The sequence below is a fragment of the Pistacia vera genome, unplaced genomic scaffold, assembly GCF_008641045.1.
Source record: "Pistacia vera cultivar Batoury unplaced genomic scaffold, PisVer_v2 Contig785, whole genome shotgun sequence".
In the NCBI taxonomy this organism is placed as follows: Eukaryota; Viridiplantae; Streptophyta; class Magnoliopsida; order Sapindales; family Anacardiaceae; genus Pistacia; species Pistacia vera.
Window position 1 is genome coordinate 1 of NW_022196651.1, and position 144179 is coordinate 144179.

The following is a 144179-nucleotide window of genomic DNA, read 5'->3' on the forward strand; positions in this document are numbered from 1 at the left end:
AAAAAAAACTATTTATTTATCAACCTTTATTTGATAAATAATATGTATACGTGTTTATGGTTCAATAACAAAATTAGACTCATAACAATATACCAAGTGTTCATTTTTATTCCTTACAGCAAAAGAAAAAAAATTTAGAATACTTCACGCACCCCAACGCGCCGGCAGGAGCTTCCACGCGCCGCCCAGAAGCGGCCACGTGCCCTCACGCACCGGTAGGAGTTTCCACACGCTCCCACGCATCGGCAAGAGCTTCCACGCGCCTCCACGTGCTTCATGCGCTCACACAATTCGGGTCAGGTTGACCCGTCCCACACTAAACCAGGTCAATCCTGACCCGAGTTTGACCCGTTGACCTTGTTGACTTACGGGTTGGGTGTTGATCGGGTTTGACTGACCCGTTTGGCCTTATGGGTCGGGTTTGACTAACCCGTTTGTTCATTTGGGTCGGGTCCACGGGTCAACTTGACCCATTTTTATTTTGGTTATGGGTTGGGCCGAATAGGACTATATTGGGCTTGTGAATACAATTAACACAAAAGCAAAATTAGCCCAGTGGTAAGGGAATTGGGCTTCAACCATGGAGACTTGGGTTCAATTCTCACCACCCACGCCTATTTGAATTTTTTTCCAAAAAGAAGTCAAACAGAAGAAACGACATGTCATTCATCAGTTTGGATCAAAAACGACATGTCGGTTCTTGTCGTCTTCAACCTCTGTCCGGGTCTGCAACTAGGCACCCGACCTGGAAATCAACCCATACGAAACCCGAAACTTCAAAGAGGCATATCTAAGTCATTTTAACTCCATTTTTTATGATTCAAAGACCATTTTCTTCATAATTTCATAAGGAATTTAATGGTCTAATTATCATCACCAAAAAGACAACTTTTTATGTACAAAATTTGAAAAATTCAGAACTGCATTTGTCAAACCAATAACATGCTTTAACATTAACAGTATGAATTTAAAACAATATGAAGCACAGCTTTGATACCAATGTTGGAAATAAAATAGAATAACATATATCCTAACATAATCCCAAGATCATAGTCACCATTGCAATCACATTTGTATATAAATGAACTACAATGAATTAACACAACATAAATACCTCCTTTCCTTATCTCTGAAGCAACAAAGGTAATCTGGAAGAAAAACCACGAAGTGAAATTCTCTTTTCCAAATTCTAGAGAGAGAGAGCGTATTTTCTTTTTCGTTTTTTGAGAGTGACAGTGAGTAACCTCTTCTAAAAAGAAAACCTTTCTTTTTATATGGGGCGGTTCGAGAGAAACTGCATTTGGCAGTTTCATTTCACACACGTCGGTTGGGGTAACCTATCATGGGTGTACCCTTATCCAATAGTAATAAAAGAAAAGAGTTTAAAGAATGACAGATGTTTGTAGAAAGATCCTGTTGATGTAGAGAAAAACTAAAATGATAAAGAGTAAGTATTGTAGTAAAGCATAAGATGAGGCATAACTCAAAGCAAAAACTAAACAACTATTGAATTAGCTAGTTCAAACATACCTCTTCTGTGGGCAAGGTGCTAGTGCCCGTAATGGTGATGTCTTGCTTCTTGCCTGAGCCCTTATCAATGGTAGAGACAGAGAAAATACCATTGGTATCAATGTCAAACTTAACCTCAATGTGGGGTACCCCATATGGTGTCGGTAGGATACCATCTAGACGAAATCTACCAAGAGTTCCGTTGTCCTTAACAAACTCTCTTTCACCTTGAAGGACATTAATTTCAACACTGGTTTGTCTATCTGCAGCTGTTGAGAAAATCTTCGATTCGAAGGTGGGTAGACTGGTATTTCTTGGGATTACTTTGGTCATAACACCACCCAAAGTTTCCAGACCAATAGGAGTTACATTGATAGACCTCCCATTAAAAATGTCTATCAATACAAAGGGCATAAGGGACATTTGGGTCAGTAAGTGCAAGGAGTGTGAGGTGCCTGGTTGTTGGGGAAATTGGTTACTATTGTCACGTGTTGGTGGGGAATCAAAGTTGTTAGTAGAGAGAATATGTTAGTTAAGGAGATAGTATAAATAAAGGGGGTCAGTTTTGGGGTAGCATACGAATATTATTCTAGTGTCATTATGGGAGCTCCCCAACTTCTCGAATTGCTGGGATCTATCTGTTTTGGTTTCCAATTGTGTAGTTGTTTCTTTTTTCCATTCTTTAGAACTATATTTAGGTTGAGTCTTGATTGAGTGAACTCTTTTATCTGTTATTCTGGATTGTTTGTGTTGTTTTCTGGTCATTGTTGCAGGGAGTCTTAACAAATTGGTATTAGAGCTTCGTTTGGGTAATGGTTAAATCGAAGATGGAGAACAGAGTTGAAGGATTGGAAAAGGAAATGGGGAACGTAGAAAAATAAATGGGGACTGTAAGGGAAGAGCTAGGGAGCATTAAGGGCTACTTACTAGAGCTTCGTGAGTGGATGAGGCTAAGGGAAGAAAGGGATGCAAATCTGAGCCATGATAAGGGGAAAGCATCCCACTCTGAGCCTTCCAACAGTAGTGACGATATGGGAGTCGATAGGAACAAGGAGGCAGAGAACTCGAAGGATGAGAAGAAGGGAAAGAAGTTGGAACTACCCATATTGAACGGGGAAGATCCTTATGGTTGGACATTCAGAGCTGACCGATATTTTTCGGTGAACCAATATGAGGAGAGAGATAAGGTGGCAGCCGCTGCCGTGTGTATGGAGGGTCGTGCCCTGAACTGGCATCAGTGGGTGGAGTCCAGAGTGTTAGTGAACGACCCACTTACACAGCGGAAAACAAAAACATAAATGACATGGATCGTTCCTTATAACCAAGATCCGGGTATAATATCACAGTTTATACAATATATAAATTAAATCTACAGAAAATTAGATTCAAGGTTTAATAATCTTACGCATGTTTGGAGGCTCCACTAACTTTGTCCTTGAACGTTTTTGCTACCGACCCAAGTGTAGGATCGAACCGACATAGTCCACACGAAGACAATCGCAAGGAACTAAGGAGGGATTTGCTAGATCCTCCTTAGCCTTAAGAAATAAGAAGAAAAATCAAAGAAGAACTTTGATTCTTTGCAAAACAAAAGTGGCGTGAGAGTGAGAGTGTTTTGGGGCTGTGTCTTTTCCTTATCAATGAAAGAATGAATGAAAAACTTCTCACATTTTTCAATTAACACTTTTCTTTTATAGTGTTATTTTACTTGCCCTATTCCCATATGGAATGGGCTTGGGGCTCCAACCCAAACACCCCATGTTTCCAAACACCCCCTAATTAGATATTTATTTTAATTCATCATTATCTTCAATTAAAATCAATTAATATATATTTAATATATATATATATATTAACATTTAACAATAATGATAATTTATTTAAATATATGTAAACACATATTTAAACGTAATTTCACTTATCTAATTTTTCTAATAAATTAAACAAAGGCTATGACCTTAGCAAATTTAATTACACTGTGAAATTACCAAAATACCCTTTCGCCCAAAAAGACGAAAACGCCATTCTTTCTTCCTGGCTCTTAAATTATCTTCTATGTGTGTGACCCATAGGCTCCTCATCATACTAGCAGTGTATAGTATCGCGATTAACACCAATTAATCGTCTCACTAATGCACAAACCAAGATTGGCCCCTAGCAAGGCATCATGGCCACCCGGTAGATTCGGATTCAGTAAAGTAGCTACTTGTCAACGATATGGTTACCGTACAATTCGATCCTTTCAGCATACGTTATCTCGACGAGACGAAGGCATAGAAATAGTGTCAACCTCCAGTTACTCTTGATATTATGTATTCAGTTTCTGGACCAATGACTTGTATTATAAACCAGATAGAGCAACAACTCAATCCCACTATGGCCACAGTTTTAGTGTCATTGCCATATACTGAATTGCACCGCGAGATAACTTCTCCTGTACCCAGGAGTGATGAATCCTCTATCAATCCACTATAGTCTTGATACACTCCTTGATGCAGCCAATCACCACCGTATTGACAGCTCTGAATAGAACTGCGTTAGGCTAGTGTCAAACTGTACCAATCGGTGCACAAGGCGCTCCAGTGATCTCAAGTCTAAGGATCACATGTACCACCATTCGTTAGAGGATTTATTCCATAGACACTAGGGTTACCATCCATATGAAATCCTCTGGTGGGTCAGTCTAGTGAACTTGCTGCGGTGTATTCACCTACAGCAAACACCCATGTGTTGCACCAGGTTGTCACCAAACAGCCTTGACAAGTGAGATCAGTCACTACCTTTCTACAGGATCGTTCAACACTATGATAGCCTTACCATATTATCTATGCCCTTACTTCAGAATAATACTAGGGCTACGAACGTTTCTAGAATGGCCACCATATGTGCTCATAGGGTTCTCACTATCAAGATTTGAAACACTTGATACCCTCGTCATGGTTCTACCATTCTAAAGACATATATCAATACATATTGCAATAATAATGATTCACGTGATATAGAATAAAATGCTTTTTATTGATTAATGAACATTATTACAAAGAGTCAATTCTATAATAATTGATTGGCTCTAGGGCATCTACTCTAACACAGAGCACCAATTGGTTCTTGGACAGGCTTTAAGACTACAATGGTTGAGAGATTCAAACCATCATTTAAAGGATTAGCTTATGAGACTCTAGTAGCACTGAAGCAGACTGGTACAGTGACAGAGTACAGGGAAAATTTTGAAGCTCACGCAACTCCCTTCTATGAGGTAAGAGAAGATATATTGATAGGGTTGTTTACAAATGGGCTAAAGAAGGAAGTCAGAGCTGAAATTCGTCTGACTTAGCCCACTTCCCTTTTTGCGTTGATGGACCAAGCCCATCGCATGGAGGAAAGAAAATGGGTCTTGGAAAAGAACATGCCCAGGTTTGCTAAAGCCCAAGGAAATAGGCTGGACTCCTATACTTGGGTCACCCCAAGCCCAGAACCCGGTCACCCAAACTCTTGGGTCAATCCATCGCTAAACCCAGAGTTAGGTCACAGTTTTTTCCTAAATCGATTTGGTGAAACCAAGACGCTGAACTTTCGCGGGGACACTTTCCGGTGAATGTCCAACACCAAATTGCAGCAAAAGCGTGAAAAAGGTCTTTGTTTTCGTTGTGATGAGAAATTCGGGCCAAACCACAGATGTAGGAGCAAGTCGATCCAGATTCTATTAATGACCAACAACGATGAGACGGAAAATGACGAAGTCACTCCTGAACCCATCTCAGAAGTTCCCGACGAAGGTAACCCATTGGCTTTATCTATGCATTCAATTGTAGGGGTAACCACAGATAAAACCCTAAAACTAAAAGGGATGATTGGAGGGGTAGAGGTGATTGTGTTGGTTAACAGTATGGCTTCCCACAATTTTATTTCGCATGATTTGGTACGAAAATTAGGACTGGCAGTGGAGAGAGGGAAATCATTTGGGGTTATGGTAGGGAATGGCTTTTCAATGCAAAGGGAGGGTATTTGTAGATGGGTGCAATTAAGGATACAAGGGATTGAATTGTGCCAGGATTTTTTTCATTTGAGTTAGGAGGGCAGATGTAGTGTTGGGAATTTCTTGGCTCAGTACACTGGGCGATGTTTGTGCTAATTGGAGAAATCTGAGAATGGCATTTATCAGTGAAGGGAAGAGGGTGGTTTTACGAGGGGATCTGTTGTTAGTCAAGACAGTTGTGTCACTTAAGGCAATGCTAAAATCTTTGCAGAGGGAGGATGCGGGTTATGTGATTGAGTTTTGCTCCATTGGTGTCAAGGGAGAGGAAACAGAGGAACCCATTGATCCGACAGCTGTTGCAGTTGTAGATGGATTTAGCTACCTGTTTGAACAGCCTACTAAGCTCCCACCTAAGAGACCCACTGACCACGCCATAGTCCTAGAAGCTAATGCCAAACCTCCTAACATTCGCCCATACAAAGACTCATATTCCCAAAAAAAAGAAATCACAAAGTTGGTGGGTGAGATGCTAGTGGCAGGAATTATACAACCCAATACTAGTCATTTTGCTAGTCCTGTGTTGTTGGTTAAGAAGAAAGATGGTAGTTGGTGTTTTTGTGTAGATTACAGGGCACTAAATAACATCACTATCCCCGACAAGTTCCCTATTCCCTCAATTGATGAACTGCTGGATGAACTATCAGGGGCAGCCATTTTTACGAAATTGGATCTAAAATCAAGTTACCACTAGATTAGGATTAAAGAATAGGATGTTCCCAAAACAACCTTTAGGACTCACGAAGGGCATTATGAATTCCTGGTCATGTCCTTTGGATTAACCAATGCCCCTTCCACCTTTCACGCTTTAATGAATACCAACTTTAAATCGGTCTTGAGGAAGTTCATACTTATGTTTTTTGACGATATCCTTATTTATAGCCCTGACTTGAAGACTCATATGCTCCACATGAGACAAACCTTTCAAATCCTCACCAAGCATATAATAGTAATAAATTACAAGAAGTATCTGTTTGCCCGTAAGAGATTGGAGTATTTGGGTCACTTAATTTCATCAAAGGGGGTAGAGGCTGACCCACAGAAGATTGATTCAATGCTGACTTGGCCCGTTCCACGCACAATCAAAGGATTACGGGGATTTTTGGGGTTAACTGGTTACTATCGCCGCTTTGTATAGAATTATGGTTTAATCGCACAGCCTTTAACACAGTTGCTGTGAAAGGACTCTTTTGCATGGAATGACCAAGCACACCGAGCTTTTTAAAGCAGCAATAACTTCAGTTCTTGTTCTGGTAGTTCCTGATTTTACCCTTCCATTTGAAGTTTATATGGACGCTTCGGGACAAGGTATAGGAGTTGTCCTGGTCTAGAATCAGTGCCCCATTGCATTCCTTAGCCAAGCTTTCTCTAACCAGTGCTGACAAAAGTTAGCGTACGAAAAGGAGCTGATGGCAATTGTGTTTGTTGTCCAAAAATGGAGCCACTACCTTAGTGGGAGAAAATTTGTTATTAAATCTGACTAACGCAGCCTGCAGTTTTTGACAGATCAACGAGTTAAGACACCCGAGCAACAAAAGTGGATTTCTAAGCTCCTAGGATTCTCTTTCGAAATCTATTACCAACCTAGAAGCTCCAACCAAGTGGTCCAATTTTCAGAATTTGATGAGTTAGTAGCTGAAGCACAACAAGACCCCAAGCTCCAAGCAATTATCCAAGAACTACTTTTTGACCCTTCCAATTGTCCCCATTATGGCTCTCGCCGTGGCTGCCTCATCTATAAAAACATGTTGGTCTTACCCAAAAATTCGAAGTTTATCCCTAAACTATTAGAAGAATTTCACTGTAGCCTAGGAGGGGGCCATTCAGGTTTTTTTAGAACTTATAAAAAATTGACGAATATAGTGTTTTGGGACGGTATTAAGAAGGATGTGTAGGAGTATGTCTAGCAGTGTTCCATTTGTTAATTAAATAAATATTCTGCTCTCAAACTAGCAAGTCTCTTGCAGCCCTTACTCATTCCGTCCCAGGTTTTTGAAGATATTAGCATGGACTTCATTGGAGGGTTACCAAAAGCAAAAGGGCAGGATACTATAATGGTTGTGGTGGATAGGCTCACTAAATACGACCATTTTATTTCCCTGTGCCATCCCTATAGCACTAAGGATGTCGTTGCTATTTTTATCTCCGATATTGTGAAGCTCCATGGATTTCCAAAGTCCATTGCTTTGAACCGCGATAGGATCTTTATCAGTCAATTTTGGCAGGAATTGTTCAAGGTTGCTGGCAACTTATTGAAGTTCAGTTCTGCATACCACCCTCAAACCGATGGCCAGACGGAGGTTTTCAATCACTGTTTGGAAACTGACTTGCGATGTTTCTGTAGTTCGCAACCAAAACAATGGCATAGGTGGCTGTCTTAGGCAGAATATTGGTACAATACCACACATCACAGCTCCATTAAAATGACTCCCTTCAAAGCTCTATATGGAAGGGATCCGCCCACTCTCCTCAAATTTACAGATTACCCTTCCTTAGTGGAAGAAGTCAACTAGCAAATGGCTGCATGAAATTCCATATTAGATGAGTTGAAGCATAACTTGTCTATTGCTCAAGAGCAGATGAAGGAAATAGTTGACCTACGTCGTCGAGATATTAGTTTTCAACCGGAAGACCAGGTGTATTTGAGGCTCCAACCATATCGTTTCAAGTCCTTGGCCAAAAAACTGAATGAAAAGCTGAGCCATAGGTTTTATGGTCCTTTTCCCATACTAGAGAAGATTAGGTAGGTTGCTTACAGGTTGGAGCTACCTTTTACGGAAAAAATTCATCCAGTCTTTCACATCTCTCAGTTTAAACGAAGTCTGCACACCTCACACCTCTGTACCTATCCAGCCCATGCCATCTTTCCTTACCGAGAATATGGAACTTCTTGTTCAACCAAAATCGGTGTTGGCAATCTGCACTTTATTAGATGGCTCTCGGGAAGTCCTTATAAAATGGAAGGACTTGGCTTCCTTTGAAGCATCTTGGGAGGCTTCCGATGTTATAAAGCTGCAATTTCCTCATTTCCACCTTGAGGACAAGGTGGCTCTTCATGTAGGGGGGTGGTGGTAAGGGGTATTGATAGACCTCCCATTAAAAAATGTCTATCAATACAAAGGGCATAAGGGACATTTGGGTCAGTAAGTCTACGGAATGTGAGGTGCCTAGTTGTTGGAGAAATTGGTTACTACTGTCACATGTTGGTGGGGAATCAAAGTTGTTAGTAGAGAGAATATGTTAGTTAAGGAGATAGTGTCAGTTTTGGGGTAGCATATGAATATTATTCTAGTGTCATTGTGGGAGGTCCCCAGCTCCTCGAATTGCTAGGATCTATCTGTTTTGGTTTCCAATTGTGTAGTTGTTTCTTTTTTCCATTCTCTAGAAATATATTATGGTTGAGTCTTGATTGAGTGAACTCTTTTATCTGTTATTCTGGATTGTTTGTGTTGTTTTCTGGTCATTGTTGCAAGGAGTCTTAACATACATCCAAGAGTAAATGTCACTAACATTTCCAACGAGAACACCCCCTAGAATCACAAAATAAAGCATGTAAGAATTAGATTCGGATCTTAATGGACCACACCAAAAAAAAAAAAAAAAAAAATTAAAAAATTAAATTAAATCCTTAAGTTTATCAACAATTTGCTATCATCTAAAATCTGCATAAAAGCTATAATTGCCAATCCCTAATATAAGTCAAACCACCTCCAAAAATGACAAAGCTAGTTAAATATTTCAGTAGTGTCAAAGCTACCTTAACTGCAGCCCCAAGAGCAACTACTTCATCAGGATTGACGTAACATAGGCTTCCTTTCCAGTCTCTCTTCAAGCAGCCTGAATAGCAGGAATAGTGTTGATCCACCAACAAGGATCATCTCATCCAGATCTTTGAAGGAAAGTTTTGCATCCCTCAAGCGTTTTCAATTGGTTTCTTGAGCCTGTAAAAGGATAAATTGCAGAGATAGTCTAAAAAAGTATTCACCAGAAGCCATGAGTAGTACAGAAGCCCAAGTAAAATGCAAAAACAATAAAGGTTGACTCACTGTACGTACCTGTCAAGAAGATCTGAAACAATTCCTCAAACTTGGCCCTAGTATTGTGGTCTTTATATGTTTAGACCATCTGCAGTAGCAGTGATGAAAGGCAAATTAGCAAAAAAGAACAAGATTCAGTATGACATGCGTATATCAGGGAGGGGCGGTCCATGTGCCCACATAGAGAGTCATCTAACTACAAGCAACATAGCTTATGTTTGTCTGTAAAAGATGACAACTCCATTTTGGTTTTCTCAGCTGTCTCAGTTAGCCGTTGAATAGCTTGTTTGTCCTTCAAAAGGTCCATGCCTTTGTCTCTCTTGAAGTTTGCAGCAAGCCAATCAACAATCCTTTGCATCATTGTGTGAGTAAGTCCATTCAGCACCCAAACAGACTACAGGTGAGGAAAAGACCATATACAGGCATAGAGCATATGAGGAAAAGATTCCAACTTTATCAAAGTCATCCCCCCCCAATGTGTATCTTCTCCATCACAACCTCAAGCACGAAGATTCAAAAAAAAAAAAAAAAAAAATGACTGACTCAAAGGGACAAAAGTTACAGAATTTTGACTCGACATAGACTACATTCTCAGCATAGAATGAATTATGTATTGACATCTATTACCTAGCCAAATATAGTACATAACAGAGAATTGTAACACGTTACCTGAAACATCAAAAGTGCCAACCACCAATCAAACACTGATAATCTCATGTTTTTCTTTTCAAATCCATATGCTAACAGCAGCAGTTGGCTTATTGATGATACGAAGAACTTCTAAGCCAGAAATACGACCAGCATCTTGTGCTCTCCTCTATAGTTATTGAGTAAGCAGGGACTGTAACCACAGTTTTAGTCACTTTACATTTAGAAACTTCAATGCATCATCCAAAAGCTTCCTCAAAACCTAAATCATAAAAATATATAAATTATTATCACAAAAAAATATGATAAACAAAAAATATGAAAGAAAGCAAAACAACGACCATTGATCCCACTCAACCAATTAAGTTAGCTCCTTTTGTCCATAACCACTATGACAAAACTAAACATCTATCGTTTAGCCTTAGAAAGTATCACATTATTCACACAATCCATAACCTTTTAATAACCAAATCCACATAAAACATGAGCTTAAAACCTTAAATTCCAATAATTGAACAAACCCAATTACAAAATTTCCTATAGTAGCCTTAAAATTAGAGAAAAAGAAAAATATATAAAAACCCACCCCAAACCTAACCGAAATCCACATTAAAAGGTCAACTTCAACCTTCGAAAACCCACATAACCAAAACACACACCCCCCCCCCCCCCCCTTCCCCCCCCCCCCCCAAAAAAAAAATGAAGAAAAAAATTGTAGTAAAAAAATCCAATTCAACCTTAAAATCGAAAATCTACACAAGCCCACCTCCACAACCTCCGCACAACAAGGAAAAACCCTAATTTCACACACTTGAGCTGAAATCTTCTCCACGGCAAACTGCTTCCCACAGTAGAAGACTCCACTTCACATTCCCATTCTCATCTCTCACAACTTTATAACTCACCTGCTTCGAATCCTCATCACCTCAGTCATCTTCCTCCATAAACCTTTTCACCGAAAAAGAAGTATTTTCCGTTTCACAACGACCTGCCATTTTGCAATTTGACCCACCATATATCCCTATTCTTGTAGACGCCACCACAGAAGGCGTCGTTCTTTGACCCCTTCGCATTCGTCACTATCGTCGGCTTCCTTTCTTCCATTGTCGCCACAGCCGAGTGTAACGCCCCACTTGAGGTACGTAGTTAAGATTTGCTGTATTGTTTAAATGTTCATTGATTCAGCTTTAATTGAGTTTGTATGTTGAGTGGTTGCCTTAAATTGGTTAAACTTGAGGAATTTTGGAATGCAATCTTCGCTGCGGCGACATTGGCTTTGTGTATGGCGGTGTCGACTTTGTATTTTTCACCAGGGCGAGGAAGTTTCTTCGCCGGCGACGAGTCGACTAAAATGTGTATTGAGGTTTCTATATATTTCTCCTGGGGTAAAATGACCATTCTACCCTAATCAGCAGAAAGTGGGGAGTGAAATGTAAGGAAATTTCATGGAGAATACTGTGTGTGTGGGGTGTGATGTATGAATTAAAGGATATATAGAATTTCCAAGGAAGAGCAAGGGCAAATGGGAAAGGATGTATAATATGAGCTAAAAGGGTTAAGTGAAATAAACCCTTCATTTCATCCATTTTCCACCGCCATTCTCATCTCTACTTCCTTTCAATTTTCCCAAGATTTCAAGGAGTTTAAGAGAGCTTTTGGGTAATTTAGTAGAGATTCATCTAAAGCACCTGGTGAGAATTCTTGCTTTAGATGTGAGTTTGCTTTTGGTTGTATTGAAGTCTTATATTGTTGTTATTGTTCTGTTGTTATTTTAAGTTGTATAGGAAGACAAGACAACAAGGGGAAGGAAAGTGCTAGAGAAGTCACTTTTCACAAGGTAAGTAAATCCAACCAAGTTGAGTTTGAATAACTTTTGAGTAGAGATTTAGAGATTGAGTAGAGATATTGCATGTATAATATGTATTATGCTTGTTAAGGAATTGAGTTGAGATGGTAGCTATTTGGTGGTTGCTGGATACACTCCATGTGAGAAGTGTTTTAATGTGTATTGAGAAATGGAAATGAGATGAAGTTTGAGAGATGTTGTGTAACTGTAACACCTACTGAAAACTGTACAATGCATGCATATAACAATAGAAAATTGGGCCCAAGTTTTCTTTTCATTACAACTCATGTGTCTTTTATACATAAAGAGTACTGTTTCACAAAATGTATTTTAAAAGACAAAACAGGGAAAACATGTAGCATTTCCTCATTGCTGCCGACGCCCCTCCGACCGCAACATCACCTAGAACCTGCATCCACAAAGGAAAAAACGGGGTGAGCACAAAATATGCTCAGTAGTAAAACTCTCTATCTGTCTGTCCCGTATGAATAACTCTTAATTCTCCTTACGCTATCTCTGATTCTATTTCTGTTTCTAATAACATCATGGCCTCATCTTACCGGAGGTACGGCCGGATGCGTTCCCACAGCACCATCTCACTCTCTTAGGCTATCGGTGGAATTCACACAGTACCAACCCATTCTTAGGACTACCGAGTGAGGATCACAAAGCACCACTCGGTTCTTTCAACTATCGGGTGGAGATCACCTAGCGTCTACCCGTTCCTCATGATTTTTGGGTAACGATCACTAACATTTACCCGTCTCTAGTCACTATCGGGTGATGGTCACAAAGCATCAACCCGTTCTACTAAATGTCGGATGATGATCACAAAGCATCAACCTACTTATCTATCACTGACCGGGTAGCGGTCACAAAGCATCTACCATTTCTACTACTCATCGGGTGACGATCACAAAGCATCGACCCATCACTCTAGGCTATCTATGATGATCACCAAGCATCAATCCATTCCCATAACGGTCGGGTGATGATCACAAAGCATCATCCCACCTATACTACTCTTCTACCTTCTAATTCATTCTATTGTAGCATTTTTTCAATGCTCTCTACTCTTAGAGTAATTTTACCCACTAAGCTCTCTACTCATAGAGTATTTTACCCACAAGCTCTCTACTCTAGGGTAATGCAACCCATTTCCTTACCCTTTCTTAGGTCACTTTTCCATGTAAACACTAGTGCCTATGGATGGTTCATCTCACCAATGCACTTATGAGATGCCAACATGCAATGTTGCAGAATAAGGTTCATTTCCCACACTCAAACCTCTATTACATTTCATCAAACAACTCATGTGCACTACAAAACTCTATCAAGCCTGATTCTAAAACTTTCTTACCATCCAAATGGGGAAAAACCCCTTCACAAGTCACAAAACCTGCCATAGAACATTCCAAAAGGAATACAAATACCCCTTAAATTCCATCTCAACTACCTTGCCAAACCAACAACCCATTTCTCAAATTTGCAAGGTATAAACAATCACAAAGCATAGAAATCTCTATTAATCCTTCATACATGCTATGTTACATGCACATCACATACTCATCATTTCTATCAAAACCCTAATCAAGAAAATTCATAATCTCAACTTGGGTTGGGTTTTACTTACTTGTTAAGGGAGACTTCACAAACTCTTCCTTTCACTTGATTCTTGACTTCTCCTCAAATCTTAGCCAAAAGAATGAAAACCCTCACACACTAAAATGGACTAAAACTCACAAATATCACACTTAAGGAGAAATCCTTACCTTAGGAAGCCTTAGGTTGCTTTTCTACCCAACAATCCTTCAAAAATCCCTTGGAAATCCTGATCAAAAGAAAGAGAAGTTGAGAGGAGAAGAATGGAGAGTCACGTTGAGAAGAAGAAATGAGGGGTTTCTTTGATTCTAATCCTTTTAATGAAATATTAACACACTCATTCCCATTTTGCCCTTGTTCTACTTTGGGAATCCATCCATATCCTTTGATTCATTACAAACTCACCCCCATCTCACCTATTCTCCATGAAAAATCCTTACAATTAACTCCCCACTTTTCCTGCTAATTAGGTTAGAAGGTCAAATTGTCCTTAAGGAAGAAATATCTAAAACTCAATCAACCTTTAATTCGGCCCGTCGCCGCGGCGAACTGTCCAAGGAGTTCCCCTTGTTTCAACACCTCTTCGCCGCGGCGAAGCTTCTTCTTCGCCCCGCGAAGAACGGCAGACTGAACTTCTTCTGTTTTCAACCAATTTTCAGGGCAAACACTCAACACAACACTCAATCAAACAATTAATACAAAACCAACTCGATTAAGGGCAAAAGAGGAAACAATACAAACGTACCTCAAGCGGGGCGTTACAATTCTCCCCCCCTTAAAAGAATTCGTCCCCAAATTCATGCAAATAACTCTGGAAACGATTCTGCATGTCTCGTTCTACTCCCAATGGGCCTCTTCCTTTGTGATTCCTCCAAAGGACCTCACTAGCGGAACACTCTTGTTCCGAAGTTCTTTAACCCTTCGATCTAAAATCTGAACTGGACGTTCTTCATATACTAGATTCTCTGTTACTTCAACGTCTTCTACGCTCGACGTGGAGGGGATCACTTACATATTTCCGTAGCATCGAGACATGGAAGACATCATGCACCCTGTCCATACTAGGTGGTAGTGCCAATCTGTAAGCCACCTTTCCTACTCTTGTAAGATCTCAAAAGGACCTATATACCTCGGTGCTAACTTCCCTTTGCTTCCGAAGCGCATTACTCGCTTGTAGGGGGAAACTTTCAGAACACTTTGTCGCCCACTTGGAATTCTACCTCTTTCCTCTTCAAGTCGGCATAACTCTTCTGTCATCTTGGGCTTGCTTCATTCTATTTCTGATTAACTTCACATCTTCTACGTTTCTGAGTCATCTCTGGCCCAAGAGCAGTACTCAACTCATCTCTTCGCCTACTCATCCCAATGAAGCGGAACCTACACCGTCTACCATACAACCTCGTAAGGCGCCATTCTAATTGTAGACTGATAACTGTTGTTGTAGGCAAATTCCACTAAGGGTAACATCTCATGCCAGGATACTCTATAATCGGGCAACAGTCTCAACATATCCTCAAGCACCTGATTCGTTCTCTCAGTTTGGCCATCTGTCGAGGATGATAGGCAGTACTGAATGCTAACGGGTACCCAAACTCTTCTGTAAACTTGTCCAGAAGGCTGAAAAACAATCTGGAATCTCTATCTGCCACTATAATCTTGGGCACACCATGCAATCTGACTATCTCCTTGAGGTAATCTGAGCCAATTGATCTGTAGTGGTACTTCCTTTACTGGGAGAAAATGGCTGACTTGGTTAATCTATCCACAATCACCCATATTGCATTACACCCTTTCTGCACTCTGGGAAGACCTGTGTAAATCCATTGAAATGCTCTCCCATTTCCACTCCGGAATACTCAATGGTTGAAGCAACCCTGAGCCGTTGTGTTCTGCTTTCACCTGCTGGCAGTTAGACATTTAGCCACAAACTCTGCAATGTCTTTCTTCATACCCGCCCACCAATAGCCTTTCTTAATATCCTGATACATCTTGGTTGCTCCCGGATGAGCGGTGTACGGTGTGTCATGAGCCTCCATAAGAATTTCCTGTTTTAACTCCTCAATTGGAGGTATACACAACCGATTTCTACATAGAGGACACCATCTCTCACAAAGAACTCTGATGTCTTGCCCTCAAGAACTTGCTGAACTATTTTCTGACACCACTCATCAGCCATTTGCTTTTCTCTATTTCCTCTAGTAAGAGGATTGTACCACAAGCTGGCAATTCTTCTCCGGAACCACCTCTATCTGTTCCTTAGACAATTCTTCTATTAACTCTTTCTGTTTGGTAAGCCGAAAACATGGGCTTTTCTACTCAAGGCATCGGCTACCACATTGGCTTTCCCTGGTTGATATTTGATCTCACAATCATAATCCTTGACCAGCTCTAACCACCTTCTCTGCCTCATATTCACTCATCCTTTTGGGTGAAGAATTACTTTAGACTCTTATGACGGTGTAGATATTACCTTCACACCATAAGGTAATGCCTCCAATCTTTAAGGCGAAGACCACGGCTGCCAATTCTAAGTCATGCGTAGGGTATCTGGTCTCGTACTCTTTCAATTGACGAGAACATAAGCTATAACCCTACCCAACTGCATTAACACAGCACCAAGTCCATGCAAAGAGGCGTCTGTATAAACGTCATAATCTACACCCTCCTGTGGTCCACTAGTACAGGAGCTGATGTTAACCCTTCTTCAACTCTTGAAAGCTTTCTTCACAAGCTGCTGACCAGATAAAAGGAGTCTTCTGTTTGGTAAGAGCTGTCAACGGTTTAGCCACTGGGCGAATCCCGCTACAAATCGCCGTTAGAGCCTGCTAAGCCTAGGAAACTCCTGATTTCCTTCACTGTTCTCGGCTTCTGCCTTCTAGGTTGCCTCACTTTACTCGATCTACCGAAATCCCTTCCTTTGATACGTATGACCCAGGAATATCACTTGGTTCAGCCAAAACTCACCCTGGAAAATTTAGCACAACTTCTTTTCTCTCGACGTTGCAATACTAATCTCAAGTGTTTCTCATGTTCTTCTCTTGACTTTGAGTAATCAGAATGTCGTCGATGAAGACAACAATGAACTGATCTAAATACTCATGAAATACCCTGTTCATCAGGTCCATAAAAACTGCTGGGCATTAGTCAAACCAAAGGCATCCACTACAAATTCATAATGCCCAATCTTGTACGAAAGGCAGTCTAGCCACATCTTGCTCAACCACTCGTACCTGATGATACCCACCTCAAATCATTTTGGAGAACACTGCCGCTCCTTTCAACTGATCAAAAAGGTCATCTATCCGGGGTAGCGGGTACTTATTCTTCACTGTAACTCTATTCCTCCCATAATCAATCACACTCCTAGTGATCCATCCTTCTTTTTCACAAACGGATTGGAGCTCCCAAGAGAATGACTCGGTCGGATAAAGCCTTTATCTAAAAGCTCTTGGGTTGCTTCTTTAGTTCTTGGAGCTCAGCTGGCCATTCGATAAGGGGCTTTAGATATTGGTGCTGTCCCGGTGCAGTTCGATACTAATTCTACCTCCCTCTCTTGAGGCAAACCGTAACTCGTCGGAAACACATCTAGAAAGTCTCGAACTACTGGCACCCTCTGAATCTCTAACTGTGGACATCACCACTCTGCACTACATGGGCAATATACCCCGAACACCCCTTTCTCACATCTTCCTGGCTTTCAACTACTAATCAGCATGCTTAACTGTTGGCCTTTCTAAAACTAAACTTATCTCCACATCGAGGTTAAACCTCGCCTTCTTTTTCCGACAGTCAATCTCTACTCCATACTTCCTAGGAAGTCCATACCCAGAATTACATCAAAATCGGGCATATCGAAAACTATTAAGTCAACATTAACTCTCTACCCTGGATCACTAAGGACTCCTAAACAAATCTCTTGAGTCACAACACTAACCCCATCGGGTAATTCTATCTTAATGGTTTGTCGTTCTAGTAGGTTTCAAACCTAATCTCTCAAGCATCCCTAAGATATAAACGAATGGGTAGCACCTGAATCAATTAAAGCATATAAAGGGACTGCAGAAATAATAACTGACCAGTACGGCGGATGGACTGGCCTCTGCTTCACCCTGTGCCACATAACACTCTGGCATTCGCAGTACCTCCTGAACCCTGGGTGGTTGGTGGAAGAGGAGCTTACAATCTCTCATCATGTGCCCTGGCTGTCGGCACCTATAGCACACTCTCTGATCCCTCAGACACTCTCCTGGGTGATTCTTCCCACATTTAGGGCAAGGAGGAAACCCCTCTGTCCGAGGTCGTTTATTCTTCCCTCTTTTCTATTCTGTTTATCTGAAACTTCTTCTTCTGATTCTTCATTTCTGCCCTTACACCCTCTGCTTCTCTCTGGGAGTAGAGGGTAGCTCCTTTGGTCCTCCTGTCGAGGATCCTACGGGAAGATTTTATTCTCAAAATCTCCGCCTTCATTGCCCCCTCAAGGCCTCACTGTAATTCCGAGGAGGGTTGATTTGTCATAATATCCCGCTATCTCCGGCTTCAATCCATGCACAAACTTATCCCTTCTCAAGGCCGGAGTACTAACATTCCGTGCAAACCTTGCAAGCTTTGAACTTTACTGAGTACTCTTTCACAGCGCTTGACCCTTGCTGTAGACTGATATTCTTGGACCTTCTCATGAACTTGTCCTCTGTTCTATACTCAGCCTCAAACTCTTGCCTAAACTCTCCCCACGCATCACTGTCGTGTCATGAGTTTCTTCCATTAATTCCCACCAAATTCGGCATCACCCCAAGAACAAGAAACTCGCATACCGATCTTCTCCCGGTCTGACATGGGAAATAAACCTTGGCTCGCTCTACTACCCAAGCCACTCTTCTGCTATCACTGGATCTGTAGTACCCTTAAACTCTGAGGGTTGATGCTGACTAGAAAGACCGTAGATCGGTTCACTCGTGTTCGGTACTGGGGGAGGTACCGTTTGCCCTCTTTCGACAGGCGTAACTGGCGGTGTCTGTACGGGGGGTACAACTCTCCCCTGAGTTTCAGCCATAACTTGCTGTATAATTCCCCGGATTCTAGCTTCACCAAGGGAGGGACGTAGACTCTGGTGGGTTAGAAGGTTCCCTTCATTCACCACACTCTTACCGCGATTTCGATAACTCCGCCTCATCTACAAAATGATCACACTAATGAACTCAAGAGACAATTACTATAGAGAATTACTCACACGTTCGGTTATAGGACGTCGTGGCAATGAGAATAGTACACTGTTCAATCCCAAAATCTTTGCTCTGATCAAAAATGTAACACTACTGAAAACTGTACAATGCATGCATAATAACAATAGAAAAGTTGGGCCCAAAGTTTTCTTTTCATTACAACTCATGTGTCTTTTATACATAAAGATACTGTTTACAAAATTATTTTAAAAGACAAAACAGGGAAACAGTGTAGCTATTCCTCATTGCTTGCGACGCCCCTCCGACCGCAACATCACCTAGAACCTGCATCCACAAAGGAAAAATAACGGGGTGAGCACAAAATATGCTCAGTAAGTAAAACTCTCTATCTGTCTGTCCCCGTATAATAACTCTTAATTCTTTCCTTACGCTATCTCTGATTCTATTTCTGTTTCTAATAACATCATGGCCTCATCTTACCGGAGGTACGGCCGGATGGCGTTCACACAGCACCATCTCACTCTCTATGCTATCGGTGGAATTCACACGTACCAACCCATTCTTAGTGCAACCGAGTAGGATCACAAAGCACCACTCGGTTCTTTCTAACTATCGGTGAGATCACCTAGCGTCTACCCGTTCCTCATGAATTTTGGGTAACGATACATAAGCATTTACCCGTCTCTAGTCACTATCGGGTGATGGTCACAAAGCATCAACCCGTTTCTACTAAATGTCGGATGTGATCACAAAGCATCAACCTACTTATCTATCACTACCGGGTAGCGGTCACAAAGCATCTACCCTTTCTACTACTCATCGGGTGACGATCACAAAGCATCGACCCTCACTCTAAGGCTCTCGGATGATGATCACCAAGCATCAATCCGATTCCCATAACGTCGTGGATGATCACAAGCATCATCCCAACTATACTACTCTTCTACTCTTCTAATTCATTCTATTGTAGCATTTTTTCAATGTCTCTACTCTTAGAGTAATTTTACCCACTAAGCTCTCTCATAGAGTAATTTTACCCACTAAGCTCTCTACTCATAGGGTAATTGCATAACCCATTTCCTTACACTTTCTTAGGTCACTTTTCCATGTACAACTAGTGCCTATGGTGGTTCATCTTCACCAATGCACTTAGAGATGCCAACATGCAATGTTGCAAGAATTAAGGTTCTTTCTCACACTCAAACCTCTATTGGCATTTCATCAAACAACTCATGTGCACTACAAAACTCTATCATAGCCATGATTCTAAACTTTTCTTAACCATCCAAAATGGGGAAAAACCCCTTCACAAAGTCACAAAACCTGCCATAGAAAACACTTCCAAAAAGGGAATACATAATACCCCTTAAATTCCATCTCAACTCCTTGCCAAACCAACAACCCATTTCCAATTTGCAAGGTATAACAATCACAAAGCATAGAAATCTCTATTTATCCTTCATACATGCTATGTTACATGCAACTCACAACATGCATCATTTCTATCAAAACCCTTCAAGAAATATCATAAATCTCAACTTGGGTTGGGTTTTACTTACTTTTTAAGGAGAGACTTCACAAACTCTTCCTTTCACTTGATTAGCTGACTTCTCCTCAAATCTTAGCCAAAAGAATGAAACCCTCACACACTAAAATAGACTAAACTCACAAATATCACAACTTAAGGAGAAATCCTTACCTTGGAAGCCTTAGGTTGCTTTTCTCCCCAAAATCCTTCAAAAATCCCTTGGAAATCCTTGATCAAAGAAAGAGAAGTTGAGAGGAAAGAATGGAGAGTCACGTTGAGAAGAAGAAATGAGGGGTTTCTTTGATTCTAATTCCTTTTAATGAAATATTAACACACTCATTCCCATTTTGCCCTTGTTCTACTTGGGAATTCCATCCATATCCTTTGATTCATTACAAACTCACCCCCATCTCAACCTATTCTCCATGAAAAATCCTTACAATTAACTCCCCACTTTTCCTGCTAATTAGGGTAGAAAGGTCAAATTGTCTTAAGGAAGAAAATATCTAAAACTCAATCAAACTTTAATTCAGCCCGTCGCCGCGGCGAAGAAACCTCTGTCGCCGCAGCGAAACTGTCCAGGGAGTTCCCCTTGTTTCAACAACATCTTCGCCGCGGCGAAGCTTCTTCTTCGCCCCGGCGAAGAACGGCAGACTGAACTTCTTCTGTTTTCAACCAATTTTCAGGGCAAACATCAACACAACACTCAATCAAACAATTAATAACAAAACCAACTCGATTAAGGGCAAAAGAGGAAACAATAACAACGTACCTCAAGCGGGGCGTTACATAAACCTATTTGGAAGTGCTTTTCTTGACAGGGATTATGGTTATATGAGGGAGTTTTCTCCCAATTTGGATGGCTAGAGGATGAAGTAGAGTAGTAATTATAATAGAGTTTTTGTATGCATATTAATTGTTTGATGAAATGCCTAAGAGAAGTATGAGTATGATTAGTAAACCTTAATTCTTGCAACATTGCATATTGGCATTTCCTAAGTGCATTAATGAGCATAAACCACGCATATGCATTAATTGAGCATTGAGTAATAGCTTGAGAGAGAGTAGAGAATTTTGTGTATAAGCTATACTATGAGTAGTAGTTTGAGAAAGAGTAGAGAATGTTGAGAATAAGCTACTCTAATAGTAAATAGAAAGAGAGATTGAGCACTAGAGAACAAAGAGACAGTAGAGAACAAAGAGAAAGTAGTGCTAAACAAAAGAATAGAGTAGGTTGTGCGATGGGGAACCCGTGAGTAATGGGTAGAGTATTTCTGCATGTACGCCGCATTGAGAGAGCGGCATGAGTATGAGAGAGAGAAATGGTGTAGCCCGTGAGAGTGCATGCAGATGAGGGCTATACCCGAGAGTACCTGAGAGTTAGATTATATACTCACATGGCTAAGGGTTCCGAATCCATGCATAACCGAGTTCGATCGGCTAGAATGAGTAGAAGTCACGAAGAGCGGGAGCGAGTCCCGGCCGTGCCTCCGGTAAGATGAGGTCGTGACTTACAAAAAAGAGTTAGTAGAAAGAGTTAAGAGAAAGAGAAAATAGAGAGAAGTATAAAAGAGAGAATGAATGAGAATTATAAGGAAAGAATTAGAGAGAGAGTTACGGGGATAGATGAGTAGAGGATTTACTTACTGAGCATTAGCTGTGCTCACCTCGTTGTTTCCTATGTTTTTGTAGGATCTAGGTGAGGACACAGTCGGATGGGCGTCGGCAAGCGAAGGGAAATGGCTACACTGTCCACCTTGTTTTGATACTTTTGTACATGATACAACTTTTTGTATAAAGAATGTATATGTTTAATAAAAGAAAAATTTGGGCCCAACTTTTTATGTTATACTACTTGTATTTCACTGTGCATATTTTAAAAGAATATGAGTAAAATGGAGTTGTTACACTGAGTTCGTCGTCCCAAATCGATCCCCACCACCTTCTCATTCACGACTTTCACGGGCCTCATGTTTTGCTTCCGTCTCGCATGATTGTTCAACTTAAAAAACGTTGCGTTTGGTAGGCCACAAGCTGCCTGCTGTTGTTTGATTGCAGCCTGCGGTTGTTTGGTTTGCAAGTAATAAAATATTACGGGTATCTTTTTATTGCAAATAATGTTTATTGTAGATAATGTAAGGGGTAATCCAATACCCTCCCTTTGAGCTATTATTAAAAGATTACCAGGTAATCTTTTAATAACAGCTCTTATTTTTATGCCTACTTTGCCCTTAATTAAATGTCATTTTGAACACAATTGCCCTCAAATGTCTACCGAATAACTATACCCACCCCCCCTACATTTGAAAATTTAGCTAAAACACCATAGCTTCAAAAATAATAATTAAAAGTTAATAAAATACCCCCAACCACCCAATATTACCGTAGGCTGCCTGCCACCACTATCGGTTGTCGGTGCCAGTCATGGTAATGGTGCACGACCAATGGGATCTAGCCAGTCGTGCATTGGTAAGATTGTTTCCGGCCAGATCTGGCTGTTTCACGGGCATGGATTTGTGATCCATGGCCGAAAATGGCTTTCCTAGTGCACGACTAGCCATATATAGCCAGTCGTGTGCCATTCCGTCGACTGTCAGCGATGGCTGATGGCTGGTGGTGGTGGCTAGCTACCGGCAGTGGCTTGGGGAGGATGGGGGTGATTTTGCTACAAATTAAAGTTTTATATGGCTGGGGTATTTTAGAAAAATTTCAAATGCAGGGGGTTAAAAGAAATTATTCAAAAAATAATATTATATTAATATTTAAAAAAGAGGGCAAATTTAGTAATCTATATAGTATACGCACCCATTTATCCTCCCAACCAAATATATAAATATAACATATCCACCAACCAACCAAACACATTTCTCTAAAGATTCCTAGTAATTTCAAGGTGATCTATCTTTCCATTAATGTAACATTCTCATATATTAAAACATTGTATGATCCAAATGTTAGAGTAGGTGCCCTAAAGCCAATCAATTATTGTAGAATTGACTTTTTTAATAATGTTCATTGATCAATAAAGGCATTTTATTCTATATCATGTAATCATATTGTATGTATTGATATATGTCCTTAGGATGGTAGAACCGTGACAAGGGTATCAAGTGTTTCAAATCTTGATAGTGAGAATCCTGTGATCACATATGATGGCCATTCTAAAAATGACCAAGGGCACAGATAATATGGTAAGGCTATCATAGTGTTGAACAACCCTGTTGAAAGACAGTGACTGATCTCACTTGTCAAGGTTGTTTGTTGATAACCCGGTGTAACACATGGGTGCTTACTGTAGGCAAGTTCGCTTGACTAACCCACTAGAGGAGTCCATGTAGATGGTAACCCCAGTGTCTATGGAATAAATCCTCTAACGAATGGTGGTGCATGTGATCCTTAGACTTGAGATCAACGGAGTGCCTTATGCACCGATTGATGTAGTTTGACACTAGCCTAACGTAATTCTATTTAGAGCTATCAATACGGTAGCGATTGGCTGCATCGAGGAGTGTATCAAGACTATGAATAAAGAGCTAAAATTTGATCAAGTTCAAGATTTGTGCCGCTTAGCCTTGCGGATGAAGTCTTGGATAAGGTTATAGCATACTTCGATGTGAAATTTGACAAGTTCAGTAGTGTCATCATATATCAATATCAACTTTGGAGCAACCAAATATATGAAGTTGCAAAAGATCTCCAGAGCCTTCATGCCTTGCTATCCCAATCTCTTCAACCCATACATACTCCTCCACCATCATCACCTCAAAACCAATAGCCTCATCGTTTTTGTTTTTACTTTCAATTTTTTTTTCTTTTTGTGTCATTTTTTTTTCTTTTGAGTCAGTTTTTGCAGTTATTTTGCATATGGGAAACATATGTGTCCTTGTGACACTTTGATGCATGTTTACTACAATATGCAATATGTAGCAAGTATACTAATCACACAAGTAATAGAGTGATGAGTGAGTATCATTCCCACGAGGATTGGTTGCTAAGCACTAAGTTTTTCTACTGTTTTCAAGTTGGAGCAATCGAATTGTTTGGATTTATGGGAGAATTTTAAACTAAACTAAATCAAAATTTCTAAATATTCAAAACTAAATTATGAAAGCAAGAGTTAAAACACGGATAAAATCAATTCAAACAAACTGGTAGGGTTTTGACTTCATTTGGACTCTCTGGGTTAAACCTAAGGAAAAGACAAAACAGGGAAACAGTGTAGCTATTCCCATTGCTTGCCGACGCCCCTCCGACCGCATCACCTAGAACCGCATCGCACAACAAAAAGGAATAACGGGGTGAGCACAAAATAATGCTCAGTAAGTAAAACTCTCTATCTGTCTGTCCCCGTAGAATAACTCTTAATTCTTTCCTTACGCTATCTCTGATTCTATTTCTGTTTCTAATAACATCATGGCCTCATCTTACGGAGGTACGGCCGATGGCGTTCACACAGCACCATCTCACTCTCTATGGCTATCGGGTGGAATTCACACAGTACCAACCCATTCTTAGTGACTACAGTGAGGATCACAAAGCACACTGGTTCTTCTAACTATCGGGTGGAGACACTAGCGTCACCACACGTTCTCATGAATTTTGGGTAACGATCACTAAGCATTTACCCGTCTCTAGTCACTATCGGGTGATGGTCACAAAGCATCAACCCGTTTCTACTAAATGTCGGATGATGATCACAAAGCATCAACCTACTTATCTATCACTGACGGGTAGCGGTCACAAAGCATCTACCATTTCTACTACTCATCGGGTGACGATCACAAAGCATCGACCCATCACTCTAAGGGCTACTCGGATGATGATCACCAAGCATCAATCCGATTCCCAACGGTCGGTGATGATCACAAAGCATCATCCCAACTAACTACTCTTCTACTCTTCTAATTCATTCTATTGTAGCATTTTTTCAATGCTCTCTACTCTTAGAGTAATTTTACCCACTAAGCTCTCTATCTAGAGTAATTTTACCCACTAAGCTCTCTACTCATAGGGTAATTGCATAACCCATTTCCTACACTTTCTTAGGTCACTTTTCCATGTACAACTAGTGCCTATGATGGTTCATCTTCACCAATGCACTTATGAGATGCCAACATGCAATGTTGCAAGAATTAAGGTTCATTTCTCACACTCAAACCTCTATAGGCATTTCATCAACAACTCATGTGCACTACAAAACTCTATCTAGCCATGATTCTAAAACTTTTCTTAACCATCCAAAATGGAAAAACCCCTTCACAAAGTCACAAAACCTGCCATAAAAAACACTTCCAAAAAGGGAATACATAATACCCCTTAAATTCCATCTCAACTACCTTGCCAAACCAACAACCCTTTCTCAAATTTGCAAGGTATAAACAATCACAAAGCATAGAAATCTCTATTTAATCCTCATACATGCTATGTTACATGCACATCACATACATGCATCATTTCTATCAAAACCCTAATCAAGAAAATTCATAATCTCAACTTGGGTTGGGTTTACTTACTTGTTAAGGAGAGACTTCACAAACTCTTCCTTTCACTTGATTAGCTTGACTTCTCCTCAAATCTTAGCCAAAAGAATGAAAACCCTCACACACTAAATGGACTAAAACTCACAAATATCACAACTTAAGGAGAAATCCTTACCTTAGGAAGCCTTAGGTTGCTTTTCTACCCCAAAATCCTTCAAAAACCCTTGGAAATCCTTGATCAAAAGAAAAGAGAAGTTGAGAGGAGAAGAATGGAGAGTCACGTTGAGAAGAAGAAAATGAGGGGTTTCTTTGATTCTAATTCCTTTAATGAAATATTAACACACTCATTCCCATTTTGCCTTGTTCTACTTTGGGAATTCCATCCATATCCTTTGATTCATTACAAACTCACCCCCATCTCAACCTATTCTCCATGAAAAATCCTTACAATTAACTCCCCACTTTTCCTGCTAATTAGGGGTAGAAAGGTCAAATTGTCCTTAAGGAAGAAAATATCTAAAACTCAATCAACCTTTAATTCGGCCCGTCGCCGCGGCGAAACTGTCCAAGGAGTTCCCCTTGGTTTCAACACATCTTCGCCGCGGCGAAGCTCTTCTTCGCCCCGGCAAGAACGGCAGACTGAACTTCTTCTGTTTTCAACCAATTTTCAGGGCAAACATCAACACAACACTCAATCAAACAATTAATAACAAAACCACTCGATTAAGGGCAAAAGAGGAAACAATAACAACGTACCTCAAGCGGGGCGTTACAATTCTCCCCCCTTAAAAGAATTTCGTCCCCGAAATTCATGCAAATAACTCTGGGAAACGATTCTGCATTCTCGTTCTACTTCCAAGTGGCCTCTTCCACTTTGTGATTCCTCCAAGGACCTTCACTAGCGGAACACTCTTGTTCCGAAGTTCTTTAACCCTTCGATCTAAAATCTGAACTGGACGTTCTTCATATACTAGATTCTCTGTTACTTCAACGTCTTCTACGCTCAGGACGTGGAGGGGATCACTTACATATTTCCGTAGCATCGAGACATGGAAGACATCATGCACCTGTCCATACTAGGTGGTAGTGCCAATCTGTAAGCCACCTTTCCTACTCGTTGTAAGATCTCAAAAGGACCTATATACCTCGGTGCTAACTTCCCTTTGCTTCCGAAGCGCATTACTCGCTTGTAGGGGAAACTTTCAGAAACCTTGTCGCCCACTTGGAATTCTACCTCTTTCCTCTTCAAGTCGGCATAACTCTTCTGTCGATCTTGGGCTTGCTTCATTCTATTTCTGATTAACTTCACATCTTCTACTAGTTTCTGAGTCATCTCGGCCAAGAGCAGTACTCAACTCATCTCTTTCGCCTACTTCATCCCAATGAAGCGGAGACTACACCGTCTACCAACAGCTCGTAAGGCGCCATTCTAATTGTAGACTGATAACTGTTGTTGTAGGCAATTCCACTAAGGTAAATCTCATGCCAGGATACTCTATAATCGATGCAACAGGCTCTCAACATATCCTCAAGCACCTGATTCGTTCTCTCAGTTTGGCCATCTGTCTGAGGATGATAGGCAGTACTGAATGCTAAACGGGTACCCAAACTCTTCTGTAAACTTGTCCAGAAGGCTGAAACAATCTGGAATCTCTATCTGACACTATATCTTGGGCACACCATGCAATCTGACTATCTCCTTGAGGTAAATCTGAGCCAATTGATCTGTAGTGGTACTTTCCTTTACTGGAAAATGGGCTGACTTGGTAATCTATCCACAATCACCCATTGCATTACACCCTTTCTGCACTCTGGGAAGACCTGTGATAAAATCCATTGAAATGCTCTCCCATTTCCACTCCAATACTCAATGGTTGAAGCAACCCTGACGGCCGTTGGTGTTCTGCTTTCACCTGCTGGCAAGTTAGACATTTAGCCCACAAACTCTGCAATGTCTTTCTTCATACCCGACCACCAATAGCCTTTCTTAATATCCTGATACATCTTGGTTGCTCCCGATGAGCGGTGTACGGTGTGTCATGAGCCTCCATAAATTTTCTGTTTTAACTCCTCAATTGGAGGTATACACAACCGATTTCTACAATAGAGGACACCATCTCTCACAAAGAACTCTGATGTCTTGCCCTCAAGAACTTGCAACTATTTTCTGACACCACTCATCAGCCATTTGCTTTTCTCTAATTTCCTCAGTAAAGAGGATTGTACCACAAGGCTGGCAATTCTTCCGAACCACCTCTATCTGTTCCTTAGACAATTCTTCTATTAACTCTTTCTGTTTGGTAAGCCGAAAACATGGGCTTTTCTACTCAAGGCATCGGCTACCACATTGGCTTTCCCTGGTTGATATTTGATCTCACAATCATAATCCTTGACCAGCTCTAACCACCTTCTCTGCCTCATATTCAACTCCTTTTGGGTGAAGAAGTACTTTAGACTCTTATGATCGGTGTAGATATTACTCTTCACACCATAAAGGTAATGCCTCCAAATCTTTAAGGCGAAGACCACGGCTGCCAATTCTAAGTCATGCGTAGGGTATCTGGTCTCGTACTCTTTCAATTGACGAGAAGCATAAGCTATAACCCTACCCAACTGCATTAACACACACCAAGTCCATGCAAAGAGGCGTCTGTATAAACTCATAATCTACACCCTCCTGTGGTAACACTAGTACAGGAGCTGATGTTAACCTCTTCTTCAACTCTTGAAAGCTTTCTTCACAAGCTGCTGACCAGATAAAAGGAGTTCTTCTGTTTGGTAAGAGCTGTCAACGGTTTAGCCAACTGGGCGAATCCCTACAAATCGCCGGTAGTAGCCTGCTAAGCCTAGGAAACTCCTGATTTCCTTCACTGTTCTCGGCTTCTGCCATTCTAGGATTGCCTGCACTTTACTCGGATCTACCGAAATCCCTTCCTTTGATACGGTATGACCCAGGAATATCACTTGTTCAGCCAAACTCACACCTGGAAAATTTAGCACACAACTTCTTTTCCTCAGCCGTTGCAATACTAATCTCAAGTGTTTCTCATGTTCTTCTCTTGACTTTGAGTAAATCAGAATGTCGTCGATGAAGACAACAATGAACTGATCTAAATACTCATGAAATACCCTGTTCATCAGGTCCATAAAAACTGCTGGGGCATTAGTCAACCAAAAGGCATCACTACAAATTCATAATGCCCATATCTTGTACGAAAGGCAGTCTTAGCCACATCTTGCTCAACCACTCGTACCTGATGATACCCGGACCTCAAATCATTTTGGAGAACACTGCCGCTCCTTTCAACTGATCAAAAAGTCATCTATCCGGGTAGCGGGTACTATTCTTCACTGTAACTCTATTCAGCTCCCTATAATCAATACACATCCTTAGTGATCCATCCTTCTTTTTCCAAACAGGATTGGAGCTCCCCAAGGAGAATGACTCGGTCGGATAAAGCCTTATCTAAAAGCTCTTGGAGTTGCTTCTTTAGTTCTTGGAGCTCAGCTGGGGCCATTCGATAAGGGGCTTTAGATATTGGTGCTGTCCCGGTGCTAGTTCGATACTAAATTCTACTCCCCTCTCTTGAGGCAAACCCGGTAACTCGCCGGAAACACATCTAGAAAGTCTCGAACTACTGGCACCCTCTGAATCTCTAACTGTGGAACATCACCACTCTGCACTACATGGGCAATATACCCCGAACACCCCTTTCTCAACATCTTCCTGGCTTTCACACTACTAATCAGCATGCTTAACTGTTGGCCTTCTCTAAAACTAAACTTATCTCCACAATCGAGGTTAACCTCGCCTTCTTTTTCCGACAGTCAATCTCTACTCCATATCTTCCTAGGAAGTCCATACCCAGAATTACATCAAAATCGGGCATATCGAAAACTATTAAGTCAACGATAACTCTCTACCCTGGATCACTAAGGACTCTCTTAACAAAATCTCTTGAGTCACAACACTAACCCAATCGGGTAATTCTATCTTAATGGTTGTGTCGTTCTAGTAGGTTTCAAACCTAATCTCAAGCATCCCATAAGATATAAACGAATGGGTAGCACCTGAATCAATTAAAGCTATAAAGGGACTGCATGAAATAATAACTGACCAGTAACGGCTGATGGACTGGCCTCGCTTCACCCGTGCCACAGTAAACCTCTGGCATTCGCAGTACCCTCGAACCCTGGTGGTTGGTGGAAGAGGAGCTTACAATCTCTCATATGTGCCTGGCTGTCGGCACCTATAGCACACTCTCTGATCCCTCAGACACTCTCCTGGGTGATTCTTCCCACATTTAGGGCAAGGAGGAAACCCCTCTGTCCGAGGTCGTTTATCTTCCACTCTTTTCTATTCTGTTTATACTGAAACTTCTTCTTCTGATTCTTCATTCTTTGCCTCTTACACCCTCTGCTCTCTCTCTGGGAGTAGAGGGTAGCTCCTTTTCCTCCTGTCGAGGATCCTACGGGGAAGATTTTATCTCAAAAATCTCCGCCTTCATTGCCCGCCTCAAGGCCTCACTGTAATTCGAGGAGGGTTGGAGCTTGTCATAATATCCCGGGCTATCTCCGGCTTCAATCCATCACAAACTTATCCCTTCTCAAGGCCGGAGTACTAACTATTCCCGGTGCAAACCTTGCAAGAGCGTTGAACTTTACTGAGTACTCTTTCACAGCGCTTGACCCTTGCTGTAGACTGATAAATTCTTGGACCTTCTCATGAACTTGGTCCTCTGTTCTATACTCAGCCTCAAACTCTTGCCTAAACTCTCCCCACGTCATCACTGTCGTGTCATGAGTTTCTTCCATTAATTCCCACCAAATTCGGGCATCACCCCGAAACAAGAAACTCGCATACCGGATCTTCTCCCGGTCTGACATGGGAAATAAACCTGTGGCTCGCTCTACTGACCCAAGCCACTCTTCTGCTATCACTGATCTGTAGTACCCTTAAACTCTGAGGGTTGATGCTGACTAGAAAGACCGTAGATCGGTTCCACTCTGTTCGGTACTGGGGGAGGTACCGTTTGCCCTCTTTCGACAGGCGTAACTCGGTGTCTGTACGGGGGTACAACTCTCCCCTGAGTTCAGCCATAACTTGCTGTATAATTCCCCGGATTCTAGCTTCATCCAAGGGAGGGAGCGTAGACTCTGGTGGTTAGAAGGTCTCCTTCATTCACCACACTCTTACCGCGATTTCGATAACTACGCCTCATCTACAAAATGATCACACTAATGAACTCAAGAGACAATTCTATAAGAAAGAATTACTCACACGGTCGGTTATAGGACGTCGTGGCAATGAGAATAGTACACTGTTCAATCCCAAAATCTTTGCTCTGATACCAAAAATGTAACACCTACTGAAAACTGTACAATGCATGCATAATAACAATAGAAAAGTTGGGCCCAAAGTTTCTTTTCATTACAACTCATGTGTCTTTTATACATAAAGAGTACTGTTTACAAAAATGTATTTTAAAAGACAAAACAGGGGAAACAGTGTAGCTATTCCTCATTGCTTGCCGACGCCCCTCCGACCGCAACATCACCTAGAACCTGCATCCACAAAGGAAAATAACGGGGTGAGCACAAAATAGCTCAGTAAGTAAAACTCCTATCTGTCTGTCCCGTATGAATAACTCTTAATTCTTTCCTTACGCTATCTCTGATTCTATTTCTGTTCTAATAACATCATGGCCTCATCTTACCGAGGTACCCGGATGGGTTCACACAGCACCATCTCACTCTCTATGCTATCGGGTGGAATTCACACAGTACCAACCCATTCTTAGTGACTACCGAGTGAGGATCACAAAGCACCACTCGGTTCTTTCTAACTATCGGGTGGAGATCACCTAGCGTCTACCCGTTCCTCATGAATTTTTGGGTAACGATCACTAAGCATTTACCGTCTCAGTCACTATCGGGTGATGGTCACAAAGCATCAACCCTTTTCTACTAAATGTCGATGATGATCACAAAGCATCAACCTACTTATCTATCACTACGGGTAGCGGTCACAAAGCATCTACCCATTTCTACTACTCATCGGTGACGATCACAAAGCACGACCCATCACTCTAAGGGCTACTCGGATATATCACCAAGCATCAATCCGATTCCCATAACGGTCGGGTGATGATCACAAAGCATCATCCCAACTATACTACTCTTCTACTCTTCTAATTCATTCTATTGTAGCATTTTTTCAATCTCTCTACTCTTAGAGTAATTTTACCACTAAGTCTCTACTCATAGAGTAATTTTACCCACTAAGCTCTCTACTCATAGGGTAATTGCATAACCCATTTCCTTACACTTTCTTAGGTCACTTTTCCATGTACAACTAGTGCCTATGGATGGTTCATCTTCACCAATGCACTTATGAGATGCCAACTGCAATGTTGCAAGAATTAAGGTTCATTTCTCACACTCAAACTCTATTAGGCATTTCATCAAACAACTCATTGCACTACAAAACTCTATCATAGCCATGATTCTAAAACTTTTCTTAACCATCCAAAATGGGGAAAAACCCCTTCACAAAGTCACAAAACCTGCCATAGAAAACACTTCCAAAAAGGGAATACAATACCCCTTAAATTCATCTCAACTACCTTGCCAAACCAACAACCCATTTCTCAAATTTGCAAGGTATAAACAATCACAAAGCATAGAAATCTCTATTTAATCCTTCATACATGCTATGTTACATGCACATCACATACATGCATCATTCTATCAAAACCCTAATCAAGAAATTCATAATCTCAACTTGGGTTGGGTTTTACTTACTTGTTAAGGAGAGACTCACAAACTCTTCCTTTCACTTGATTAGCTTGACTTCTCCTCAAATCTTGCCAAAAGAATGAAAACCCTCACACACAAAATGACAAAAAACTCACAAATATCACAACTTAAGGAGAATCCTTACCTTAGAAGCCTTAGGTTGCTTTTCTACCCCAAAACCTTCAAAAATCCCTTGGAAATCCTTGATCAAAAGAAAAGAGAAGTTGAGAGGAGAAGAATGGAGAGTCACGTTGAGAAGAAGAAATGAGGGGTTTCTTTGATTCTAATTCCTTTTAATGAAATATTAACACACTCATTCCCATTTTGCCCTTGTTCTACTTTGGAATTCCATCCATATCCTTTGATTCATTACAACTCACCCCCATCTCAACCTATTCTCCATGAAAAATCCTTACAATTAACTCCCCACTTTTCCTGCTAATTAGGGGTAGAAAGGTCAAATTGTCCTTAAGGAAGAAAATATCTAAAACTCAATCAACTTAATTCAGCCGTCGCCGCGGCGAAGAAACCTCTGTCGCCGCAGCGAAACTGTCCAGGGAGTTCCCCTGGTTTCAACACATCTTCGCCGCGCGAAGCTTCTTCTTCGCCCGGCGAAGAACGGCAGACTGAACTTCTTCTGTTTTCAACCAATTTTCAGGGCAAACATCAACACAACACTCAATCAAACAATTATAACAAACCAACTCGATTAAGGGCAAAAAGGAAACAATAACAACGTACCTCAAGCGGGGCGTTACATAAACCTATTGGAGTGCTTTTCTTGACAGGGATTATGGTTATATGAGGGAGTTTTCTCCAATTTGGATGGCTAGAGGATGAAGTAGAGTAGTAATTATAATAGAGTTTTTGTATGCATATTAATTGTTTGATGAAATGCCTAAGAGAAGTATGAGTATGATTAGTAAACCTTAATTCTTGCAACATTGCATATTGGCATTTCCAAGTGCATTAATGAGCATAAACCACGCATATGCATTAATTGAGCATTGAGTAATAGCTTGAGAGAGAGTAGAATTTTGTGTATAGCTATACTATGAGTAGTAGTTTGAGAAGAGTAGAGAATGTTGAGAATAAGCTACTCTAATAGTAAATAGAAAGAGAGATTGAGCACTAGAGAACAAAGAGACAGTAGAGAACAAAGAGAAAGTAGTGCTAACAAAAGAATAGAGTAGGTTGTGCGATGGGGAACCCTGAGTAATGGGTAGAGTATTCTGCATGTACGCCGCATTGGAGAGCGGCATGAGTATGAGAGAGAGAAATGGTGTAGCCCGTGAGAGTGCATGCAGATGAGGGCTATACCCAGAGTACCTGAGAGTTAGATTATATACTCACATGGCTAAGGGTTCCGAATCCATCATACCGAGTTCGATCGGCTAGAATGAGTAGAAGTCACGAAGAGCGGGAGCGAGTCCCGGCCGTGCCTCCGGTAAGATGAGGTCGTGACTTACAAAAAAGAGTTAGTAGAAAGAGTTAAGAGAAAGAGAAATAGAGAGAAGTATAAAAGAGAGAATGAATGAGAATTATAAGGAAAGAATTAGAGAGAGTTACGGGGATAGATGAGTAAGATTTACTTACTGACATTAGCTGTGCTCACCTCGTTGTTTCCTATGTTTTTGTAGGGATCCACAACAATGGAAAAACCCTAATTTCACACACTTGAGCTGAAATCTTCTCCACGGCAAACTGCTTCCCAACAGTAGAAGACTCCAACTTCACATTCCCATTCTCATCTCTCACAACTTTATAACTCACCTGCTTCGAATCCTCATTCACCTCAGTCATCTTCCTCCCATAAACCTTTTCACCGAAAAGAAAGTATTTTCCGTTTCACAACGACCTGCCATTTTGCAATTTGACCCACCAATATATCCCTATTCTTTGTAGACGCCACCACAGAAGGCGTCGTTCTTTGACCCTTCGCATTCGTCACTATCGTCGGCTTCCTTTCTTCCATTGTCGCCACAGCCGAGTGTAACGCCCCACTTGAGGTACGTAGTTAAGATTTGCTGTATTGTTTAAATGTTCATTGATTCAGCTTTAATTGAGTTTGTATGTTGAGTGGTTGCCTTGAAATTGGTTAAAACTTGAGGAATTTTGGAATGGCAATCTTCGCTGCGGCGACATTGGCTTTGTGTATGGCGGTGTCGACTTTGTAATTTTTCACCAGGGCGATGGAAGTTTCTTCGCCGCGGCGACGAGTCGACTAAAATGTGTATTGAGGTTTCTATATATTTCTCCATAGGGGTAAAATGACCATTCTACCCCTAATCAGCAGGAAAAGTGGGGAGTGAAATGTAAGGAAATTTCATGGAGAATACGTGTGTGTGGGGGTGTGAGTGTAATGAATTAAAGGATATAGATAGAATTTCCAAGGAAGAGCAAGGGCAAATTGGGAAAGGATGATTATAATATGAGCTAAAAAGGGTTAAGTGAAATAAACCCTTCATTTCATCCATTTTCCACCGCCATTCTCATTCTCTACTTCCTTTCAATTTTCCCAAGATTTCTAAGGAGTTTAAGAGAGCTTTTGGGTAATTTTAGTAGAGATTTCATCTAAAGCATCCTAAGGTGAGAATTCTTGCTTTAGATGTGAGTTTGCTTTTGGTTGTATTGAAGTCTTATATTGTTGTTATTGTTCTTGTTGTTATTTTAAGTTGTATAGAGAAGACAAGACAACAAGGGGAAGGAAAAGTGCTAGAGAAGTCACTTTTTCACAAGGTAAGTAAATCCAACCAAGTTGAGTTTTGAATAAGCTTTTGAGTAGAGATTTAGAGATTGAGTAGAGATATATGCATGTATAAATATGTATTATGCTTGTTAAGGAATTGAGTTGAGATGAGTAGCTATTTGGTGGTTGCTGGATACACTTCATGTATGAGAAGTGTTTTAATGTGTATTGAGAAATGGAAATTGAGATGAAGTTTGAGAGATGTTGTGTAAACTGTAACACCTACTGAAAACTGTACAATGCATGCATAATAACAATAGAAAAGTTGGGCCCAAAGTTTTCTTTTCATTACAACTCATGTGTCTTTTATACATAAAGAGTACTGTTTACAAAAATGGCTCCAATCACTTTTCTTCTTTTGTTTTGATGTGGCTTATGTGGCTGCCCCACAGCGCGAGAGACCAGCTGCACCCTTGCCGTATGTGATCTGCAGGGGTGGACTTTGAGCGTATGTGCGCCTCTGCCTCTGCCTTGTATGTTGTCGTGTGCTCCTGCTGGTTTCAGCACGTGCCCGCGGCACCCTTCTTTTTGGAGTCTACTATGCCAGTTCTTCCCCACCGCTTTTGTCCGCTGCCTTCGGGAAAGCGGAGCGCACGCCCTCTCCTTCTCAGATTATTTTGGTTCCACACATTGTTCTTATGCTTTATATGTTGCCAGACCCTCCTTTTGTTCGACACTTGTTGATCACCTCTATCTCCACTTAAGGGTGTGATGCACTGTCACGCCCTCCCTCAGTTTGCTCGCCAACCTCCCCACCCAACGCTTGCTTCGTGATGTGTTCTTCCTCTGTTCAGATGGTCGCTCAGTCCTTCTGTCCTCTTATCTAGAGACCCCTTGGCACTCCCACTGGTGATTCATGGTGTCGATTTCCGCCCACTTTTGCTTAGCCACACGGCCCCCCCCGTGTCGGCGCCTCACCGGTTTTCCCCCCCTGCTGTTCCTGCTGGCCCTAGGTTGCCTCATTTCCCCCGCTCTGCGCCCCACTCCAGCTTGGTACACACTTTGCCCCATCTCAATGTGGCTCTTTTTTTTTTCTGTTCCGCTCCCACCCTTTTTCGCTCTTTTCCATGACTGGGCCACCGCACGATTGTGCCTGCCCGAACAAACAAAAGTCACGACATTCCAATCCGCCTCCTTTGTGCTCTTGATTCACCTTCTAGTTTATCGCGCACACACCGGCCCCACTTCGCAAGTTCCTTCTGGCTCACCCGCCCCCCCCCACTTCCGTGTGGCCCCCATGCCGTGTATCTGACGAGTTTTGCACGGAATCATTCCCGAATTTTGTTTTCGTGTGTGGAGACCGCCGCACAGCTTTGTCGATTTTTGGTAGGTTGTGGGTTTGATTTTAGTGGTGCCCCTGGTTGTTGTCGCGTCCCTTGGCCCAGTCCCCGCCCGATGGCATGACTATTCAAGTTAACCTAGATGTGCATGACCCTGATTCTTTTTTTTGTCGTCCACAGTGTCAAATACCGACATTCGATCTTTGCGTGTTCCTCTGCGTACACTGCCACCCCGTTGTCTTCTGTGTCTTTGTAACAGCTTTTTTAGACTCTTTGTTTACCTATCGACACCCAGCCCAACCGACTCCTTTTTTGGGTTATACCGTAGGACACTCCTGGTGACAATCGAGATGAAACCAACCAAGGGAACCCCTATAAGATAATCTTAAGCAAAAGAGCCCCAAATCAACCCCTCTTCGTTTACTTGTGTTTGTAAACTTTTGCGAGTGTTTTGGTATATTTGTATTGTGTTGTACCAGCCTACTTTGAGAGACTATTTATCACTTCCCCCACTTTTAATCTCTCACACGTTTGTGGCGGTCATCGTACAACAGCTGCTCATGTCGTGTAAATCTCGTGTGTGCGGCCCCCCGCACATCATCCCTTATAAAAAAACCTATTATTGCGGATTTTAACTTTCAAATGTCTGTGGACACTTCACGCGGCAGCACTTGAAGAAGTTGACCCACAACACGCCTTCCACATTATTGGTTGCACCCTCTTCAATTTGCATGCATGTTATCTCTCTACTTCACACTCTCTCCTCTCCTCTTGAACAATCCTGTTTATCATTATTGCACCCTTTTGTGATTCTTTCATTTCCATACTGTGTGTTCTTGCACATACACTCGGTTTCGAGGTTATTTTACTACACAACATTTATTGTTTTTGTTATTGCCCTTTTTAAAAAGTTATTTTTCTTTATAGTTAGTTATGAAATACAGTGTGTTGTTGCAATTTCTTGGTATGTGTTGCCCCTTGACTGTCACCTGACGCCAGCATTTTTACGCTCCCTACTTCATGTGTCTGTGGTGTGTTTTTATGCCCTTACAGTCAGGGCGATATAGCACCCGAGTTAGTGATAACTCGCAAATTAAATACAGAGAGAGAGAGAAAGTCTGCTCTTCGGAAGATTAAACAATGATTTTTCCATCTTTTTTTTTTGCCGCCCCCGATACCATAAATGCGCCGCGGGCCTTTTGAGTGCACATTCAGCCCCCCGGTGTGTGTGTAAGTTAATATGTTCTCTTTACGTACTCTTCCGTCTCTCTTTATCCTAGCCAGACAGGAGGTGTGGTACATTCCTAACCTGATCCCATTGTGATGCACAGGAGCTTTTCACACCTACATCCATACGAGCGTGCAGGTAGACAATTCTAGACATTCCAAGCAAAGCTTCACCTGCCACCCTGCCACCTGGAAACACTTACCTTCCACTGCGCGACTCAACCACCCACACCCACCACCAACCCCCGCCTTTCTGCTGGTAGTGTGTTTGGTTTTTACCTGACAACACCGCCCTCCTCTGCCCTCTATCCTAAAACACACGTGGCCCTGTTGGCGTGACGCTCTACAGAGAAACATGGAGTTTGAAAGACGGACCATCTAGAAGCCCCCATTGTTTATTTTAGGTTTAAGGATTGAACCTTGAGAAATTTATGATTATGCCGCAACCTGACTTACTCTGAGTGATGCCTGATCGAGCATATGAGACAAGCAGTTAAGATAATGTGAAACTAGTGGTTTACCCCACCAACGAACTGTAAGAAGGTCGCAACATAGGTCTCAAGAATAGCAACAAGCGACCTGAGGGGGCCTCCTCCACAGGTTCAACAACCGGGTCGGACCCTGCTTAGTGTTATACCAACATGCTTTAAACTTCATCCATCGATCGCGACCTGAAAAACTTAGCACATTTCTTTCAAAACAAGGGATCACGTCATCCGAAATTGATACATGGAGAAGAGTGTTTTACTCGAACGACCTTTTCAGATTATCCGTTGTGCTTGACAGCTAGTGGTCATAAAATAAACTTTATTCTGACAGACTGTCTCTTGCCCAATAAGTTCTAGCCAGCGCATTAATGTAAGCCATATGAAACAAACATTCCCTTCAAAGCATAAATGCAATGAGGGGGCATTATGTAAGGAGGTAACTACGCCGATGCTTAGTTCTCCATGGAGGGAACGCGATTGGCATCCTGAAGCGTGAATGTTACTGATGAGAATGCAAAATGCCATATTTATCCCCTTAATGTCTAGTATTTTTACTTATTTGTTGCCTAAATGTACTCTATTATTCTATTTTGATTTAGGATGCAAATGGAGGCGTTAAATGCAAAACGGAAATAATTAGGTGAATTCGGATAGTTTTCACATTGCTCCGTAATCTGGGCATAACTTCTCATCCAAGCTCAGATTGAGATGATTAAAAATGTTGTGGAACCCTAAGAAATATATCTACAAATTTCATGTTTTTAGTTTGGAGAGATACCGCTGCCTCAAGGTTATATCGGGCTTGAAGTTGACGCACCTGGACTGCCGACGTTTTGGAACATTTGCCCTATCGTGCAAGTTAAAGAGGCAGTTATTATTGGAAGATTTGAAGACCTGTTGCACGCAAGTTACAGTAGCAACCACTTTCCTATTTTATTTTATTTTCAATTAATTAGAATCAGATTAGGATAAATGTTTTTAGGATATTAGAATATTTTGAGGAGATTTAGTAGAATTCAAATACTCAATTTGAATGGGATATGTTTAAAAGGGAGAGAGATCAGATTGACAGAGACACACATGCCTCTCCCTCTGATCTTCTTGAACTTTTCCTTTGAATTTTCGTGATGGCCATGAGTGGCTAATTTTTATAACTTGCGAAGGAAACAAGATGTCGGAATCAATAAACTGTGAGATCTATCTGTTTTTAGTGTTCAATTGTTTTGAGTATTGGATGTTCTTCTATGCATATTGTCATGATGTTGCATTTAATTACTAGGAGGCCTACTAGTTTATTATTTGTTGCAATTACTGCTAAGTTAGATATCAAATCCGCAATTGTTGATCCCTTTAACTTGTGAAGCAATTAAGGTTTAAGAATTTGCGTCGTCAGGAATGTTAAGTTAAGAAGAACATTTGACTGAATTAAATAAAATGCTGTGTTTGTGTTGTTTAGCTTCATCGATCTCTCTAGGTCTTAAGGCTGCCACTGATTAAATCTTTAGGCTTGTCTAGGGTTGTTAGTAGTAAGATTAATTAGATCGCTTGTTTCCTAATAATTACAACTAAGGAGAGATAGGAAAATAGTTCCAACGGTGAATACTTAAAGTAAGAATTGATTTATTTTTGCATCAATGACCAGTTTAAGATTCCGTGGTGGATGTTGACTTAAACCAAGTTCATTATTTGATTGATTTCAGTATTTAGGTTGTATATCTTTTCCTGAAATTGTTTCTGTTTTTACTCAAATCCCCTCATACTGGTTCACGTAACATAAAACTTGGGAGACACTCTCCGTGGGAACGATCCCTACTACAATACTAGTGTATTTTTTAGGGTTTTAATGCTGGGTGCCTATGACAGCACACCATTACGTTCAAGTGGATTAATGACATGTGGTCATAATCAATGGCGGAGAAACATATCACATAAGCGTCACTTGCTAGGGAACCAATTGTCATCTTTCCCCCTATAAACCCAGGTTTGCCTCAAGTTTATCACAGAACTAACATTTCAGAAGAGAAAAACAAAACTTGCACTCGCAAAGTCGGTCCGTTCTTTTTCCAGTTGATGCGCACTCTTCGTACGACAGAGAGTTCATCCCCAACAGTTAAGAGGTAAGGAGGACTTCTCCTTCATTTTCCTCTTTATTTCTATTGAAAGCTTGACTTTCGGTAATGATGGGTATGAACTGTCTAGTTAGCTTACACGATGCATGTTCTAGTTAGTGGTAAAAAAAGAAATTTTTTCTTTATAAAAAGTGAGAACCTGGGGCATAGATATTCTTGGGAATTCGTTCTTAAGGTTTTAAGGTTTTTCTAGGGGTTAAGGAAGGTAAATTAGGGTTATTTTTCTCTTCCACATCTCGTACGGACACTGTACGAAGACTGAGTCATCTCTACAGTCGCTCCTTTTTTTAGACTTTAGGAGAAATGGACACTTCAGCGACAGAACAGTCGAGGGGACGAGCTAGCAAGCGCGGGCACCTCAGTAGCTCCGTGCAAGAGACCTTATCCATGGCCACCCAGGACGAGATACAGAAAGCAGTGGACCGTTCACACTTAGGGGAGATGTTACCAGCATAGGACGTACACAGCTCGTAATCCCAAGAGGGAATGGCTGCGATCTCTGAGGCAATCTTTAAGTGTGGGGCGTTGATACTTTTCACCCTTTATCAAATGAATCCTTAACCACTTTGAGGTGCCATTACAATGGACACCTAATGCGTATATGATAGCAGTTGCTATGTATGTTGCATGTGGCGAAAATGGACTTGGCGAGCTGACAGCGTTGGAGCTCGCATGCACTTACTGTTTGAATAAGATCAAAGACAAAGTCTCTTATTACCTCTCGAAGTGTCTTCAATGAGAGAGGAATATTTGGCTACCCCAGTAATGTCGGGGCTTATGAGACCAAATTTTCTTTTTCGCATATGATGGTGTTTGTCAATTTAGGGAGCAGAGTAGGTTTTCCTTCCTTGATTTGCGATTGTACTTTTCTCAGCTCCTCTTCTATAGGTGAAATTAATGAACTTTTTGTCTTTTGTAGAAAATAAGACGACTAGGTTGATGGCTCTGATAGACTTTACAACAAATTGTGACGTTCGATCTTCTACCTAGTAGAGTCGCGACGCAAGACACTCATGACTACTGCCAACTTACGAAGTATGGTTTTTTCAATTCGGAAGCATCTTTGGAACCTAACCGTAAGTAACTTCACACTAGGATAACTCTTTTTTTTTTTTTTTTTTTTTTTTTTTTTTCAGAGGTGACCTTTTGCTAACATGCTTCTATGGTGCACAACGACCATGCCACCTAGGGTTCCAAAGCCATCGACGAGGAATAGGGGGTTCATATTTCCTCGGGTCGATCCGACCGAGCAACGAGGTGACCCTCAACGATATCCCCGTAAGAGGGATACAAATGGTGCCGAAGGTGAACATCCACAGAGCGATGTGGAGAAGCTTCTCGGCCGTGGCTACTCGAGTGCAAAGCTAAAAACCATGGGCCAGAAGACCAAGAAGAGGAGTAGCTTGCTGGAATGCCAACTGGCTACGGCCTTCAAGGAGTTTGTGGCTTCCAACCTGCGGACCTGGTGGCTACCGCACTTAGTTGCAAAGCCGGGTAAAACAGTTTTGTTCTGTCGGGGACTTTTTAGTATCAGTTGATTTTTTAACTTTATGATTTTCGGGAAAAATGAGGCAAACTCTTGTTTTTTTCTCATATAGTCCCTGCTCGCCTACACATGGCCAATAAAAGATTAATATAGACTATGTTGGAGGATTCCACGAGTGAGGGAAGAGAATACCAAGCTGAAATAGGACTTTGTGGCTTGGACACAAAGACGAAAGCGATCCATATTCAGGAGAATCAGTACTTGGTAGAGAGAAATTCTGCCCTTCGCATAGTGGACTTCTAGAAGGCAAAGCTTGAGAAGAGAGGCGAGGAGATAAGGAGCTCAAAGGACACTGACCGACTTACCAAAGAGTGTGGCGAGAAAGAGAAAGAGCTAAAGGCGAACTCTGAGTGTGCCAGGAAGGTGGAGGAGGACAGAGCTCAACTGGGGAAAACTTTGAGAAGCAGAAGAAGGCTTTGGAGGTGGATCTCAAGCTGCTCTAAGGGCGAGTCACTTCATTAACTGAACCGATGAAGCGACAAAACCTGAACTCGAGAGAAGAGCTGCTAATTGGGCAATACAAGCCATTACAGCTTGCAACCGAGGAATCCAGGGATGGACCTCCCCGACCTCCGAATGAATACTAGGACATCCTTGCCCTCATGGCCCAAGCTGATGATGCTGAGGAGGAAGAGGGACAAGAGCCTCTCCGAAGGATGACTAGCTAGAGGCATACGTCCTTAAGGACCAAGCAGCTGATTGGGCTTGTCGACGACCAACTAGCGGTATAGAGGTCGCACCCAGAGAGCTTGGAGGGGGGACCAGTGATCGCCTCTTCTATTTTTCACAGCTTCCTTTTGACTCTTCCTATTTTTTTTTTTTTTTTTATCTTTCTGCTGCCCTTGGATTATTTTAACATATATATAAAGAAATGTTTCGGCACTTGTGATAGTACTTTTATATTCAAGCACTTCACAAGACTAATATTATACATCTGATCAGAGAACTTGTAAAAATATTACAACGAACAAGATCATTCAAAGAGCATGACACAAATTTTCCTTCAAGAGAAAGCAGAACGATCTTATTCATAAAGATTACAAGCAAAAGAAATGAACAAAAGTAAGAGCGGGTTCGGAATTACTGGTAATAGAGGCGAAGATGTATCATTCCAAGCGCGGTACTTTTGAATTGTTAAGCCTCTTGAGGTGATAAATTCCAAGTCGTATTAACTTAGCGATGCAATATGGGCCGTTCCTAGTTAGGTCCCAATACCCTACACTTGTTTCCCTTGTATCGAGAATGACTTCTTTCAAAACCAGGTTGCCGACCCAAAAGTCTCTTCTCCTGACCTAGAGTCGAAGAACCTTTTCTCCCGCTGTGGTGGATGCTACCTTAACTGAACCTTGTGCAGCGTTCTTCAACTAGGTCCAGACTTGCACGTAAAAGTGCTTCATTGTCTATCTCATTGAATAGGTCTTCTAGAGTGAACCAGTTCCTACTCCACTGGAATCATAGTCTCGCAGCCATATACTAGCGAGAGGGCGTTTCCAAAGTAAGGTTCTCGGAGTATTCTGTAATACTTTCTTCTAGCTAGTATACTTGTAAAATAATCAGTAAAACTCATTAAATATATATATAAGAAAATACACATAAACGAGTAATAAAGTATGGGCCCCTATTTAATTTTTCTTTATATACAAATATTTACAAAATAACTCAAAATAGAACTTAACAGTGTAGCCCAACCCTTCCATTGCGTGACGTTCTGAGCAAAGCAACTAACTTATTACCTGTAAAAACATTGAAAACAATGGAGTGAGCACTAATGCTCAGAGAAGTAAACCCGCTAGCTACCTTCTCTCTCCGCTGTAAGTTCAAATTTCTTTCCTTACATCACATTTCCGATTATTCTCTATTTTTTCATTCTTTCTATATTTTGCTCTCTGTTTTTCTCTCAATTTCTAAATTTCATTACTCATGATAATGAGCAGGGTCTTATGCATATTCATGCATAGATTATGCATTTCCTTTTCTATTTTTATTCTTATCTGTTACTTTTTCTATATTTCTTCTTTCTTTCTAGTCTTTCTTTCATCTTCTTTCTTTTAGTCTTTCCTTTCTATTCTTTCTTCTTTTCTAGTCTTTCTTTCTATTCTTTCTTTTTTTCTTTTATTCTTTCTTTCTTTCTTTTCTTGCCGACGGACTCGGTTGAGGCATGGATTTGGAACCCTGGTCGTGTGAGTGAATTCTCTAATTATGGGTACAATCCTTCATACACACAATTCAACAGACTGTATAATTTTCTTTGCATTCTGAGGCCCCTCACTAAAGGCGGTGTGCATGTGGGACTATGTCACTCACGGGCTCCCGATCGCAACAACCTTCCTTCTTTTTATCTTTTTACACTTCTTTAAATAAAAATTCAGATTTAATTTCTTTAATACTCTTATTCTTTCTATGTTCTCTTTAACATATTTAGTGCTTTTTCTGCTTTATGAATAGTATGCTTGTAGATGGTTTCATGCTTATAATTGTTTCTAAATTCACATGTTTAAATGCAATTATGCATTATGGAATGCAAACATGTCATCTCTACCATCTACAAACTCATCCCAAGTATCACATAATCATATCATACATGCACTTTTCTTGACATTCATCAAAAATTCATGTGCACAAATCAACATTAATTTGGCTACACTTCTATCTCATGCTAGGCCACCAAAAATTTGGAATAACATCCTCCATATAACGCTAAATCTGCCAAAAATACACGCTCCAAAATTTCCACTTCAATTCTTCCAAATTTCATCAAAACTTATCAAGTATCAAATATACAACCCAATTCATGTATAAGTTCTAATATACTTCAACACCAAATCCATCAACAATTCTACACATCAACACATATATACATAAGAATTCTCTATACAACATAACTTAAATCATACTTAGGGTAGGATTTACTACTTTGATATAAGCACTGAAAGGGGGAGCTCTTCTCAAATTTTGGTTTAAATTACATGTTATTATGCTTAATTGAACTCAATTTTTGCTTAGTTTTGTCATCAATCAAAAAAAGGGAGATTGTTGCCCTCTCATATGTTTTGATCTGCCAAAACTAACCAAAAAGTTGATTGATTACTAATTATAACATGTTAAGGTATGACCTAAGTCATAACCAATCCAAAACAGGCACAACAGGTGATTTAATAGTGCACAAGCAAAATTCTGCTTAGACACGATGGTGTGTGATAAAGGAACGACCGTTCCATGGTGGAAAATAGTCGTGCATCATTGCACAATCTCGTTCCACTAGTTGGTAACAATTCTGCCATCCCAAGTGGCACTCGTACAATCAAACACTTTTCGCATGACCAGACAGCACGATTGTGCATGCTAGAACAAAAAAGTCAAGAAATTCAAATCCAGAATCCTTTGCGCTCTTGATTCATTCTCAAAGGTCAAAGGCAAAACTCTAAGTTCAATTATGGAATGACCATTCCGTGTGTTGGAATGACCGTTCGTATCTGAAGAAGTTTTGCACGACATCGTTTCAAGAAGTTTTTAAGCTTCTCGAAGAATTAGAAGATCATCTGGACATGCTTGTTCCAAGTGGTGGAATGGTCATGCATGTCCTTGGACAACCGTACGACATGATGGAATGATTGTTCTAGTTAACCTAGATTTAGAAAATATGATCGTTGCATAAAAAACGACCGTTCGCGATTGTGGAACAACCATTTCTCTGTGTTTTGCAGACTTTTTAGAATCGCCTTTAATGCAGCAACTTCTAATTCTTTTTGGTTTATAAAAGATCAACACTCCTAGGTTAAATCAGAGATGAAACAACAAGAAAACATTCTAAGATAATCCCTAGAGCAAAAGATCCAAATCAATCACTCTCTCTTTTACTCATTTGTAGACCTTTGAGAGTTTATTTGTTCATATTGTGTATACCACCCTACTTTGAAGAGATAATCATTCATAAACCTTTTTAATTCCTTTGTTAGTGGCGAAATCCTGTAAAACTAGGTGCAATCCTATAAATCTACGTGTGTGAGGCAAAATCCTTATTAAAAACTATTGTATTGGCGAAATTCAATTCCAGTGGAACTTCAAGGAGGTTGCCTTGAAGAGGTGGATATAAGAGGCTTGTGGATATAGCTTCGAAATTCGAACCACTATAAATTCCTGAGCATTTATCTCTCTCTCTCTCTCTCTCCCCCCCCCCCCCCCCCTCTCTCCACTCTTTATCATTTATTGTTTATCTTTTGATGATTCTCATTTACATAGCTTGTTCATGAATTTATTGTTCTTATTTATTGCTTACATACCATTTATTACTCTTTATTGAACTTTTTCAAAGTTTATCTATTCTTTATCATATAGTTATTAAACTTGTTTGTTGAATATTCATTAATTACATAGGTTTATCTCACACTCTTTCAATGCACGGAAGAGATCAAATGGTCAAGTCATGACTAGAGATTTGTTGTTAATGGAAGCAACAAAAGAAGGATTAAAGGTGAATTCTGTAGCCTTGTTGGTGAGAAAAATTGAAGACAATCAAAAGGAATTGAGAGAAATTTATTTGTGCATGGTTATTAAGTATTTATGCAATCGCATGAATCTCCCAATAACAAAAGATGATTCAGACCAAATGATAGCCTTCAATGACTCTAACATATTCTCTTAAAATTCACTTCAAAGAATGGGGTTGATTAAGATAAGACCTAATGGATCAACTTTCTTAATCCCGACTGAAAAAGGAGGAAGAGATGAAGTTGCTACAGATCCTTCGAGTGGAGATGAGGTACAGACTCGAAAAAGGACAAGAACTGAAATTGGATCAAGTTCAAGATCTGTGCCTCGCAGCCTTTCGGATGAAGTCTTGGATAAGGTTATAGCATACTTCGATGTGAAATTCGACAAGTTCAATAGTGTCATACATATCAATATCAACTTTTGAGCAACCAAATAAATGAAGTTGCAAACAACCTCCAGAGCCTTCAAGCCTTCCTATCCCAACCTCCTCAACCCACACATACTCCTCATCTACCATCACCTCAAAACCAACAACCTTATCATATTTGCTTTTACTTTTACTTTCAGTTTCTTATTTTATTTTTATTTTTTGTGTGTGTGTTTTTGTGTCATTTTTTTTCTTTTCAGTCAGTTTTTGTAGTTTATTTTGCATATGGGAAACATATGTGTCCTTGTGACACTTAATTGTTTGTTCTTATAAGTTTTACCTTTAATACAATTGCATTGCTTGTATCTCAATTACTTTTCATCTTTGTATGTTTGCCTTATTTGATGGATGACAAAAAGAGAGAGAGAAAAGATGAAAAATTGAAGTTATGCTGAATGAAGATTTGAGAAGTATTGTGAGCATATGCATATGAAGTGTAGTTGTGCTCGTGTGCATATGATGTGTTTTGCGGTTGATGGATATATTTTTGTGAGTATATATGCAAGTTCTTTCTATGTTTTACATATGCATAGTGAAAGGGGGAGCTCTTCTCAAATTTTGGTTTAAATTACATGTTATTATGCTTAATTGAACTCAATTTTTGCTTAGTTTTGTCATCAATCAAAAAAGGGGAGATTGTTGACCTCTCATATGTTTTGATCTGCCAAAACTAACCAAAAAGTTGATTGATTACTAACTATAACATGTTAAGGTATGACCTAAGTCATAACCAATCCAAAATAGGCACAACAGGTGATTCAATAGTGCATAAGCAAAATTTTGCTTAGACACGACGATGTGTGATAAAGGAATGATCGTTCCATGATGGAAAATAGCCGTGCATCATTTCACGATCTCGTTCCACTAGTTGGTAACAATTCTGCCATCCCAAGTGGCACTCATACGATAAACACTTTTCGCATGACCAGACAGCACGATTGTGCATGCCAGAACAAAAAAGTCAAGAAATTCAAATCCAGAATCCTTTGTGCTCTTGATTCATTCTCAAAGGTCAAAGGCAAAACTCGAAGTTCAATTATGGAATGACCATTCCATGTGTTGGAATGACCGTTCGTATCTGAAGATGTTTTGCACGACATCATTTCAAGAAGTTTTTAAGTTGTTGGAAGATTTGGAAGATCATATGGACATGCTTGTTCCAAGTGGTGGAATGGTTGTGTAGCGTCCTTGGACAACCGTACGACATGATGGAATGACTATTCCAGTTAACCTAGATTTGAAAAATATGACCATTGCGTCAAAAACGACCGTTCGCTATTGTGGAACGACCGTTTCTCTGTGTTTTACAGACTTTTTAGAACTACCTTTAATGCAGCAAAGACTAATTCTTTTTGGGTTATAAAAGATAGACACTCCTAGGTTAAATCAGAGATGAAACAACAAGAAAACATTATAAGATAATCCTTAAAGCAAAAGATCCAAATCAAACACTCTCTCTTTTACTCATTTGTAAACCTTTGAGAGTTTATTTGTTCATATTGTGTGTACCAGCCTACTTTGAAGAGATAATCACTCACAAACCTTTTTTAATCCTCTGTTAGTGGCGGAATCCTGTAAAACGAGGTGTAATCTTGTAAATCTACGTGTGTGAGGCGAAATCCTTATAAAAAAAACTATTGTATTGGCGAAATTCAATTCTAGTGGAACTTCAAAGAGGTTGCCTTGAAGAAGTGAATATAGCTTCAAAGTTTGAACCACTATAAATTACTGAGCATTTATCTCTCTCTCTCTCTCTCTCTCTCTTTGAACTCTTTATCATTTATTGCTTACTTCTTGTGATTATTCTCATTTAAATAACTTGTTCATGCATTTATTGTTCTTATGTATTACTTACATAACATTTTTTGCTCTTTATTGAACTTTTTCAAAGTTCATTTATTCTTTATCATTTAGTTATTAAACTTGTTTGTTGAATATTCATTAATTGCTTATTTGCTCAAAAGTGAATCTTACGTCCACTATAGTTGTATTAATGGATGATTACAGTCAGGTCGCATATAGCAAGCCGAGTTATAATCTAGAGAAAATTTAAATACAGAGAGAGAGAGAAAGTCTGCTCTTGGAAGATTAAAAAATGAGCGGATCCCATAAATGAGAGAGGAGCCTTTTATTTATATTCGAGGGATTCAAGGTAATAATCATGATTCTATAGTTAGGTAGGTGTGGTACAATTCCTAACCTGCTTCCCATTGGTTGACTGCACAGGAGATATCCTTAAATCACATACGGCTTGGGCAGGTAGACAATTCCTAGCCACTCACAAGCCAAGCCTTCACCTGCCACACTGATGACAACCTTACCTCTTCCATCTTGCGCGATGTGGTAGTGTCTGGATGACACAAAGCCTTCCTGAACTCTAATTGGCCCTTGTTGGTGTGAGCTTATGTCAACCTTGGTTTTTAGGGCATAATAGAAGCCCCCCAGTTTTTAAGGTTTAAGGATTGAACCTTGAGAACTTTATGATTATGCCGCAACCTGACTTACTCTGAGTGATGCCTGATCGAGCTATATGAGACAAGCAGTTAAGATAATGTGAAACTAGTGGTTTAACCCCACCAACGAACTGTAAGAAGGTCGCAACATAGGTCTCTAAGAATAGCACAAGCGACCTGAGGCGGCCTCCTCCCACAGGTTCAACAACCTGGGTCGGACCCTGCTTAGTGTTATACCAACATGCTTTAAACTTCATCCATCGATCGCGACCTGAAAATACTTAGCACATTTTCTTTCCAAAAACAAGGGATCACGTCATCTCGAAATTGATACATGGAGAAGAGTGTTTTACTCGAACGACCTTTTCAGATGTTATCCGTTGTGCTTGACAGCTAGTCTGGTCAATAAAATAAACTTTATTCTGACAGACTTGTCTCTTGCCCAATAAGTTCTAGCCATGCGCATTAAATGTAAGCCATATTGAAACAACATTCCCTTTCAAAGCATTAAATGCAAATGAGGGTGCATTTAATGTAAAGGAGGTAACTACGCCGATGCTTAGTTACTCCAATGGAGGGAAACGTCGATTGGCATCCATGAAGCGTGAATGTTACTTGATGAGAATGCAAAATGCCATATTTATCCCCCTTAATGTCTAGTATTTTATACTTATTTGTTGCCTAAATGTACTCATTATTATTCTATTTTGATTTAGGATGCAAATGGAGGCGTTAAATGCAAAACGGAACTAATTAGGTGAATTCGGATAGTTTTCACATTGCTCCGTAATCTGGGCATAACTCTCTCATCCAAGCTCAGATTGAGATGATTAAAAATGTTGTGGAACCCTAAGAAATATATCTACAACTTTCATGTTTTTAGTTTGGAGAGATACTCGCTGCATCAAGGTTATAATCGGGCTTGAAGTTGACGCACCTGGACTGCCGACGTTTTGGAACATTCTGCCCTATCGTGCAAGTTAAAGAGGCAGTTTATTATTGGAAGATTTGAAGACCTGTTGCACGCAAGTTACAGTAGACACACCACTTTCCTATTTTATTTTATTTTCAATTAATTAGAATCAGATTAGGATAAATGTTATTTTAGGATATTAGAATATTTTGAGGAGATTTAGTAGAATTCAAATACTTCAATTTGAATGGGATATGTTTAAAAAGGGAGAGAGATCAGATTGACAGAGACACACATGCCTCTCCCTCTGATCTTCTTGAACTTTTCCTTTGAATTTTCGTGATGGCCATGAGTGGCTAATTTTTATAACTTGGTCGAAGGAAACAAGATGTCGGAATCAATAAACTGTGAGATCTATCTGTTTTTAGTGTTCAATTTATGTTTTGAGTATTGGATGTTCTTCTATGCATATTGTCATGATTGTTGCATTTAATTACTAGGAGGCCTACTAGTTTATTATTTGTTGCAATCTACTGCTAAGTTAGATATCAAATCCGCAATTGTTTGATCCCTTTAACTTGTGAAGCAATTAAGGTTTAAGAATTTGCTGCGTCAGGAATTGTTAAGTCTTAAGAAGAACATTTGACTGAATTAAATAAAATTGCTTGTGTTTGTGTTGTTTAGCTTCATCGATCTCTCTAGGTCTTAAGGCTGCCACTAGATTAAATCTTTAGCGCTTGTCTAGGGTTGTTTAGTAGTAAGATTAATTAGATCGCTTGTTTCCTAATTAATTACAACTAAGGAGAGATAGGAAAATAGTTCCAACGGTGAATACTTAAAGTAAGAATTGATTTATTTTTGCATCAATGACCAGTTATAAGATTCCGATGGTGGATGTTGACTTAAACCAAGTTTCATTATTTTGATTGATTTCAGTAATTTAGGTTGTATATCTTTTCCTGAAATTGTTTCTGTTTTTACTCAAATCCCCTCATACTGGTTCACGTAACATAAAACTTGGCTAGACACTCTCCGTGGGAACGATCCCTACTCACACTACTACGTGTATTTTTTAGGGTTTTAATGCTGGGTGCCTATGACAGCACACCATTACTGTTCACGTGGATTAATGACATGTGGTCATAATCAATGGCGAGAAACATATCCCACATAAGCGTCACTTGCTAGGGAAACCAATTGTCATCTTTCCCCCTATAAAACCCCAGGTTTGCCTCAAGTTTTATCACAGAACTAACATTTTCAGAGAGAAAAACAAAACTCTTGCACTCGCAAAGTCGGTCCGTTCTTTTTCCAGTTGATGCGCACTCTTCGTTACGACAGAGAGTTCATCCCCAACAGTTAAGAGGTAAGGAGGACTTCTCCTTCATTTTCCTCTTTTATTTCTATTGAAAGCTTGACTTTACGGTAATGATGGGTATGAACTGTCTAGTTAGCTTACACGATGCATGTTTCTAGTTAGTGGTAAAAAAAGAACTTTTTTCTTTATAAAAAGTGAGAACCTGGGGCATAGATTCTTGGGAATTCGTTCTTAAGTGTTTTTAAGGTTTTTCTAGGGGTTAAGGAAGGTAAATTAGGGTTTATTTTTCTCTTCCACATCATCGTACGGACACTGTACGAAGACTGAGTCATCTCTACATGTCGCTCCTTTTTTAGACTTTAGGAGAAATGGACACTTCAGCGACAGAACAGTCGAGGGGACGAGCTAGCAAGCGCCGGGCACCTCAGTAGCTCCCGTGCAAGAGACATTATCAATGGCCACCCAGGACGAGATACAGAAAGCAGTGGACCAGTTCACACTTAGGGTAGATGTCTACCAGCATAGGACGTACACAGCTCGTAATCCCCAAGAGGGAATGGCTGCGATCTCTGAGGCAATCTTTAAGTGTGGGGCGTTGATACCTTTTCACCCCTTTATCAAATGAATCCTTAACCACTTTGAGGTCCCGCCATTACAATGGACACCTAATGCGTATATGATAGCAGTTGCTATGTATGTTGCATGTGGCGAAAATGGACTTGGCGAGCTGACAGCGTTGGAGCTCGCATGCACTTACTGTTTGAATAAGATCAAAGACAAAGTCTCTTATTACCTCTCGAAGTGATCTTCAATCGAGAGAGGAATATTTGGCTACCCCAGTAATGTCGGGGCTTATGAGACCAAATTTTTCTTTTTCGCATATGATGGTGTTTGTCAATTTAGGGAGCAGAGTAGGTTTTCCTTTCCTTTGATTTGCGAATTGTACCTTTTTCTTCAGCTCCTCTTCTATAGGTGAAATTAATGAACTTTTTGTCTCTTTGTAGAAAATAAGACGACTAGGTTGATGGCTCTGATAGACTTTAACCAAATTGTGACGTTCGATCTTCTACCCTAGTAGAGTCGCGACGCAAGACTACTCATGACTACTGCCAACTTACGAAAGTATGGTTTTTTCAATTCGGAAGCATCTTTGGAACCCCTAACCCGTAAGTATCTTCACACTTAGGATACATCTTTTTTTTTTTTTTTTTTTTTTTTTTTTTTCAGAGGTGACCTTTTTGCTAACATGCTTCTATGGTGCACAACGACCATGCCACCTAGGGTTCCAAAGCCATCGACGAGGACTAGGGGGTTCATATTTCCTCGGGTCGATCCGACCGAGCCAATCGAGGTGACCCTCAACGATATCCCCGTAAGAGGGATACAAATTGGTGCCGAAAGGTGAACATCCACAGAGCGATGTGGAGAAGCTTCTCGGCCCGTGGCTACTCGAGTCGCAAAGCTAAAAACCATGGGCCAGAAGACCAAGAAGAGGAGTAGCTTGCTGGAATGCCAACTGGCTACGGCCTTCAAGGAGTTTGTGGCTTCTCAACCTGCGGACCTGGTGGCTACCGCACTTTAGTTGCAAAGCCGGGTAAAACAGTTTGTTCTTGTCGGGGACTTTTTAGTATCAGTTGATTTTTTAACTTTTATGATTTTCGGGAAAAATGAGGCAAACTCTTGTTTCTTTTCTCATATAGTCCCTGCTCGCCTTACACATGGCCCAATAAAAGATTAATATAGACTATGTTGGAGGATTCCACGAGCTGAGGGAAGAGAATACCAAGCTGAAATAGGACTTTGTGGCTTTGGACACAAAGACGAAAGCGATCCATATTCAGGAGAATCAGTACTTGGTAGAGAGAAATTCTGCCCTTCGCATAGTGGACTTCTAGAAGGCAAAGCTTGAGAAGAGAGGCGAGGAGAATAAGGAGCTCCAAAGGACACTGACCAGACTTACCAAAGAGTGTGGCGAGAAAGAGAAAGAGCTAAAGGCGAACTCTGAGTGTGCCAGGAAGGTGGAGGAGGACAGAGCTCAACTGTGGGAAAACTTTGAGAAGCAGAAGAAGGCTTTGGAGGTGGATCTCAAGCTGCTCTAAGGGCGAGTCACTTCATTAACTGAACAGATGAAGCGACAAAACCCTGAACTCGAGAGAAGAGCTGCTAATTGGGCAATACAAGCCATCTACAGCTTGCAACCGAGGAATCCAGGGATGGACCTCCCCGACCTCCCGAATGAATACTAGGACATCCTTGCCTCCATGGCCCAAGCTGATGATGCTGAGGAGGAAGAGGGACAAGAGCCTCCTCCGAAGGATGACTAGCTAGAGGCATACGTCCTTAAGGACCAAGCAGCTGATTGGGCTGTCGACGACCAACTAGCGGATATAGAGGTCGCACCCAGAGAGCTTGGAGGCGGGGACCAGTGATCGCCTCTTCTATTTTTCACAGCTTTCCTTTTGACTCTTCCTATTTTTTTTTTTTTTTTTATCTTTCTGCTGCCCATTGTATTTATTTTAACATATATATAAAAGAAATGTTTTCGGCCACTTGTGATAGTACTTTTATAATTCAAGCACTTCACAAGACTAATATTATACATCTGATCAGAGAACTTGTAAAAATATTACAACGAACAAGATCATTCAAAAGAGCATGACACAAATTTTCCTTCAAGAGAAAGCAGAACGATCTTATTCATAAAGATTACAAGCAAAAGAAATGAACAAAAGTAAGAGCGGGTTCGGAATTACTGGTAATAGAGGCGAAGATGTTCATCATTCCAAGCTTGCGGTACTTTGGAATTGTTAAGCCTCTTGAGGTGATACATTCCAAGTCGTATTAACTTAGCGATGCAATATGGGCCGTCCTAGTTAGGTCCCAATACCCCTACACTTGTTTCCCTTGTATCGAGAATGACTTCTTTCAAAACCAGGTTGCCGACCCAAAAGTCTCTTCTCCTGACCTTAGAGTCGAAGAACCTTTTCGCCCGCTGCTGGTAGGATGCTATCCTTAACTGAACCTTGTCGCAGCGTTCTTCAACTAGGTCCAGACTTGCACGTAAAAGTGCTTCATTGTCTATCTCATTGAATAGGTCTCTCTAGAGTGAACCAGTTCCTACTCCACTGGAATCATAGTCTCGCAGCCATATACTAGCGAGAAGGGCGTTTCCAAAGTAGAGGTTCTCGGAGTTATTCTGTAATACTTTCTTTCTAGCTAGTATACTTGTAAAATAATCAGTAAAACTCATTAAAATATATATATAAGAAAATACACATAAACGAGTAATAAAGTATGGGCCCATATTTAATTTTTCTTTATATACAAATATTTACAAAATATACTCAAAATAGCAACTTAACAGTGTAGCCCAACCCTTCCATTGCGTGACGTTCTGAGCAACCGCAACTCACTTATTACCTGTAAAAACATTGAAAACAATGGAGTGAGCACTAATTGCTCAGTAAGTAAACCCGCTATGCTACCCTTCTCTCTCCGCTGCTTAAGTTCTAAATTTTCTTTCCTTACATCACATTTCCCGATTATTCTCTATTCTTTCTCATTCTTTCTCTATTTTGCTCTCTGTTTTTCTCTCAATTTTCTAATTTTTCATTACTCATGATAATGAGCATGGTCTTATGCATATTCATGCATAGATTATGCATTTCCTTTTCTATTTTTCTTATTCTTATTCTGTTACTTTTTTCTATATTTCTTTCTTTCTTTTCTAGTCTTTCTTTCTATTCTTTCTTTCTTTTCTAGTCTTCCTTTCTATTCTTTCTTTCTTTTCTAGTCTTTCTTTCTATTCTTTCTTTTCTTTCTTTCTATTCTTTCTTTCTTTCTTTTCTTGCCGATCGGACTCGGTTGAGGCATGGATTTGGAACCCTGGTCGTGTGAGTGAATTCTCTAATTATGGGTACAATCCTCATCCACACACACTTCTAACAGACTGTATAATTTTTCTTTCTGAATTCTGAGGCCCCTCACTAAAGGCGGTGTGCATGTGGGACTATGTCACTCACGGGCTCCCGATCGCAACAACCTTCTCTTCTTTTTATCTTTTTACACTTCTTTAAATAAAAATTCAGATTTAAATTTCTTTAATACTCTTATTTCTTTCTATTTTCTCTTTAACATATTTTAGTGCTTTTTCATGCTCTCATGAATATGTATGCTTGTAGATGGTTTCATGCTTATAATTGTTTCTAAATTCACATGTTTAAATGCAATTATGCATTATGGAATGCAAACATGTCATTCTCTACCATCTACAAACTCATCCCAAAGTATCACATAATCATACTCATACATGCACTTTTCTTTGACATTTCATCAAACAATTCATGTGCACAAATCAACATTAATTTGGCTACACTTCTATCTCTATTCTAGGCCACCAAAAATTTGGAATAACATCCTCCATAATTAACGCAAAATCTGCCCAAAATACACACTCCAAAATTTCCACTTCAATTCTTCCAAATTTCATCCAACCATTCATCAAATATCAAATATACCAACCCAACTTCTCATGTATAAGTTCTAATCATCATTCAACACCAAATCCATCAACAATTCTACACATAACACATATATATACATAAAGAGAATTCTCTACACAACATAACTTAAATCATACTTAGGGTAGGATTACCTACCTTTGATATAACAAATCTGTAACATCTACTGAAAACTGTACAATGCATGCATAATAACCATAGAAAGTTGGGCCCAAAGTTTTCTTTTCATTACAATTCATGTGTCTTTTATACATAAGAGTACTGTTTACAAAAATGTATTTTAAAAGACAAAACAGGGGAAACAGTGTAGCTATTCCTCATTGCTTGCCGACGCCCCTCCGACCGCAACATCACCTAGAACCTGCATCCACAAAGGAAAATAACGGGGTGAGCACAAAATAATGCTCAGTAAGTAAAACTCTCATATGTCTGTCCTCGTATGAATAACTCTTAATTCTTTCTTTGCTATCTCTGATTCTATTTCTGTTTCTAAAACATCATGGCCATCTTACGGAGGTACGGCCGGATGGCGTTCACACAGCACCATCTCACTCTCTATAGCTATCGGGTGGAATTCACACAGTACTAACCCGTTCTTAGTGACTACCGAGTGAGGATCACAAAGCACCAACTCGATTCTTTCTAACTATCGGGTGGAGATCACTAGCTACCCGTTCCTCATGAATTTTGGTAACGATCACCAAGCATTTACCCGTCTCTAGTCACTATCGGGTGATGGTCACAAAGCATCAACCCCTTTCTACTAAATGTGGATGATGATCACAAAGCATCAACCTACTTATCTTCACTAACCGGTAGCGGTAACAAGCATCTACCCATTTCGACTACTCATCGGGTGACGATCACAAGCATCGACCCATCACTCTAAGGGTATTCGGATGATGATCACAAGCATCAATCCGATTCCCATAACGGCGGTGATGATCACAAAGCATCATCCCAACTATACTACTCTTCTAATTCATTTATTGTAGCATTTTTCAATGCTCTCTACCCTTAGAGTAATTTTACCCACTAAGCTCTCTACTCATAGGGTAATTGCATAAACCATTCCCCTACACTTTCTTAGGTCACTTTTCCATGTACAACTAGTGCCTATGGATGGTTCATCTTCACCAATGCAATAGAGATGCCAACATGCAATGTTGCAAGAATTAAGGTTCATTTCTCATACTCAAACTCTATTAGGCATTTCATCAAACAAATAGTGCAATATAAAACTCTATCATAGCCCTGATTCTAAAACTTTTCTTAACCATCCAAAATGGGGAAAAACCCCTTCACAAAGCCACAAAACCTGCATAGAAAACACTTCCAAAAAGGGAATACATAAAACCCTTAATCCATCTCAACTACCTTGCCAAACCAACAACCCATTTCTCAATTTTGCAAGGTATAAACAATCACAAAGCATAGAAATCTATTTAATCCTTCATACATGCTATATTACATGCACATCACATACATCATCATTTATCAAAACCCTAATCAAGAAAATTCATAAATCAACTTGGGTTGGGTTTTACTTACCTTGTTAAGGAGAGACTTCAATCAAACTTCCTTTCACTTGATTAGCTTACTTCTCCTCAAATCTTAGCCAAAAGAATGAAAACCCTCACACACTAAAATGGATAAAACTCACAAATATCACAAATTAAGGAGAAATCCTTACCTTAGGAAGCCTTAGGTTGCTTTTCTACCCCAAAATCCTTCAAAAATCCCTTGGAAATCCTTGATCAAAGAAAAGAGAAGTTGAGAGGAGAAGAATGGAGAGGTCACGTTGAGAAGAAGAAAATGAGGGTTTCTTTGATTCTAATTCCTTTAATGAAATATTAACACACTCATCCATTTTGCTCTTGTTCTACTTTGGGAATTCCATCATATCCTTTGATTCATTACAAACTCACCCTATCTCAACCTATTCTCCATGAAATATCCTTACATTAACTCCCCACTTTTCCTGCTAATTAGGGGTAGAAGGTCAAATTGTCCTTAAGGATGAAAATATCTAAAACTCAATCAACCTTTTATTCGGGCGTCGCCGTGGCGAAGAAACCTCTGTCGCGCGGCGAAACTTTCCAGGGAGTTCCCCTCGGTTTCAACACATCTTCGCCGCGCGAAGCTTCTTCTTCACCCGGCGAAGCACGGCAGACTGAAATTCTTCGTTTTCAACCAATTTTCAGGGCAAACATTCAACACAGCACTCAATCAACAATAAAACAAAAAAAACTCGATTAAGGCAAAAGAGGAAAAAATAACAACATACCTCAAGCGGGGCGTTACAATTCTCCCCCCTTAAAGAATTTCGTCCCCGAATTCATGCAAATAACTCTGGAAAACGATTCTGCATGTCTCGTTCTACTCCCAAGTGGCTTCCACTTTGTGATTCCTCCAAGGACCTTCACTAGCGGAACAATCTTGTTCCGAAGTTCTTTAACCCTTCGATCTAAAATCTGAACTGGAAGTTCTTCATATACAGATTCTCTGCTACTTCAACGTCTTACGCTCAGGATGTGGAGGGGATCACTTACATACTTCCGTAGCATCGAACATGGAAGACATCATGCACCTGTCCATACTAGGTGGTAGTGCCAATCTGTAAGCCCATTTCCTACTCGTGTAGATCCAAAAGGACCTACATACCTCGGTGCTAACTTCCCTTTTCTCGAAGCGCATTATCGCTTGTAGGGGGAAACTTTCAGAAACACTTTGTCGCCCACTTGGAATTCTACCTCTTCCTCTTCAAGTCGGCATAACTTTCTATCGATCTTGGGCTTGCTTCATTCTATTTCTGATTAACTTCACATCGTCTACTAGTTTCTGAGTCATCTCTGGCCAAGAGCAGTACTCAACTCATCTCTTTCGCCTACTTCATCCCAATGAAGCGGGAGACCTATACCGTCTACCATACAAAGCCTCGTAAGGCGCCATTCTAATGTGACGGTAACTGTTGTTGTAGGCAAATCCATAAGGGTAACCACTCATGCCAGGATACTCTATAATCCAGCAACAGGCTCTCAACATATCCTCGAGCACCTGATTTGTTCTCTCAGTTTGGCCATCTGTCTGAGGATGATAGGCAGTACTGAAGCTAAACGGGTACCACAACTCCTCTGTAAACTTGTCCAGAAGGCTGAAACAAATCTGGAATCTCTATCTGACACTATAGTCTGGGCACACAATGCAATCTGACTATCTCCTTGAGGTAAATCTGAGCCAACTGATCTGTAGTGGTACTTTCCTTTACGGGAGAAAAGGGCTGACTTGGTGAATCTATCCCCAAATCACCCATATTGCATTACACCCTTTCTGCACTCTGGGAAGACCCGTGATAAAATCCATTGAAATGCTCTCCCATTTCACTCCGGAATACTCAATGTTGAAGCAACCCTAACGGCCGTTGGTGTTCTGCTTTCACCTGCTGGCAAGTTAGACATTTAGTCACAAACTCTGCAATGTCTTTCTTCATACCCGACCACCAATAGCCTTTCTTAATATACTGATACATCTTGGTTGCTCCGGATGAGTGGTGTACGGTGTGTCATGAGCCTCCATAAGAATTTTCTGTTTTAACCCTCAATTGGAGGGATACACAACCGATTCTAAAATAGAGGACACCATCTCTCACAAAGAACTCTGATGTCTGCCCTCATGCACTTGCTGAACTATTTTCTGACACCACTCATCAGCATTTGCTTTTCTCTAATTTCCTCTAGTAAAGAGGACTGTACCACAAGGCTGGCATTCTTTCCGGAACACCTAATCTGTCCTTAGACAATTCTTCTATTAACTCTTTCTGTCTGGTAAGCCGAAAACATGGGCTTTTCTACTCAAGGCATCGGCTACTACATTGGCTTTCCCCGGTTGATATTTGATCTCACAATCATAATCTTGCCAGCCTAAACCACTTCTCTGCCTCATATTCAACTCCTTTGGGTGAAGAAGTACTTTAGACTCTTATGATCGGTGTAGATATACTCTTCACACCATAAAGGTAATGCCTCCAAATCTTTAAGGCAAAGACCACGGCTGCCAATTCTAAGTCATGCGTAGGGTATCTGGTCTCGTACTCTTTCAATTGACGAGAAATAAGCTATAACCCTACCCACGCATAACACAGCACCAAGTCCCTGCAAAGAGGCGTCTGTATAAATGTCATATCTACACCCTCCTGCGGTAACACTAGTACAGGAGCTGATGTTAACCTCTTCTTCACCTCTGAAAGCTTTCTTCACATGTGCTGAACAGACAAAAGGAGTTTTCTGCTTAGTAAGAGCTGTCAACGGTTTAGCCAACTGGGCGAATCCCGCTACAAATCGCCGGTAGTAGCTGTAAGCCTAGGAAACTCCTGATTCTTTCACGTTCTCGGTTCTTTCCATTCCAGGATTGCCTGCACTTTACTCAGACTACCGAAATCCCTTCCTTTGATACGGTATGACCCAGGAATATCACTGGTTCAGCCAAAACTCACACTTGGAAAATTTAGCACACAACTTCTTTCTTCAGCCGTTGCAATACTATACTCAGTGTTTCTCATGTTCTTCTCTAGAATTTGAGTAAATCAGAATGTCGTCGATGAAGACAACAATGAACTGATCCAAATAATCATGAAATACCCTGTTCATCAGGTCCATAAAAACTGCTGGGGCATTAGTCAAACCACCAAAGGCATCACTACAAATTCATAATGCCCATATCTTGTACGAAAGACAGTCTAGCCACATCTTGCTAACAACATCGTACCTGATGATACCCGGACCTCAAATCAATTTTGGAGAACACTGCCACTACTTTCAACTGATCAAAAAGGTCATCTATCCGGGGTAGCGGGTACTTATTCTTCACTGTAACTTTATTCAGCTCCCTATAATCAATACCCATCCGTAGTGATCCATCCTTCTTTTTACAAACAGGATTGGAGCTCCCAAGGAGAGATGACTCGGTCGGATTAAAGCCTTTATCTAAAAGCTCTTGGAGTTGCTTCTTAATTCTTGGAGCTCAGTGGGGCCATCGATAAGGGCTTTGATATTTGTGCTGTCCCGGGTGCTAGTTCGATACTAATTCACCTCCCTCTTGAGGCAAACCGGTAACTCTTCGGAAACACATCGGAAAGTCTCGAACTACTGGCACCCTCTGAATCTCAACTGTGGAACATCACCACTCTGACTACATGGGCAATATACCCCGAAACACCCCTTTCTCAACATCTTCCTGGCTTTCACATACTAATCAGCATGCTTAACTGTTGGCCCTCTCAAAACTAAACTATCTCACAATCGAGGTTTAACCTCGCCTTCTTTTCCGACAGTCAATCTCTACTCCATATCTTCCTAGGAAGTCCATACCCAGAATTACATCAAAATCGGGCATATCGAAAAATATTAAGTCAACGATTAACTTCTACCCTGGATCAATAAGGACTCTTTAACAAAATCTCTTGAGTCAACACTAACCCCACGGGTAATTCTATCTTATGGGTTGTGTCGTTCTAGTAGGTTTCAAACCTAATCTCTCAAGCATCCCATAAGATATAAACGAATGGGTAGCACTGAATCAATTAAAGCATAAAAGGGACTGCATGAAATAATAACTGACCAGTAACGGCTGATGGATGGCCTTGCTTCACCCTGTGCCACAGTAAACACTCTGGCATTCGCAGTACCTCCTGAACCCTGGGTGGTTGGTGGAAGAGGAGCTTTACAATCTCTCATCATGTGCCCTGGCTGTCGGCATCTATAACACACTCTTGATCCTCAGACACTTACGGGTGATTCTTCCCACATTTAGGGCAAGGAGGAAACCTTCTGTCCGAGGTCGTTATTCTTCCACTCTTTTCTATTCTGTGTATCGGAAACTTCTTCTTCTGGTTCTTCATTTCTTTGCCTCTTACACCCTCATGCTTCTCTCTCTGGGGAGGAGAGGGTAGCTCCTTTGGTCCTCCTGTCGAGGATCCTACGGGGAAGATTTTATTCTAAAAATCTCTGCTTCATTGCCCGCCTCAAGGCCTCATTGTAATTCTGAGGAGGGTTGGAGCTTGTATAATATCCGGGCTATCTCGGCTTCAATCCATGAACAAACTTACCCCTTCTCAAGGCCGGAGTACTAACTATTCCGGTGCAAACCTTGCAAGAGCGTTGAACTTTACTGAGTACTCTTTCACAGCGCTTGTCCTTGCTGTAGACTGATAAATTCTTGGACCTTTCATGAACTTGGTCCTCTGTTCTATACTCAGCTCAAACTCTTGCCTAAACTCTCCCACGTCATCACTGTCACGTCATGAGTTTCTTCCATTAATTCCCACCAAATTCGGGCATCACCCCGAAACAAGAAACTCGCATACCGGATCTTCTCCCGGTCGACAGGGAAATAAACCGTGGCTCGTTTACGACCCAAGCCACTCTTCTGCTATCACTGGATCGTAGTACCCTTAAACTCTGAGGGTTGATGCTGACTGGAAAGACCGTAGATCGTCACTCTGTTCGGTACTGGGGGAGGTACCGTTGCCTCTTTCGACAGGCGTAACTGGCGGTGTCTGTACGGGGGGTACAACTCTCCCCTGAGTTTCGGCCACTAACTTGCTGTATAATTCCCGGATTCAGCTTCATCCAAGGGAGGGGGCGTAGACTCTGGGGGGTTAGAAGGTTCTCCTTCATTCACCACACCTTTACCGCGATTTCGATAACTACGCTCATCTACAAAATGATCACATTTGAACTCAAGGACAATACTATAAGGAAAGAATACTCACACGGTCGGTTAGAGGACGTCGTGGCGATGAGAATAGTACACTGTTCAATACCAAAATCTTTGCTCTGATACCAAAAATGTAACATCTACTGAAAACTGTACAATGCATGCATAATAACAATAGAAAAGTTGGGCCCAAAGTTTTTCTTTCATTACAATTCATGTGTCTTTTATACATAAAGAGTACTGTTTACAAAAATGTATTTAAAAGACAAAACAGGGGAAACAGTGTAGCTATTCCTCATTGCTTGCCGACGCCCCTCCGACCGCAACATCACCTAGAACCTGCATCCACAAAGGAAAATAACAGGGTGAGCACAAAATAATGCTCAGTAAGATAAACTCTCTATCTGTTCTGTCCCGTATGAATAAATCTTAATTCTTTCCTTATGCTATCTCTGATTCTATTTCTGTTTACTAAACATCATGGCCTCATCTTACCGGAGGTACGGCCGGATGGCGTTCACAAGCACCATCTCACTCTCTATAGCTATCGGGTGGAATTCACACAGTACCAACCCGTTCTAGTGACTACCGAGTGAGGATCACAAAGCACCAACTCGATTCTTTCTAACTATCGGGTGGAGATCACCTAGCGCTTACCCGTTCCTCATGAATTTTGGGTAACGATCACCAAGCATTTACCCGTCTCTAGTCACTGTGGGTGATGGTCACAAAGCATCAAACCCTTTCTACTAAATGTCGGATGATGATCACAAAGCATCAACCTACTTACTATCACTAACCGGGTAGCGGTCATAAAGCATCTACCCATTTCGAATACTCATGGGTGACGATCCCAAAGCATCGACCCATCACTTAAGGGCTATTCGGATGATGATCACCAGCATCAATCCGATTCCCATAACGGTCGGGTGATGATCACAAAGCATCATCCAACTATACTACTCTTCTAATTCATTTTATTGTAGCATTTTTCAATGCTCTACCCTTAGAGTAATTTTACCCACTAAGCTCTCTACTCATAGGGTAATTGCATAACCATTCCCCTACACTTTCTTAGGTCACTTTTCCATGTACAACTAGTGCCTATGGATGGTTCATCTTCACCAATGCACTTATGAGATGCCAACATGCAATGTTGCAAGAATTAAGGTTCATTTCTCATACTCAAACCTCTATTAGGCATTTCATCAAACAACTCATGTGCACTATAAACTCTATCATAGCCATGATTCTAAAACTTTTTAACCATCCAAAATGGGGAAAAACCCCTTCACAAAGCCACAAACCTGCCATAGAAAACACTTCCAAAAAGGGAAACATAATACCCCTTAAATTCCATCTCAACTACCTTGCCAAACCAACAAACCATTTCTCAATTTGCAAGGTATAAACAATCACAAAGCATAGAAATCTCTATTTAATCCTTCATACATGCTATATTACTGCACATCACATACATACATCATTTCTATCAAAACCCTAATCAAGAAAATTCATAAATCTCAACTGGGTTGGGTTTTACTTACTTGTTAAGGAGAGACTTCAAAACTTTTCCTTTCACTTGTTTAGCTTGACTTCTCCTCTATCTTAACCAAAAGAATGAAAACCTCAAACTTCAATATGGGTTAAAACTCCCAAATCACACAACTAAGAAGAAATCCTTACCTTAGGAAGCCTTAGGTGCTTTTCTACCCCAAATCCCTTCAAAAATCCCTTGAAAATCCTGATCAAAAGAAAAGAGAAGTTGAGAGGAGAAGAATGAAGAGTCACGTTTGAGAAGAAGAAATGAGGGGTTCTTTGATTCTAATTCCTTTTAATGAAATATTAACACACTCATTCCCATTTTGCCCTTGTTCTAATTTAGGAATTCCATCCATATCCTTTGATTCATTACAAACTCACCCCTATCTCAACCTATTCTCCATGAAATATCCTTACAATTAACTCCCCACTTTTCCTGCTAATTAGGGGTAGAAAGGTCAAATTGTCCATAAGGAAGAAAATATCAAAAACTCAATCAACCTTTTATTCGGCCCGTCGCCGCGGCGAAGAAACCTCTGTCGCCGCGGTGAAACTTTCCAGGGAGTTCCCCTTGGTTTCAACACATCTTCGCCACGGCGAAGCTTCTTCTTCGCCCCGGCGAAGCACGGCAGACTGAACTTCTTCTGTTTTCAACCAATTTTCAGGGCAAACATTCAACACAACACTCAATCAAATAATAATAACAAAAAACCAACTCGATTAAGGGCAAAAGAGGAAACAATAACAACATACCTCAAGCGGGGCGTTACACAATCCAACCCTTTAAGAATCTTCTTTGATCAAACTCTCTTCCTCTTAAATCCTATGAGCACAAACCATCAAAATTCAACACTTTAAAAATGAAAAATCACTTCTTAGTGCAAGGATCTTACTAAAGATGCTTGGGATTAAAAATCCACTCAAAAATACCCAAAATCTATGAATTTCTTTTGAAGAAGTGAAGAAATTGAGAGGATTTGGAGGAGAAGGTGGCATGAAAATGGGTTGGAGAGTGGCTATGGTTTCACTCTTCAATCCTTGATATAACATAAAATTATATATAGTTCCCATTTTGCCCTTGCATTTTCTTTAAAATTTCATCTATGTCCCTTAGTCAATTACCATAATGCCCTCATTTTTATTGCATTCTCCATGAAATTCTATCTCTTTTCACTCGCCACAATTTCAACTAATTTTGAGTGAAAAGACCATTTTAACCTTAATGCAGGCATTTTCTTCACATTTTCTTAAAATAACTTTAGCAAAAATCAACTAAAGGTATAAGAGCATAAATTAAATTACATACCTCCATGTGGGCGTTACATGTTCCATATGCCCATAGAACTTCTAGGAGGTCATCGGCCCAATTGCCCTTGGTAGCACCAAGCTTGGCCTTCAGTGTGTGCTTGATGGTCTTGTTGACAGCTTTAACCTGACCATTGGCTTGCAGTCTTGCGACTGAGGTGAACTTTTTATGGATCCCTAGCTCATTGCAAAACTTCTTGAATTCCTCATTGTTGAACTACTTTCCATTATTAGAGATAAGTGTATGGGGAATCCTGTAGCGCCACACTATATTCTTGAAGATGAAGTCTTTGAGCTTCTTGGTAGTGATCGCGGCCAAAGGCTCGACCTCGACCCATTTGGTGAAGTAATCCACCGTGACCACAACATACTTGACGCCCCCTTTTTCAGTTGGCATGGGCCTGATGAGATCAATTCCCTACATAGAGAATGGCCAGGGGTTGGTCATTGTTGTCAACTGGTGGGAAGGAGCTCATGGGATGTTCGCGAACCATTAGCACTTGTCACACTTTTTCACAAAGTTGAAACTGTCTTCCTGAAGTAAAGACCAATAATATACCTACGGACAATTTTATTGGCAAGGGATCGTGCGACGGTGTGATTACCACAGATCATTTCATGTATCTCCCTCATAATGTAGTCTACTTCCTCGTCGATTACACATCAGAAGAGAAGGGTGCTAAATCCTTGCTTGTACAACTGATCTCCGACGAGCATGTAACGAGCAGCTTTGGTGTGCAGGATTTTTGCCTCAGTCTTGTCATTGGGCAGAGTTCCATCTCGGAGATACTGAATTATTGGAGTTATCTAGGAGGTAGATTATGTTGTAGCTACGGTCTGCTTAGGCAAGCTGATACTAGGAATCTCTATGTACTAAACTAGAAAACTTTCTGGCACATCGAAGTCTAGCGATGAGGCTATCCTTGCCAAGGCGTTCGCGACAGAGTTATTGTCTCTCAAGATTTGCTTGATCGTGAAGCGCTTGAAAGGCTCGAGTGCTACCTTAGCTTTCTTCAGATAGATGATCATGTTTTCTTCCTTGGCTTGGTATTCTCCCAAAATCTGATTAACAACCAGCTGGGAGTCATTGTGAATGCTAATCACATTTGATCCCATTTCCCTTGTTAGTCGCAGACCAGCAAGAAACGCTTCATATTCGACCTCATTGTTCATAGCTTGGAACCCAAATCGAAGAATTCCATGAATGCAAGTCCCTTTGGGACTAAGGAGGAGAAGACCTGCCCCCACTCTTTTTCTGTTCGAGGAACTATCGACATAGGGGCTCCAAGTCGATAAGTTCTGAACAGTTTCCTGGGTGACTTCACTGGCTGACTGCTTGGATTCTCGATTTGGCTGGTATGAGAATTCTGAAATAAAATCACCAACAGCTTGCCCTTTGATTGCTGCCTTCGGTCTATAATATAGATCGAATTGACTCAATTCCATTGCCCATTTGAGTAAGTTCTTTAGGAGCTTTCGACTTTTGAAGAACTTGCCTGAGTGGGTAGTTGGTTAGAACATGGATTGTGTGGGCATGGAAATAGGGTCGCAGCTTTTCGGAGGTGATCAGCAGGGCATAAGCTAGTCATTCCATCTCTGGATATCACATCTCGGTGTCCACTAGTCACTTGCTCGCATAATACATTGGCCACTGAACTCTACTCTCTTCACGAATGAGAGTTGCGTTGACTGCATACTGAGAGACGGACAGGTAAAGGAATTGAATTTCCTTGGGAAGAGGCTTGGATAGAAGAGACAGCTTTTCGAGATGTTCTTTTATACTCTCTTTTATACTCTGAAAAGCTTGCTTACACTCTGGAGTCCATTCGAACTTCTTATTGGCCCTGAGTATATTAAAGAATGGCAAGCAACGATTTGTTGCCCTCGATATAAAGCGACTGAGAGTCGTTATCCTCCTATTCAGGCTCTAAACTTGTTTTTGGTTGGTCAGACTTTTCATATTAAGGAGAGCTTGGATCTTCTCGGGGTTTATTTTGATTCCCTTTTGGTTAACCATATGCTCCAAAAATTTTCTTGAGGATACTTCGAATGAGCACTTAAAAGTATTAGGCTTCATCCTATACTTTTGGAGTACGTTGAACATCTCAGCAAGCTGCGCTATATGATCTGAAGCAACATGTGACTTGACTAGCATGTCATCAACATAAACTTTCATCGACTTTCTGATATGCTCGGAAAACATATGGTTAACCAGCCACTGGTAGATTGCCCCAGTGTTTTTTATGCCAAAGGGCATGACCTTGTAACAATACAATCTTTAATTTGTAATGAACGAGGTATGCTTTTCGTCAGGTATGTACATCAGGATCTGATTATACCCTGAGTAGGCATCCATAAAGCTCAACAGCTCATTCCCGGAGGTGACGTCAACGAGCTGGTCAATCCTTGGCAAGGGAAAACTGTCTTTCGGACAGGCTTTGTTGAGGTTGGTGAAGTCGACGCAGGTTTGCCACTTTTCGTTAGGCTTCTTTACCAAGACTATATTAGCAACCTAACTTGGGTAACGCGTCTCTCGAATAAACCCATTTGAAAGGAGCTTATCTACCTCACTTTTCAAGGCAGCATAACACTTTAGGTCCATGGCTCTTTTCTTCTAGTGAACCAGCTTAACTGCACTGTCAATGTTGAGTGCATGACATATCACATTCAGGCTGATCCTAACCATATCCACATGAGTCCATGCAAAACATTGACATTCTCTTTGAGGAAGCTCGTCAAGCTTTTGGTGAGCTGGGGTTGAGATTACTCACAATTCTTAACACTCGAGTCGGCTCATATTGATCGACTGATATCTCAGTTAGATCCTTAACCGGCCCACTATGAGGGCACTCCTAGATGCGAGGATCCATGTTGTCTTCTATTGGGCCAGGCTGTGGCTTGATCCTAATGATCGCCATAGCATGCTCGGCGATGCCTATTGGCTTTCCTTTTCCCTTGCACACCATCTGCATTGCTCTTATGTAGTAGCTGCAAGATTTGCGTGGAGATCCTTTTACCTCCCCAATCCCCGTCGGAGTGGGAAACTTCATTTTCAGATAATAGATGGAGGTGACGACCTTAAAACTTCACAGTAGAGGTCGTCCCAGAATGCCATTAAAGGCGGATGAATAGTCTACTACCAAGAACTCCCTCATCTTGGTCACTTTGTTGGTCTCACCCAAAGTGTCAGGGAGTGCGATCATTCCCCTAGGATTCAGATGATCCCCAGTAAAACCGTAGAGAAGGATAGAGGTAGGCTTTAGGTCGTCCTCGTCCAATTGCATTTTTTTGAAACCTTGCTGAAACAGGATATTCATAGCACTTCCATTGTCCATCAACATTCTGTGGACTTCTTACCGACCTATTTCAGGTGCGATGACGAGTGTATCCTCACAGGGATGATGCAATTACACCGTATCTTTCTCTGAGAAAGTAATCTCTTCTTCCATGAGAACCTTAGCGGGTCGCGGCATTGTGCTTATCACACTCACGGGGTCATGACAAGCTTCATGAGCCTACCTTTCCTAGGTACCTTGAGAATTCCCTGTGAGGTGTGGTTTTTCAAAGATGATCCCCATACAGTAGAGACCTTTACGACCACGACGCTTCTTCCATTGTTCCTCTTGATCCTTTTCCCAAATGGGAGTTGGACCATCAACTTACTACTTGAAGTGCCTTTACTTGATGAAGTCTTTAATTGCTTGCTTGAGAGCCCAACACTCATCGGTGTGATGCCCATTATCCCAATGATAGCGGTAATACTTTTTGCTTTGAGGGGGGATTCTTCATGGGCTTTGGCTCTCCGAGCAGGCTAGCCTCTTTTGACTTATCCAGAATGGCCGACACTAAGGCATTCAAAGTAGTGTATGGCTTTTGTCGCGATCGTGATGGGGAACTTGGGCATAAGATTTTTTGGGCTCAAATCTCTACTTCTTTCCTTTCCGCTAATTGTCATTAGCCCATCTGTGATAAGCCCTTCTACTGTTCTCCCTCCGGTCGGGAACAGTGGTCGAGGGATCGGGGTCATGGCAATTAAGAGCCACAAAATTTTTGATTCGGAGATACTTCTCAATAAGGTCGTAGAAGTGGGTGAGGGAAATATCATCCTCATATTGCACTCTTTGGGAGTGCGAGCCACTTTGTGGAGTTCCTTGTGGAATCTATCTATGTAAGATTGGAGGGATTCGTTCCTCTCATGTCGTATGTTACTTAGATAGTTCAACGACATGGAGAACTTCCTATTCATCTAGAAGTGCCTCAAGAATGACGAGCTCATTTGTTGCCATGAGCTGATAGATCCTGCGGGAAGCGATTTGAACTAGCGCTTGGCATAGGCAATCAGAGTTACTGCCAAGTAGCGACATTTCGCCAAGTTAGAGAATTGGTGGAGTTCCATGAGGTCGTGATAGCATCTGGATGACATAAAGCTTTCACGAACCAGATTAACGACAACCTTACCTCTTCCGTCCGTGCGCGATGTGGCAGCGTCTGGATGGCACAAAGCCTTCCTGAACTCTGATTAGCCCTTGCTAGCGTAAGCTTACGTCAGCCCTGATTTTTTAGGCATAACATGTACTATCATTTCTATTTTCCTTCTGAATATAGAACCTTATTAGACTCACTAGTTAAAGATTTATGCAATTTTAACTTAAGAATTTACAATAAAACATAATGAAAATTTACAAACATTGAACAAATTGGTAAACAATTAACAATAAAACTTTGAAAAGAAGCAAACAAATCAAACACAAAATATCTTACAGACTTAGTTTCTTAATATACGTGCAACTCATTAAAAACATTGACAAAAATTTACGATCGTAATAAGAAGTATGAGCTTAACTGAAAAGTAGAGAGGTTGAGAAGAGTTAAAGAAGAGAGACTTACAGAGAACTTAGATTAAAGGCAACTGAGTCTGAACTGAGCAGTGCAGTGATAATAGAGATTCAATTTGTTTAGGTTTGAGAGAGAAGTTGAAGAAAAGGTTGAAAAGAGAGGAGGCGGTAACAAGAGCATTGTTGTGTTTGACATGTACCAGAGTTACATGCTGATGGCGCAAAATTAAAACAACTCAAAATAACTTTAGTAATGTACACATTCAAAATTAAAATAACAAACTCAAAATCTTTACTTAACCGAAGGTAACGCACACTCCAGAAATTGTCTGAAAATCATTCAAGAAAGAAAACCCATAATCAAACTAAATTGAAGCGAACACATAGTCCATAAATTGTATGAAAATCATTTAGATAAAGAAAACCCATAATCATACTAAATCGAAGAGAAAGCACTTGAAATTTTTGTAACTTTAAATGAAACATAAACAAGAAAATTTGTACTTACTAGAGGTTAGGGAGTGATGGGTTTGAAGTTTCTGAACCATGATTGGGTTGTTAGAGTATGTGCATTAGAGCCAATAATTATTCTCTTGTAAACATTATTTATAATGAATAAATGGCATTGCTTATTTACAAGCATCCATACTATAGCATCTATTTATTGCGTATAAAGAAAATAGTATATGTCCTTAGAATGGTTGAAACCTGTGACAAGGAGTTAAGTGTTATAAATCTGAATTGACCCTATGAGCACATGTGGTGGCTATTAAAAAACTATCTATAATCATAGTATAAATCTAACATAGGACACAGATTATATAGAAAGACTATCATCGTGTTGAATGACTCTATCGAAAGGTAGTGACAAATCTCACATGTCAAGGTTATGGGCATCAACATGGTACGACGCATGGGTGCTTGCTTGTGCAAGTCCAATGGATTAACCAATCAAAGGATTCCATACAAGATGGTAAACCTAGTGTCTATGGAATATATCCCCTACGGATTGTAGTGATGTGATCATTCGACTTGAGATCACTAGAGAGCCATGTGTAAGATTTGACACTAGCCTAACGTTGTCTTTCTTAGACATTACTAACAGTGGTGATTGGTTACATCGAGAAGTACACTATGGCTATGGTGGAAACAAAGGATTCATCACTCCTAGTTATAGGAGATCTTATCTCGGCGAGAGATTTGGTTAAGAACTACAATCGCAAATCTGTTGCCACAGTGCACTACAACAAAAATGACCTACGGTAAAACTGGATAGTAGCACTTTTCCTTAAAGTGTTACTATAGACTATCTATGGTAACACGTGATGTTAAAATGTTATGATAACAATTTTTATATGTAACACTTTAACTTTTTGTAACACATTTTATATCAATGGTAACTCATTTTTTTAAATGTTATGGAAAATATATTTACAATAGCATTTTTTAAGTGTTACAATAAACCTAATAATATAGTAACTTTTTTATAATGTTACCATTTAATCAAACTACAGTAACATTTTATAAGTGTTACCATAAATCCAATTATTTACCAAGAAATAAAATATTATTCCAGTTAGAGTAGAAGCCCTAGAGCCAATCAATTATTGTAGAATTGACTCTTTGTAATAATGTTCATTGATCAATAAAAGGCATTTTATACTATATCGTGTAAATCATCATTGTATGTATTGATATATGTCCTTAGAATGGTAGAATCGTGATGAGGATATCAAGTGTTTAAAATCTTGATAGTGAGAACCCTATGAGCACATATGGTGGCCATTCTAGAAATGTCCGTAGCCTCAGTATTATTCTAAGTAAGGGCATAGATAATATGGTAAGACTATCATAGTGTTGAACGACCCTGTCGAAAGGTAGTGACTGATCTCACTTGTCAAGGTTGTTTGGTGATAACCTGGTGCAACCTATTAGTGCTAGCTATAGGCAAGTTCACTGGACTGACCCACTAGAGGATTCCATATGGATGGTAACCCCAGTGTCTATGGAACAAATCCTCTAACGAATGGTAGTGCATGTGATCTTTAGACTTGAGATCACCAGAGCACCTTGTGCACCGATTGGTGTAGTTTGACACTAGCCTAACGCGGTTCTTTTTTGAGCTGTCAATACGGTGGTGATTGGCTGCATCAAGGAGTGTATCAAGACTATGGTGGATAGACAGAGGATTCATCACTCCTGGGTACGAGAGAAATTATCTCACGGTGCAATTCAGTATATGGCAATGACGCTAAAACTATGGCCACAGTGGGACTGAGTTGTTGCTCTATCCAGTTTATAATACAGGTTATTAGTCTAGTAACTGAATACACAATATCGAGAGTAACCGTAGGTTGACACTATTTCTATGCCTTGGTCTCGTCGAGATAACGTATGATGAAAGGATCGAATTGTATGATAACCATATCATTGACAGGTAGCTACTTTACTAAATCTGAATCTATCGGGTGGCCATGATGCCTTGCTAGGGGCCAATCTTGGTCTGTGTGTAGTGAGACGATTAATTGGTGTTAATCACGATACTACACACTACCGGTATGATGAGGAGGCTATGGGTCACACACATAGAGGATAATTTTAGAGCCAGCTTAGAAGAAGGGCGTTTTCATCTTTTTAGGCAAAAGGGTATTTTGGTAATTTCACAGTGCAATTAAATTTGCTGAGGTCGTAGCCTTTATTTAATTTGATATTAAAATTAAATAAGTGAGATTACGTTTAAATATGTGTTCGCATATATTTAAATAAATTATCATTATTGTTAAATGTTAATATATATATATTGTAAATATATATTAATTGAATTTAATTGAGATAATGATAAATTAAAATTAAAATATCTTAAAGGGGATGTTTGGATCCAAGGGGTATTTGGGTTGGAGCCCAAGCCTAATAGGGTATAGTGTGCACTATATAAGTGCACACTTTGTGAAATATTTTAATTCACTCATTCAATCATTCAAAGAAAAAATTCTAGCCCCTTCAAACACTCTCCACGCCAGATTGCATTTTGCTTGGAATCAAATATACTTGATTTTCTTCTTGGTTCTTAAAGACTAAAGAGGATCTAGGAAATCCCTCTTTAGTTCCTTGAGGTTATCTTCGTGTGGACTACATCGGTTCGATCCTACACTTGTGTAGGTAGCGAAATACGTTCAGAAACAAGTTGGAGGAGCCTCCAAATGTGCGTATGATTTCTTAAACCTCTAAACTAAAATCTGCAGATTCTTATTTAATATATATATATATATATATATATATATATATATAAACTATAAATTTGTACCCTGATCTTGGTTCTAAGGAAAGATCCATGTTGTAAACGTTTTTTTGTTTTTCCGCTGCCATGTATGATCGTTTCCTAACAATTCCCACCAATATGAAATGAGGTTGATTTTGTCTCATTTTATTGTTTAGGGGTCAAATTCATATTATTTGGGGTTTACTTTGTCATTTTTCATTCATGTAGGAACCAAACAGATGTTTTACATATAGCCAAATTTTAGCCGGGAAGATAACACTTAATACTGCCATTCCAACCCAAAATTTCCTCACAACTTATTCATAGACGGCAAAAATCTTATGTACGACGGTGAGTGACTAACTATGGTGTCAACAATTTTTCGACCAGGTAACCATTTCAATTTTTACTTTGAGTTCTAGAGTTTGCCTTTTCTTTTCTTAACCCTAAACCCATAGATTTTACATCAACATCTCTCTTCTTCTTCTTCTTCTTTTTCTTCTTGGCTCTCTAATAGCAGCGATTTCAACCCTACATGTACCAACCCAATTCCTAAAACCTTCTTCAGACTCCAATCTTCCTCTTTCCATCTCAAAATCTTCCCTTTTTTTCGCCTTCACTTTCATATTCAGTCTCCAAATCGTTGAATGGTTCAGAGGTCTTCTATTTCATTGTTTATGGAAGACATTTTGTGCATTAGAAGTGAGGCAGTAGGTCGTGGAATTCTACGATGGCAGTTTAATAGGAGGGTTCCATGATACCCACTACTCTCTTATTATGTTTTGTCTGCTGAGGACCATTGTTCAAATTTATTAATCTTATTAGTTGTGCTGCGTCAACTCTGATGTTCCTTGTGGTGTGGTGTCCCTTTCTAGTGGTCTCGAGCTACGAAAGTTTAGAGGACGTTCTACTTTGTCCGTTTTCAGTTACTTCCCTCTAGCCTGAATTGTATCTTGTTTGCCTTCCTTGATTGGGCTGGTTCCTCTACTGCTTTTTGTTTGGCTTTTGTTGGATTGATCATGTCTGCTCATTTTGTTGTGGTCTAGGCTGCCGTTTGCTGGGTTTCTCTTTTCTCTTTGGTGAATACTGTATAGATTTTTTGTATAGTGGCCTCCAACTTTCCCCATCCTTCGTGGCTTGTTTTTGCTTTGCCACCTGCCTCTTATGTTTCTCTCTTGGGCCTGTCCATTCTTAATTCGGATGCTGAGATCAAAGATTTTGTTGATAATGCTGGTACTTTCTATCCTATATATACTAGATTTGGCTTAGGTGAGTCAATCATATCTAACTTAGCCCTAAAGTATAAGAAGAAGGCATGGTTTGCTGTGATAAAGGATTTCTCTGAGGATATGATGGTGTTGTATGCTTTTGACAAAGCTCTAACGCTGGTTGCTATTCAGCCAACTTACAACGAACGCAATATCTTTTATGGCCCCTTTGAAGGTTATTTTGTATCAATGTTTTAAAACTCGGCCTGGCCCGGCCAGTTCAACCGGTTCAACCGGGACTTGGAAGCTTCCACGGACCAGGTTTATATTTTTCCTATTCACCCAAAACCTTAGGATTTGGGAGGATGATCGGTGAACAATTGATGGCCGAGATGTTGGGGCTTTTGAAGAGAAAGTGCAGGTGAATGCAATGTTGGTGATGAAGTTGATTTCCGGTGAGTAAATCGATTGAAAATCAAACAAAACTGGCAGCGACAACAACTAGCTTTTGTCGGCGATTGGCGAGGCTAACGGGGTGGGGTGAGGTGGGTTTTGGTCAGGAGGAAGAGGGGAGTAATTTCTGGGTGATGGTGAGGGTTGTTGACGTCGACATCGATGAGATTTGGCCTAGAATGCCAACGCTGGTGCCGGTGAGATCTAGCCGAAATCGAATGTATTTTGGCTAGATATTTTGTATATTTTAAGGGGATGGGCTTAAGGGACAGTTGGGGTTGCATCTGGGGTGTTGCCACCGCCAACTGGTTGCCGGCCGATTTGTATTTAGGATGTGTTTGCCAAATTTCAAACCTATAGGGACTTCATTGTAATTTTTAGGGGTGTATTTGCTGAATTTTAGAAGTTTTTGTCAACTAGTTTGACCACCGATCAAACCAGTTAAACCAGTTGTCGGGTTTGACCTCGGGTTGGGTTTTAAAACATTGGTTTGTATTCAAATAATCTATTTAGTTTAGTTGGTAAATTGTGTTAAAGTTTTATATAATTCATGATAATCAAATCTTGCTTTCCAAAAAATTGAAAGCTAGTTGCCTGTTGACACTTTTTTCTACTAGATTTTTGTCTTTGCTTTAAATGGTTTACCATGGCATCTAAATTTCTTGGTCTTTTTAGAGCTTCATTTCTATATGAGCTCCAGTTGTTTTAGTGGAAGAACAAATTAATGGGAAAAAAAGTTACTGAATGATATGTCCTTGCTGAGGTGTTTATGCATGATCTTGATTTCATCTTGTTTTATGTGTGCTTCCAAATTTTCTTAAAATGTTCAATGAGATGCGGATGAAAACCTTTTTCACACAAGAAAGTCATTTTTTAGTCAAACATAAAGGGGCAACATTATAGTAGTCTGTCTTAAAGATTCATTTATTTAGTCAATTGTCATTTGTATATTTGCAAGGGTTATTACTCTCGTTGCATTTATCTGGTCAGGAGTAGCAATTTTAGGTTACATATCGTTCACTTGTTTTTCAAGAAGTTCCAATTGAATGTTTGAGTACTTGTATTGCTGAAAAGACTAATTAAAGCCCAATATTTGAAACCTCAAAAGAGAAAGTTAGTTTTCATTTAGTATGGAGTTTTGATGATTGGTATGGAAATACTGATGTGTTCTTACCTTATATCTTTGATAGACAATCGAGGATCTAGTAATTTTCAGAATTTAACTTTTTTTTTTTTTTTTTTTTTAGTTAGACTTATTTTTGTAAATTGAGTTTATTTATTTATTTGTGTTAGTAGGTTTTATGATATAGATTTTTTTCCCGATATGTTTAGGCCTTTGCCACTGTCTAAGTAAGGCCTGTATTCTTAATTTTGTAGTAGACTTGATTGATTATTGGAATAATCATATTATTGTTTTCTCCCCCAAATCTCTCCCTTTCACTTCCGATGCTTCTAGTTTAATTTAGGGATGAGGTAGTAATTTTCAGATAGTAAGACTATAAGGAGCCTTGCATTGAACAGCAGGTTGCCGGCAGAGTGGCTTCACTCATGATTCAATATTACTAGACTTTAATTTCATAAATTAGGTTTCCATTTCTATTAGTTTAGTATTACATGGTTGGAGTCCCATCAGTAGAGGAAATGGTTTGTGAAGTTGTGGAAGTCAGCTCTTTTTGAAGGAATGCAAAGGCTTTAGTGAACGAAATAGAGAAGCAACAGGAACAAAAATAATAATAGTAAAACAAAACAAACAGTAAACAAAGAAATTATACGCGATTTACCCTGGTTCACCCAATGTGGGCTACGTCCAGCTGAGTCAATATTATTGAAATATGCCTCACCTCTCTCGTTTACAATGAATGAATTGCTCTCACTCACATAACAAGAGAAAAGAATGTTTATATACTAGGTTTAAGAGATTAAACCTAGTTTTACAAGAATTCCTATTCCTAAGCCCAACCCAAAAAGGAATTAATAACTTAAAAAGAATCCTACAGCGGTTATACATGGAAAAGCCCAAAACCCCCGAGTGCCTCTCCGTTACCCATTAATGCTGAAGTAGTCAACAACTCCAACATTTAGATTCATGAAAAGTTAGATTTGATAAACCTGAGCATAAACTATAAAGGGCTGCAATGGGGAGAATTGGGATGTGAAAGAGGAAAAGTGACACTAGAAACATGATTGCTAATGTGGATAATTTAGAGGGAGAGGTTAGGTTGAATAAAGAGTTACCGAACAAAGGAGCAAACCGAATAAAGTTTGAATAAATTGTGTTTAAAGAAGGCATTTGTGGAGATTTAAACTAAAAGCTCAGTATGCCAAAGGATGCAACAATATCTCCAGATTGCTTCTAGTATTTTGTACCCTTTTATCATCGAAAGGATCATTAAAGAAGCATGGGTGGTCTAAGCTTAGCTCGGGAACGATGACACATAAGTTTGATGGTCAACAATGACAGAAGTTTGACGGTCAATTAGCAATCAGTAGATCTCTGTTGGTCTTCAAGAATTTACTTTTAATTGAAAGGGTGTTACATGGATCCGCTTTTGTGATTACAGGTCTCTCATTGTGTCTAAATTTGAAGTAACCATTCTTTCAATCCTTCCCGCCTGTTAAAAAGAATTTAACAGCCACCCCCGAAATACCCCAATATGCTTTTCCTAAGCCCCCAATATGCTTTTCCTAAGCCATGTCCACAGAAATAGTTTCTTGGCTTGAGATTGTACTGGTGTTCAATCGAAGCCCAAGGTGCATTATAGTCAAACATTACATAAATTTCAAAGCAAAAAAATTTAGCTTTAAGGTGATTAACTGAGCTAATTTGGGGACCCTATTACTGAACTTGGATGTTCTTGTTTACAGCAACTATGATAAATGAACTAAAATAATGTTATTAATTTGAGAATGAGTTACCTAACAATCTCAGTTTGTTTAGGTTTCTTCTTTATATTCTAATAACTCCGCAAACATTGTGGTCCCTATGGATTTTCTGCTTCTATTTGAGTTATAAATTATCGAGTTCTTTTGGATTTTTTTTCTTTTTCATTTGTCAATTCTATTGCTTGTGCAAAGCAAAAGTAGTTCTAATTGTCCTCTTCTAAATATGCAGATGAATTTTTGGAGGAATTTATAAAACAAAATTTTCTTCCTCTATCTGTGCCTATGAACCACGACACACTGAAGTTGCTGAAAGATGATAAAAGGAAAATTGTTCTGACATTGGTGGAGGATGAGGCTGATGAGAAGTCAGAGAAATTGATCAAGCTGTTAAAGGTTGTTGCTTCTGCAAATCGTGACTTAGTTTTTTCATATGTTGGAATTAAATAGTGGGGAGACTTTGCTGATACATTCGGGGTCAATAAGAAGTCAAAATTGCCAAAAATGATCGTTTGGGATGGCGACGAGGAGTACTTAACTGTAAGTATTTAATTTTGAAATCTCGCTAATTTTCTTGCTGCAAGTTTCTGAATGATAACTTTTCCATTCCTGTAAAATAAATAAAAGAAACATGAAAATTTATGGAGTACTGAATTAACAATTAAAAAAAAAAAAAAAAAAATTAAGTCAAAGTGCATAATTGAGACAGAACCCTCCTGGCTGAATAATTTTTTTTTTTTCCTGATGTATTGTCATTATTTTCTTACACACATAAACCAGAATACATACTTATATACTACATTTGTTTAATGGAAGGTTGCCCCCTATACTATGTTGACATTGTTATTAACCTTTCTGTATAAATTTTAAGGTGATGGATTTGGAAATGCCTAGTAACCTGTGAAGTTGGTTTATATCACAAGTGAGACTTCTTTTATCTTTTTCTTCATTTACTAGGAGAAAATAATTCAGGTTCCCTCTTATTAATGTTTGACAAACCGCATGATCAAATACTTATTGTTTCACTTCCGAGAATATTTTGTTTTTTGTTTTTTTTTTTGTTTTTTCTTTTACTCTACATTATAGTATTGCAATATCATTACTTTGCCCATGTAAAATGGTGTATTTTTTATTATATGTTGTATAGTTCAAATAAGGTTTGAGCCTCATTATTTCCTATTGAGGTTGAGGTATAACTTAGAAACTTACTGTTGCTCTTTTAAATTATTGGATGCAAGAAATTCTGGGCAAGGTTTTACTCCTCATGCATTAGTGTAGCTGCTAGTGAGGTATGCATTATTTAAGTATCTAAATTTTCTCATGTTGAGGTATATATGTATTCAATGTTTTAATTGTATGAACACACAATTTATGTATAGAGTTTAATCTATCTTCAAAGGTTTTTAATTTCTATTTAAATTGTGTAGCATGACATGAAATATATCTGAGTAGGTCACTCTACTGTCTTTGTAAAACTTTAAAGGTTTTGCACTATACCATAGTAATGTGTTCTTTGTTATTTAATTGAGTGAAGAAAGATTCTTGATGGTGTGCAAACTGCAATCTGCAATTTGCAGTTTGCAAAGTTGCAGATTGCAGTCTGCAATTTTGCAATCGGCATTTTTGCAAATTGTAGTCTGTAATTTAGCAGCCAAAATTTTTGTAATCTGTAGTTTGCAAAAATATTCTTTGCAAATATTATAATATTGTAACATATATTATAATGATACAATTTGGAGATAAGATTTGAAAATATGATCTTTCAAACTTGCATGGAGCCATTTTTTAGAACTAGTGATTGTGAAGTTGAAGATTTAAACATGTTCTTTTCCTTTCTTTTGCATTAAATATTTAGGGTGCTTTTGTCTTAATCTTTTCTTGAATGTACAATATATGTATGTTGTCATCTTTGAGAATATACATGAGAATTGAAGATGTTTTTTGTATTAATGGTTTTGTAGGTTGTGAAAATGCAAGAGTACTTTTTTGGTAAAGCACAATTGGGAATGGAAGATGGTATGCATGATGGTTTTTGTTGTTAGAATTTTTGAATGATTGGAAAGTATTAACTATTGTTCATAGTTAATTTTCCAATCATTTAGGTATTATAATGTAAAAGTGATTGGTGCATATTTTTTAGGCATATGTAAAGCTTTTTGTATACGAAGGTTTATATGTTACAGAATATGAATATGAAGCATATTAGATTTTGTGGATGTAAAGGATGTTAGGTGCCTATTTATTAGGCATATATGCAAACTTTTTGTATATGGAGGTTCACCATCAATGAAATGTTCTTTGGAAAATTAGTACTGTATCATTATTTATAATTTGTATTATGAAAATAACAATTATAACAGTTTTTATATATGCTATAACATATACATTGACGGCACTTTCAAAATGTTATAGAAAACTAAACTGTAATATGTTAAGAATGTTACAGAAAACTTATTTATAACATTTTGAGAATGCTACAGAAAATTAAACTGTAACAGGTTAAGAAAGTTACAGAAAACTTATTTATAACCTTTTGAGAATGTTATATAAAACTAAACTGTAACAGGTTAAGAATGTTATTGAAAACTTATTTATAGCATTTTGAGAATATTACAGAAAACTAAACTGTAACAGGTTAAGAATGTTATAGAAAACTTATTTATAGCATTTTGAGAATATTACAGAAAACTAAACTGTAACAGGTTAAGAATGTTATAGAAAACTTATTTATAACATTTATGTAGTGTTACCAAAAATCATTCGTAACTACGAATAAGTGCTATAATATACTTAACAACAACATTTTATAGTAGTTACTGAAATGATTAGTAACATGCAAAAAATGTTACCAATGTCTACTTTTTAGTAACATAGGTTGTCACAACATCCTTATAAATGCTACCAATTACCTATGGTAACACTTTTTGCATGTTACCATAGGCCATTTTTCTTGTAGTGGTGCAATCAAGTTGGTGCTCGAATCCGATATTATATAGTCGTAGATTCGACAAACAAATACAATCGTGTCAAAGTCGATACTTTGAAGTAGACACTATTTTTGTACTTCAAACCTTGATGAGGTATAAGATGATGAATGGATCGAATTGCACAGTAACCATACTGTAGAAAAGGTAAGCCACTTCGTTGATTCTTTATTTGTTGTGTAATCATGATGCCTTGCTAGAGGCCAATCTTGATTGGTGTATTAAACACTAATTGGTTGATGCTTAATTAGTTATCGGGACACTGCCACCAATATAAAGAGCCTTCGGGTCACACACATTAAAAGCAATTAAGAGGAAAGCGAATTGAAGGGTATTTTCATCCTTTGGATGAAAAGGGTATTTGGGTAATTTTGATAAGCGATTAAATTCACTGTAAAGGTTGTCGCCAATATTCAATATTTATATTGAAGGAATTTTAGCAAAATTGTATTCATATTAATATTAATTAATATGGAGGAATATATTTAATTTAATTAAATATATTAAAACCTTAACAAAATATGAATATATAAATATATATGGATTAAATAAATTGCAATATTTATTTAATTAGGAATATGTATTTATATAGGAATTAAATAAATAGGAATATTTGTTTAATTGGAAAACATATTTAATTAGAGAATATCTTTTAGAGATATTCCAAATCCTAATAGAATTGCAATCCAACCTAAAAAGGAATTAGGAGATTCATTCTCCTAATTGAATTCCTCCTAAGGATTGCAGGCCTTGGGTTTTAGCTTTAGACATGTTTTTTTAGACATAAGTTTGAAAGTTTTAATTTGGTTTAAAGTTTTTGAACTAAACACCCAAATTAAAACCCAAGCCACAAAACCCTAAAAGTGGAGAGAAGAAGTTCTCTCAAATCTGCCACCTTCTCTTAAGCTTTTGTATTGATCTAGCAGTTAATACAAAAGTGATCCCATCCTACTTTTGTGTGGATACTGCCGAGCTCAATTCTACCTTGGATCGATAGCAAAGGATCCCTGTGAGCAGTTCCCGTAAACAGTACACCGTAAACAATGCTAGTGAACGGTAACCATGAACAATCAGTGAATAGTAATTATGAATAGTATTGTGAATAGTACATAAACAGTGTTGGTGAACGGTATCTGTGAATAGTGCTTATGAACAGTGTCAATGGACAGTAAACATGAACAGTACCAAAAATCATCTAGAGAAGGAGCCACCAATGAAGGTATAATTACTAAACGTTGTATGAAATATATTGTGATTGTAACTCATCGGATCCTGATCTTGGGAAATGGGGTTCTATCGAAGCAAAAAATTTTAGTATTTCGTGCTTGTTACGATAGAATTCCCTACGTGGGTTGTATTGGATGAGTGAAGGAAATCGAGAAGGAGAATTGAAAGATGAAGTTGCATGGAGAAGAGAAGAGGTGAGGTTCTTCAACTGGGAAATTGGGGAATTAGGGATTTGGGAAAAGGCATGGTATATATAGGTCAGGGTTTTTTTTTGTAAATAACTTTAAAAAGTGGGGCTTTTATTTAGTTGCTGAATTTTTAAATATAATTATATTTGGAAAACAAGTGAATTTGGAACTAAATATTTAGTTGCAAAAAAATTAGCATTAGTTGCCTATGTTAACAAATAATTTGGGGGGAACAAGAATTTTTCAAATTAAACTGGTGACTAAATCAAATTTAGTTGCTGTATATGATTTTTTGCAACTATTTTTAGTATGAACAAAAAAATTTGTGCTAAAAATACCTTGAGCCCCTTGTAATTATTGTCAAAAAATGGGATGTTTTAGTAATTTTGTTATTCTGTAACTAATCATAATAGTTACTAATAAAATCCTAATTATTTGCTACTAAGGGCTAGTTGGCAAACTTTTTTTTTCTGTAACTTATAATGTAGATGCAATATCTAAAATTTTAGACGCAAATTGTGAATTTATACTAGGAAAAAATTACCTGCTAAAAATGGCAACTAATTTTATTAGTCGCTAAGGCAAACTGTTATGTAACTAGCAAAATAGTAACAGAAAATTTACTTTAGACGCCAAATGTGGGAACATGTGAACCTCAAAATTTTATTCCTCTTTGACCAACCAATAGCAATTTAGTTGGTAAATGTAGGTTTTTCTTGTAGCATATTGAGTTGTGATCCACATTTATTTGATTGTTATCAATAATAATATCAGTCTTTTAGCATTTGTTAGAGTTTTGATCAGTGTATTAACTAACGAAAAGAGATGAGAAAGCATGGAACTAATCTGAATTAATGATATGTAAACATGTTCCATCACCGTTCTGCCAAAAGTGTTATTAAGGAATGTGAGTGTTTTTTGAAGAAAAGTACGACGTTTATTTCTCTGTTTAAGGAATGTGAGTGTTTTTTGAAGGAAAGAGCATTATTAAAGTATGAAACTCGCTGTTCATTAGCTAGAATAAGTTACGTTGCCCTCACCAAAAGCATATTATATGTTTCATAATATGATGCACGCTTGTAACATCAATATTTTTGTTATCTTTTGGAAGAACAATTCAAAGATATTTTCGTTAAAAATCTCAAAAACAGCAGTTCAAATTACATTTTCTATAAACGTTTAGTGTTTTTGGAACAAATACTTCTACAAACAAACAGGAAACTGTAATAAATTTACAATATTTGCACTAATTACAGCAGAATAACACTATCTTAAATGGCTAGTAAGTGCCTTGAAAAAAAAGAAGCTCCTCCAATAGTCTTTGTCCTCACAAGTATTTTCCACTTCATCTCATCCTTCTTGCCTTGTTTCTTCATCCTATCCTTGCAGTTGCTGTAATCAAAGTTTCCACCGTTAGTTGAAAGTCTCAATTTTCATTGTATTACATACTATAGATTAAAGTTACTACAATAACTCACCTACATAAAGGAACCCTGTGCGCACTTGAATCACCACTGAGATGAGAGTGTAATTCCAAGAGATGCCACATTCTTTTTCAACGGATGCATCTTCCAGGGACTTTTAACTTGCAACTAGCGAAATATCGAACGAGTAACTCCAGTCTCTTGCAGGCTGCATAATTACAAGGCGCCTGATTCTTGTTGAAATATTTATCAAATGGGCCAATGGTCCAACAAACATCTCTACATATATGAACAAGACCCTCCATTGCCTCATACAATTGCAAATAGATCTTCATGCCTTTCAATTTTCTGACCGTTTCCTTTCGCCTTTGAAAATATATTCAAAATTAGATCAAAAGAAAGAAAGGCCGGGACTTCACATATAAAAAAGAAAGGATAATAATAATAATAATAATAATAATGTCTTACATTTTCTTCATCAATCATGGATTCCATAAGATTTTTTTCAAGCACAGGTGGCTTTGCTTCATGATTTTCCATCCTTCAGTCTCGAAAACAGTCGTAGAATTTCTGAGGATCATACGGTGACAAATGAGGCCAAGTCTTGGGGCATCACATAGTAATGCCAGCTAAAATATGTCAACTGCATTCTCTTTGGTGAGCAAACCTTGCTCTAGTTTACGTTCACACTTCTGTTTTAACCGAGGAACCACAAACACATGAGACAGAACCAACAGATGTAAGACATAATCCTCCATGTCTACTTTCTCAAAACTACAATTTAATTACCAATAACAATTAGCACATAGTGACATTACTGTTGAAGCTGATGATATTTTGCTAGAAACAAAGTCAACTGAAGTTTGTTGACCGAAGATGTAGAGAAGTCGAAGACAAGAAGCACAACAGCTAGCCTTGGGAGCAGTGGAATGGAGCTGATTTTGTGATGTCTAAACTGATGTTTTTTGATGTATTCAGTAGGGTATTCAATTGTAATTAAGGGGTAGTTAAATGTAAGGTTTGTGTATGGTTAAAATTGTGTGATGGTGAATTATTGTTAGTAAAATATTCACTCCAAGTTTAGGTGAACAGTGTCTTAAACCTTTTGTATAAATTGAACCCATTTTCAATGAAAAAGTAGCGTAACATTCAACAAAAACTTCTCTCTAAAAAGCAATTGTTTCATCTGTTTCCTTTGTATTCTCCAGCTCAAAAACTACAAATGGTATCAGAGTGTCCACCGAGATCTTAGAGGACTTGTGGAGCTCTAGTCATTCATCTCTTTCTGTACTGTATTTGTGCCTGAAATCAAGCAATATTTCGCAATCAAACTTTCTTCCAATGGCCTTAAACACGATCTCTCTTCCTTCTCCTCCTGTTTTCGATTGTGATCAGTACCACATTTGGGTTGTCAAAATGAAAACTTACCTAAGAGGGCATGGTCTATGGCAATATGTGGTAGAAGAGAGATAGCCACCTTAGTCGGGACCAAACCCCACCTTTAATCAGATCAGGCTACATGAAGAAGAAACAGCCAAAACTTCTAGAGCCTTGTCTTGCATTCAGTCAATTGTTTCAGATTTAGTCTTCACAAGGATCATGGCTTATGCGACACCAAAAGAAGGTTGGGATAAGCTTAAGGAGGAGTTTATGATAAGTGATAAAACAAGAAACATACAAGTTTTGAACTTAAGGAGAGAGTTTGAAGTGCTGAGAATGCAAGAAGCTGAGTCAGTCAAGGAATATGTTGACAGACTCATGAATGTAGACAACAAAATTCAACTACTTGGTGAAGAACTAACAGACAAGAGGATTGTAGAGAAAGTGTTGGTAAGTATTCCTGAAAGGTTTGAATAAAAAATCTCATCCTTGGAGGATTCTAAGGACATGTCCCAAATCTCCTTATCAAAGCTTGTTCATGCTTTACAAGCTTAAGAACAAAGGAGGCTACTAAAACAAGAAGAAAGCAGTGAGGGAGCTATGATTGCAACGTTCAAAGGCAAACCAGTTTAGGGAGGAAATAAGAAGTACGCTAGAGATAAGAAGGGAAAGGAAAAGGCTAACAATAAATGGGGAAAGAAAAGATATCCTCAATGTCCTCACTGCAAGAAGAAAAACCATGCAGAAAATCGTTGTTGGTTTAGGCCTGGGATACAATGCAGGTAATGCAAGGAATTTGGTCACATTGAGAAGGTTTGCAAAAACAAAGGAAACTAGTAGGAGCAGCAAGCACAAGTAGTGGAGAATCAGTAGCAAAACCAAGAGGCAGAGCAATGGTTTGTAGCCTCCTGCTATGCAACACATACCTGCAAGAAAGTTTGGCTAATTGATAGTGGCTACACCAATCACATGACACCAGGCCACACTAATTGTGTTGACTTGGATGAATATTATTAGTCAAAAGTCTGAATTGGAAATGGAGATCTGGTGGAAGTCAAGGGAAGAGGTGATGTAGCAGTCCAAACTTTGATAGGTACAAAACTTATTTCAAATGTGTTGTATGTTCTTGAAATTAGCCAAAGTTTGTTAAGTGTAGGAAAAATGTTAGAGAAGAATTATGTCTTCCATTTAAAAAAAAAATCATGTATCATCTTAGATAATGATGGTAGTGAGCTTATGAGAGTAAAAATGATAGGAAAAAGCTTCCCTGTTGAGTGGAAAAAACCAGATTTTCAGGTCCATACCGCTAGCATAGATGAGTCTGAACTATGGCACAAGAGATTTGGCCATTTTCACTACAATGGCCTTAGAGAAATGAAGTATAAAAATCAGGTTCAGAATGTACCAGAATAGAAGAAAGGAAAAGTTTGTGTCATGCTTGCCAACTTGGTAAGTTGATCTAGCAACCATTTCCTCAAAATTAAGCACAGAGGGTTGTTGAGAAGCTGCAATTCATAGATAGTGATGTTTGCAGACAATGCAGATTCCTTCCTTGAATGGTAGCAAGTATTTTGTGCTATTTATAAATGACTTCACGAAAATGAGTTGGGTCTATTTTTTAAAACAAAAGAGTGAAGTTGCTGCCATGTTCAAAAAGTTCAAGTTGTTGGCAGAAAACCAAACTTGTTCGAGCTTTAAAATCAATTACAAGTGATAATGGGACAAAGTATACTTTAAACCAATTTGAAGAGATATGCAGGGGAGCTGGAATAAGGCACCAATTTAGCAGTCCCGATACTTCACAGCAAAATAGAGTTAGTGAAAGGAAAAATAGGATTGTTATGGAGATGGCTAGGTGCATGATGTTTGAAAAGAAGTTGCCAAAATAATTTTGGGCAGAGGCTGTGAATACTACAGTCTATCTTCTCAATAGACTTCCAACCAGGGCACTCAACAATTTAACTCCATTTGAGGCCTAGTATGGAGTTAAGCCTTCAGCAGAGAATCTCAAAATTTTCGGGAGTGAGTGTTATGCTCATATTCCAGCAAGTAAAAGAAGTAAGTTGTATGAGAAAGCTAAAGTAGGAATCTTAATTGGATACAACAACACCTCCAAAGCCTTAAGAGTCTTCAATCCAAAAACCAAGAAGATTCTGATAAATAGAGATGTTAGAGTGGATGAGCTATCCTTTTGGAATTAGGAAAAGAAAGAAGTTGAAGATGAAGGAAGGCTGATGCAAAAAGAAGTTTCAAGTAGTCAAGATGATTTTGAAAATGACTCAAATGTAGATCAAGAAACCTCAGTCAGAGGTACTAGGTTGTTGTCAGATGTTTATGAGAGGTGTAATGTGTTAGAGTAAATACCCTAGAGCCAATCAATTATTGTAAAATTGACTCTGTAATAAATGTTTATTTATCAATAAAAGACATATTCTTCTATATCGTGTATGTAATGATATATGTCCTTAGGATGGTAGAACCGTGACAAGGGTATCAAGTGTTTCAAATCTTGATAGTGAAAACCCTATGATCACATATGGTGGCTATTCTAGAAACTTCCATAGCCCCAGTATTATTCTGACCAAGGACACAGATAATACGGTATGGCTATCATAGTGTTGAACGACCCTGCGAAAGGCAGTGACTGATCTCACTTGTTAAGGTTGTTTGCCGACAACCTGGTGCAACGCATGGGTCCTTGCTAGAGGCAAGTTCACTAGACAAACCTACCAGAGGATTCCATATGGATGGTAACCCCAGTGTCTATGGAATAAATCCTCTAACGGATGGTGGTGCATATGATGCTTAGACTTGAGATCACTGGAGCGCCTTGTGCACCAATTGGCGTAGTTTGACACTAGCCCAACGTAGTTCTATTCAGAGCTATCAATACGATAGTGATTAGTTACATTGAGAAGTGTATCGAGACTATGGTGGATCGACAAAGGATTCACCACTCCTAGGTATGGAAGAAGTTATCTCACTGGGTAATTCAGTAAATTGAAATGACACTAAATCTGTGGCCACAGTGGGATTGAGTTGATGCTCAATCCAATTTAATATTCCTGTCATTGGTCCAGTAATTGAATACAAACATGTCAAGGATATCTGAGGTTGACACTATTTCTGTACCTCAGTCTCAATGAGATAACAGTTGATGAAATGATTTGATTGCATGGTAACCATACCATTGACAGGCTGCGGTTTCGCTGAATCCGAATCTATTGGGTGGCCATGATGCTTTGCTAGGGGCCAATCTTGGTATGTGTGTAGTGAGACGATTAATTGGTGTTAATCGCGATGTTACACACTGTCGATATGATGAGGAGCCTACGGGTCACACACTTAGAAGATAATTTAAGAATCAATTTATGAGAAGGGTATTTTCGTCTTTTAGGACGAAAGGGTGTTTTGGTAATCTCACAGTGCAATTAAATTTGCTGAGGTTGTTGCCTGTATTTAATTTTAATATTAAAATTAAATTAGTGAGATTATATTTAAATATATCTTTGTATATATTTAAATGAATTATTATTATTGATTAAATGTTAATATATTATTATATATTAATTGATTTTAATAATAATAATAATTAATTAATTAAAATACCATATTTTGATTGACTTCTTAGATCATATTGAATCGACTAAGTAAGTGTTTGGATTACTGGTGAGACCATGATTCCTTAGCCACAACAATGGCTCTATTGTTATCGCAGTAGAACTTTACTGGATCAATAATGCTTGGAACCACATCAAATTTAGTAATGAACATCTTGATCCAAACCGCCTATACGAATGCATTAAATAATGCGTTATACTTAGCATCAATCGTAGAATCCGCTATAGTACTTAACTTCAAGCTCTTATAGCTCACTGTAGCTTTATTGAGACAAAATATAAACCCAGATTGTAAGCAAAAATCATCTTTATCTGTTTGGAGATTAGTATCACTGTATCTTCTTACAGTGAGCTCATATTCCCCTCCATGATCCAAGATCAGATCCTTAGCCCTTTTTTAGGTATTTAAGGATGTCCATTAACACTTATCTAGTGTCACTCACTTAGATCAAGTTGATATCTTCTACAAGTGCTGAATGCCACATAAGACATCAATCTGAGTACATAACACATTGCTCACTAAGATCCTATTGATATCTTTTTCAAGTGCTTAATGCACATAAGATATCAGTCCAAGCATGCAATCACAACATCACTCTCTTAAATCTGATTGATGTCCCCTACAAGTGCTTGATGCACATGAGACATCAATCTGAGCATACAAGATGGATTCACTTGTTAAAGCATGTAGGATCCTCTTCATTCTATCTCCCTTAATGTGTGGTTTAGGACACATATCCTCAGAGAGATAGACACTATATGCCATCGGAAGAGATTCCTTCTTTGATTCTTCCATACTGAATCCATTTAGTACCTTGTCTATGTACTCTGACTTGGGCTAAGCAAACTTCCTAAACTATTACGATAGATCTTCATTCCGAGAATGTAAGCTGCTTCTCCTGTAACGCCCCACTTGAGGTACGTAGTTAATGCTTCTTCTTTTGCTCTTTTTGAGTTAATTCATAATTGTTAGGTTGGCCTTTGAATGATATGTTGAACACTTGCCTTGATATTGGTTGAAAATAGAAGAAGTTTAGTGTTTCAGTCTTCGCCGGGGCGAAGAAGAATCTTCGCCGCGGCGAAAAGGTGTTGTAGCCACGAGGAAGCTTCTGGACAGTTTCGCCGTGGCGACAGAAGCTTCCTCGCTGCGGCGACGTGCCGACCAAATTGTTTGTTAAGTTTTAGATATTTTCTTCCTTAAGGGCAATTTGACCATTCTACCCCTAATTAGCAGGAAAAGTGGGGAGTAAAATATAAGGAATTTTCATGGAGAATATGTTGTTATGGGGGTGTGTTTGTAATGAATCAAAGGATATAGATGGAATTCCTAAGGAAGAGTAAGGGCAAAATGGGAATGCTTGTGTATAAATTTCATTAAAAGGAATTAAGTCATTGCAAACCCTTCATTCTTCTTCTCCATCGCCACTCTCCTCTCTTGCTTCCTCTCAATTTCTCTTTCTTTTGTTCAAGGAGTTTTAAAGGGCTTTTGGAGTGATTTGGGGTAGAAAATCAACCTAAGGCATCCTAAGGTAAGGATTCTTGCTTTGGTTGTGAAGNTTTTTCTATATTAAATGTAATGTTTATTTGATTAAATAAATGCTTAATTCTATTAAATTAGTATAATTTTCAAAATAATTATTATTTAATAAAAATATCATTCCCAATATTTAATTAATATATACAAAAATAATGAGTGAAATAGATTAATTGTTGATTATTACAATAAAATAAAATAAAAGAATATTCTAAAGAATATTCTAAGGAATATTCTTTTTGGTGTAATATTTGGTGTTGTGGGTTGGATATGGAATAGTATTTTACACCAAAATTTACACCAATTTGGTGCAATTTTGCACCAAATTGGTGCAATGGGTTGGAGATGGTCTTAGGCATTTCTCTGCAATTTGTTGCTACTCTTGCCTCTCTAATATCTTCCCAGCATTCTTCGGTAGTTCAACTACCGCTTTTGCCACTTCCTTTCCAGATTGTAACATGGTATCAGAGCAGGTCTCCTAGCAAAGCTTTCCTTGCCGCTCAAACTCACTAATCAATCCTGCTCTCTATTGTTGCTTCACCTGCAAAACATACACTCATATTAGTTACTCCCCTCTGCAAAAACAAGCGAAAAAAAAAAAAAAAAAGGAACCCAATACACCAAATATGGGCCTTGACTCAACCAACCAATCAAACACTCAATCCAACCCAAACACCCAAATAACCCAAACACTGCAATAGGCCCAAACACACAAACGGACATATACAACCAAAATAGCCAAGCAGGCTGTCAAACCAAACTCATCAATCCAACCAAACCGGTTCATAGACCCAAACTGGCCCAAATCCATTTGGGCAAACGGGTTCTGGCCCAAACTCGTATCCTTTCCAATTCCAATTTGTGCAGCCAAATCATCACTGACGGGAACCTAGCGATGCTCTCTTCTCCTCATCGTCCGATGGACCAAAACTTGTTCTAGTCAAGCAAACTCTCACTAGATTGGAAAACTACACGACATGGGCTCGTGATTTCTGACAGGCTCTCATAACCAAAGACAAGGATAGATTCCTTGATGGAACCATGGCTTTTCCGAAAGAGCCTCATCTCCACAAGCATTGGACTAGGTGCAATATGTTAGTCTGCTCGTTGATCAGCAACTCTCTGACCTAAGAGGTTGCTGTCGACTTGCCACCTATAGAGATCGTCAAGCAATTATGGCGATACATCAAAGAGATGTATGGACAACTGCATCTGGCAAAGTTGTTTACTCTCTGGCAAAGCCTTGCTGAGATTAAACAAGAAAATCAAAGTGTAACCGCATATTACAACTAGCTATCAGCCGTGTGGAATGAGCTTGACTCCGTCACCATACCATTGCAGGGTCTACAAGAAACTTTACAACAATTCTAGCAACTCAAGGCTTAGGAGCGTTTAATCCATTTCTTGTTTGGATTAAACGAGAGCTTCCTTCCCTTTCGGACGTAAATGTTGACCAAGACTTAACCGACCGTCTCTTCGTCGGACCTATCAATTGGTTGTTCAGGATGAAAGCAAAAGGTTGGCTTCCATGGATTCACTGCATCGTGGTGACTCTGTCGCTTTTTTCACAGAGAAATGAGAGAGCAAAAGAAAAGGAAAAGAGGATGGGCGGCTAGGGTTTGCAAAAGAAAATAGTGGTTTTTTATATAAAGAAGCCAACGGTCAGGATCTCTTATAGCCATCCAACAGCCAGAAATCAACCAACCTGGTCAACCAAGTTAATGGTCAACTCCAGGGCCACTCATTTAACTCATCCATCTCTAAGGAATTTTCATGCTAGATCCAATGGCTCAAGATCGTCCTGATTTGGTAAGAAAATGTACCGTGACTACTGTAAACAGAGAAATCATAATCGGGATATGTGCTAGAAACTACATGGTCACCTTAAAGACAAAATTGGTAATCCCACAGCCAATAATGTGACTATCACTATAGGAAATAAAGCTTCATCAAACCTGAATAGATTAATCAGCTCATCCAGATGCTGAACCAACTTCCTACCAACAATGGTTCCACCAGTTATGTAGGTACTTCTATTAAAATGCCAAATGACAATATTACTCTAGCCACTCATACAGGGATAGTTAAACTCAATGACTCCATCACTATAAGAAATGTCTTTTTTGTCCCTACTTTCCAGTTCAACCTTATTTTAGTGTCAAAATTCTGCAGTGATAATAATTGGTCTTTACAATTCCTCCCTAATATGTGTACATTTTAGGACCCTTCAACTGGCAAACAGATGGGCTTGGGTAAAGCCCATCATGGCCTATACTACTGGGAGCCCTTTTCTGATGTTTTTCTTATAGATTTCATTACAAATAAAGACAATTATTGTAATACCAATATTAATAATAAATCTCTTATTTTTCATAATCAATTGGGTCGCAGTGCTTCTATCCTTCAGCAAAATTGTCCAATTCTTCTCATTGCTAAACAACCTAGGATATGTTTTCCAACAAGCACATCATCCACGAAAGCACCTTTTGCCCTCATTCACCTTGATATCTGGGGCCCCTATTCTACTCCCAATCATGATGGATCCAGATTTTTCCTCATCATAGTTGATTATTTTTCTCAAGGAACCTGGATCTTTCTCATGCAAACTAAAAACCAAGCATCCACCACATCCAAAATTTCCTCTCCATGGTCCAAACACAATTCCAACAACGGGTTCAAAGGGTTGGGATTGATAATGCCTTAGACTTTTTCAACAAACAGTGTTCCGATTTATTTCTTTCTCATGGGATTCTCCATGAAAGCTCTTGTACTTATACCCCTCAACAAAATGGGCTTGCTAAAAGAAAACACCGTCACCTCCTTGAAGTAGCCCGAGCCCTTAAACTCCAAGCCCAAATCCCAGCCACCTTTTGTGGCGAATGTGTGATCACTACTACTTATTTTATTAATCGCATGCCTACATGGGTTCCTTGAGGTAAAACTCCTTTTGAATTGTTATTTAGAAGGAAACTTGATAACTCTCATCTACTAGTTTTTGGGTGTCTTTGTTACTCAACCACTGTGGGACCCCGTGACAAGTTTGCTATCCGTGCCACCAAATGTATCTTTATGGGCTACCTCATGCTTCAGAAAGGGTATCAATTATATGATCCACAACTTAACAGGTTTTTTGTAAGCAGAAATGTTTTTCATGAGGAGGTTTTTCCCTTTTCTGACAGTGAGCCTTTTTCCAGCACTACACCAACTGTCCCACTGGATCATTTGTCACCATCCAGCACTTCTCTCACCATGGTTCCAATTCTTGTTGATTAGTCATTTCTTGCTCATTCTAACAGTCCACAATCTCCAATCAAGCAACATGCAAAATCTATACTTTGGTGAGTCTCTACTGCCAAAATCCACCATAGATCATTCACGTTAGGATGATTCTCCAGCATTGAATCTCTCTCATGATGATCCTCCGCCTCTCGATATGGCTCCTTCCATACCTTCACCCGACACTATACCATTGCGATGGTCATCTCGGGTTCCCTGACCTCTTGTATGGGTGACCGATTACATATGTTTCATTGTGGACGATATTCATTACCCTATCTCATTATGTTAGTTTTGACAGATTGTCTCTTAAGCACAAATCTTGTATGACCAACATATCTCCTGATCGGGAGCCTTTCACCTTTTCTATGCCATCCAACATGATTGTTGGCATCAAGCCATGGAAGTTGAACTGAATGCCCTTGTCAGTAATCACTAGAGATGGGCGTTTTACCCTCCCCGATGGGGATCCACCCTTGACCTGACCTGATTGGGGTGAGGATTCCTTGAATTTCACGGGTGATGGGTATAGATAGAAAAAAATTCCCGCATTCAGGGATATGGCAGGTATGGGGGTTAGTTTGCCTCGATGGGGACTTGCCTCGCCCCCAAAAGCCCCATAAAACTTTGACTTGTGTCATCCCCGACCGCCTCGTGAAAACCTCGCCTCATCCTCAATTCGCCCCGAAATTTAATTATGATATTCCATATAATATTTTAAAATTTAGCCATTTAATTCAATACAATTTAATTACTTAATAATCTAATCGCATTGTAATTAAGTAATTAATTACAATTTTATTAATAATTAATTAATCCCTTAAAGATTTGCAATTTGTAAATTTATTGCACTATTACATAAACTAAGGTAATTGAGTTTCTCTTCTAAGTTAATTATTGAAACTTTAGGAACATTTTAGGAGAAATCTATATCAGAAAATAAATATCAAATTGCACAAATTCTGTTATCTTTCTAATCAATTAATTAGTTAATAAATAAATTATTTATTAACATTGTTTTATTTTATACAAATTCTATTATCATGTCTTTCTAATCAATTAATTAGTCATAAACTTTATTAACATTGTTTTATTTTTATTCAATTGTTCACCAAGACTTGATGCAATGATGTATGATGTATCAATCTTGATTTTTATTTTTATTAATTATTCATAAATTACATTAATAGTTTCTTATTCTTTAAACCTTTTTCATTAAAAAAGTAATTAAATCAAACAATTGATTATAATTTATTAGTTATCAAAATATTTAATTTTGATATTCTATATAATATTTTAAAATCTAGTCAATTAATTCAATACAAATTAATTACTTAATAATCTAATCACATTGTAATTATGTAATTAATTACAATTTTATAAAATAATTAATTAATCCCTTAAAGATTTGCTTATGTAAATTGTAAATGTAACATTTTGAACTCATGTTACATTATGTGCAAAGTTTTTGGAAAAGACTAGGAAGTCTAGTTAATATATTATTAAAAAACAACACCAAAAGAAAAACAACCAGTCCCAAAAATAAAATATATACTAAAAAATTAACTAAATATACATTTATTTTCATATCAAAATTTTATTCATATATTTCAATGAGTTTTTATTTTACTGTCTAGAGTTATTACTAAAGAATTATACAAAATCAATGTTAAAAAAAAGCTAAAAATAATTCATATAAGCTATTCAGGGAAAATTCCCTATTGATGGAAAATCCCCATGGGGATTAATACCCGATATTCCCTAACCTCCGGGTTGGGCTAGGGTGGGGATGAACAACATCTCATCCCCACAGGGTGGGGTTAGGGATTTCCCGGCCCCTTTGTCCCAGGGATGGGTGAACCCATAATGAGTCAGGTACGGGTACGGTCCGGGGACCCTAATCCTCACCCCACACCCATCTTTAGTAATCACACCTAGGATCTTGTTTCTTGCCTCTCACACGAGACCTATTGGTTGTAAGTGGATATACAAAATCAAGCATCATGCTGATGGGTTAATCGAGAGGTACAAAGCTCACCTTGTTGCAAACATTATTTTAAAAATGAGACCACTTCTTGACCCAGTCAAGGGGCTAGTTCCCAGGTTGACCAGTCCAACCGGTTGGACCGGTTGGCCTGACTGGTATACAACAGACACATCTATGAACAATTTTATCATTCCTTATAAGTTTAAAAACTTGCAAATACACCTTTAAAATTTAATGAGTCCTTGTAAGTTTGAAATAAAGCAAACGAACCTGCAATTTTTATTATTAATTATTTTTTTCTCTCTGCCCATCACTTTCATTTTTCTCATTTTTTCTCTCTCCCTGTCATTTTCTTCTTTCTTCAATCCCTTTCCCCTCTTTCTTTGTAACTTTTTTTTTTTTCTCTTCTCTTCTCTTTCTTCTTCCTTCCTCTTTCTCTTCGTCTCCTCTTCTCTTTCTTCTAATCTTCTTCCTTACTCTTTCTCTTCGTCTCCTTTTCTCTTTCTTCTTCCTTTTCCTCCCCTTACTTCTTCTTCTTTACACGGTAGATTTTAGAGTAAGTGAAGAAGAATAGAAAATGAAAATAGAAGATGCAATTTGGTCTTTGGAGATGAAAATGGTATTGAAATGAAATGGAGAATGCTTGCTGGCTCAATGAAATGGAGAATGAAATGATGCTGCAAATCTGGTTTAGGAATTAACCCCAAAATAGTGAACCGTTTTAAGCTTTGGACCGGTCAAACTGGCGATTTTGTACTATTTTACAGTCTATTACCGGTCCAAAGCGTGTTTTATGTTATTTCTGGTTTTATGTTAACTCGAACCTGAGTTAAAGCTGGGTCCCGGTCGAACTGGTTAGACAGGCCGGTTTGGTTCGGGTTTTAAAACAGAGGCTTCACCCAACGAGAGGGTTTCGATTATCAGGAAACCTTCTCTCCAATGGCCAAACATGTTACCGTTAGAGCCTTCCTCTTTGTTGCCTCCCACCATGATTGGCAACTATATTAAATGGACGTCCATAATGTCTTCCTCCATGGGGACCTTGATGAGGAAATTTACATGGATTTACCACTTAGACTTCACAATCAGTGGGAGAATCTTGTATGTAGATTGCGAAAACCCTTATATGGTTTAAAACAGGCACCACGACAATGGAATGCAAAGTTTACATAAGCTTTCACAGCCATTGAATTCACCCAATCCAAACATGATTATACCCTACTCTCCAGGCACCAAGGTAAGTCATTCCTTAGTCTTATAGTCTATGTTGATGACTCCTCATTACAGGAAATGATGAGAATGCAATCAAAAAATTAAAGGAGTATCTCCACAAGACATTCTATATGAAAGACTTAGGGGGACCAAAATATTTTCTTGGCATTGAGATTGCTCGCTCTCCAGAAGAAATATCCCTCAGCCAACGAAAATATGTTTTTGAACTCATATAAGATTTTGGGTTAGCAGCATGCAAGCCAAGTGTCACTCTTGTGGAACAGAACATTAAGCTCACCACACAAGAGTATGATGAAAAGATCCAAGATTCTAAGATAGACCCTTTATTAAAAGATAGCACCAGTTACCAATGACTTGTTGGAAGACTCATATACCTCACAATGACCCAACCAGACATCAACTACGCAGTACAAATTCTCAGCCAATTTATGCATGCTCTAAAACAATCTCAAATGGATGCAACAGTAAAAGTACTTATGCACTTAAAAGGTTGTCAGGGTTGGGACTTCTCTTATCGAAAAAAGAAGACCTAAACATCACTGCGTACTGTGACTCAAACTGGGGTTCATGTCTAATGACAAGAAGATCCCTCACTGGTTTCTGCATTAAACTTGGAAAGTCTCCCATTTCATGGAAAACCAAGAAACAAACCATAGCATCTCTCTCGTCAGCAGCGCAGAATACAAAGCAATGGCTAAAACCACATGTGAGACACATGGATTCTTGGTTTATTAAAGGATCTAAATTTGAAAATGGAAACACCAGTCAAGCTATAGTGTGACAACAAGGCAGCAAATGACATTGTGGTTAACCCAGTTTTTCATGAAAGAACGAAACATATAGAGATTAACTGCCACTTTGTTAGAGACAAAATACAATAAGGTATGATCAAAACAAAGCATATCCAAACCACGGATCAACCAACAGATATATTCACAAGCCCGCTATGTTAGAGACAACATTCACATCTATTAGGCAAACTCAGAGTTTATGACATTATAAACCATGAGCATAAGGGGGAGTGTTGAAATTTGGATGATTATATGCACAATCAGCGTCCAAATTATGTAGAGGATTTGGTGTGATCAAGATTAAAATATAATTAGTAACATTATATTATTTCATTCTGTATGGTGATTCTGTAATTATTCCATTTATTTGTTTCCTTACAAGATTACATTCTACTTGTATAATTGTAACCCTGATACATGAAATACACAACAAAAACTTTACATAAATTCTTCTTTACATTGCTTTATTTCTCTTAGCTAGGCATTCTCTGCAACTTGTTGCTACTCTTGCCTCTATAATCTCTTCTCAGCATTCTTCGGTAGTTCAACTACAACTTTTGCCACTTCCTTTCCACATTGTAACATTAATATTTTTCATATTGTTTATTAAAAGCTTTCTTTTTTTCTTCGTATTGAACAAAAATATGAAATTTTTGGAATTTAAATTTGTTATAGGAAATTTCTTATTTAAAGAAAGAATAATTGATATATAATTTAGACTAAAGTAACCTTTAGGATGTGTTTGGTTGAGGGTGATAATCTTCTATTAGTGAGGTAATGTCATCTTATATTACTTTATTATCACGTTTGATTGTCAAATAATATAAGATTTCGGTAATCTTTCAAAACCAATAGTAATTATTGTTGGTTATATAGGAGGTAATTTGACTACCTCCATTCTTCTAGGTATTTTAAGATTACATGATAATCTTATTTTTGTTACAATTTTATCCTTAACTATTAAAATTTTTGGACAATAATGCCCTTATTTTGAAAACAATTTACAAATATTTCATGGACTATTTCATCCTTATATAAAAAAATTTAGAATATAAATACCCTTGAACTTAAACAAAATTACCCAAGATTGGTGGCCGAATCCGACCGCCAGTGTCGGAACGGCGCATGACCAACCGAATCTGGTCAGAAACGACCAGAACTTTGGTTTAGTTTGTTGAATTGTGAAGTTAAATACTGGACGGGGTGTGTTTTAAGAATGTTGTGGAGAATTTTTATTGCACTGATGGGATGGAAATAGAATTTGGCTTGTCTCTAATTGTTTTCTTTATATATTTCTTTATCTGCAAGGTCAAGCTTCTAATGGTTATATTTTAGCAGTAAAATCAAATTTCTAATATCAATTCTGTGAAGATGAAGTAATGTACCTTTTCTTCAGAGGTTATGGGGGCCCATAACCAGTTTATTTCCGTAGTTTGCTTTCTGACTTGGATATATTCCTGGAGGACAAACTTACTGTCTAATTGGAAAATATGCACTGCAGCCAGTTATTTCCAGAGTTAAAAAGAGTCTTTCTTTGAGATTGCTTAAAGAGTTTATGTGGGTGAGCATGTACCTTTGTCAGGCACTGGATTAGCAGCTAAGCACTTGGGATTTCACTGTGATTAAGGATTTTGCACCAACGTTTTTGGGTTACCTACATGTAATGCAGGGAAATCATTGTAGATAGACAAGTCTGTGTAGCTTCTTGCAAAAATTTAGGTGACAAACATTCAGAATGACAAAGCTTCTTCCAGATAACATTGTTGTCGCTTTTAAAATGTTACTCAGAAGTTCAGAGTGTCGGTTTCAAATTGTTACGCTTGAGGTTTTAAGGTAGAACTAATTGGAGCAAATGTGAATTGATAACTACCAGTTGAAAAAAATATGATACTAAGCCACAAAGTCGGTGTTTGCAAAAGATGAAAGCATGAAACTAGCACAAGAATTGGTAACTTGCAATCTGACGAGCTTCATTTTCTTCAGATTTTAGTACCTTTGACTCAAGTGTGATATTTTGCTGGCTCTGGGATGGATCACTGAGATTGTGTATTCTGTGGCAGTAGATCATATGAATACAACTCATACGAGCTTGTACTATATACTTCTTTTCAGAATAACCATTGACACAAGCTTGTGCCATGCTTGCAAGAACAGCAGTTTCCACTTCAAGGCATAGTTATGCTCATCCTTCAGAAACTACAGATGCATACCGGGAATGAAGCGGTAAATGACAGGAATTTCCCGTAGCAACTGACTGAAGCAAGGCTTCCTTCATCGGTAATGCATCAGGGAAACCTCAAACAGGTATGCCAACATAAGTGTCTTTGGACTAGAAACAGCCATTGTTAGTTTCTTGTACATAACCATATTTCTGCATATTCCAAGAAACTTCCTTGACAAAAGCGAAAACACATGGATTCTTTGAATCCTCAACTTGACCAATAAGCCAATGACGAGCCCAGTCTATATTTATCCCCTTATGATTTTTAGGGACTATTGGGATGCGTTCGGGACATGGGAGTGGAATATACTATTTTTTGGGGTTAGGACATGACTCTATTGAACTGGACTATATATAGTATGAATAATACTATATTTACCGACCCAAATACTGATTTTTATATACCGACTCACTATCCAACAACCCAAATCTGAAAATTTAACTCAAGTCGGTATGTAAAATCTGTGGCTGAGTCGGTAAGCCTAGCATCACTGATATAGTATTGTCTGTTGTTTGGTATGACAGGGCCGGCTTAAGGGGTAGGCAGGTGAGACAACTGCTAGGCCCCAAAAAATGGGGGCCAAAATTTTTTATTATTATTATTATTATTTTTTTTGAATATCTTATAAAAATAAAAATGGTTTATAATTTCTTATCTAAGTCAAGGAACCCCCCCAAAAAAAGCCAAAAAAGTCCAAATTTATTATAAACTTTTTACATATATTCTCACCCAAAGTTTAACCAAATAGCAAGTTTGTATCTCTAGTTTTATATATTCTAGTTCATACCCCTAAATTAACACATTGAATCTCTTTTAACAATGGAAGACTAAAATAGTTATTTACATATCTCAAATTACTCACCCCTAATTCAATCCCAAAATTTGACATTCACATAAATCATCTCCAACCTTCTTCTGCCGCCAGTGGTTTGGAGTTAATTTCGGTCAATTTTGGTTCCGGTCGATTTTCTCATCAAAATCGACCGAAATCATCATTTTATCATTTCCCAACCTTGATAGCCCTCGATTTGACTAATTTTTTATGAATCTCGCAACCCAACTCCACCACAGGACAACCATTTTCAACCTTTTTGGCATGTACTCGACATTGTTGGCCTTCCCCGACACCACCATCTTCCTCCCCTCAGCCCTCTCACCAAAACTGCTATCATACCTTATTTGTTTACTTTGCCAATCGTCGGCCATCGATACCTTTTGGGCCGTGACTTCTCAAGCATTTTCTTATCAATCTTGGCATTGGAAATTACCCATTTCACCACCCATCACTTCTCCAACATCTACTCTCCAAAACCCCCCACCAACCTAATCTTGTTAGCCTGTCGGTTGCTGTTTTTCATCTCAAAATGTAAAAAAAAGAAAATAATAATAATAATAATAATAATTTTTTTAATATATGCTCATATTATTAGAGGGCTCCAAAGTAACTCCTGCCTAGGGTCACAAATGTTCTAGAGACAGCCTCTGGGTATGAGATTGGACTATGAATAATCCTATCCAATATTTGGCGTAATATGAGACTAGATTATGCATAATTTTTTTTTTTTTAATACAAAATAAACACTAAGATTTAAACTTTACAATGACCTTAAAAACAACTGACCAAAATGAGACATGTGATTTGCTTGCTCTGTTTGCTGTGATTTTTAGATCGAGACAACAGAAATTGATATAAAGGAGATCGTTATGTTACAATGTTTAATTTTGATAGGAATTCAGAAGTGACCCAAGAGGACCCATGGGCCATGGTTATGGGTGGGACCGGCTACTAGTCCCATTAGTTTTGGACTTTTGTTATTAACTCTTTATTGTTTTACTCTTTATCTTATAAGGATTAAAATTATGTTATAATTCTAAAAAAGAATTAGTTAAATCAATTTAAACATTATTAATTTAATTTTTAAATAAAGCCATTAGAATTTTTTGAAATAATAATTTATTTAGCTCTCATTTTCAAGATAACTTTATATATATATATATATATAACTCTTTATCTTATAAGGACTCTAAAATTAGATTCTAACTATAAAAAATAATGAGTCTATTCAATTTAAACATTATCTATATGTTAATAACCTTAATCCCATGAGGTCTGATACCACTAAATTTTAGTTGTTACAATAAACGGTAAAATTATAACTTGATAATATTTACTAGCTCATAAGTCATATCAGTGTAAATTTTAATGGCTCATAAAAGTTTATTAAAGGTAGATAAATTTTTGTTTTTTCGAAAACCTTAAGGAGATTTTTTTTATTATATCATACCTCAAAGGGCATTAATGTCATCAACTCTTGATTTAATTTTTAAATTTAGCCTATAGAGTTTTAATATTTGTTTTCTTTTTACTCTTTTATCTTATAAGTACTCTAAAATTATATTCTAATTGTTATATATAATTAATAAATCAATTTAAACATTATTTATTTTATCAAGGGTGACTATTAAAATTTGTAGAGATAATTTATTATTTAGACCTGCTCATTTAAAAATATTTTCTATATTAATTTATATTAGTTTTGATTTACATACATAGCTCCAAGTAGTTTGAGTTTTTTTTTTTTTTTAATTTAATTAATCTCTATTTAATATAAACAACTACATATTAACATATACTAATTAACAATAATACACTTATTATTCACCATAAAAGTGGAGAAGCATGATAAGCACAATTACATTTGAGTCCCTCATAGAGTCATAGAGTCTCGACAGAGCCCCATCAATCAATCTTTTTTGAAAAGCACCCTTGATGAAATTGGGCTTCTCTTGTTTTACTTCTTCACTATTTTGTCGCTTTGAAAAGCAGTAAACAGGGGCCTGCCAATTCTCATCCTCAAGCAATGCCCCCACTTCAAATGTCATCACATGAGCTTCTTTCCCTGCAAATTATTAAAAAAAAATAATAATAATATAATGCAACGTTTGATATAGAATTAATATGCGGTTTTTACATTTTTAACAATAAGAAATACAAAAAAAAATGTTATTAATAATGAGTCAAAATGTTTTTGAAAACAATTTACGGGTACAACCTAAAAATCAATGTAAAATAAAAATGCTATTAAAAGTTGTTTTCATACTTTTCAAAAGTTTTAATCTAAAAACAGTTTTTGAATGTCTTTACGGATACAAAACAATGTTACGAACTACTGTAAAATCAAAGTCGTTTTTACAATTTTCTATAGCTTTTAATCTATAGAAATATTTTCCAACATATTTTTAATTATTAAAATTCAACTAAAAAAGTTAAAATCATACATTAATTTTTTAAAATTATTTTCTGATAAAAAATAAAACACACCATAAATTAAATCTTAATTTAATTGAGAAAAAATTGATTGAATACATACCAGTGTAGAATACCCAACAAACGGGTCTCTTAGTGAAAACATCTTCATAGTACCAAAGAAACCCAACTTTTTGCTAAACATTACAAACAAACCCATTCACGTGTCGCTGTCCCAGACACTCCGCTCCCTCGAGCCAGTTCGGCCGCAATATCCCCACCTCCAGCTGCACACTTCGGCACTCCTTCCCTTCCAACGAGTAAAAAAACGACATCCCATTGTTCCATTCGGGGTCGTAAAGGAGGCCACCCATTGGCTCCGAATTATGTTGAAGTTCCGGCCATTGGGCCAATCGTACCAGAGGTCGATCATCTGGAGAGTTTCGGTGAAGTTCATGAAGAGGATCGCATGGAATTGCGGCGAACATCGCGACACAATTGGGTCCAAGGAGGAGAGAGTAGAGGAGGAGGAGAAAAGGATGATGAGGGTGGAGAAGAAGAAGATGGATTATGGTTTGGTCAGTGACACAGCTAACGCCATGTTACTTCACTTGACTGTTTGAGTATTTCTTTTTTTACTGTTTTTTATCATGAGAGAAAGAGACGCGTGGTATGGGGATATAATTAATAAGAAGTGTGGGACCAATGGGCCCACGTTTTTAAGAGACTTAAATACAATAGTTTTTATTTTAAACACCCTCTGCAAAGTCATTTAATTTTAAGTGCATTCTAAGTTTTCAGAAACTATTAAAAACACTTTTATAATTGTTGATAATTCACCTGAAGCAGGGGGATTTTTTTTTAATAATTTAAAAAATGTTGTAAAAAAGGAGGGTGGCCATCCACCGCCTTTGTTACTTGAGGGGGTGAAATTAGGGGTGAATATTGAGTCAAGTAGCTTGCGAGCTACTCGAACTTAACTCGATATTGGCTCGAACTCGACTCGACATTAGTCGAGTCAAGTTCAAGTTTGAGTAGTTAATCAAGTTGAGATCATAGTAGAGCTCGAACTCGATTTGTTCGTAAGTATTTTTATGCTCGATGGTTAAGTTGATAGTTTTTAAAGTAATAGGGGTCATATGTAATTTAAGAGTGATAAAATTTGCAAATCCATCCCTGTTAGATGAGCTCGAAATCGAGTTCGAACTCGAACTCGACTAAAACTCGATTATACAAACTCGATTTCTAATTTCAAGTACTGAGTTCAAGTTCGAACTTGATTTCTCAAGCTCAAACTCGAACTTGGTACTGTAGAGATCGAGTCGAGTTCAATTTACCAGATGCTCAACTCGATTTCACCCCTAGGTGAAATACCCCCCAGTCCCTTTCATTCAAATCAATCCAATTCATTCCAATCAATCCAAAATTTGAAAGGCTTTGAGCAATATCAATTAAGTCCTAGAGTTCTCAATTCTCTTGTTTTGTCCTTTCTCTCTTTTATTTGTTAATTTATTCTTTCATCTGAGTTAATTATTACACAACACGTTATCAGTACGAAAAGCTTAACAAGTGACACGTTGAAAATACGTACTTCGATCCTACATATGTTCTTTAATCTCGTTTCTGCCTTTATGGCTGGATTTATTTATTATTATTAAATTCCGCCTCTATGGTTGGATTTATTTATTATTATTAATTTCCACCTTTATGGTCGGATCCATTTATTATTGTTAAATTCCCCTTCTATGGTCGGATTTATTTATTATTGTTAATTTTTGCCTCTATGGCTAGATTTATTTATTATTGTTAATTTCCGCCTCTATGGATGGATTTATTTATTATTGTTAAATTCCGCCTCTATGGCTAGATTTATTTATTATTGTTGAATATTGTCTTTATGGTCAGATATGTTTGTTCTTGTTAAATACAACATTTATGGTTGGATCTGCTTTTATTATATTTTCGATAAACAACGTCAGTAATTGTGCTTCCATCTCATATGTGATAAATGAACTTGAAGTTCTAAAGTTTGTAAAATAGAGACAAAAAAGAAAAAAAAAAAAAATGGACCTGAAGTTCCATATAATGAAGATGAAGTTCTGTAAACATCCTTACTAACGTAATTTTTTTTTTTAAGGAAGAACTTCGAAATTGAAACATCGATATCCAGTAATGGTGGAGACACTTGTATAGTAGACAGTGTAACAACGCACACCATCCTTCAAGATAGAAAATATTTCTCAGGTTTGACCTTTACTAAGGCTAAAATAAATACCATATCAAGATTTACAAACATAGTTCAGGGCTCCGGAAGAGCAACACTCATGCTACCAAGCGAAACTAAATTAGGTATCAATAATGCTTTATATTCTAGCAAATCCAAAAGAAATTTACTTAGTTTCAAAGATATACGATTCAATAGATACCACATTGAAACTTTAAGTTAAAAAGATGGAGAGTTTCTATGCATCATTGTTAATATTTCATGCCAGAAGCATGTACTGGAGAAACTCCCTGCTTTCTCATAAGGGTTATATTACACATTCTTGAAGAATATTGAAATCTATGAAGTTATAAACTAGAAGTTCATTGATCTTGGACTTTCAAAATTTGGCATGATAGTCTTGGTCACCCAAGATCTACTATGATGCGTATGATCATAGAAAACTCACATGGGCACCCATTAAAGAACCTGAAGATTCTATCACCTAATGAGAGTACTTGTATTGCTTGCTCACAAGACAAATTGACACTTAAGCTATCCATCACTAAAGTTGGACTAGAATCCCCATCATTTTTGCAAAGGATTCAAGGGGACATATGCGGACCTATTCATCCACCAAGTGGACCTTTCCGCTATTTTATGGTATTAATTGACGTATTGGCACGATGGTCACACGTTTGTCTACTATCTACCCATAATGTTGCCTCTGCTAGATTGCTAGCACAAATTATCAGATTACAGGCACACTTTCTAGATTACCAAATTAAAGCAATCCGTTTGGACAATGCTGATGAGTTTACCTCAAAGACATTTGATGACTATTGTACAACAATGGAAATTGATATTAAGCACCCAGTACCACATGTATTTACCAAGAATGGTGTGGCAGAGTCATTTATAAAGTGTATCCAAGTAATTGCAAGAACTTTGTTATTACATGTGCAATTACCGACCTTTGTCTAGGCTCATACTGTTTTTCATGCTTTGGCATTAATTCGCATAAGACCCATTGCATATCATCAATACTCTCTAATACAACTTGTATTTGGACATCAGCCTAATATATCCCATTTAAGAACTTTTGGTTATATTGGGCAAGTTCCAATACACTAAAATGGGACCCCAACATTGTTTGAGAATATATGTTGGCTATGACTCACCATCCATCATTAGATATCTTGAACCCTCAACGGATGATATGTTTACTACACGTTTTGTGGATTGCAATTTTGATGAGAGAATACTTCCTCCTTTAGGGGGAAAGGTAAAGCCTCTTGAAGTAAGGTCTGAACTTTCTTAGAAAGTGAATTTTGAGTCTCATTTAGGTCCTCGTACATCTCAATCTAAAATTGAAGTGCAAGGAATAACACATTTGCAAAATATTGCCAACCAAATGCCTAATGCATTTATAGATGCAACAAAAATAACGGGATCATAAATTCTTGTTGTCGATACACTAGCAAGGATTGATATTACCAATGAAGAATCCATGTGGGCAACGATCAACTCATTTGTTACACACCAAAAGCGTGGTAGGCCTATTGGAGCCAAGGATATTGTTCCTAGGAAACAAAAGACACAGAATCATATATGTGCCAATATTGACAATACTGGAATAATAAACAATTCCACATCTTCTAAACTAACTCCAGAAGAGTTAATAGTTCCCAAAAGGACATAAGCCCCTGAAGAGGAACAAATCCCTAAAGGAATACAAGAACATAAAAATAAATACATTTTTATAAACTATGCTCATAGTAAAAAAATGTGGAATCGTGAGACAACTATTGTCGATAACATATTCTCATACGCAGTAGCTACTGAAATTATGAATGATGAGTTTGAGCCACGTTCTGTTGATAAATGTCGAAAGAGACATTATTGGCCAAAATGGGAAGGGGCAATTCAAGCAAAACTAACCTCCATAGCAAAATGTAATGTATTTGGACATGTAGTCCAAACGCCTGAAAACATGAAACCCGTAAAATACAAATGGGTATTCACAAGGAAACAAAATGAGAAAAATGAGATTGCTAAGTATAATGCCAGACTAGTGGCTCAAGGTTTCCTATAGAGACTTGGAATTGACTTTAATGAGATGTATTCACCAGTGATGGATGCTATCATATTTTGATACTTGATTAGTTTATCAGTCTCAAAAGGACATGATATGTGTCTCATGGGCGTTGTCATTGCATATTTGTATGAGACACTAGATACTGATATCTATATAAAAATACCTGAAGGATTCAAAGTGCCATAAGCAAATAAAAAGAACATGTATTCAATAAAATTGCAAATATTGTTATATGGGTTGAAGCAATCAGGACAAATGTGGTATAATCGTCTCAGTGAATATCAGATGAAGGAAGGATATATCAATGAACTTGTATGCCTATGTTTTTATAAAAAGGTTAGAATCAAGATTTGCAATTATGGCAATATATGTCGATAACATGAACATAATAGGGACTCCTAAAGAGCTCACAAAAGTTGCGAAGTACTTAAAAAGAGAATTTGAAATGAAGGATCTAGGGAAAACAAAGTATTGTCTCGACCTACAAATCAAGATTGTTCAGATGCAGTTTTGCTCCATCAATCAAATTATACTGAGAATATCCTTAAGCAATTGAATATGGATAAATCTCACCCATTGAGTAACCCAATGGTAGTTTGATCTCTTGAATCTAAAAAGGATCAATTTCCTCCTAAAGATGACGACGAAAAGATACTTGGTCCTGAAGTACTGTATCTAAATGCTATAGGTGCATTATTATATTTGGCACAATGTATAAGACCGGACATAACATTTTCAGTAAATCTGTTGGCAAGATTTAGCTTTGCATCAACTCGTTGACATTGGAATGGGGCCAAACATGTCTGTCGTTACCTCAGTGGAACAAAAGACTTGGGATTATTTTATCCAAAGAAATCTGTTAATGATCCTAAATTAGTTAGTCATACAGATGTTGGGTACCTTTTTAACCCTCATAAAGCCCGCTCACAGACATGATATGTTTTCACTTACAATGGTACTGCAATATCATGGCATTCCACAAAACAAACATTGGTTGCCACTTCCTCAAATCACTCTGAGATTCTTGCACTTCATGAAGCCAACTGAGAATGCGTATGGTTAAGATCTGTCATCTATCATATTGAAAGTACATGAAAATTTCCAAGTACTTCAGATTCTCCCACAATTATAAATGAAGACAATACAGCATGTATTGCTTCAGTCAATGGAGGACATATCAAAGGAGACAGAACCAAGCGTATTTCACCGGAGTTCTTTTACACTCACGAACTCCAACAAAATTGAGAGATTAATGTCAAACAACTACGCTTTAGTTATAATCTTGCAGATTTATTCACTAAGGTTTTACCGACATCAACATTTGAAAAGTTAGTGTATGGCATTGACATGTTGCAGCTTAATAAGTTACTAAATTAATCTTGCCATTATGAGGGAGAGCATTGATCAAGAGGAGTAGCGATTAGGGGGAGTTTCCAGAACAGTTTATTGTACTGGACATATATGCATTGTACTCTTTTTTCCTTGATCAGATTTTGTCCCACTGGGTTTTCCTAACAAAGTTTTTAATGAGGTAGTATGAAGCACGTCTAACTTCACATTGCAGTTTCATTATAGACTTGTGTTTCTTTACTTAGGTTTGTTTCCCACTGAGTTTTTCTTGAGTAAGGTTAAATACACTTATATGTAAACGGTGGATGTCCAAGGGGCCATCCACCGCTTTTGTTATTGAGGCGGTGAAAGTGAGGGGTGTGATGGCAATAAATATCCCATACAGCACCCCCCGGCGATCCCTTTCATTGCAATCAATCCAAAATTTGAGAGGCTTTGAGCAATATCAAGTAAGTCCTAGAGTTCTCAATTCTCTTATTTTGTCTATTCTGTATTTTATTCGTTAATTTATTCTTTTATCTAAGTTAATTATTATACAACAAGAAAGTATTCAACAATTATAGGGGGTTATTGATGATTTTCGAAAAGCTTGAGATTGTTATATTAAACAATCTCATAAAAGAGTATATGAAATAAACTCAGAGGTTGATAATTAAACTCATATGTCAAGGGTTTTTAATACTTTTAAAAAATTAGGCAATGTTTTCAAGGTGAATAAATAATCTTCTAAGTACCCTTTCAATTCCTCTATATTATTATTATTATTATTTTCTATAATTTATGGTACATTCAATACCCCCTATGGGTCCTATCGGTGACCGATAACCCCCTATCGGTTACTAATAGGAAAATTACAGATTCCTCTTGTAAGTCCTATTGGCGATTGAGACCCTTCTATCAGTCACTTCTCGTCTTCACTTTTTTTTCGTAATTTTTTTTTTTATAAATACCTCTTTGCAATGGTTTTTTTTTTTTTTTTATGAAAGATCTCAGTTAAACTAACATATCTTTTGTCAATATTTTAATCACCCAAGATTTAGAAAAAAAAAAAAAAATCATACAATATCGCCTTTAGATAATTAAAAAAAAAAATTTAGTGATTTGATAGGAATTATAGTTATGGAGAATGTGTTAAATGGGTTTTTAAGAAGAAGCTAAAGAAATATGAATGAGAGCAATTTTGTCCTTCAAAATTAGGAAAATTGGGTTTAACTATTTGCGAAATACTTTCACACTTTGGGTGCGTTTGGTTCAGGGTCATATAAGATAATGAGGGTAATCTTTGTTTATTTTGCAAGACTCCATTGTTTGATTTACAATTAATAAAATATTACGGGTATCTTTTATTGCAAATAGTGTTTACTGTTGGTAATGTAGAGGACAATCAAATACTCTCCCTAGGGGCTGTTATTAAAAAGATTATCGAGGTAATTTGATTTTTATACCTATTTTGCTTTTAATTAAATACCATTTCAGACACAATTGTCCTCAAATGTCTACCAAATAACAATTCCCCCAACCCCCCTATATTTGAGAAATTACTAAAACACCCCAACCACAAAAAAGTTTAAAAGTTAACAAAATACCCTCAACCACCCAAGACCACCGCCAATCACCGACGACAGTCGCCGTAATGATGCACGATCGGCGGGATTTGGCCAGTCATGCGCCAGTAAGGCCGTTTCCACTCTAATTAGTAAATACGAGTATGGCAAAAAAACGGTACGAGAATTTTATGGGTATGATACGACAAATGGTGAAAAATACGTTTGTAAAAATTCGGCCATAAAATTCGAATACGGAAAAAATACAATACATGTATATACGAGTTTAATACGACACATTGTCAATAATACGTTTTGAAAAATACGGCAATATCAATCCTAGTTTTAGCACTTTTCATAGGCCACTTGGTTAAAATCTATATAACATTTCAAATATACGGGTATGGCAAAAAAAGGGTACGGGAATTTTACGGGTATAATACGGAAAATGGTGAAAAATATGTTTATAAAAATTCGGCAAAAATTCGGATACGGGAATAATTCGCGAATAATACGGCTGGGCTTATAAAATACGGCTGTTCGTGAATAATACGTGAATTATACGGGTGGACGTATAATTCGCGAATTTACTAACTAGGGTTTCCGCCATGGATCTGTGCACAGTTGGAAATGCCCAGATCTAGTCGTTTCATGGCCATATCTTTGGTTGTGAAACGACTATGGATCTATAATCCATGATTGGACTTTTTCGGTGCACGACTGGCCATATATGGCAGGTCGTGCATGATTTCATCAACTGTCGGCGGCGATGGTTGGTTGCCAGTAGTGACTTGGGGTGGGTGAGAGTGATTTTGCTACAAATTAAAGTTCTATATGGCTGGGGTGTTTTAGCAAAATTTCAAATGTAGAGGGTTAAAAAAATTCAAAAAATAATAATAAAAATAATATTGTATTAATATTAAAAAAAAAAAAGGACAATTTAGTAATCTATATAAGATGACCACTCATTTATCCTCCTAACCAAACATATAAATATAACATACTTACCAATTTATTTCAATCAATTAAACACATTTTCCTAAACATTTTCAGTACTCTTCAAGGTGATTCATCTTTCCATTAATATAACATTCCCCTATAATAATATATTATTTGATCCAAACGTACCCTTAGTGTAATCTCTTATAAAAGCAATAAACAGGGGCTAGGACAAAAATAGCACAACGGCTTTGTTCAACAGATAAGGGTACATTGGAAATCGATTGGACAATTTAATCACTCAATTCAGTAAACTGACAATAAACTCTATACCCAACCAATAATATGCCAATTTTACTCTTTGATGTAAAGGCAACTTCAGATTTGCTTTCACTTGTTGATGCATATTTCCAGTTTTATTTAGTTCTGCGTTTACTCTGATTCCACCAATATTCAGAAATTCTGACCATTTGAAGTTCTGCAGTTATTCTGGAATTAGCATACATATCAAGCCTGACAAAACAAATTAAGAATTATGGAAGCAAAGTCAGGTATAGGAGATGTAATTGGCTTTTTCTTTATCTTGCAAAACTTGCTGCATTTGCCAATACCTTCAACATGTATTAGTGAACCTACATGAAAAGATATCAAAAAACAATAAGGAAACTCCTATAAATAGGGAAAAAAAAAAGAAGCAAAAACAAGTAACAATAGTTAATAAAACACCAAAACGTTTATGTAAACCTAAATCACCCCTGCAGAATAAATATGCATATAATTTTTTCTCCAGTATTAATAGCATATAATTTTTTCTCCAGTATTAATACATTTTCTGAGGTACAAAGTGTAGACTAATCGGCGTACAACATTGCCTGTTTTCTGACAGTCTGTTCCTGGTAATAACTTTTTATGCTAAGTTGTATTGCATATGACCTGGCCTGCTACAATTATGATAGTTAGTTTCCCTTACCTCTTCAGTGGAATTTTCCCCCTTTCCATTTGCATCCTCTGATTGGTTTAACCAGAGTGCTTCATAATCAACAATAACATTAGGTGAAACTAGGCTCTCTTCATATATGCCTGCTTTAAACCAATCCCAATCATCATGAATTATGAATTTTCTTAATGTTTCTTCTTCGGTGTTGAGCACGGCTAATTCCCTTCCATCAAAATCCAGCAATAACTTTCCATCCTTTCTGAAGCCAACTGCAGTGAGAGAATATTCATAAAAAGGAAATGTTTCGCTTGAGACACTGAACAATCTGGTCCATGATTCCTTTACTCCATATTCTTTCATTTCCCATGCCTCAAAATATTTTTCTTCGCGATCAAAAAATAAGACTAGTTTGTCTCCAGAAATTTTCAAATCTAGACCAGTAATGTTCTGGTCTATATAATCCTTTAAAGGCACAAACTCTTCAAATCTTTCTTCTGTTAGATCAAATGAAATGATAACACACACATAATTGTTACCTGAATCACTTTTTCGAGTCCCTAGCCAATGCAGAGTGCCGTTTAAAAGAATTCCTCGTCCATCAATGTTGATACTCGAGTGTGGATACTGAATCCTTCTCCAGGTATTGGTTTTCAGTTCAAGAACCTCAACTTTAGCATCTCTGGAACTGGAACCATTACTAGCTGCAGAGATAACACCTCTCACTACTTTGTAATCATCGACATAGNCAATAAGGAAACTTCTATAAAAATTAAAAAGAAAAAAGAAAAAAGGCAAAAACAAGTAAAAATAGTTAATAAAACACCAAAACCTTATGTACACAATAAATATACATATTATTTTCTCTCCAGTGTTAATACATTTTCTCAGGTACAAAGTGTGGACTTATCGGAGTACAACATTGCCTGTGGTCTGACCGTCTGTTCCTGGTAATAATTATTTGTACTAAGTTTATTGCATATGACCTGGCCTGCTACAATTATGATAGTTAGTTTCCCTTACCTCTTCAGTGGAATTTTCCCCCTTTCCATTTGCATCCTCTGCTTGGTTTAGCCAGATTGCTTCATAATCAACAATAACATTAGGTGAAACTAGGCTCTCTTCATATATGACTGCTTTAAACCAATCCCCATCATCAAGAATTATGAAAATTTCTTAATGTTTCTTCTTTGGTGTTGAGCACAGCTAATTCCCTTCCATCAAAATCCAGCAATAATTCTCCATCTTCTCTGAAGCCTACTGGAGTGAGAGAATATTCATAAAAAGGAAATGTTTCGCTTGAGACACTGAACAATCTGGTCCATGACTCCTTTACTCCATATTCTTTCATTTCCCACGCCTCAAAATAATTTTCTTCACGATGAAAAAAATAAGATAGTTTGTCTGCGGAAATTTTCAAATCTAGACCATTAATGTTCTGGTCTATATAATCCTTTAAAGGCACAAACTCTTCAAATCTTTCTTCTGTTAGATCAAATGAAATGATAGCACAAACATAATTGTTACCTGAATCACTTTTTCAAGTCCCTAGCCAATGCACAGTGTCGTTTAAAAGAATTCCTGGTCCATCAATGTTGATACTCGAGTGTGGATACTGAATCCTTCCCCAGGTATTGGTTTTCAGTTTAAGAACCTCAACTTTAGCATCTCTGGAATTGGGACCATTGCTAGCGGCAGAGATAACACCTTTCACTACTTTGTAATCATCGACAGAGACATTGTAACCAAGCCCGTAAAAGACTGAATCCTCATCAGTAGAAGTACTATCAGGCTTTGGCAATTCCCTGGAATCTCTAGTGGTTGGATTCAACAAAAATAAGTTGTCATAATCAAACTCTAAACATACCAACCCATTACAGGATCCTAGAATCTCTGCATCATATATACTTCTCGTTGGATAAGCGAACTGCCGTGATAGATTTCTGCTAACACCATCACCAAACGCTTCATAATCAATGCTCTGAAGCGGCCAGGTTGTGAGGAATAGTTTATGCATGTTAGTTGTGTTGTCTGCCCTTGCTTGTTTGAGCTGCATTTTGGCATATTGAGGGTCAGAGACTAATGCATACCAGTCCTTGCATACACACTTGAACTGCATCAAATGCTTTATTGGTACCCTTGAAAGTATATCTGCAATTATGTCTCGAGGAAGTTTTGGCATGGCTCTTCTGCTTGATTTTTTGTTTGCTCAGGTAAATGTGAAGTATAGAACAGCTAATGAGATTAATATGAAGGACTCGGTAGGTTGATTTAATTTATACCTTGAAATGTGCTTGCTTTGTAAGCTGCTATTGTTTTAATATATTTTAGTTTTAGGCTGACTAGTTGGTAATGCTTGAATTGATCAATGCATGCATAATTTAAAAAAGAAGTGTACTTCATACAAATGAAGTTGACTCTAGTTCAGGGTAAAATATTCATAGATGGCGTTGTGGAGTGTACTTCATACAAATTTATTGTTTATTCAGTAAATCCAACCCTAAGGAATTGCAAATTGAAATATATAAATTTCCATTTACCAACTTGTGAAGATTCCACCAAGGAGCTTCCTCCAAGTTCTTACCTACTTGCTCCAAATTTTAAAAACAATGTATTATGGAAAATTTAAGTAGACATAGACTTCTGTTCTCTTTGTCTCTCCAACACCAAACCCTGTTTCTCTTTTGATAATTTGTATTTTTAAACTCTGATTGTTTATTTAGTTTCTTTATGTTATATAATTAAGATACGTTGGACAGTGTAAGTTCTGAGGGAAAAGAAGAATTACCATGAAGAGAAATGTGAATTTGCTAGTGCCAGTTGAAAAAAGTGTGACACTGAGCCACTAACGAGTTGTTTACAAAGATGAAAGCATGAAACTGACATTAGAGTTAGTAGCTTGCAATCTAATGAGCTTCAGTTGCTTCAGATTTTAGTATCTTTGAATCAATACTACCTTATTTTGCTAGCGTTACCCTCAGTTGGATCACTGAGATTGGCAGTAAAATTATGTAATTATGTTTATCTAGCATCATGTATCAGTGAGATCATTTGAATACTACTCATTTGAGCTGCATTGAGTACTCCTTTCCAGAATACAGATTGCGTGGTGTATGCAAGAACAACATTTTCAACTTTAAAGCACGGTTATGCTCATCCCAGTAAGAACTACAGATGCATACAGAGATATATATAGAACTATTAAGAAACGAAGCGGGTGACTGAAACACGTCTCCTGGTAATGCACTAGGGAAACCTCAAACAGGTATGGCTGGATAAGTGCACTGTCAATGGACTAGAAAAGATTATTGCTAGTTTCATATATCATCTATCATTATTCTTGTACATGAATAAATTTTTGCATATCTCAAAGCAGCGACAACTTACAAGGTAAATGCATGATACATTGGAAATTACCGAACCACTTTAATCACTCATTACAATACACTGACTTTAAATTCTTAATCAAACCAACAATATGCCTATGTTTCTCCTTCATGTAATGGTACTTCAGATTTGCTTCCAATGCTGATGTATATTTCCAGTTTAATTTCAGAATTTCTGGCTATTTGAAGTTCTGCAGTTCTCCTGGAATCAGTAATACATACCAAGCCGAAAAAAGAAACTTAAAGAACCATGGAAAGATGTTCAGGTACATGAGATGTAATTAACATTTTCTTCTTCCAAAACTTGCCGCATTTGCCGATACCTTCAACATGTATTATTCAAGCTTCTTACCTTTTTTCTTGAGTTGAACCTATATGATAAGATATTGAAAAACAATGAGGAAACATTTATAGAAAGGAAAAATAAATAAATATGCGAGTATGATATATAGTTTCCCTTACCTCTTCACTGGAATCTTACCCCTTTTCTTCTACATCCTCTGCTTGATTTAGCCTGATTGCTTCATCATCAACAGCAACATTTGGTGAAATTAGACTCTTCATATATGTTGAAGCTGATGATATTTTGCTAGAAACAAAGTCAGCTGAAGTTTGTTGACCGAAGATGCAAAGAAGCCAAAGACGAGAAGCACAACAGCTAGCCTTGGGAGCAGTTGAATGGAGCTGATTTTGTGATGTCTAAACTGATGTTTTTTGATGTATTCAGCAGGGTATTCAGCTGTAATTAAGGGGTAGTTAAATGTAAGGTTTGTATGCGGTTAAAATTGTGTGGTGGTGAATTATTGTTAGTAAAATATTCACTCCAAGTTTAGGTGGACAGTGTCTTAAACCTTTTGTATAAGTTGAATCCATTTTCAATAAAAAAGTAGCTTAACATTCAGCAAAAACTTCTCTCTAAAAAGCAATTGTTTCATTTGTTTTCTTTGTATTCTCCAGCTCAAAAACTACAAATGGTATTAGAGCAATAGAGCCTCCACCGAGATCTTGGAGGACTTGTGGAGCTTTGGTCATTCATCTCTTTCTCTATTGTATTTGTGCTTGAAATCAAGCAATATTTGGCAATCAAACTTTCTTCTAATGGCCTCAAACATGATCTCTCTCCCTCCTCCTCCTGTTTTTAATGATGAACAATACCACTTTGGGCTGTCAAAATGAAAACTTACCTGAGAGGGCATGGTTTGTGGCAATATGTGGTAGAAGAGAGACATCCACCTCAATTGGGACCAAACCCCACCTTGAATCAGAGCAGGCTACATGAAGAAGAAACAGCCAAAGCTCCTAGAGCCTTGTCTTGCATTCAGTCAGCTGTTTCAGATTTAGTCTTCACAAGGTTCATGGCTTGTGAGACACCAAAAGAAGCTTGGAATAACCTTAAGGAGGAGTTTATGGGAAGTGATAAAACAAGAAACATACAAGTTTTGAACTTAAGGAGAGAGTTTGAAATGCTGAGAACGCAGGAAGCTGAGTCAGTCAAAGAATATGTTGATAGACTCATGAATATAGTCAACAAAATTCTGCTACTTGGTGAAGAACTGACAGACAAGAGGATTGTAGAGAAAGTGTTGGTAAGTCTTCCCGAAAGGTTTGAATCAAAAATCTCATCCTTGGAGGATTCTAAGGACATGTCCCAAATCTCCTTATCAGAGCTTGTTCATGCTTTACAAGCTCAAGAACAAAGGAGGCTGCTAAGACAAGAAGATAGCAGTGAGGGAGCTATGATTGCAATGTTAAAAGGCAAACCAGTTTAGGGAGGAAATAACAAGTATGCAAGAGGATAAGAAGGGAAAGGAAAAGGCTAACAATCAATGGGGAAAGAAAGGATATCCTCCATGTCCTCACTACAAAAAGAAAAACCATGCAAAAAATCGCTACTGGTTTAGGCTCGGGATACAATGCAGGTCATGTAAGAAACTTGGACACATTGAGAAGGTTTACAAAAACAAAGGAAACTAGCAGGAGCAGCAAGCACAAGTAATGGAGAATCAGCAACAAAACCAAGAGGCAGAGCAATTGTTTGTAGCCTCCTGCTATGCAACACATACCTGCATAGAAACTTGGCTAATTGTAGTGGCTGCACCAATCACATGACACTAGACCACACTAATTTTGTTGACTTGGATGAATGTTATCAGTCGATAGTCAGAATTGGAAATTGAGATCTAGTGGAAGTCAAGGGAAAAGGTGATGTAGCAGTCTAAACTTCGACAGGTACAAAACTTATTTTAAATGTGTTGTATGTTCCTGAAATTAGCCAATGTTTGTTAAGTGTAGGACAAATGTTAGAGAAGAATTATGTGTTACATTTTCAAAACAAATCATGTATCATCTTAGATAATGATGGTAGTGAGCTTATAAGAGTAAAACTGATGGGAAAAAACTTCCCTGTTGAGTGGAAAAAACCAGATTTTCAGGCCCATACCGCTAGCATAGATGAATCTGAACTATGACACAAGAGATTTGGCTATTTTCACTACAATGCCCTTAGAGAAATGAAGTATAAAAATCTGGTTCAGAATGTACTAGAGATAGAAGAAAGGAGGAGTTTGTGTCATGCTTGCCAACTTGGTAAATTGAGTAGGCAACCATTTCCTCAAAATCAAGCATGGAGGGCTGTTGAGAAGCTGCAATTGATACACAGTGATGTTTGTGGACCAATGCAGGCTCCTTCCTTGAACGGTAGCAAGTATTTTGTGTTGTTTATAGATAACTTCACTAGGATGAGTTGGGTCTATTTTTTAAAACAAAAGAGTGAAGTTGCTGCCATGTTCAGAAAGTTCAATTTGTTGGAAGAATACCAAACTTGTTTGAGCATTAAATTAGTTAGAAGCGATAATGGGACATAGTATACTTCAAACCAATTTGAAGAGATATGCAGGGGAGCTGGAATAAGGCACCAATTCAGCAGTCCACATACTCTATAGCAAAATGGAGTTAGCGAAAGGGAAAATAGGACTGTTATGGAGATGGCTAGGTGCATGATGTTTGAAAAGAAGTTGCCAAAATCATTTTGGGTAGAGGCTGTGAATACTGCAGTCTATCTTCTCAATAGACTTCCAACCAGGGCACTCAACAATTTAACTCCATTTGAGGCCTGGTATGGAGTTAAGCCTTCACTAGAAAATCATAAAATTTTTGGGAGTGTGTGTTATGCTCATATTCCAGCAAGTAAAAGAAGTAAGTTGGATGAGAAAGCTGAAGTAGGAATCTTGATTGGATACAGTAGCAACTCTAAATCCTTAAGAGTCTTCAATCTAAAAACTAAGAAGATTCTGATAAGTAGAGATGTTAGAGTGGATGAGCTATCCTTTTGGAATTGGGAAAAGAAAGAAGTTGAAGATGAAGGAAGGCTGCTGCAAAAAGAAGTTTCAAGCAGTCAAGATGATTTTGAAAATGACTCAAATGTAGATCAAGAAACCTCAGTTAGAGGTACTAGGCTACTGTCAGATGTTTATGAGAGGTGTAATGTTGTTGTGATGGAGCCAATGTCCTATGTTGAAGTTGTAAAGTCAAGGGATTGGATGGAAGCTATGAGGGAGGAAATGAATAATATCCAAAGAAACCAAACCCGGAGATTGGTTGACAGACCAAAAAACAGAAAAAACAATTTAGGTGAAATGGATTTTCAAAACCAAGCTGAACTCAGATAGATCAATCAACAAAAATAAAGCAAAGCTTGTGGTTAAGGGGTATGTGCAACAATATGGAGTAGATTTTTCATATATTTTGCTCCTGTTGCAAGACATGACACCATTAGACTTTTGTTAGCTTTGGCAGCTCAATTCAAGTGGAAAATTTTCCAACTTGATGTTAAATCAGCCTTCTTAAATGGCTGGTTAGATGAGGAAATTTATGTTGAACAACCTGAAGGGTTTGTGTTGGAGCAGCAAGAAGACAAAGTGTATCTGCTGCATAAAGCCTTGTATGGCTTGAAGCAGGCACCCAGAGCCTGGTACAGCAGGATAAATGAGCATCTTTACAGCCTAGGCTACACAAGGAGTCCAAATGAGCATACACTTTATGTAAAGAAGATTGAAGAGTAGCTGATTGTTGTCTCTTTATATGTTGATGACTTACTAATTACTGGAAGCAATGCAAAACATGTGAATTAGTTTAAACAAGCCATGCAAAGTGAATTTGAGATGACTGATTTGGGGGAAATGACATACTTTCTTGGCATGGAGATAAACCAATCGGCAGATGGGATTTTTGTGTGTCAAAGGAAGTATGCAAATGAGATTTTGAAGAAGTTTAACATGGAGAATTGCAATCCGGTGAGCACACCTTTGGTGCAAAACCAAAAGTTGTGTAGAGAAGATGGTGCAAGCAAGGTTGATGAGTCCATGTATAGAAACCTAGTAGGTTGCTTGTTGTATTTGACAACAACTAGGCTTGATCTAATGTATGCCTCCAGCCTTCTATCTAGGTTCATGAATGAACCAAGAGAGATTCATTTTAGAGCAGCAAAAAGGGTGTTGAGGTACATAAAGGGAAGTGCAGACTTGGGAATATGGTTTAGAAAATCAGAGAAGTTCAATCTTGTTGGCTTTACAGACAGTGATTGGGTTGGCTCTCTTGATGACATGAGAAGCACTTCTGGTTATGTGTTTTCTTTAAACTCAGGAGCATTTTGTTGGCTCTCCAAGAAGCAAGAGAATGTAGCATAATCATCTGTAGAGGAAGAATGTATTTCTGCTGCTACTGCAGCGAATCATGCCATTTGGCTAAGAAAACTTTTGAAGGATTTGAAGCTAGACCAATGAGAGCCTATTGAAATTTATTGTGATAATCAATCCATTGTTGCTATGGCAAAGAATCCTATCTTACATGGTCGAACTAAATACATAAAAATCAAGGTTCATGTTGTGAAGGAAGCTGAGCAAGCTAAAGAAGTTAAACTGGTGCATTGTAGAAGTGAGGAACAATTGGCTGACATAATGACAAAAGCATTGAACAAGTCCAAGTTTGAAGAACTAGGGTTTGAACTTGGTGTTTCTATAGCAAAAATATCAAGGAGGAGTGTTGAAGCTGATGATATTTTGCTAGAAACAAAGTCAGCTGAAGTTTGTTAACTGAAGATGCGAAGAAGTCGAAGACGAGAAGCACAGCAACTAGCCTTGGGAGCAGTAGAATGGAGCTGATTTTGTGATGTCTAAACTGATGTTTTTTTATGTATTCAGTAAGGTATTTAGCTGTAATTAAGAGGTAGTTAAATGTAAGGTTTGTGTGTGGTTAAAATCGTGTGGTGGTGAATTATTGTTAGTAAAATATTCACTCCAAGTTTAGGTGAACGGTGTCTTAAACCTTTTGCATAAGTTGAACCCATTTTCAATGAACAAGCAACGTAACATTAAGCAAAAACTTCTCTCTAAAAAGCAATTGTTTCATCTGTTTCCTTTGTATTCTCCAGCTCAAAAACTACAATATATGACTGCTTCAAAACCATTCCAATCATCATCAATTAGGAAATTTCTTAAGGTCTCTTCTTTTGTGTTGTACATAACTAATTCCCTTCCATCAAAATCCAGTAATACTTTTCCATCGTTTTTGAAGCCTACTAAAGTGACACAAAATTCAGAGTAAGGAAATATTTCAATTGAGACCCTAAACAATCTAGTCCATGGTTCCTTCACTCCATTGTTTTCATTTCCCAGATCTCATAAAAAGTTCCTTCAAGTTCACAAAGTATGACTAGGTTGTCTCCCAAAGTTCCCAAATCCAGATTGTATACATGATATTCCTGCACTAGCGCGAACTCTTTGAATCGTTCTTCCATTAGGTCAAATGAAATTATAACACGCACATATCCCAAATCACTTTTTCGAGTCCCTAGCCAATGCAAATTGTCTTTCGAAAGAACTCCTCGTCCATTAATGTTAATAATTGAGTGTGGATACTAAATTTTTCTCCAGTTATTGGTTTTCAGTTCAAGAACCTCAACTTTAGCTTCTTTGGAATTGGAACCACTATTAGCTACAGAGATAACACCTCCCACTACTTTGTAATTGTCGATGAGGACATCATAACCAAGTCCACAAAAGACCGAATCTTGACTAGTAAAAGTAGTGTCAGGCTTCGACAATTCCCTGGAATCTCTTGTAGTTGGATTTAACACAAGTAAATCGTTAGAATAACAAAACAAAAATACCAATCCATTACAAGATCCTCCAATACCTGCCCAATTTTCAGAAACACTTCTTGCTGGATAACCAACCTGCTGCGATACACTATCACCATCACCATCAAAAAACGCCTCAACATCAATGGTTTGAAACGGCCAATTGGCAAAAAATAGTTTATGCAGGTTAGTAATAGTTGTTTTCTTTGCTTTTTCTTGTTGTTTGAGCTGCAGTTTGGCAAATTGAGGGTCAGAGATTAATGCAAATCATGTCTTGCATACACATTTGAGCTGCACCAACTTCTTCACTGGTAGCCTGGAAAGTATATCTTCAATTATTTCTTGGGGAAGTTTAGGCATGGCTAGCTTGATTTTAGTTTGTCTTGTGAAAATAATGCATATTATGACTCCATTTATGGGTTTGATATGAAAGACTTTTTCAAAAATCATATCCAAAATAATAAAACAAATACACAAATGATGTGATTGTTTTAATATTCTTCAAAATACAATCATGTTCTATTCAACTCAAAATATTTAATAATTATCTTTCTCAATAAAAGTTTTAAAATTAATAAAAACACCTCTGCACCTAAATTTTTGTCGGCAACTGGTCACCATTGCCGGATGGTGGCTGGAAGTCGCACGACTTGTTGGATCTGGTTGGTCATGCGTCGATCTATCTGTTTCCGGCCAGATCCACCATGGATCTAGCCAAAAAGGGCCAAAGATCTGGCTGTTGACGGCCAAACAACAACTGTATCTTGGTCGTCGTTTGGCCGTCAATGGCCAAATCTTTGGCCAAAAAATGCCAGATTGGTGCACAACCGTCAGATCCAACTGGTTGTGCACCATTTGGACGACTTTCGGTCACTGTCTGATGGTGGTGGTCAACTACCGACAATTATTGGGTGGGTGAGGGTGTTTTTATTAATTTATAAACTTTTATTGTAGGGGGTGTTTAGCTAAATTAACAAATGTAGGGGGTTAAAAAATAATCTAAATATTTTCAAAAAAATGTTTTCTAAAAACATACCAAACACATTCTCAGAATCCTATCATATTTGATTAAATCATATTCAAAATAAAATACTATTCTAAAAAACTAAACAAACAGAGTCGATTTTGTAGATTTTATTTCTTAGGTAATTTTATGAGGTTTTATTTCTGGTGTAAATTTTAGGTTTTGTACATGTAATGATTGTTCACTCTGATAAAGAAAGAAATGAAAGAAATTTTTATTTATTCACTTTGTTTTGTTAATAAGTAAAATTGGTTTGTAGATCAGTAAAATTGTTTTGTTTCCCAAAACAATGTGTGTTAGAATTCGCGATGAAATTGATAATGTTTATGTTGTGCTACATAAAAATTAAAAAGTGAAAACAGATTTGGGAAATGGGTAACCCACAGGTTCATCCGTACTCGCATGACGGGGCACCGGTGGTATATTTCTTTACCCATTCACATTTTTGACCCTCAGGTTTTGTACCCGTTTGACTTGTATCGCCATTATTCGGCCCGTATATGCCCAACCCATCCGTTTGTCAAGTCTAGTTGTAAACCGGTGACATTCAATCGCTTTTTTAATTTCTTAAAAGACATTTATTAAATTATTAATTTAATTAAAAATTTAAATTATTGATTAATTTATTTTATTTTAAAACTTCTCTAACCTACTTATAAAAATCAGTTTTAGTGGTTATTTCCATAAATTATCATGCTACAAATACAAATCCCAAGAATTGATAGCTTTTGCTTAAAAGAATAAAAAAAGACCAACTATATATATATAAGTTAGCATCATTTACTTTAATTAAGAAAATAAGAATTTATTTTCTACATATATTTTTTTTTTTTTTTTGGTGATCCGGAGTGTTTGGGCCAATTTATGTGCACCTTAACTAATCATTCGGGACTTTAAAGTTGACGGCTGGGTAAATCCCCTCAGTGGCCACCACTATGAGTAACCCAAGTAGGTCGAACTTAAGATCTCTTGAGTAATACATCCAAAAGTCCTAGTTATCCACTAGGCCACCCAATGGTGGTTTATTTTCTACATATTTAATATCTACAAGACCCAAAATTTATAAATGTATATAAAGCTTGATCGGATTAGACCTCACCAAATCAGATAACCTAACTTATATTTTTTCAAAAGAAAATATATGATTTTACAACTTAAGGTGCTAAACTTAGCATTAACTGTTGACATTTGATTGATGATATGCACAACCAACATCCTAATAATGTGAAAGATTTGGTGTGATCAAGATCAAAATGTAATTAGTAACATTATATTGTTGCCTTCTATATATTGATTATGTAATTATTCCATTTATTTGTTTCCTTACAAGATTGCATTCTACTTGTATAAATTGTAACCTTGATACATGAAATACATTACAACACTTTACAGAAATTCTTCTTTACATTGCTTTATTTCTCTTAGGCATTCTCTGCAATTTGTTGCTACTCTTGCTTCTCTAATATCTTCCAAGCATTCTTCAGTAGTTCAATTACTGCTTTTGCCACTTCCTTTCCAGATTGTAACATGGTATCAGAGCATGCCTCCTAGCAAAGCTTTCGTTGCTGCTTAAACTCACTAATCAATCCTGCCCTCTATTGTTGCTTCACTTGCAAAACAGACACTCAGATTAGTTACTCTCCTCTGCAAAAACAAGAAAAAAAAAAAAAAAAAAAAGGAACCCAACACACCAAATATGGGCCTTGACTCAACCAACCCATCAAACACTTAATCCAACCCAAACACCCAAATAGACCCAAACACTGCGATAGGCCCAAACACACAAACGGACCTATACAACCAAAATAGCCAAACAAGCCGTCAAACCAAACCGGTTCATAGACCCAAACTGGCCCAAATCCATTTGGGCAAACGGGTTCTGGCCCAAACTCGTATCCCTTCCAATTCCAATTTGTGATGCCAAATCATCATCGACGGGAACCTGGCAATGCTCTCTTCTCCCCATCATCCGATGGACCAAAACTTGTTCTAGTCAAGCAAACTCTCACTGGATTGGAAAACTACATGACATGGGCTCGTGATTTCTGACGGGCTCTCATAACCAAAGACAAGGATGGATTCCTTGATGGAACCGTGGCTTTTCCGACAGACCCTCATCTCCACAAGCATTGGACTAGGTGCAATATGTTAGTTTGCTTGTGGATCAGCAACTCTCTGACCTAAGAAGTTGCCGTCGACTTGCCACCTATAGAGATCGTCAAGGAATTATGGCGATACATCAAAGAGATGTATGGCCAACTGCATCTGGCAAAGTTGTTTACTCTCTGGCAAAGCCTTGCTGAGATTAAACAAGAAAATCAAAGTGTAACTGCATATTACAACTAGCTATCAGCCGTGTGGAATGAGCTTGACTCCGTCACCATACCATTGCAGGGTCTACAAGAAACCTTACAACAATTCTAGCAACTCAAGGATTAGGAGCGTTTAATCCATTTCTTGTTTGGATTAAACGAGAGCTTCTTTCCCTTTCGGACGTAAATGTTGACCAAGACTTAACCGGTCGTCTCTTTGTCGGACCTATCAATTGGCTGTTCAGGATGAAAGCCAAAGGCTGGCTTCCATGGATTCACCGCATCGTGGTGACTTTGTCGCTTTTTTCACAGAGAAAGGAGAGAGCAAAAGAGAAGGAAAAAAGGATGGGCGGCTAGGGTTTGCAAAAGAAAATAGTGGTTTTTTATATAAAGAAGCCAACGGCCAGGATCTCTTCTAGCCATCCAACAGCCAGAAATCAACCAACCTAGTCAACCAAGTTAATGGTCAACTCCAAGGCCACTCATTTAACTTATCCAACAGTCCATCTCTAAGGAATTTTCATGCTGGATCCAATGACTCAAGATCATCCCGATCTGGTAAGAAAATGTACCGTGACTACTGTAAAGAGAGAAATCATAATCGAGATATGTGCTAGAAAGTAGAAACTACATGGTCAACGTAAAGACAGAATTGGCAATCCCACAACTAATAATGTGACTATCACCACAGGAAATGAAGCTCCATCAAACCTGAATAGATTAATCATCTCATCCAGACGCTGAACCAACTTCCTACCAACAATGCTTCCGCCAGTTATGTAGGTACTTCTATTAAAATGCCAAATGACAATATTACTCTAGCCACTCATACAGGGATAGTTAAACTCAGTGACTCCATCACTATAAGAAATGTCTTTTTTGTCCCTACTTTCCAGTTCAACCTTATTTTAGTGTCAAAATTCTGCAGTGATAATAATTGGTCTTTACAATTCCTCCCTAATATGTGTACATTTCAGGACCCTTCAACTGGCAAACAGATAGGCTTGGGTAAAGCCCATCATGGCCTATACTACTAGGAGCCCTTTTCTGATGTTTTTCTTATAGATTTCATTACAAATAAAGACAGTTATTGTAATGCCAATATTAATAATGAATCTCTTATTTTTCATAATCAATTGGGTCGCAGTGCTTCTATCCTTCAGCAAAATTGTCCAATTCTTCTCATTGCTAAACAACCTAGGATATGTTTTCCAATAAGCACATCATCCACGAAAACACCTTTTGCCCTCATTCACCTTGATATCTGGGGCCCCTATTCTACTCCCAATCATGATGGATCCAGGTTTTTCCTCATCATAGTTGATGATTTTTCTCAAGGAACCTGGATCTTTCTCATGCAAACTAAAAACCAAGCATTCACCCACATCCAAAATTTCCTCTTCATGGTCCAAACACAATTCCAACGACGAGTTCAAAGGGTTGGGACTGATAATGCCTTAGACTTTTTCGACAAACAGTGTTCCGATTTATTTCTTTCCCATGGGATTCTCCATGAAAGCTCTTGTACTTATACCCCTCAACAAAATGGGCTTGCTGAAAGAAAACACTGTCACCTCCTTGAAGTAGCCCAGGCCCTTAAACTCTAAGCCCAAATCCCAGCCACCTTTAGTGGCGAACGTGTGTTCACTACTACTTATCTTATTAATCGCATGCCTACATGGGTTCCTAGAGGTAAAACTCCTTTTGAATTGTTATTTAGAAGGAAACTTGATAACTCTTATCTACTAGTTTTTAGGTGTCTTTGTTACTCAACCACTGTGGGACCCCGTGACAAGTTTACTATCCGTGCCACCATATGTATCTTTATGGGCTACCCCATGCTTCAGAAAGGGTACCGATTATATGATCCACAACTTAACAGGTTTTTTGTAAGCAGAGATGTTGTTTTTCATGATGAGGTTTTTCCCTTTTCTGACAGTGAGCCTTTATCCAGCATTACACCAACTGTCCCACTGGATCATTTGTCACCATCCAACACTCCTCTCACCATGGTTCCAATTCCTGTTGATTAGTCATTTCTTGCTCATTCTAACAGTCCACAGTCTCCAATCAACCAACATGCAAAATCTATACTCTGGTGAGTCTCTATCGCCAAAATCCACCATAGATCATTCACCTTAGGATGATTCTCCAGCATTGAATCTCTCTCATCATGATCCTCCGGCTCTGGATTTTGGAAAAGACTAGGAAGTCTAGTTAATATATTATTAAAAAAACAACACCAAAAGAAAAACAACCAGTCCAAAAAATAAAATATATACTAAAAAATTAACTAAATATACATTTATTTTCATATCAAAATTTTATTCATATATTTCAATGAGTTTTTATTTTATTGTCTAGAGTTATTACTAAAGAATTATACAATATCAATGTTAAAAAAAAAGCTAAAAATAATTCATATAAGCCATTCGGGGAAAATTCCCTGTTGATGGAAAATCCCCATGGGGATTAATACCCAATATTCCCCAACCTCTGGGTCGGGCTAGGGTGGGGATGAACAACATCTCATCCCCACAGGGTAGGGTTAGGGATTTCCCGTCCCCCTTGTCTTAGGGATGGGTGAACCCACAAGGAGTCAGGTACGGGTATGGTCTGGGGACCCCAATCCTCGCCCCACACCCATCCTTAGTAATCACACCTGGGATCTTGTTTCTCGCCCCTCACACAATAGACCCATTGGTTGTAAATGGGTATACAAAATCAAGCATTATGCTGATGGGTCAATCGAGAGGTACAAAGCTCGCCTTGTTGCAAACATTGTTTTAAAAATCGGACCACTTCTTGACCCGGTCAAGGGACTAGTTCCCAAGTTGACCGATCCAACCAGTTGGACCGGTTGGCCTGATCGGTATACAATAGACACATCTCTGAACAATTTTATCTGGTTGGACCGAGTTGGTCTGACCAGTATACAACAGACACATCTCTGAACAATTTTATCAGTCATTATAAATTTAAAAACTTGCAAATACACCTCTAAAATTTAATGAGTCCTTGTAAGTTTGAAATAAAGCAAATGAACTTGCAATTTTTATTATTAATTATTTTTTTCTCTCTCCCCATCACTTTCATTTTTCTCATTTTTTCTCTCTCCCTGTCACTTTCTTCTTCCTTCCTCTTTCTCTTCGTCTCCTCTTTTCTTTCTCCTAATCTTCTTCCTTCCTCTTTCTCTTCGTCTCCTCTTCTCTTTCTTCTAATCTTCTTCCTTACTCTTTCTCTTCATCTCCTCTTCTCTTTCTTCTTCCTTCTCCTCCCTTTACTTCTTCTTCTTTACATGGTAGATTTTAGAGTAAGTGAAGAAGAATAGAAAATGAAAATAGAAGATGCAATTTGGTCTTTGGAGATGAAAATGGTATTGAAATGAAATGGAGAATGAAACGGTGTTGCAAATCTAGTTTAGGAATTAGGGATCAGATTAACCCCAAAATAGTGAACCGTTTTAAGCTTCGAACCAGTCAGACTAGCGAGTTTGTACTATTTTACAGTCTATTACTGGTCCAAAGAGGGTTTTATGTTATTTCTAGTTTTATGTTAACTCGAACCTGAGTTAAGGCCGGGTCCCGGTCGAACCGGTCAAACCGGCCGGTCCGGTTCGGGTTTTAAAACAAAGGTTGCAAAAGGCTTCACCCAACGAAAAGGTTTCGATTATCAGGAAACCTTCTCTCCAATGGCCAAACATGTTACCATTAGAGCCTTCCTCTTTGTTGCCTCCCACCACGATTGGCAACTACATTAAATGGACGTCCATAATGCCTTCCTCCATGGGGACCTTGATGAGGAAATTTACATGGATTTACCACTTAGACTTCACAATCAGGGGGAGAATCTTGTATGTAGATTGCGAAAATCCTTATATGGTTTAAAACAGGCACCACGACAATGGAATGCAAAGTTTACATAAGCTTTCATAGCCATTGGATTCACCCAATCCAAACATGATTACGCCCTACTCTCCAAGCATCAAGGTAATTCATTCCTTAGTCTTATAGTCTATGTTGATGACCTCCTCATTATAGGAAACGATGAGAATGCAATAAAAAAATTAAAGGAGTATCTCCACAAGACATTCTATATCAAAGACTTAGGGGCACCAAAATATTTTCTTGGCATTGAGATTGCTCGCTCTCCAGAAGGAATATCCCTCAGCCAACGAAAATATGTGCTTGAACTCATATAAGATTTTGGGTTAGCAGCATGCAAGCCAAGTGTCATTCCTGTGGAACAGAACGTTAAGCTCACCACACAAGAGTACAATGAAAAGATCCAAAATTTTAAGACAGACCCTTTATTAAAAGACAGCACCAGTTACCAATGACTTGTTGGAAGACTCATATACCTCACAATGACCCAACTAGACATCAACTACGCAGTACAAATTCTTAGCCAATTTATGCATGCCCTAAAACAATCTTACATGGATGCAACAATAAAAGTACTTAAGTACTTAAAAGGTTGTCAGGGTTGTGACTTCTCTTATCGAGAAAAGGAGACCTAAACATCACTGCGTACTATGACTCAGACTGGGGTTCATGTCCAATGACAAGAAGATCCCTCACTGGTTTTTGCATTAAACTTGGAAAGTCTCTCATTTCATGGAAAACCAAGAAACAAACTACAATATCTCTCTCGTTAGCAGAGGCATAATACAAAGCAATGGCTAAAACCACATGTGAGACACATGGATTCTTGGTTTATTAAAGGATCTAAATTTGAAAGTGGAAACACCAATCAAGCTATATTGTGAGAACAAGGCAGCAAATGACATTGTAGTTAACCCAGTTTTTCATGAAAGAGCGAAGCATATAGAGATTGACTGCCACTTTGTTAGAGACAAAATACAATAAGGTATGATCAAAACAGAGCATATCCGAACCACGAATCAACCAACAGATATCTTCACAAGCCCGCTATGTTAGAGACAACATTCACATCTATTAGGCAAACTCGGGGTTTATGACATTATAAACCATGAGCTTAAGGGGGAGTGTTGAAATTTGGATGATTATATCCACAATCAGCGTCCAAATTATGTAGAGGATTTGGTGTGATCAAGATCAAAATATAATTAGTAACATTACATTATTTCCTTCTGTATGGTGATTATGTAATTATTCCATTTATTTGTTTCCTTACAAGATTACATTCTACTTGTATAAATTGTAACCCTGATACATGAAATACATAACAAACACTTTACATAAATTCTTCTTTACATTGCTTTATTTCTCTTAGCTAGGCATTCTCTGCAACTTGTTGCTACTCTTGCCTCTGTAATCTCTTCTCAGCATTCTTCAGTAGTTCAACTACAACTTTTGCCACTTCCTTTCCACATTGTAACATTAATATTTTTCATATTGTTTATTAAAAGCTTTCTTTTTTTCTTCGTATTGAACAAAAATATGACATTTTTGGAATTTAAATTTATTATAGGAAATTTCTTATTTAAAGAAAGAATAATTGATATATAATTTAGACTAAAGTAACCCTTAGGGTGTGTTTGGTTGAGGGTGATAATCTTTTATTACTGAGGTAATGTTATCTTATATTACTTTATTATCATGTTTGGTTATCAAATAATATAAGATTCCGATAATCTTTCAAAACCAATAGTAATTATTATTGGTTATATAGGAGCTAATTTGATTACCTCCATTTTTCTAGGTATTTTAAGATTATGTGGTAATCTTATTTTTGTTACAATTTTACCCTTAACTATTAAAATTTTTGGACAATAATGCCCTTATTTTGAAAACAATTTACAAATATATTCATGGACTATTTCATCCTTATATAAAAAATTTTAGAACATGAATACCCTTGAACTTGAACAAAATTACCCAAGATTGGTGGCCGAATTCGGCCGCTGATGCCAGAATGACTCACGACCGACCGAATCTGGCCAGAAATGACCAGAACTCTAGTTTAGTTTATTGAATTGTGAAGTTAAATATTGCACGGGGTGTGTTTTCAGAATGTTGTGGAGAATTTTTATTGCACTGATGGGATGGAAATAGAATTTGGCTTGTCTCTAATTGTTTTCTTTATATATTTCTTTATCTGCAAGGTCAAGCTATCTAATGGTTATATTTTAACTGTAAAACCAAATTTATAATATCAATTCTGTGAAGATGAAGTAATTTACCTTTTGTTCAGAGGTTATGGGGGCCCATAACCAGTTTATTTCCTTAGTTTGCTTTCTGACTTGGATATATTCCTGGAGGACAAACTTACTGTCTAATTGGAAAATATGCACTGCAGCCAGTTATTTCCAGAGTTAAAATGAGTCTTTCTTTGAGATTGCTTAAAGAGTTTATGTGGGTGAGCATGTACCTTTGTTAGGCACTGGATTAGCAGCTAAGCACCTGGGATTTCACCGTGATTAAATGACAAAACTGATTCTGAAATGATTCTGAGAAAAATACTTCTTCATTTAAGAATCAATGATTTTACAGAATAAAAATCTAAGTTACAGTAGCTTAGTTCCTTATATACAATGTGTTTATTGATAGCCAACTCTTATCTTAGCTGAGCTGGTCTAACTGACTTCTTAACTACTAACTAACTTCTAACTACTATTTAACAAACTGAACAGATTAACTAATTACAGTTATCAAACTGCTAACTAACTGTTAACTAACTTGATAACAGAATAACTAATTTACAGTTTCATTCGTTGATGCTTCAGCTCCATCATGCTGCATGATTTCGTTCGTTGATGCTTCAGCTTCATCATGCTGCAAGATTAAGGATTTTGCACTAACGTTTTTGGGTTACCTACATGTAATGCAGGGAAATCATTGTAGATAGACAAGTCTGTGTAGCTTCTTTTCTATATTTAGGTGACAAACCTTCTTCCAGATAACATTGTTGTCGCTTTTAAAATCGTTCCTTTTGTTACTCAGAAGTTCAGAGTGTCGGGTTTCAAATTGTTACGCTTGAGGTTTAAGGTAGAACACTAGAACTAATTGGAGCAAATGTGAATTGATAGCTACCAGTTGAAAAAAATATGATACTAAGCCACAAAATAGGTGTTTGCAAAAGACGAAAGCATGAAACTAGCACAAGACTTGGTAACTCGCAATCTGACGTTCTTCATTTTCTTCAGATTTTAGTACCTTTGACTCAAGTGTGATATTTTGCTGGCTCTGGGATGGATCACTGAGATTGTATATTCTGTAGCAGTAGATCATATGAATACAACTCATACGAGCTTGTACTATATACTTCTTTTCAGAATAACCATTGACACAAGCTTGTGCCATGCTTGCAAGAACAGCTGTTTCCATTCAAAGCATGGTTATGCTCATCCTTTAGAAACTACAGATGCATACCGGGAATGAAGCGGTAAATGACAAGAATTTCCCGTTGCAACTGACTGAAGCAAGGCTTCCTTCATTTGTAATGCATCAAGGAAACCTCAAACAGGTATGCCAACATAACTGTCTTTGGACTAGAAAAAGCCATTGTTAGTTTCTTGTACATAACCATATTTCTGCATATTCCAAGAAACTTCCTTGACAAAAGCGAAAACACATGGATTCTTTGAATCCTCAACTTGACCAATAAGCCAGTGACGAGCCCAGTCTCTATGTATCCCCTTATGATTGTTAGGGACTATTGGGATGCGTTCGGGACGTGGGAGTGGAATATACTATTTTTTGGGGTTAGGAGACTTTATTGAACTGACTATATATAATATGAGTAGTGTTACAGTTATCGAAGGATGTGCATCGAATGATGTAGTAAAATCCTGACCGTTGATTCATTATAAATTAATATTAATCAACGGTCATGATTTTATCACGTCATTCGATGCACAAATTTAATGTGTAACTTTCGATAACTTTATCATTTTTCATATAGTATTGTCTTTTGTTTGGTATGAATGACCTTAAAAACAACTGACCAAAATGAGACGTGTGATTTGCTTTCTGTGTTTGCTGTGATTTTTAGATCGAGACAACTAAACTTAAAAAACTGAAGAAATTGATATAAAGGAGACAGTTATGTTACAATGTTTAATTTTGATAGGAATTCAGAAGTGTCCCAAGAAGACCCATGGGCCATGGTTATGGGTGGGACTACTAGTCCCATTAGTTTAGGACTTCTGTTATTAACTCTTTAACTTATAAGGATTAAAATTATATTATAATTCTAAAAAAGAATTAGTTAAATCAATTTAAACATTATTAATTTAATTTTTAAATAAAGCCATTAGAATTTTTTGAAATAATATTTTATTTAGCTCTCATTTTCAAGATAACTTTATATATATATATTTTTTTTAACTCTTTATCTTATAAGGACTCTAAAATTAGATTCTAACTATAAAAAATAATGAGTGTATTCAATTTAAACATTATCTATAAGTTAATAACCTTAATCCCATGAGGTATGATGCCACTAAATTTTAGTTGTTATAATAAACGGTAAAATGATAACTTGATAATATTTACTAGCTCATAAGTCATATCAGTGTAAATTTTAATGGCTCATAAAAGTTTATTAAAGGTAGATAGAGTCATAGAACCAAACAGAGCCCCATCAATCAATCTTTTTTGAAAAGCACCCTTGATGAAATTGGGCTGCTCTTGTTTTACTTCTTCACTATTTTGTTGCTTTGAAAAGCAGTAAACAGGGGCCTGCCATTTATCAAATGAATGGCATGACCAATAGCATAATCCAGTACGTTTGGGTAGGTTAGACTGAAAAAGCAAAGATCGGCAACATTTAACAGGTGTTGGTGCTTTCTTTCCACCACACCATTTTGTTGGGGTTGTCTCAACACAAGAAGTTTGGTGATAGCTCCTTTTGAAGCATGGAAAATAGGCATGGTAATTCTGAACCATTGTCAGACCTAATGGCTTTAATTTTGCTGGAGAATTGAGTTTCAACAAGTGAGAAAAAAGATTGAATTAAATTTCTTACTTCGATTTTTGTTTAAGTAAAAATATCCATGTGAACCTTGAATAATCATCAACAATGGTTAGAAAAATCTATGGCCATGAATGGAACAAGTAGAGAAAGGACCCAAATGTCTACATGAATCAGATCAAACATGCACTGGTTTTAGTATTACTAACAGGGAAGGTAATTTCTTTGTTTGGCCAATGACAAACATTACATGCTTCATTATTATGGAATTGAAGATTAGGAATACTAGAAGATAAGAGTTTCATTCTAGTATCTGAAATGTGACCAAGGCGATGATGCCAAAGATCAAAACTAGTAGTTGTTGAAGCTAAGGAAGTTGAAGCAGGTAATGTGAACTGAGTAGGTGGCAGAATTGGAACTGCATGATTTTGCATTGCATACAGGCCACAAGCACTTTAGCTGAACCAATCGTCTTCCATACAGTCAGCCTGAATCAGCAACATGAACTTGAAAGATTAAGCAACAGTTTTTGAAGATGTAAGTTTGGTTACAGAGATAAGGTTGAAAGAAAATTCAAGCAAGTATAAGACATCTTGAGAATAAGTGTTATTTAGGCAGATTGTTCCAGCATATGGCAGTGATTTTCGAGCCATTTGGTAAGGTGACTAAGATTGGTTTATTTGTTTGTAGGTGTCAAAACATGATAAAGAGTGTGTAAGTGATCAGTGGCTCCAGTATCTACTATCCATATGGAGATTTAAGTACATGATAAGCTAAATGAGTACCTGATGTGGAAGAAAAATGTGGATCAATGTTGGCTGATGGGGTTGTGACACAACTTGGTTGGTAGTATGTGAAGGTTGAGCAGAATTTGCTGGTTGTAGTAGAGCCAATAGTTGTTGATATTGTTGTGGAGTAAAGGAAATAGTAGAACCAGAGTGTTCTTGGTTTGAACTTGGCATATAAGAATGTATCTGCAGACCTTCAGTGTTATTGTTTTCTTCTGTGGCAACAACATTGTGGCAGTAGAATTCCTAGGCTTGTATCCTGGAGGGTAGCCATGCTTTTTATAGCATGTTTCTTTGTGTGTCTGGGCTTACCACAGTAGGTGCAAAAACGATTATCTCCTCCACCGAAGATTGAGTATACTTTCTGCCTTGTTGGTATTTGGAAGACTGAACACTCTGCTGTTGAAATTGTTGCTGGGATTTTGAAGGAAACTGAGCACTTTCTCGATCAGATCTATTACGAATACCTTGGCACCTCCAAACTCAATTGTCTTTCTTGTTGACCAACTAAAGAGAAAACCTTGTTTATGGAAGGCAGAGGATCCATCAGCATGATTTGTGATCTTACAACAGTGAAAGAGTCATTCAAGCCCTTAAGAAACCTTATCACATAGTCATTGTTTCGATAGGTTTTAAGTGTTCAAGATTCCACAGAACAAGGAGTGGAACATGTGCATAATGGAAGAGGTCTGAAGATCATTAATTCATCCCAAGGATTTTTAATTCAGTGAAGTAATCACTTACATTTTTATCTCCTTGCTTAAAACTATAGATTTCTTCTTGCAAATCTGATATTCTAAAAATATCTCTTGGGAGAACTTTCATGAAGGTCATCCATACATCATATGCTTATCAATCCATAATATGCTATGGTAATTGATGGAGAAAGTGAATGAGTGAGCCAAGATAATACCATTGTATTGCATCTTTCCCACTGAAAACAGAGAATCTGTACTGGAGGGTGCTTCGATTGTGCCATCTACAAATTTCAGCTTGTTCTTTGACATAAAGCCATTTTCATAGCTCGCTTCCAGGAATGGTAATTAGTGCCATTGAGAACTGGAGAGACTAAAACTGCACAGGATTTTCGTTAGGTGGCAGATAATAGGGCAGGAAAAACTGGTGGAATCTTCATTTGTTGAAGTAGTCATTGTGAATGCAGAAGCGTAATGGAACAATGTAAAAGAAAAAAAATTGCTTTAATGAAGCTCTGATACATGCATGATTTTACAGAATAAAAATCTAAGTTACAGTAGCTTAGTTCCTTATATACAATGTGTTTATTGATAGCCAACTCTTATCTTAGCTGAGCTGGTCTAACTGACTTCTTAACTACTAACTAACTTCTAACTACTATTTAACAAACTGAACAGATTAACTAATTACAGTTATCAAACTGCTAACTAACTGTTAACTAACTTGATAACAGACTAACTAATTTACAGTTTCATTCGTTGATGCTTCAGCTCCATCATGCTGCATGATTTCGTTCGTTGATGCTTCAGCTTCATCATGCTACAAGAGCCCCCCGCAAGCTGGAGAATGGATACTTAACATTCCCAGCTTGGACAGATTAGCGCGAAATGGTGCAAGAGAAAGGGCTTTAGTGAGTAAGTCAGCTAACTGATCAGAAGAAGAACATGGCATGAGATGAATAAGACCCGATTGAACCTTCTGTTGGACAACATGGCAGTCTATTTCGATGTGCTTGGTACGCTCATGGAACGTGGGATTGGCAGCAATCTGAAGTGCAGACTTGTTGTCACAAAAGAGCAAAGCAGGATGTGAATGAAGGACATGAAGATCTTGAAGTAGGTAATGTAACCACTGAATTTCACGTGTTGTGGAGGCAAGAGCACGATACTCAGCTTCGGAGGATGATCTGGACACAGTGGTTTGTTTCTTAGCACGCCAACTTATCAAAGAGGAGCCAAGAAATACACAGAAACTAGTAATGGACTTGCGAGTAGTAGGACAGCCAGCCCAATCACTATCACTGAAGGCTTGTAGTTTGAGTGTAGATGAGACAGGAAAGAACAGACCATAAGCTGGACTACTTTTAACGTATCGAAGAACACGATGGGCAGCTTGAAGATGTGCTAAAGTTGGTTTGTCAAGAAACTGACTTAATTGCTGAACAACAAAAGATAAGTCAGGTCTGGTAGAGGTTAAGTAGAGGAGACGTCCAACTAACCTTCTGTAAGAAGTGGGATCTGAGAGAAGATCACCATCTGTGTTAGATAACTTCAGGAAAGAATCCATCGGTGTAGTGGCAGGTTTACAGGCTAGATAGCTAGCGTCTGATAGTATTTCAAGGGCATATTTACGTTGGCAGAGAGAAATGCCATGCTTGGAACGGGCAACCTCCAAACCAAGAAAGAATTTGAGATCACCGAGATCCTTTATTTTGAAGGCAGCATCAAGGTAGGCTTTTACACGATCAATTTCTGGAGAATCATTTCCTACCAAGATAACATCATCAACATACACCAAGAGAGCTGTAAAAGAACCATTATGGTGTTTAAGAAAAAGTGAATGATCAGAAGATGATTGAGTGTAGCCGAAAGATAGGAGAGCAGAAGTAAGCTTGGAGAACCACTGACGACCGGCCTGTTTGAGTCCATAAAGGGACTTTTGAAGATGGCAAACCTGATTGGGATAGGAAGAGCTGAAACCTGGAGGCAAGACCATGTAAACTTCTTCAGATAAATCCCCATGCAGGAAAGCATTATTCACGTCAAGTTGTTTCAGGTACCAGTTCGAAGAAGCAGCCAAGGCCAGAAGGAGTCTAACAGTTGTAAGCTTAGTTACAGGAGAGAATGTATCAAAGTAATCGATACCTTCGGTTTGGGTATATCCTTTGGTAACTAAACGAGCTTTGTAACGCTCAATTGTGCCATCAACCTTTCTTTTGATCCGATAAACCCATTTACAGCCAATGGGGGTTTTTCCAGGAGGAAGATCAGTGAGAGTCCAAGTATTATTCTGTTTTAAAACAGAAATTTTAGCTTGCATAGCTGCTTTCCAACAATCATGTTTGATGGCTTGATTGTAGGTTTTCAGTTCATCAGTTGTGGAAAAGGCAAGGGTGTAATGTAAGTGTTTGGGGGATAAGCCAGAATATGATAATACAGAGGATAAAGGATAAAGAATACCTGACTGGGAAGTGGAAGCTTCAGCTGTTGTGGCCAAGTTGCAATGATAATCATGCAGATAAGAGGGAAGCTTACGATGCCGATGAGATATGCGGGTGACAGGTTGATGAGAAGAAGGAAGAGAAGTGTTTGAAGAATTGGAAGAAGAATGATCTGGTGGTTGAGAAGAAGAGTCAGAAGCTATCGAATGGCCATGTTTTGTTGAAGAAAAAACAGAATCAAAAAATGGTAAAGTGGTGTCACGAGGTAAAGGAGTAGGAGATTGAGAATTGTCAACAAATGGAAAAGTTGACTCATAGAACAAGACGTTTCGGGAGGCAAATATTTCTCTGGAATGTAAGTCGAGGAGAATGAAACCTTTAGTGCCAGAGGGAAAGCCAAGGAAAAGACACTTTCTAGCCCGAAAATCAAATTTTGTTCTATGGGCTGATAAAGTAGAAGCAAAGCAGAGGCAGCCAAATGTTTTTAAAGAGTTGTAATCTGGGAGAGTATTGTAAAGCAATTGGAATGGGGACCTGTTTTGCAATAAGGGAGTGGGAAGCCGATTTATCAAATGAATGGCATGACCAATAGCATAATTCCAGTACATTTTGGGTAGGTTAGACTGAAAAAGCAAAGATCGGGCAACATTTAACAGGTGTTGGTGCTTTCTTTCCACCACACCATTTTGTTGGGGTGTCTCAACACAAGAAGTTTGGTGATAAGCTCCTTTTGAAGCATGGAAAATAGGCATGGTAAATTCTGAACCATTGTCAGACCTAATGGCTTTAATTTTGCTGGAGAATTGAGTTTCAACAAGTGAGAAAAAAGATTGAATTAAATTTCTTACTTCTGATTTTTGTTTAAGTAAAAATATCCATGTGAACCTTGAATAATCATCAACAATGGTTAAGAAAAATCTATGGCCATGAATGGAACAAGTAGAGAAAGGACCCCAAATGTCTACATGAATCAGATCAAAACATGCACTGGTTTTAGTATTACTAACAGGGAAAGGTAATTTCTTTTGTTTGGCCAAATGACAAACATTACATGCTTCATTATTATGGAATTGAAGATTAGGAATACTAGAAGATAAGAGTTTCATTCTAGTATCTGAAATGTGACCAAGGCGATGATGCCAAAGATCAAAACTANATATTAGATAAGCCAAAATATTAAATATAATATGTTAAAATTTTCTTAAATACATTTGGTACATATATTTAATGAAATATCTGTAATATTTAAATGTAATATTTATAATACTGAAAGCGTATAAACTTTAATACATTTATATTTAATACATGAGATTGCATCGATAATCTAATCAAAAGGAAAAATAATATAGCCACCGACGGTAGTACATCGAATGACGTGACAAAATCCTGACCGTTGATTAATTTTAACCTAATATTAATCAACGGTTAAGATATTACAACATTATTCGGTGCATAAATTCAGTGCACTATCGTCGATGACTATAGCATTACTCAATCAAAAGATGGTAGCTACCATCCTCAATTTTTTTTTTAATGTTTTTATTAAAAGTGATATTAAAATTTAAGTATATTTTTACAGAGTTCAATAATATTGTAAATAAAATACATTTTCTTAATTATGTATATGTTTTGAAACGGTAAAAATTAATATTTTTTACACAAACTCAAAATATTATTTATAAGAATTGTAAATACACTAAATTAAATCATTTCCTTATTTGATTACTTTAATAGTTTGTAAAGGTTATGTTGCAATTAACTAACAAATGTCTTTAACCTGATGGTAAAATACATTAGTTTAGATTACGAGTTCAAGTGTTTGAGTCATTTGAGTACCATTAAATTTTATAAGGATAAAATGTTTATGTTTTCAATAAATCTATGGGTAAATATGTAATCAGTAATCACGGTGATCAAACACGGTGTTTTATGCATCTTAACGTCAAAAACAACAATATGAGGTCTAAGTGACTATTTCTGAAGTTAATGGGAGTTTTCTGATATTTCAGTATTGTCAATCAATCAGCCGGTAGGCCCGGTCCTGGGCAAACTTGCAAGCATAATACACGCTGTACGTTATCTGTCCACGCCTCCATGGACAAAAGACAAAGCATAACAGACAGTTAAAAAGACAAATTACGTTACCTTATTATTCGCGTCTTTAAATAAAATATTTTAGAATTTATTATATTTATTTTAATTATTAGGTACAACTAATACACTAACAAAAAAATTAATTCATAGAGTATTTGCAGTTTTTGTGTTCATCTGTTGTATTGAAAGGACACAACCGAACTACTCAGATTATTATTTATTTATTTATTTATTTTTGTTAAGTAAGGTTACATTGGAAAAAGAAAAAAAAGAATAAAAACTACACAAGACAAGAGTGATCAATATTCAGTAATACTCAAATACTGACTACTCTTGTCTTGAGATTCTTTCTCCAGGTAGTTAATTGAGAATCGGTAGCCGAAAGAAAAAATATTGGAGACAACTTCTGTTTTTTTTTTGGTTTGGTTTTATACCTCTAAACACACAGTTAGGTCTAGCATTTTGTACCATTAGCTGTCTTAAATCTTAAATCTGAGAGTCTTTTTATCCAAATATCAAACATTTTATTTGATACCTTCAAATTTTTTGTTATAACTGAACAATGGAATCTCTAATCTATAAGTAGAACTTACATGGGAAAGTCTCATCACCTTATCATTCTGATGTGGTGAGAGTGAGACTACCCAATAAAATGTTCTAGTATAAATAGCTGGAAAATAATTTGGAAGATTTACGGATTTAAAAAAAAAAAAAAAAAAAAAAAAAAAGCAATTTACTGGAGTTGGGTAAAATTTAGAAGAGATAAGAGTGATTCAGTTTTGTGTACTGAGTTAAAATCTATTACTTGAGGAAACTAACAAAAAGACGGCTTACTTGGCGTTGGATGAGGGAGAGAACGGCAAGAAGATGAGAGAGAATATAGGAATCGATGATAATTTAATTTAATTTAATTATATTCCTGTTTTGCCCTCTCGAAATTGAATTCCTTTTCTGCCCTTCATGCCAAAAGATTAAGCTTCCTTTTGGCTTTAAATTTGACAAATGACTCTGTTTTGCCTTCTGGAACTTGATTATTACAGGTTAGCTGCTTCAAGAGCCATGATTGCGGATAATTAGCAGAGAAGCATTGAATTCCTTTCAAATTGTTGTTGGAAGAAAGTTGTCAGTAATCCGAAGTTCCTGCAACTCTTGGTTCACCCATTTGTTTGATTGCTGAGAATTATGTGACATTGAATTTCCTTAATTCAGAATTCATTGAATACAATTCCAATAATATGAATAAACAAGGTTTAGATGATAATGTCATGGAAGATTTATCTCATAACGATCAAAAGGCTTTTTTCATAATTTACACGAATCTAAAAATTAAAATAACTATGGGTGCATTTGGCTTATTATTTCTGCCCATATTCTCAATCCTATTCTCCGAATAATGTACTCCAGAAATATTAGCTTATTTTTTAATTATTTTTAGACCCTATAAGGTTATTAATTTCATTAAATACCCCCTGAAAAAGAAGTTTAAAAATTAACAAAAACACTCCCGTCAGATTCCGACAACCACCATCAGTGGTAGCTAGAATCTGCCACAACGGTGAATTACCAACCGGAATTGGCTGGTAATTCACTGATCTAACCTTTTCCAGCTAGATTCACAGTGGATCTGGCTAGAAAATGCCAGATCTAGCCCTCGTTGATGGTCAACGACAGCCAAATCTTCGCCATCGTTGACCGATAACGACGGCCATATCTTTGGTCGTCGCTGAGGACGGCCACATATGGCTATAGATCTGGCATTTTCCGGCTGGTATATGTCGTTATGCAATTTTTCGGTTAGATTCCGGCGGTGGTGGCAGGAATCTGGCACTGCGGGTGGTGGGGGTCTTTTTGCCATTTTACATATTTTTATATATTGGGGTATTTATTAAATTAAAAAACTTAGGGTTTTTTTTTTATAAATTTTTAAATTTTACCTCGTAATACTCCCATATTCAATTATCCAATACTATCTCCAAAATCATATCCAAAATAATAAACTAAATGCACCCTATATGACTAAAGAATCTGTTAGATGATAAGCACATATTCACAGAGTGTAACTTTTTTCTTTCGGCTCAAGAGTTCTCTGTATGTAAATGGAATTGTGTTTATTTACCTAATAGATTCATCCAAATGTTGATTGTGATTGTCCTGGAAGTAATGCTGTGATTTTAACTTGGAAATCGTTGCACTGATAAACTCTCAGCTTTTCCTGGCTATTCCGAAATTTTCTGGAGCCCACCAGTTTGGCTTTTCTCTAAGGGTAAGGTTTCTTTCCAATATTTAAAATAAATATTCCTAAAAAACAAATTGAATCCTCATTTTCTTCATAAATGTGAAGTTTCTTTCTATTAATACTCAAGAATTGCTCTGTTCCATGTTGTCTCCATGTGCTGCATAATCCCTTCATGCTGCTAAAATTTTCAGAATTTGAGCTTTAAGCTGCAAATAATGTATGAGAATCTTCTAGGATATGGTTCATTTAGGTTGTGTTGGGTGGTAAAGAACTCTTTTCAGAATCTCAAGTATGAGAACTCAAGTATGGTTCATTTTTGTGAGATTAAGGCTCAAAGTTAATTGCACAACTTTCTTATATCTACTTGATTACTTTGTTTTTCAAATTCTAGTAACATTTTGGTTAAAAGGGTAATCTTATTTTATATTTAAGTGAAAGTAATTTTATATTCTAAATTCATGTTATGTTATTCAGTTCTTAAAAAAAATGAAGTATCCTAACAAACCAAAAAATTCATCAATTTAATAATTAAATAAAGATGATATAATATAAATCAAATGTAACAAAATAAAGATCTATTTCAATTATGTTATTCTATTTTAAATAAATAGTTTATATTAAATATATTTATTAACTATAGAAGAAATTAGCTTGTTTTTAATTCATTAAAAGATTGCAAATGATTTATAACAAAAAAAATTTCTCTAATTATTCATGAAAATAGGATAATTTTTTTTTTATTATATTGACAAATCCAAAAAAATAAAAAAAAAAAAAAGGACAGATCTGTAGGTGGAACATAAAAGTAGAGAAGAGAAGATACTATTATAATAAACTTTGAGATGAAGAATATAAACTAGAATATGATTTATTGACCTTAACAAATAGATGATCATTTAAAGGAAAATTGCTAAAACAATAACTGATTATTAGAAAAAACATTAACGAAAACAATAAATCTGATCATTAGACGGAAAGAAGAATGGTGTGAAAGACAAAAATGGCAAATTTTCTTATACAAAAATGAGATTTTTGCTAAGTAAACACCTCTTAAACTAAGTACATTATATTTATTTTATTATAATTTACCCCTGAAAGGGCAACTGATCAAATAAGTGGGGTTCCAATATCATTAATTACCCTTGACAAAATTACAGTAACTCCATATAAAATGACATATAACCTTCTAAAAGTTACAAAAAGAACCCATAAATTACATCTAGATACCTTTTATAATATAAAATTAGAATAACCCTCAAATAAATAACTTCAGAGTTCAGACCACATACATTAAGTAAAATTTGAAAGAAAAAAAAAACCTCAACAAGTGAATCAAACCCGAGACTGAAGCTAAATAGACCCCACCCGGGCCTAGTAAGCCCAACACGGCCCGGGATTGTAAAACCCAAGCTTAAATGCACCCTGGGCCCTATGAGCGAATATATGTCCATGACCATTTCATCTGATCATATCTCAACACTAAATTATGGATAGGTTGATTTGCCTTTAAATTTTTTACTAAATTATGTTCAGCAGATTGATTTGTCCTTCTTAACTTGTTTGTTACGGGTTAGCTGCTCAAATTTTGCA

At 37.9% G+C, this 144179-nt stretch overlaps 3 protein-coding genes, 1 long non-coding RNA gene and 3 pseudogenes across 6 annotated transcripts; 2 read left to right on the top strand and 5 right to left on the bottom strand.

The window, feature by feature from the left end:
• Positions 1–1530: 1530 nt before the first annotated feature.
• LOC116116824 lies at positions 1531–67209 on the bottom strand (annotated as a pseudogene).
• Positions 67210–84068: 16859 nt separating this feature from the next.
• Positions 84069–85624, bottom strand: LOC116116825 (annotated as a pseudogene).
• Positions 85625–102919: 17295 nt separating this feature from the next.
• Positions 102920–104022, bottom strand: LOC116116826 (annotated as a pseudogene).
• An 8455-nt stretch (positions 104023–112477) lies between these two features.
• Positions 112478–113631, bottom strand: LOC116116827. The gene is made up of 3 exons (XM_031402878.1): positions 113603–113631; positions 113119–113342; positions 112478–112851 (listed from the first exon to the last, which is right to left on the bottom strand). Exons 1-3 carry the CDS (start codon positions 113629–113631, stop codon positions 112553–112555), a joined length of 552 nt encoding a protein of 183 aa, XP_031258738.1. The 3' UTR covers positions 112478–112552.
• Positions 113632–114336: 705 nt separating this feature from the next.
• LOC116116842 lies at positions 114337–116850 on the top strand. 3 transcript variants are annotated; one of them, XR_004125873.1, is made up of 4 exons: positions 114337–114792; positions 115674–115844; positions 116136–116231; positions 116479–116850. It is a non-coding gene; the product is annotated as an uncharacterized LOC116116842 (long non-coding RNA). The 3 variants fall into 3 exon arrangements; XR_004125874.1 differs by lacking the exon at positions 114337–114792 and having other exon boundaries at positions 114799–115844; positions 116125–116231; XR_004125872.1 differs by lacking the exon at positions 114337–114792 and having other exon boundaries at positions 114799–115844.
• Positions 116851–120107: 3257 nt separating this feature from the next.
• On the top strand, positions 120108–120650 carry LOC116116829 (uncharacterized mitochondrial protein AtMg00810-like). Its single transcript, XM_031402879.1, has one exon. The coding sequence runs from the start codon at positions 120108–120110 to the stop codon at positions 120648–120650; it is 543 nt and encodes a 180-aa protein (XP_031258739.1).
• A 1229-nt stretch (positions 120651–121879) lies between these two features.
• LOC116116830 (F-box protein CPR1-like) lies at positions 121880–122461 on the bottom strand. Its single transcript, XM_031402880.1, has 2 exons — positions 122384–122461; positions 121880–122329 (listed from the first exon to the last, which is right to left on the bottom strand). The coding sequence occupies exons 1-2, from the start codon at positions 122459–122461 to the stop codon at positions 121880–121882; spliced, it is 528 nt and encodes a 175-aa protein (XP_031258740.1).
• Between the last annotated feature and the right edge of the window lie 21718 nt (positions 122462–144179).

Excerpts from the sequence above, each read along its gene's own strand:
- LOC116116830 (XM_031402880.1), bottom strand. The coding sequence starts at position 122,461 with ATGCCTAAACTTCCCCAAGAAATAATTGAAGATATACTTTCCAGGCTA. Across the intron at positions 122,330-122,383 it reads AGTTGGTGCAGCTCAAATGT|CTCAAACAACAAGAAAAAGC; the intron begins GTATGCAAGACA and ends GCCAAACTGCAG.
- LOC116116829 (XM_031402879.1), top strand. The coding sequence starts at position 120,108 with ATGCAAAGTGAATTTGAGATGACTGATTTGGGGGAAATGACATACTTT.